Consider the following 108523-nt stretch of genomic DNA (forward strand, 5'->3'; position numbering starts at 1 on the left):
TTTATTCCCTTCACAACTACTCCACTATTTTACGTGGTCCTATACTTCTCACGTTCTTCGGTGTGGAACCGAATCCCATTTACAATACAACCTATATATCTAGATACACATCTGTCAGGGCCACAAGCCAGTGAGTATAATGCATCAGACACATCTGCAGAGTTGCTCGTGCGCAACGTCTTCATCTATTATCATGTACAGAATATAATTGTTTAGAGATTTTCATAAGTTGAAATAATGTACAATACAACGAAAATGCTAAGTGTGGTGAGATACAATGTGAAATCTTACACGTTCGCCAAACCATTCTGCAAACTAATCCTGATGCATTCGATCATAATTTTTAGAAAATTTGTACTTTATCTCATCTATGTGTTCGCTATACACATAAATGGCACATCGTCAGAAAGAAACATTAAGATCATCGTATGTAGAGAAAACAATAATCGAAGGAAGACTTACTCCAAGTACGACTCTATTTCTTCACAATTATAAACACATACCACCGCGCTTTTTCTAGATCAATATGGTCCATATCCTGAAACGTCGGGGATCCTAAAGGACGAACTTTATGTGCAAATACAGATATGAGTCCTTGTTCATGCTCCTGCCCTTCATCAGCATTCCGATCTTCTCGGTTGAATCTATTCTCTATGCCACGAAGATACATGGAGCAAAATGTAAAGCACTCATTATCAATGTACGTTTCAACTATCGACCCCTCCGGTCGTGCCTTATTCCTCACAAATTGTTTAAGTGTGTGAAGGTATCTGTACACAAAACCATTATGTTATTCGTATGAAAACATGGATATATGTAATTTATAGAATGAAGAAAAATTTTAATAGGTTCTACCACCTTTCGATCGGATACAGCCAACGATATTGTATTGGGCCTATAAGCTTCGCCTCGTGCGGTAAGTGAATCGCTAGGTGTACCATGACATCGAAAAACGCAGGTGGAAATATTCTTTCAAGTTTGCAAAGGATTATGGAAATGTCCCTCTTCAGTCGTTTAATAACATCTATATTCAATGATTTCAAACACAAATCCTTAAAGAATATCCCTAACTCAATCAGCGCCGCACTGATATCCTTGTTCAGGAATCCATGAATCGCAACCAGCAGTAGGCGTTGCAGAAGGATGTGACAATCATGACTTTTCATTCCCGTTACCTTACAGTCCGTAACGTTTATGCGCCGAGATATGTTTGACGTATACCCATTGGGAAACTTCACCGATCTTAACCATTCACATAAACGCTTTCTCTCTAGTTTTGTCAATGTGTAGCAGGCTGCTGGTATAGCATACGAATTTCCATGTAGCTGCAAGTGCAACTCTTTCCTTAAACCCATTTCTTGTAAATCCAATCGAGCCTTGAAACTGTCTTTTGTTTTCTTCTCTATGTTCATCAATGTTCCGAAGACATTGTCACATATATTTTTCTCAATATACATGACATCCAAGTTATGTCATAATTTCAGATCACTCCAATATGGTAACTCAAAAAAGATGCTCTTCTTCCTCCAGTTATAGTCTAATACTGTACATTTCCTCTTCTTCAAGTGCGATGCCTTACCAAATCTAACTTCTCCAATATTACGCAGTTATTGCATCACATCTTCTCCAGATAGCTCTTTCGGGGGTGGCCTATGATCTTGTTTGCCATCAAAGATCATTGTCTTCCTGCGCCAACTATGATTACTCGGAAGGAAGCGACGATGGCCGATATAACATGTTTTTTTACCATGCTTTAATGACAATGAACAAGTCTCAATACCACATGTAAGACAAGCCAACTTGCCCTTCGTGCTCCACCCAGACAAATTTCCATACGCGGGAAAGTCATTTATTGTCCACAAGACCGCTGCATGCAATCGAAATGTCTGTCCTGCAAATGTGTCATACGTTTGTACACCTTGACTCCACAACTCATTTAACTCATCTACTAACGGTTGCAAATACACATCATTGTCATTCTCATGTGACCTGGGTCCAGGAATAAGCAATGACATCATGAAAAATGACTCCTTCATATACAACCAAGGAGGTAAATTGTAGGGCATAAGTACCACTGGCCACATATTATATGAACTATTCATATTACCAAATGGATTAAAACCATCACTTGCAAGACCCAGTCGAACATTGCGAGAATCCTCTGCAAACTAGTCATGTTGCTTGTCAAAATTTTGTCAAGCTTTAGAGTCCGCAGGGTACCTCAGTGTACTATCATCATGAACGCATTTCTCCTTATGCCACCTCATATCTTCAGCCGTCTTACGAGACAAACAATCTTTGCAGTCTGGGTTTCAATGGAAAGTATCTTAACACCTTTTGCGGGATTTTCTTACCCCTAGCTTTGTCATGCTTCCATCTAGACTCTCCACATAAATGACACTCTTCAGCCTTATCATACTTTTTCTGATATAATAAACATTCATTTATACATGCATGTATGATTTCATAACCAAGGCCCAAGTCTCGCATCAAAGATTTTGCCTCATAATGAGACTTAGGCAATGACTCACCGTCCGGTAATGCTTCTTTCAACAACTCAAACAATATGTCGAACGATTTGTTACTCCAATAATTTATTGTCTTCAAATGAAGTAACTTTGTAAGAAAATTCAACTTGGAGAAGTTCTCACACCCCGGATAAAGTGGACGTTGCGCATCCCTCAATAACCTACTAAACTTTTCTGATTCGACATCACCCATTGGAGGAATATCTTGGCTACTGCTTGTCGCTGCAAAATCAGTATCCGCAGTTGTTCCGCATAGCCCTTACAAAACCAAGAAATGGGTGCGGCCATTACTCGAGGTAAAAGTCAAACACTGCTATCAATTTTCTCATCTCTTTGCCATTATACAAAATTCACAACACCATGGACTAGAAATGAAATGCAATTGCAATTTGAGAGCTACTTCCTCATATGATTAGTAGGTATCACAATATCATTTGATAATTTCCATTGATTGAACTGAATGTTCACAATTTAGTTTAATTGTGTATCCAAACAAGCTCTTGATCTTTTAATTGAGATAGTACTGTTCTATGAATACCTGTTGAGCAAGAGCTTAGATTTCTTCATCTTTGGTTTGTCTATATAACCATAAGAAACTTTCAATTCAAGCTTATGTTTGGATTAGCATGACTAATGATTTGATAATTTGGATGGAAACATGAAGATGAAAAACAAAGCAAGTTGCTAGATTGGGAGAAGCACTTCAACATCATCTTAGGGATAGATGGAGGCCTTCTGTATCTTCACCAAGATTTGAGGTTGATACTTGAGCCATTGCAATATAATTTCTACAAATAGCTTTAGATCAAGATCTAAATTAATGACAGTTTTTGTTTTATTCGTTGTATTTGGTTTTTTGAAGTTTATTGATTTGATTTTATCTTTCCTCTCAACTATTGTCCTTGATTTTTTTAGAGTCTAAATTCATGTCTTATTTAGTTTATGTTTGGATGAATGTAGTTTATGTTTGGATGGATTTACGTAGTTTGGGTTTAGATGGATGTGAATGTGAATATGATGAAATATATTATATAACAGGCGTATATCAGGAAGAGTATGATGAACTATATTGTAAGAGGTGTATATCAGGAATTTTGAGCTGGAAATTTTTTTTAACAAAAAAGACTTTTACCTACGAAATATTTCGTAGGTAAAGAAAATTCTAAAACATTTTTACCTGCGACAAATTTCGTAGGCAAAAGTCTCATCGTTTCAAACTTAATCTAAATATTATATTTTACACATTTTTTACCTACAAAAATTTCGTAGGTAAAGGCCTCAACTACGTTTGAGAGTTAAGGTAAAGATTATATTTTTACTTACAATCTACACATTTTTTTACCAACGAAAAATTTCGAAGGTAAAGGCCTCAACTACGTTTGAAGGTTAAGGTAGAGATTATATTTTTACTTATGATCTATTGCATAGGTAAAAGTCCCTTACACATTTTTTTGCTACAAAATCTTTCATAGGTAAAAGTCTCATTTTTAAGTTAAACATTATATTTTTACCTATGAAATATTTCTTCGTAGGTAAAAGTCTCATCTTTAAGTTAAATATTATATTTTTACCTATAAAATATTTTGTAGGGAAATGTGTCATATTTGTTTTTACCTGCGCAAATATCCGTAGGTAAAAGTCTCATAGACTTTTTTTACTTACGAAACCGTTGGTAGGTAAAAGTAAACTTTTCGATATTTCATTTTTTCAAAAATTCAAAACACCTTACCTACGATGGTTTTCGTAGGTAAAGATGGCTTTTACATACCAAATTTGCTTACATAGGAAAAAGTAAAATTTTCTGTTGTTTGTATTTTGAAAAAATGAAAACACCCTTTACCTACGAAAATTATCATAGGGAAAAATGACTTTTAAAAATTCAAAACATTTTTTCCCTACGAACATATTCGTAGGTAAAGATGAATTTTACAAATAAACTTTTCGTTTGAAAATTTGAAAACATCCTTTACCTACGAAATTTGTCGTAGGGAAATATGACTTTTATCTACAAAACCTAATTTCGTCAGTAAAAGTAAACTTAGAAAACTTTTTGTTTAAAAGATTTCAAAAAAAATTTTAACTATGAAAACATTCGTAGGTAAATATGAGTTTTACCTACAAAATTACATTTTGTAGGTAAAAGTTTTTGTTATAAATTGAAAACCCCCTTTACCTATGAAAATATTCGTAGGTAAATATGACATTTACCTCTGCCATCAACGAAACATTGGCGAAAGTTTACTTTTACCTACGAAAATAAATTTCATAGGTAAAAGTCATCTTTACCTACGAAAAATAGTTTCGTCGGTAAAATTTTCGTCGGTAAAAACCATATTTCTTGTAGTGATGGCTTGATATGGTTGACTTTGCATTAAAGCCCAGATATCTTTACAGTCACACTCTCTTTGACTGTACATCATGGAATTTGTGAAATACCATCATATCGAAGGTCGTTCCTATTTTAATTCTATTTTTACTATAAATAGTAAGTTTTAGTTTGATTATAACTCTTCATCCATGGGCTTTAAGAGTTGCGTCTAACGTCCAACGTGAAAAGTGCTTAGAATAATCAAGAGAACAACGTGGTGAAGCCAAATAGGACTCTTGCTATTTTTGTCCGAAAACCTTGCGCACTAGTAGACATCACGATCGTCCATCCCTATTTAAAGGGTTGTGAACTTGTTTATTTCATTCATCAATCAAATTATGAATTTTATAGAATTTATTTCTATTTTTCTTGCTTTTTCCTCGTGGATTCGAGAAGTCTTTGTGAGGAGTCTAGAGAAGCTCCGTGGATTCGGAGTAGTTATCCTTAAGGAAGACGGTGATCGGCCTCATCACGTTCATCCCTACATCAAACACCCAGATATCTTTGCAGTTAGTGTAATGTCCCTATAAGAGAGCAACCATGGGGTGTTGAATGAAGATTTGCTCTAAGGCGGAGACATGGGTGAAATCCAATTGGCAATGCACCATCTGCCATGGAGAGCACGATGCTTCATGCCTCAACATCATGTAAATAAATATGGCCAGTGTGTATCATCATCTGATCATCTGAATGCCTCTTAGGATGTTTGGATTATGGTCCTTTTGTGATCTATCAAATGAACAATTCCAAAGTTATCAGTGGTGACCTTCTAAACAACTTGTCTTTCCTTTTCCATATCTTAACATGTCAAAAACAAGTTTTTAATCGTACCTTAAATGAGCAATTCGTTGTTGCTTGCTCAACATAGTAGTGGTGACGTTCTTTTAAGCAAGAATCACACTATTGAAAAAGTGGCAAGTGTGATTCCCTGGCCGGGTCGAGAGAGACGGCTAGCCGACAACTCAGCTTGTATACTTTGGTTACCTCGGGCAAGAGAGAATGCGGGTGACGGTCTGGTCGAGGGGATCAAACACATGCATGGTCAACAAGCGTGGCCATAAACAAAGCTTAGTCCATGATTTTTGGACCCGTCGGTATATAAAATAAGCTAATTATGTACAGTCACACTCTCTTTGACCCAAAGAACAAACATTTTTTTCCCTTTCTTTCCTTCTTTTTTTTTTCTTTTTAAGGCAAAGAGTGGGCTTTTTCTTGCGACAGAAGAATAAAAAAGGATGCATCCATCAAAAATATTGGGTACAACTTTATACTAGGTGATGGGGATTTTCTCCTCGTCGCTCGACTGGTCGAGTGCTCTGCTCAACCGATCAAGGGTGGAGCTCGACCAGTCGAGTGGGGCTTGAGTCAAAGTCTAGCCACCAATTGAATTAATTCCTCCATGCTGCTCGACTAGTAAAGGAGTCTGCTTGACTGGTCGAGGACTCTGCTCGACCAGTCCAGGTTATGCGGATTCATGTTCGGATTTTGTGTAGACTGCATAAATTTGAGGCGATTTTCACCATGGTGTGGAACGGAGTTGCCTAAACTATAAATAGGGGTTCCTAGGGCTTTTCTAGGGAATGCAAGAGGGTTTCCTAAAGCTTTGCAAGGGTTTGTTAAAGGGTTTAGGGCTATCAAAGTTGTGAGAGAGTGATAGAAAGAGAGAGAAGAAGCTTGTGGAAGGGAGGTTCTTCTCGTAGAGGTGATCTACAATGCACTCAACATCTCAGCGCTTCTACGTCCTCATGATCGGTGAGATCTCTCCGTTTTTCTTATTCTCTTATTGTTTATCCACTCCTGCATGAGTGAAGAAGGTTTGATCCAAGCGGTGTGTGCTTATAATCAATTGTAACGTTCTACTTTATAGTGGATTGTTGATCTGGACGAGGTCCCATGGTTTTTACCTCTTTGAGGGTTTTTCACGTAAAAATCTCTTGTGTCGTATGGTTTGTGCTTTTATTTATTTCATTGCTTTATTATCCTATAATTCTGGTGCTATTTGGGAGGCTAGATCCTAAGGTTTTGTGCAAAGGCCCCTAACAAAGTGGTATCAAAGCTAAGTTTATTGAACAGAGTGGGATTGATTCTGAATTATGGAAGGTGGCTCATCAAGGATGATCAGTCTCAATAGTTCTAACTAGACCATATGGAAGGCTAAGATGGAAGACTTGCTTTATTGCAAGGACTTATATGCTCCAATCTTTGGCATATCAGCAAAGACAAAGGATATGACAGGTGATGATTGGAAGAAATTAGACCGGAAGGCGGTAGGGTTTATTAGACAATGGTTAGACGATTCTGTATTCCACCATGTGTCTATGGAGACCTCAGCCGCTAGCCTATAACTGAAACTGCAAAGGCTGTATGAGAGGAAGACAGCCGGCAATAAAATTTTTCTGATAAGACAACTTATGAATCTCAAGTTCAAAGATGGTAGTTCTATGGCTGAGAAGTCAGCAATATATTGAACCAGCTCTCCGCTTGAAGATGGTCCTGGACGATAAATTACAGGCTTTTTTATTGCTTAGTTCATTGCCTGATAGTTGGGAGACACTGGTGGTACTCTAAGTAACTCTGCGTCAGACGAAAGGTATACATGGAACAGGTAACTAGTTGTCTCTTCAATGAGGAGACAAGGAGGAAGCCTCAGGGGTCCACTCAGCAAGAGGCCCTTGTGACATAAGAACAAGGGAGAAGAGAGAACAGAAAAGGTGGGAAGGCCTAAGATAAATCAAGAGGCAAGTCGAGTACCATGAAGGATGTTGAATACTGAAATTGTGGTAAGAAGGGTCACTACAAGCATGAATGCGGTAAGAAGAACGACAAGAAAGGAAAAGGAAAGGAGAAGGAAGATGAATCAAACTCCACTGCGGTTGCTTCAAATGGTGACATTGTAGTTATTCTTTCAATAGATCATCATATATGTCTCACGGTTACGAGTCAGGATACTAAGTAGTTAATAGACTCGAGAGCTTCGTTTCATGTGACTCCACACAGGGACTTCTTCACAAGCTACAAGTCAAGTGACTTTGGGACCATGAAGATGGGAAATTCTGGCGTATCAAAGATTATAGGGGTCGGTGATATTTGTGTGAAGACCGATGTGGGCTACACATTGGTTCTCAAGGATGTGAGGCATATCCCAGACCTTCGCCTCAACTTGATGTCGACGGGAAGGTTGGATGATGATGGCTATGAAAGCCGGTTTGCCATTGGGCACTGGAAGCTCATCGAGAGTTCGTTGATCGCAACTAGAGGAAAGAAGTGTTGCACCCTGTATAAGGCAAGTGTCAGTGTGTGCAAGGGTGGATTAAATGCAGCGGAAGATTCATCTATTGACATGTGGCACGCGTCTAGGCCACTTGAGTGAAAAATGGCTTCAAGTACTAACAAAGAAGCGGCTCCTTCCAGACGTGACAGGTATATCTCTCAATACCTGTATTGATTATTTATTAGGGAAACAGTATAGAGTTTCATTTGTTAAATCTGTTTCTCATGTTAATAAAGTGCATGCATTAGATTTGGTTTATTCTGATGTTTGTGGTCCTATGAGGACAAAAACCTTGGGTGGGGCATTATATTTTGTCACTTTTATAGATGATGCATCTAGGAGGGTTTGGGTTTATGATTTGAAATCCAAGGACGAAGTCTTTAGTGTGTTTAAATTATTTCATGTTATGGTCAAGAGAAAGACAGGTAGATCATTGAAGTACATCTGCACTGATAATGGGGGTGAATACATTAGTGACTTCCATGAGTATTGTAAGTCCTTGGGTATATGGCATGAACAGACGGTTCCTAAGACCCCCCAGCATAATGGTGTAGCTGAGCGAATGAATCGCACCATTGTAGAGAGAATCAGATGCATGTTATCCCATGCGAAGTTACCCAAGACATTCTAGGGAGAAGCAATGCATACGGCAGTGTATTTGATAAACAGGTCTCCATCAGCCTCGTTGAATGGAGAAGTACCCGAAAAAGTGTGGACTAGACAAAATCCATCGTACAGTCATCTTAGGGTGTTTGGATACAGGGAACCATTCACGTACCAAAGGACGAGAGGTCCAAGCTCGATATGAAGATCAGGTAGTGTGTGTTCTTGAGGTATGGTGATAAAAAATTTTGGTTATGGATTGTGGGATCCGACCAAGAGGAAGCTTATTAGGAGAAGAGATGTGGTTTTCTTTGAAGATCAGTGTATAGAAGACATTGGTAAGCCAGAGAAGAACCAGCCTAATTCAGGTGAGCTAAATGATATGGATCCAGTTATTCCTCTCATGGTGCCTGATGATGGGGGAGTACAGCAAGGTGTAGAGGACGAGGGAGTTCCTATAGAAGATGGACCGGAGGAGCAGCCCCCGCTTGATCCACCTGTTAAGCCACAGGTGAGGAGGTCATCTAGGGACAGACAGTCGTCCAAGAGGTACTCGCCGCATGAGTACATTATGCTCACTGATGGGGGAGAGCCAGAAGATTATTCTGAGGCCCTAGCCGACGAGTATAAGGGAAAATGGTTGAAAGCTATGCAAGAGGAAATGGAATCCTTGCATAAGAACCACACCTATGAGATGGTGAAATTGCCTAAGGCTAAGAAAGCTTTGAGCAACAAGTGGGCGCTCAGAAAGAAGGTTGAGTATAAGAATTCATATACGAGGTTCAAGGCTAGACTTATGGTGAAGGTTTTGGTCAGAGGAAAGGCATATACTTCGAGGAGATATTCTCACTAGTGGTGAAGATGACATCCATACGGGTGTTGCTTGGCTTGGCGGCTAGCATGGATCTAGAGATAGAGCAGTTAGATGTTAAAAATGTCTTTTTTCATAGTGACCTGGAAGAAGAGATCTACATACACCAACCAGAGGGGTTCGAAGTCAAGGGTAAAGAGCATATGGTGTGTAGGCTGAGGAAGAGCTTGTATGGGCTGAAACAAGCTCTATGGCAATGGTACAAGAAGTTCGACTCGTTCACGTTGAAGCATGGGTATGAGAAAATGGAGTTGGACCACTGTATGTTCACGAGCAAGTTCTCAGATAGTGATTTTTTAGTTCTGCTGTTATACGTTGATGACATGCTCATCATGGGAAAAGATATCAAGAAGATTGACAAGTTGAAACAAGAGTTGCGCAAGTCATTCGCGATGAAAGACTTACCTAGCTAAGCAGATCCTAGGAATGGAGATAACCCATGACAGAAGCAGCAGGAAGCTTTGGCTGTCACAAGAGCGGTATATTGAGAAAGTCCTAGAGCAGTTCAATATGAATGCAGCGAAGCCGATCAGTACTCCACTAGATGGTCACTTCAGATTGAGCAACAGGCAATGTCATAAGACGAAGGCAAAGGTGGATGAGATGCAAAAGATGCCCTACGCGTCAGCACTAGGAAGTTTGATGTATGTTATGGTGTGTACGCGCACAAACATAGCATATGCAGTTGGTGTTGTCAGCCGGTGAAGTGAATACTGCGGTATCTAAGAGGCTCATCCAGGTTGAGCCTATGCTATGGTGATGGAAAACATGTGTTAGAGGGTTACACAGATGTAAATATGGCAGGTGATATAGACTCTAGGAAATCTACATTAGGGTTCATGTTCACGTTTGCAGGGGGAGAGGTCTCTTGGCAGAGCAAGGTACAGAAGGTCGTAACATTGTCGACGACAAAGGCCGAGTATATTGCGGTCACAGAAGCATGTAAAGAGATGCTTTGAATGAAGAGGTTCCTACAGGAACTGAGCCTGAAGCAGGAGTAGCACGTGGTCTATTATGATAGTCAAAGTGCTATACAATTGAGTAAGAATCCAGGTCAGCACTCTAAGTCAAAGCACATAGAGATTTGGTATCACTAAATCAAGGATACTTTGGAACAGAAGGTGTTACAGCTTAAGAAGGTCCACACGGATGATAATGGGTCGGACAAGATGACCAAGGCTTTACTCAAAGAAAAGTTTGATGTTTGTAAAAACCGGGCTAGCTTGAAGAAGGTGAATCCCTCCTGAGTCAAAAATGGGGAGATTTGATGGGGATTTTCTCCTCGTCGCTCGACCAGTCGAGTGCTCTGCTTAACCGGTCGAGGGTGTCACTCAACCAGTCAAGTGCTCGACTCAAAGTCTAGCTACCAATTGAATTAATTCCTCGTGCTGCTCGACCGGTCAAGGGTCTGCTCGACTTGTCGAGGACTCTGCTCGGCCAGTCGAGGTTATGCGGATTCATGTCCGGATTTTGTGCGGACTGCGTAAATTTGAGGCGATTTTCGCCATGGTGTGGAAGGGAGTTGTCTAAACTATAAATAGAGGTTCCTACGGCTTTTCTAGGGAATATAAGAGGGTTTTCTAAAGCTTTGCAAGGGTTTGCTAAAGGGTTTAGGGCTATCAAAGGTGTGAGAGAGTGAGAGAAAGAGAGAGAGGAAGCTTGTGGAAGGGAGGTTCTGCTCGTAGAGGTGATCTACTATGCACTTAACATCTCAACGCTTCTACATCCTCGTGATCAGTGAGATCTCTCCATTTTTCTTATTCTCTTATTGTTTATCCACTCCTGCGTGAGTGAAGAAGGTTTGATCCAAGCAGTGTGTGCTTGTGATCGGTTATAACGTTCTACTTTATAGTGGATTGTTGATCTGGACGAGGTCCCGTGGTTTTTACCTCTTTGAGGGTTTTTCACGTAAAAATCTCTTATGTCGTGTGGTTTGTGCTTTGATTTATTTCATTACTTTATTATCTCATAATTCTGATGTTATTTGGAAGGCTAGATCCTAAGGTTTTATGCAATGGCCCCCAACACTAGGAACCTTTACCATAAAATTCCCGAAGAAATGTAACTTGGCAGATTTCTGATATGGTGCCATAGTAATAAATCTCGTTCTCCACAATTTCTCCACCTAGGAATTTCTAAGGATATTTTCATATTTTGATGTTTTTCTAATATTGCTGAACATAAAATATTTAGAATTATTTATTATCAATTAATAAATAATTTTAGAAAATGAATATAAAAGTCTAAACTGAATTATTTCAACTTCTAAATAACTTTACTGTTAAAATCATGGTACCTGATAAAATCGCAAAAATTAAAAACTGCTAGGATTTTGAAAATCTCACTTTCAGTTGCAGCAACTATTGTAACTTGTTTTGATGGTTATGTCACTTGATGGAGAACTACAACCCACGGTGCCACACTAGATAAATGAATGGCCAAGATCTGGGGCAAGTGTATAACAGTCTCATCCTCATGTCCTATCAACGAGGCTACTATTCTCATTAGAGGGAGAATTCAAATCTCTCATTCTCGTTAAAGAGATAAATAAATAAAAATCCTAGGAACTTTAAATTTTCATTCATAATCATAAAAATTGTTAAATGGTATATTCATCACCATAAGACTTATATTCCTATCTTAGTAACAACTCATAACAATTCATAACAACCAAAGATTTCCCTAATTTCCTAGGCATCCTTTGGCAACCACCTAGATGTTAATTTATTCAAATTCCAAAGAAAACTAACTCTTCAAACTCAAAAAAAAAAAAAAAAAAAAAAAAAAAGAAGAAGAAGAAGAAGAAGACTAACTACTCAAACTCAAAGAAAACTAACTCTTCTTATCCACATGTGAGTGTAATAAAGGACCCCAGACCTTTAATACTTAGCCTTATTTGCAGCTATAAGAACCCTGCTGAACAACTTCGATCTTGCAAGACCCCAGCACTGCTCATGTACACACTACTCCACATGAAAATATGTCGCATGTTTACAACATCCAAGCTTTCCATGAGATGGGCCACATTTCAGTGAGAAAAAGAACAGTTGGAAGATTGTGACACAGTAGAAGCCAACTTATAGCTTTGTTCCTACACATCAGCTGGCGCCGCTGCTGAATGTGGGACACGACACGGATGCTTCTCTCTCGTCTCCCTTAATCTGCCGGAAAGCATGCTTAAGGGCATGTTGAGATGTGGAGCCACATCTGGGGGCTGCTCGACCAGTCGAGTGCCCTGCTCGACCAGTCGAGGACTGGCTGGACTCAAAGTCAAGCGAGCAGCAGGTTTTTGGGTTCCGAGGTACTCGACCGGTCGAGGCCCTTACTCGACCGGTCGAGGCCCATGCTCGACCAGTCGAAGTTACGCAGATTCATTTCCGGATTTGATGCGGACTACGGATTATTGAGTCAGCTTTCACAAGGGTACGAAAAGGAAGTTGCCTAAACGATAAATAGGTGTCCCTAGGGGTTTTCTAGGGTATGGAAAATAATTCTAAGGTGTGGGCAAAGGGTTTTCTATGTACTTCCAAGGAAGAGGTTAGTATATTGCCTTGTAATCTTCATTTTTTTCATAGTGGAAGTTTGCATCCGTGGTTTTTTACCCTTATTGGGGTTTTTCCACGTATATCTTATCTTGTGGTTTGTTTGGAATGCTTTGATTCTTTTTCTAGTTTATATTTCTTCTTATTTATCATTTGTGGATGAGACTGGAGATTGGATGTCGGTTCACTGCATTATTGGCGTGCTACGCAACAACTGGTATCAAAGCTATTAGTTTAGTTCTATAAGGAGCATTGACGGAAGAAGGGAAGAGTAGAATTGAGAAGTTTGATGGTTCAAACTTTGCCTTTTGGAAGATGCAGATGTAGGATTACCTCTATATTCCTCTAGGAGGACAAGAGAAGAAATCAGAAAAGATGACAGATGATGAATGGTTTTTATTGGATCGAAAGGTTTTAGGAACGATCCGACTCTCTTTGTCTAAGAGCGTCGCCTTCAATATATCAAAGATGAAAACCACAAAAGAATTAATGGAAGCCCTAGCCACCATGTATGAAAAACCCTCAGCATCCAACAAGGTTCATCTTATGAAACAGCTATTCAACATGAAGATGTCAGATGGTGGGAGCGTGACTGAACATCTAAACGAGTTCAATACAGTCACGAGCCAGTTGGAATCCGTTGGCATTATTTTTGAGGACGAGGTCAGGGTGTTATTGATCTTGTCCAGTTTGTCAGACAGTTGGGATGGTTTGGTGATTGCTGTGAGCAATTCTTAAGGGTTGACAAAGCTGAAATTTGATGATGTGGCCGGTCTAATTCTCAGTGAAAAATTTAGAAGAAAGGCATCAGGAGTTTCAGGAGATTCAAGGAATGCTCTAAATATTGAAGGAAGAGGAAGATCGTTGAACAAAGGAGGCAATAAATATAAACGTTCTAAGTCGAGGAAGAAGTCCAAGGGACCGAAAGACAAAGACGAGTGTTAGCTTGTGGTAAGAAGGGGCACATGAAACGTGATTACAAGGCACTCAATAAACAAGAAGAAAGTTCTCAAGGTGGGAAGGATTCGATGAATCTAAGGAGAGTGACAAGAGGCATTGATTTTGTCTCTTGATGCGAGGAATGAGTCTTGGGTCATAGACTCAAGTGCTTCATTTCATGACACTTCATGTAAGGAAGTTCTGCATAATTATGTATCAGGTAACTTTGGAAGAGTCTACCTGGGTGATGATGAGCTGTGCAGTATTTTTGGAAAGGGAGACATTCATATAAATTAGAAATACGGAACAACTTTGAAATTAAAGGATGTCAGACATGTACCGAGTTTGAAACGTAACTTGATCTCAGTGGGGCAGTTGACCGATACCGGTTATATTGTAAGACCTGTATCCCAACCCGTACCATTTTGTATGATTCCGCGATCCTCCCGGTTGAATTTCGATGACCTGCAACCTGTAACCGGCATTTGCGCGTAACCCTGAGTCGTATCCCATATTCCAGAGTCGGCTCGACCCGAGACTTGTATCATTGCGACCGTACCATCGCCTCGGTTCCAACGCCACATATTACACGCTGAGGTGATACCCAGGCCGGGAGATGTGGGCCCACGTTCAGTTCGTGAAAAATGTCGCACGTTGCAAATCCCAAGAGAATCCATCATATCAATCACCACACTTGTCAAAAGTACACCCATCACTCAACCCATTACTCTTCCCATTCCTAAGTACAAAAAGTCAACTTTCCCATCAACTCACCATCCCTCTCTCCCATCACTCCCTTACATCACTCCTCTCTCTCTCTCACTTCACTTTATTCCAAGCAACCCATGAGAGCCAACATCCAAGCTCTCCATGAGAGAACTAGTGTGGTCCACCTCCCTACCTCCCATCTCAACCATCCAATGATCATCTCTACCGTTGAAATGTATCCCTCGGAGCTCTAGAATGCGTTGATGAAAGACAAGGTCTAAGAAGATCAAAGGTGGGTGATTTTATTATTTGATTTGAAGATTTAAGGGCCCACTAGTAGTGGGACCCATCTTAATGTATGATTTGTATCAAAGAGGGGCTCATAGTGGTGGGGCCCCTCCGCTACTCCTCTCTCTCTCTCTCTCTCTCCCCCCCCTTTTGTGGTGACCGTGTGGCCCACCTAATTTATTTTTTTGTGTTTCATCCAGCTGTCTAGCTGGGACGGTGGAGCCCACTTGATTTATGTGTTTCATCCATACCATCCGGGCTATCTGGACGGGGCTGATGGATGTGTTGTTCCATGTCATCCATCTGACGGCTATGTGGGGCGCACCGTGATGCATTTATGATCCATACCATCCATCTATCAAGTGGACCACACTGCAAAGTAGCACCAGATTGAACGTCTACCATTGATACTTTTTTTGGGTCACAGAAGTTCTGGATCCACATGAAGTTTGTTTTTGCCCTTTTACTAAGGTCTTTGTGACCTTATCAACAGATTGGATGAAACTAAGCATTACGGTAGGCCCCACGTGGGACCCACCTGTGTAGAAGATTGGCTGGTGAACGCATACACCGTCCATGTATGTGGACCCCAGCCACGATATATGGATTTTAAATCCACACCGTCCATCCTGGGCATCCAGACCCTTTGGACGCTGCTTTGTTTTTTTTAAAATATAAAACAATATTGTATATACTCATGTAAGCCTGGACAGATTGGCTGGGTACGTCACACCAGCTATTAGCCGCTGAGTGACGTCACCCACTTTGAGGGTCCCACCATGCTGTGGTGTTGTGTCTACACCGTCCATTACACGACGTGGGCCGCTTAAAGCATATGCCGTATATCCCTGCCATCCATCTTCTACGCATGGGACCCACATGACGTCAGCACATGCTGGGTCTGATCACACCGTCTGTTGGTTTTGGATGGTGGGACTCACCTTATGATGTTGTATCTACGCCGTCCAGCAGCTCATGCAGCTGTTGACGTCAGCAGCTATGGGCTGACCTTAATGCATGTGTAATATCTGGACCGTCCATTCGCTGGACGGTCAGCAGCCTCAGCTGCTGTGTCATGTCAGTAGTTCTGTGGGTCATCCAGACCGTCCAGGTCATGGCCCCATATGATATATGTGTTGCGTCCATCCCTGTCCGTCCATCTCTCTGAGGCCTTCCATGTGGATGTGTTGTATCCACCGTCCAATCACTGGACGGTGGGAAGCAGCTTGGCCAAAGTACCTCACACCAGCTGTATGGCTGTGTGTTGACGCAGCAGGTCCGTGGGACCCACTTGCCATGGGGACGTGCAGCTGTATAGCTGCTGCAATCCAGACCGTCCGTTAAAGGACGTCCAGAGTTGCACGGTGATGTATATATGTTATATAATATAATAACATATACTCTTGTGGTTGATGTATATATGTTATATAATATAATAATATAATAATATAATATATATAAATATATATACTAACATATATCTGGTGGGCCACGTGGGACGCAGCAATACATGGTTTTTGTCCACCATCCATCCTTTCTTTTTACTGTGAGGACCATCGTGATGTATGGTGCAGATCCCCATCGTCCAGACTTCTGGACGATGGGCTGATCATGAGGTGTGCGTTGTACCCAACCGTTTGTCCATTTGTGGCTCCACTCGCTGCACGTGTGCAGCATCCACACCGTTCATTGTTGTGCAGACCCTGCTGTGATGTATTTATAGCCACGCCATCCATCGGGTGGGACGTGCGGAACCCACCTTTGATGTACGTGATACATCCGTCTCGTCCAAAGGATCGGGATGGTGGGCCTGATGTATGTGTTGTATACACATCGTCCATCCATGGGACCACTATGACATGTGTTTCATCCTCACCATCCAGTGAGGGACGATGGGGCCCTGACTTGATGTATGGTGTTGATCCACACCGATCAGTCCAGCGTGGACAGTGGGCCCCATCATAATGCATGCGTTGTATATTCACGCCGTCTGTCCAGCTAGGGCCCACACGTGATACATGTGTCTTACATCTACACGGTCCATACACGTGGACCCCATGGCATGACCCACCGTGATTTTTGTATTATATCCGTACCGTCCAACTTGTTGGACGGTGGGCCTTGTCATGATGCATGTGTTCATCCATGCTCTCCGCTATCTAGATATGGATGGTGGGACCCTTATAAGGTATATGTTTTAAACAAGCCATCTGTCCAGGGCCTGATGTGAGGCCATCATGACGTATGTGTTCTATATTATTCGCTCATTCTATTGGTTGGACGGGTGGGGCCCACCTTGTAATATGTGTTATATATTTGCACCATTCGTCCAAACGGGCTGGACATGGCCCACCACGCTGTATGTGTTTCATCTATGCCGTCCACTTGTGCGGCCCATTGTGACATATCTATGACCCATTAGTGAAGCCCATTGTGACACATTTGTAGCCCATTTGACAAGGCCCGATATGATGTAATTGTAGCCCAGGTATGAGGCACGACATGATGTATTTGAAGCCCATGAGTAAGGCCTAATGTGATGTTTATATGGCCCATGTGAGGAGGCCCATTGTGATGTATTCAAGGCCCATGTGATGCGGCCCATCATGATACGTAGTAAGTCCATGTGATGCGGCCTATTGTGATGTATGTGGCCCACCATGATGTGGCCCATTGTGATTATATGAGGTCATTGTGATTGTATGTGGTCCATTGTATTGTGTATAAGGCCTTTGTGTGACGCCGTGGGCCCACTATATGTTTGGCCCTATGTAGGCCACTCCATGGGAGCAATTATGGTTGAATGTCCATATTGATGGGCAATGATGGTTGCGTGTCCACATTGTGACCTTCCCTCAGGCGTTGTTAGGCCCATTTTCACCGATTGTCGATTACGATTACCGAGGCCGAGTTTGATTGACGAAACCGATTCCGTTAGTCGAGGCTGATTCCTATTGTCGATTTCGATCGTTTATTCCGATTATCGAGGCCGAGTCCGATTGACGAGGTCAATTCCGTATGTCGAGACCGATTGTCGATTCCGAGTATCGGGGCTGATTCTGATTATCGAGGCCGATTCTGATAATCGAGACCGATTCCGATAGTTGTGGCCGATTGCGATAGTTGTGGCCGATTCCGATTGTCGAGGCTGATTCTGAGTGTCGATTCTGATTGTTGAGTCCGATTTCGATTGCCGAAGCCGATTGTCGAGACCTATATGATATATATGCGACCCGTATTTGATGCCCAATGTGATGCGGCCCGTATTTGAGGCTCATCGTATTGTGTATAAGGCCTTTGTATGAGGTCGTGGGCCCACTATATGTTTGGCTCTATGTGGGCCACTCTTTGGGGGCATTGTTGGTTAAATGTCCACATTGTCGAGGCCGATTGTCAATACCAATTGTCAGTGCCGGTTATTAATACCGATTATGAGTACGTAACTGCGAGCATCATGATACATGCCCATACGCATTATATGCATATTTTTTATGAGATGTGGTTGACCATTGCATATGTCATTAGGCAGATTGTTATGAGACTCTCTGATAGGTGGAAGTTATCTCACATGAGCGCACGGTATGCGCAGGATTGATGCATGACTGGATTGTATGACTCATGTATCTTCCATTATGTGCCCTAGCGACATCAGGGTCGTAGCCTCCACAGGCATATCGTGGATGGCCAGACGGGACACTGGAAATCTGTTACTAGCATCGGGCTGCCATAGATGGCCCTGGGTGAAAATCCCTAAACCTCCGGGCCAGGAGACGCCCTAACGTCGAGACCGAGTGGATACATGAGCACTCGAGTGCTGAATACCAGGAGGTCGCGTCTCCGACTGTGTTGTAGTCGGTTGGGAGGAGGTGTGGCCTTACCTGCCCGAGGGTAGGGAGCATAACTAGGCTAAATTTGACCAACTCGTAAATGGATCCGCTATCGACGTGCCGAATAGATATTGGCAAGCAGGTAATGAGGTCTTTTTCACTCGCTAGGCTGCGCTATCGGCAGGGGCGGTAGCTAGCTTGGAGTATACTAAACCCTAGTGATGATTCCAGAGATGAACCGTATTGATATGTGGACTTATTGAGCAGGAGTTGCATACTCATTCATTCACTCACTCACTATCCACTCGGGCTAGTGGTGCGTAATTATTTGTTACGTGTACCTTCGTAACAGCCAGGATTTCGGTTGGGGCGCACGACTAACCTGAGATCAGGAGTTTACCACATTGAGTCTGACTATCCAGATTTAGGTATGGGACTGGTTTAGATAGAAGTCCCTTGTGATAGACCTCATAGCCTGCAATACTACGTACTATCATCCCGACTTCACACTCCAGCATCGTCATTCTATTCGCATCGCATATTGCATTACATTCGCAGTATATGGTATTTTGGGTTACTGTGTTTCTGCATTTATATGGTCTAGATACGGCATCTGATATTTGGTTCTCTATGATTCCTCATTTGCATAACTAATCTGTATTGTGTACTCTGATATTGTTTAACTCTTCGACTTGTCAATATTTCCGCTTACTCTGATATCGTATAATTTATGATCTTACCTGTATTTCTGACATTGTATGATTGTGACGTTGTTTTTATGAGCTTGACACTTATCTTGCGCATACACTTTCACCACCCTCTAAGCTTTCTATAAGTATATGCACGATAGATGCGTGCAGGAGATGATAGGTTGTAGCGGCGTGGAGCTTGGAGTATGTAACTGACTTCTGGAATTTTGATTTTAACATATGTATTTCCCTTTCAGCATTGTATTCGAGTGTTTATATTAGTGGATACGTGATGATGATGTTGCCTTCGTGATTTGGGTAAACTTGTGGTTATGCCTGTTAAGAGATAGATGCACGTTGAAAAATCATCCTTGTAGGATCCCAGGATCGGAACCTGGCATCTAGGCGCTGGGAGCCTAGAATGAGGCACTACGGAGGCTGTCGACACCGGATTCGACAATCGGGATTCCTGTGAATCCGATTTCCGGGTTTGGGGCGTGACATATGTGACGACATTCACTAGTGATTCCTGAAAAATCACAAAAGGTGTCTTGGTGATATCTCAAGGCAAGAAAAAAGGTACCTTGTACATGACTTCAGGATCGTATAGTTCACTCGCAGTCGCATCAACTGGAGCGAATGGGCAGTTATGGCATCAGAGGTTAGGACATATGAGTGAGAAGGGGATGAAAGTGCTATTGTCAAAAGGGAGCTACCGAAGCTGAAGTCTATTGACCTGAAATTCTGCGAAGACTGCGTGTATGGCAAGCAGAAGAGGGTAAGTTTCAAGAAGACAGGATGTGCTCCAAAGACACATCTATTGGAGCTTGTACACACTGATGTATGAGGACTGGCACAGGTATTATCTCTTAGTGGCTCACGTTATTTTGTTTCTTTTATTGATGATGCTAGTAGAAAACTGTGGGTTTATTTCTTAAAACATAAATCTGATGTATTTGATGTATTTAAGAAGTGAAAAGTAATGGTAGAAAACAAGACAAGTAAAACATTTAAATGTCTTAGATCTGATAATAGGGGAGAGTACTGTAATAAGAGGTTTGAGGAATATTATACAGCAAATAGAATCAAAAATCAGAAAATGATTCCAGGGACACCGCAGTAAAATAGTGTAACTGAGCGCATTAACAGGATCATCCTTGAACGCGCCAGGACCATGAGGTTACATGCAGGGTTACCCAAGACCTTTTGGGCAGATGCTGTGAATACTGCTACATATCTTATCAATAGAAGTCCCTCAGCACCATTGGATGGTGGGCTACCTGAAGAAACATGGACTGGGAAAGAAGTGAAACTTGCATATCTTAGAGTGTTCGGGTGTACTTCATATGTTCACATTGATATAGAGCACAGGAATAAGCAGGATGCGAAGTCCAGGATGTACACGTTTATAGGCTAGGGGCAACATGATTTTGGCTACAGGTTTGGGGATGCAAAAAACAGAAAAATCATCAGAAGCAAGGACGTAGTCTTCAATGAAAAAGTGATGCATAAGGACAGTGTGTAGGAAAATAAGACCGAGGAAAAAAAATTCGTAGAGTTGGAAGAGTTACCGAACACGGGTATTACAGCGCCACAGGATGATCATGCACAGGAGCATTATGAGGCAGAGCCACATACACTGGTTGTGAGGAGGTCTACTCGGGAGAGGAGACTCAAGGTTCGATACTCACCCTCCTTACATTATCTACTGCTGACAAATAATGATGAACTAGAGTATTTTGAAGAGGCATTACAGCCGGATACACGGGTTAAGTGGGAGTAGGCCATGAATGATGAGATGGAGTCTCTTGAGTCTAATCATACATAGGAGCTACTCACTCTACCCAAGGGTAAGAAAGCTCTTCATAACAAGTGGGTTTACAGACTGACGGAGGAGCACGATGGTTCGAAACGGTATAAGTTTAGATTGGTTGTGAAAGGGTTTCAACAAAAGGTAGATATCGATTTTACTGAAATATTTTCACCCGTGTTGAAAATGTCTACGATTCTTATGGTCTTGAGTATAGTAGCTACAAAGGACTTACATCTAGAGCAGCTAGATGTTAAGACAGCCTTTCTTCATGAGGACCTTGAAAAAGAAATATATATGCATCAACCGACAAGATACGTAGCACCAGGAAAGGAGAATAAGGTGTGTAGACTGAAAAAGAGTCTATATGGCCTGAAGCAAGCCCCGAGGAAGTGGTACAAGAAGTTCGATAGTTTCATGTCAGGAAACAATTACAGGAGATGTCATGCTGACCATTATTGCTATTTGAAGAAGTTTGATATGTCATACATCATCCTTCTTCTGTACGTTGATGATATGCTTGTGGTCGAGTCAAGCATGAAGGACATCTCAGATCTCAAAAGACAACTGTGTAGAGAATTTGCTATGAAGGATTTAGGAGCTGTAAAACAAATCTTAGGGATAAGGATAAAGCGTGATAGGGAAAACAAGAAACATGTTTTGTTACAAGCAGAGTATATAGCCAAGGTACTTGATCGATTCAATATACGAGGTGCTAAGCCAGTTAGCACTCCATTAGCCAACCACTTCAAGCTATCAAAGGAGAAAGGTACAAAGATGCAGGAGAAACGGGACTACATGACTAAAGTCCCATACGCGTCAGCTATTAGGAGTCTCATGTATGCTATGGTGAGCACGAGGCCAGACATTGCTCAAGCAGTGGGAGTTGTTAGAAGGTTCATGAACAACCCCGGGAAGGAACATTGGGAAGCTGTGAAGTGGATCCTCAGATACGTGGTAGGTACTGTGGATAAAGGGTTGTACTATGGTGGATCGAAAATCAAGCTACAAGGCTACGTAGATTCAAATTTGGCAGGAGATATCGACAGTAGAAGAAGCACTACAGGTTATGTCTTTACTCTTGGTAGTGCTGCAATCAGTTGGGTCTCTCAGTTACAAAAGATAGTATCTATCAGTACAACGGAAGCAGAATATGTTGCGACTACAGAAGCATGCAAGGAGATGGTGTGGATGCAAGGTTTCATAAAAGAGTTGGGTAAGAAGCAAGCAGATTGCAAGCTGTATAGTAACAGTCAGAGTGCAATACACTTGTCTACGAATTCAGTCTTTCATTCAAGGATCAAGCATATTGACATCAGATATCACTTCATACGTTCGTTACTGTAAGATGGATCGATAGGTCTAGAGAAGATTCATACAAGTGAGAATCCTTCAGATGTGCTGACCAAGGCGATCACACGGGAGAAGCTGAAGCTCTGTTTAACTTTAATTAGTCTTCAGGCTTGAAGATGGGGAGGTGGTGCACTCCGGATGAAGAAGACAAAAGTTTATGGCGATGTGTCTCCAAGTGGGAGATTGTTAAGATGTGGAGCCACATTTAGAGGCCGCTTGATTGATCGAGTGCCTCGCTCGAGCAGTCGAGGACTGGCTCGACTCAAAGTCCAGCGAACATCAAGTTTTTGGGTTCCGAGGTACTCAACCAGTCGAGCAGCTTACTCGACCAGTCGAAGTTACGCAGATTCGTTTCCGGATTTGATGCGGACTGCGGATTTTTGAGTCGGCTTTCACTAGGGTGCGAAAGGGAAGTTGCCTAAACTATAAATAGGTGTCCCTAAGGCTTTTCTAAAGTATGGAAAATAATTCTAAGGTGTAAGTAAAGGGTTTTCTATGTACTTCCAAGGAGAGGTTAGTATATTGCCTTGTAATCTTCATTTTTGTTTCATAGCGGAAGTTTGCATCCGTAGTTTTTTACCCTTGTTGGGGTTTTTCCATGTATATCTTGTCTTGTGGTTTGTTTGGAATGCTTTGATTCTTTTTCTAATTTATATTTCTTCTTGTTTATCGTTTGTGGGTGAGACCGGAGATTGGATCTCGGTTCACTGCATTGTTGGCGTGCTGCGCATACAACAGGGCAGGCATCAGAGCTTGCAAGCACTTAGCAACTGCATTCAGATTCCCAGGCATGTTGATGGTCTGAATTGATAACAGAATGAAAAACAAAAGCATCAAAAAGGATACTCTTGGTAGCAACTGTGATGTGAAACAGAAGTGCTTTGAGTTTGTTTGGGTTTTTTCAATTCCTATGAATGGAGGACATGATTCAGTGATTATTGATTTGTGGATGCCCTATGCACCAGAAATCTCCTTAATTAGTTCATCTTGATGATGTAGAGTGGATCATGGACACTTTCATGGAAAAGATGGACCAGAGAAGGCCCGATTGGAGGCAGAAATGATCAAGACAGTCAGAACCTTCAAACAGTCGTATCTCGCAAACAGGAATGAGTTTTTCAACGTTTCATATATGATTTTGGGGTAGGAGAAGCTACTTTAGCCAACCAACCCTGCTATGCCAGGTTACCCACACCAAATTTACGAGGTTCCATCAAATTAACAGTCAAAAGTCCATTTTATTTTCATTTTTACTATACATAATAAGTTTTAGTTTGATGATAATTTTTTATCCTTCAAGTTGTAGGAGTCATGCCCAACATGAAAAGAGCTTAGAAAATTTAGGAGAATAATTTAGTTAGGCCAAATTAGACATTACTATTTTTGGCCGAAAACCATGAAGTCTAGTAGGAATGGTGACCATCTATAAATAGTAAGTTTACTATTTATAGTTAGTCGTGTTTTTAGGAAGTTTGAGTATAAAACTTCATCCTAGGTTTGAGCTCATTAGTTAAAGAAATGTAAATTCTTTTTTTTATTATTATCAATCAATTTATTAGAAATTATCTCTATTTTATCCCTCGTGGATTCGAGGAAACTCTGTGAGGAATCAGAGAGCTCTGTGGAATTAGAGTAGTTATCCCTGAGGAAGACGATGATCGACCTCATCTCGTCCTTCCCTACGTCACTCGACACTTCAATTGGTTCCATAAATGTATAATCAAGGTGATGTAGAGAGGGTCATGGATAGTTACATAGCCAACATGGATTAGAAAAGACCCGGTCGACGACAGAAGTGATCCGGACCGTCGAACCTTAAATCGAGCGTATCTCGCAATTCGGAATGAATTATTGGACATAAAATATATGATTTTGGGGTAGAACGAGCTACTTTAGCCAACCAATGCTGCTAAGTCGGGTTACGCAAGCCGGATTTGCGAAATACCACCAGATCGACGGTTATTTCCCTATTTTAATTCCATTTTTACTATAAATAGTAAGTTCTAGTTTGATTATAACTCTTCATCCATTGGGCTTTAGGAGTTGCACCCAACGCAAAAAGAGCTTAGAAAAATTAGGAGAACAGCTTGGTGGATCCAAATAGGACACTTACTATTTTTGGCCAAAAACCTTGCACACTAGTAGACGTCATGACTGTCTATAAATAGTAAGTTTACTATTTATAGTAAGTCACGAATTCTAGGAGTTTTAGTCGTAGTTTGATTCTGATTTCTCACTCATTGCTTGCTATCCCTATTTAAAGGGTTGTGAACTCGTTTTTATTCATTCATCAATCAATTCAAATTTATTAGAATTTATTTCTATTTTTTTGCTTTCTTTCCTCATGGATTCGAGAAGTCTTTGTGAGGAGTGAGTCTAGAGAAGTTCCGTGGATTCGGAATAGTTATCCTCTTGAGGAAGACGGTGCTCGACCTCACGTCCTTCCCTGCGTCACAAGGAAATACAAAAATGGCACATATCCAACTGAAGAGACGCCAATGATTTGATGCAAGGATCTTCCAATTGGGAAGATTTTTGGTGATGATGCATCCACTGTGGGCACAACATATCAACGGTTTGATCATAGGATAATGGGCCTACTTGTAACGGTGAAAAAACTGAGTGGTGGGGCAAAACTTATTCTTGTGCCCAGCTCTTCTTTTTTTTTTTTTTTTTTTTTCCTTTTTCTTTTTCATCGTCTATATTTTTTTCTGAAAGGTTTCTTTTGCCAAGCATTGTATAAACATCAAGAACAAAGAGTGGCTTTTCATGGATGCGGCATGATTTCAGATGAAAGCAATAGAAATGATACGATGTGGATGTGTTGCCTACGAAATATCAGGTTATCATAGATGTTGCAATGAAGTGAGGTCCTTACCAGTGTTGATCCTCTTATTCCAGCTGCAGCACGTGAAAGCATGGCAAATGGTGTCACCTGTTTCCGGAAAGCGGTAAACACAAAAGCTTCACAAATGAGGAAGACGCCGAATTACAAAACCACATATTATGAAGGGAAGAGATTGAACTCGAATATCTGAAGATGAAAAGTGGGTATTCATTTGAGTGTAACCGTTAGCCAACGGAATGAAGTTTTGATACAAAAGGCAATGTTGACAACCTTTTTCTCCGTCATAAACCAAGGTGTCCTAAAATGGTTGTGCAACAGTAAAAGTGGTACCCATTACACATTAGGGGGTCACAACGGGTATTAAGCAAAATTTGACCCATAAAAGCCCTGTAATGGTCCATCACGGACCGGAAATAGGTTTCTTCAAAATAAAATTTTCAAAATATATATTCATAATAACCGTTTTGGCCACATCGTAATGGTAACAGCCGTAGCCATTATAGCCACCATTATCATTATGGAATACCTTGCCATAATAGATGAAAGATACCTACTTTCAACACTGAGGTCTTGGTATCGATTCCCTGGTAACAGTGTTGTGTGAATTGCAATTGGGGTTTACTAACAAGCTAAATAAAATAAAAAATAAAAAATGCACAATTCACTGATGCTTACAGATATGCATGGATATGTGCACACTATACATTAATATAGAAATGTACATAAAAGAGGAAACCATTCATGATAAATCACATGCCAGCATATACAAGTGAAAACGCAAATATAAGCTTGATGTGAAACTTCTACGGCTCCCAAGAACTTTTTAACAGTGGACGTTCAATCTCCTCTTTGTGGTCCACTTGAGACTTGTACCTTTCTAATATTTTTCATCATACCTTAAAATGATTTAAGAAAAATGATGAAGAGCGTGGATAAAACACTTACATTATTGTGAGCCCCACATAGCCCAGCCCTTGGACGCAGTCGGCGTCCAAAATACGTGTACTATTAGTGTTTTGGAAACACATGTCTCATGGACTTCCAATCCATTTTTTTTTTATGGATATACGTAATATGTGTGTAAGATCCACTCGGACCATTAGATGTATAATCAAGTAATAGGCATAGTGTCAATAAGTCATGCTAACCAACGATTCAAATGGGCCACACCAATGAGAATAATTAGGAGAGAGACATCCACCCTTGATTTTTACAGGGCCAATCAGAACGAAACTTTGAAATCTATTCCAACCATTAGATGTCATACCAAAAGTAAGCCTAGGTCCCAAAAATCAGATTTATATATCATTCATGTGAGCCACACTAGGGGTAACTGTTTGGAGGGTGAACCTTTCCATGTACACTGATTCCAATAGTGTGGTCCTCTTGAACTAGGGATGGAGATAAATTTTGAGAACTTATTGTAAAATGGAGTGACATACGTGATAGTCGGGGTTGATTTTACATTAACACCATGATGGCCCACCCAAGCCGTGTGGCCACTTTTCTATGCTAAAATGAAATTAGTAGGTAGTGAAAGCATTTACATTAATTAAGAAAAAAGTTTTCATTGAATGCACAGCTACTTGGACGAAAATGTAATGTCCAGACAAGTTGTGTGAGAGCATCGCTATCTCTCTCATATATATATATATATATATATATATATATATATATATATATTGCGATGTATGCCATTTCCGCATGCCTGTTTATCAAGCGTCATACGCAGCCGCAGTAACAAATAAATCCAAATAAAAATTTACCTTCTCTTCTTGTACGATGAATATGAACCGCTGGCCCTCTTCTTTTATTTTTCATTTTTTATTGAACATGTGTTGCCCACCTGATGACTGGACCCCACCTCATCTGGCCCAGAGCAGGTTTAAGGTGGGTTCCACCTGATGAATGGCTTTTGTGTGCATTGCGAAAATAAGGGTGGTATGTTCATCAGGTGGGCCCCCTTTACCTCCACTTAAAATCCGAACTGCTGATCAACTTTTCCAATTTCCAGCCGTCCATTTCATGACGAATGTGGGTCCACCCAATGACAGAGTCACCTGATTTTTAAGGACGCGGATTTCCTGCGAAAGCCTTTCGCAGGAAGTTCCTGCGCAAGAATGCTGTGTGGGGCCCACCACCATGTTTTTAGGAAATGTACTCCGTTCATCCGTTTGGTGAGCTCATTTTAGGAAAATCGACCTAAAACGAAGTGGATTCAAAACTAAAGTGGACCACACGAGAGGGAAAGAAATACTTACCGTTGAAAGCTTCCTGGACTCCAGCTTGATGTTTATATGCCATCCAAACCGTTTATAAGATTATTAACACAAGGATGAAGTGAAAATACAAAAAAATTAGCCTGAAACAAAGCTTTTATGGTCATAAGAATGTTTCAACGGTTCTAACTGAATCCCTACTGTTTCCTCTCGTGTGGCCCACTTGAGTCTTGGATCCACCTCGTTTTTTGTAGCTTGTACTAAAATGAGCTCACCAAACGGATGAACGGAGTACATTTCCCAAAAACATGGTGGTGGGCCCCACACAGCATTCTTGCGCAGGAACTTCCTGCGAAAGGCTTTCGCAGGAAATCCGCGTCCGATTTTAAGCCCCACGTCGATCGGATGACGGCAGGTACATCGAACGCGCGCGAGAGTAGGAACAGCCGGCATTCTGGACTTGGGCGGCTAGTTCCCAATATCTTTACTTGTTGTGTGCAGCCTCCTCTCTGTTTGGTTACTCTGGTAGAGGCGGATGGTTGATACGCAGGCACTGAAAGTTTGTACACGTGGTACAGCTAAATAAACATAAAGTGTCCCACTTTTGAGTCTCAGTTTTGATGTACTATAGAAAAAATTGTGCACGAATTTTATTGCCTAACAAGCTCATTAGCGGACATCTATCGGACGGCTGAAATGAAAGTATCCAACGTTCAAATTTAGGAAACAAGGGTCCAACAATTATTGGTTTAGATTGTTCAAACAATGTAAGTTTTTGGGTACGGTGAGTTACCTACACTGGCCCTGCAATTTGGGCGGTTTACTTTCAGTTGAAATATGCCGCGCGTAAATTTTATGAGGTCCTGCGTATCAACCATCACATTCGCCAGAGTATCAAATAACTCCGCCTCTTTTTGGCGTTTCCGATTCTTCAGCTTTTTATAATTACAGATTCTTATGACAGGTAGCCTATCTCCAAAACGGTGGTGACTCATCCTCTTCACATGTGACACTCCTTGAGGTGTATCCAGACCATCCAAGCTGTGGGGCATATTATGGATAATGCATGTCTTTAAAGTCACGATGATGAAGAATTCTAACCATACAATTGATGGGTATCAAAATAAAATCGAGAGTTGTCCAAATTCCAAGATGGCCACTGTCGTATTCGGAACCCAACTTACGGTTGTCCAAGATTCCCGCACAACGAGATCATGCATGGGAGCGGATTGGCTGGTGTACCACACACCACCGAACGGGCTGGGTGTTGACTTCACTAAGTTCTGTGGGTCCCACCATCAGGTATGTGTTATATCCAAACTGTCCGTCCACTTTTCAAGCTCGTAGTAAGGCTTGAACTGAAAAATAAAATAGATTCAAAGATCAAGTGGACCACACTACAAAAAGCAGTGGGGGATTGAACATCTACCACTGAAAGCCTTTTGGGGGTCATAGAAGTTTTGGATCAATATGATATTTTTTTTCCTCTTAAACCAGGTCTTTGTGACCTTATGAATCAATTGGATAGAAAATAAAAATTATTGTGGACCTTAAGAATGTTTTAACAGTGAGAATCATTCTCCCCACTTCTATTTGTGATGTGATCCACTTAAGCTTTTTATATGACTCTTTTTTGGATCATGTTTTAAAATGATCTCCCAAATGAATGTACGGTGTGGATATAATAAATACATCATCGTAGGGGTTATATAACTTTAACCTCCTTTCAACAAGTGAAAGATACCCCGTTCCAATACTGAGGTCTTGGGTGGCTAACAGTAAAGCGTGAACTGAAAGTGGACGCACTAATAAGCTTTGAAAAAAATAAAAAACAACTTTTACCCCCTTTGAACCGTTCTTGCAGCGGGGAGCTCGAGGGGCGCGGATTAGGTACTACCCTCGCCCCTTCGTTGCTCGGGACAGGCAGAGGCTCCCCGGGCCACTGAGAGGCCAACTTGATATATGAATTATATCCACGCCCGTCTCTCCATGTTTACATAGCCTTTTAGAATATTATTTTGTAAATATCAAAGATATAAGGCTCGAATGGACCACAAAGCGAGGATTAGATTTTTACCGTCTAAAATTTATTGGGGCCTCGTAAGTTTTGGATTAAGATGATATTTGTTTTTTCACTTCCTCCACGTGTACATGAACATATATAAACAGGTTGAATGGCAAATAAACACCACGGTAGACCCTAAAAAGGTTTTAATGGTGAGCGTCCTTAGCCTTCTTCATGTAGTGTGGTCCACTTGAGACTTGGATCTTCTTTATTTTTGGTCCAGTACTCTAACATGCTACGTAAAAATGGATGGACGGTGTGCATTAAAATTCATATATCAAGTTGGCCTCTCAGTGGCCCTGGTAGCCTCCGCCTGTCCCGAGCTACGAACAGCCGGGGTAGCACCTAATCCGCGCGCGAGCTCGCACGACACGTATACACACCAGCTAGGTCGGTGGTGTGTGGTACACCATCCACCATGCAAACGGCTGAGCGTGACACTCTGTCAGAATATGAAGTTTGATACGCCGGCACTCAGGAATTATGCATGTGGAATACATGAATTCAACGTGAACCGCTGGATATTTATTGGATACTTGATTTTTCTAGGACCACCGAGCCAGGGGTACTTTCATTTTTGACCGTCCACCAACCCAGGACGCGAATTGCGTACTACGCCCGCCCGTCCCTAGCTCCGAACGGGCAGTTCTGTGGGCGGGTCCACCATGATGTATCTGTACATCCAAACCATCTATCCTTTTTATCAGATTATTTTAAGGCAAAAAAACAAAAATGAGGTAGATCCAACGATCAAGCGGACCACACTAAATAATAAGCTTGGTTTAATGCAACTAACATTTAATGCTTTGTGCAATATAATGCAACCCAGCTTATCATTTGGTGTGGTCCGTTTGATCGTTGGATCTGCCTCATTTTTGTTATGATGCCTTAAAATAATCTGATAAAAGGGATAAACTGTTTGGATGTACAGATACATCACGGTGGGCCCGCCGACAGAACTGCCCGTTCGGAGCTAGGGACGGGCGGAGATAGTACGCAATCCCCGTCATGTAGGTGGGATCAGATCCGGGGCCCGTTTAATCGGAGAAAAACTTTAATACTCTGATAGAATTTATGGATGACATGCATGTATTTATAAATTACTTAGAAAGAGCACACGTGGCACACAAGTAATCAAACTAGACGGTCTAAGTTATGGTACCTAGTGTAGTCTATAGTAACCATAGTATCGGATCTACGGAAATTTATTAGACGGCTAAAATGAAAATATCCAACGGTCCTATCTCTACATAACAAGTATTCAAGAAACAACGGTTAAGATTGCGCAACCGATCTGATCTTCGGACTGTGACTTGGTGAGCTGCAGTATCCACTCGATTTTATTTGAGTTAACATGCAACGTGTACAATTTCTGAGTGCCTGCGTGTCCAGCGTCGCATGCAGCCTGAGAATCGTGTAACTCTTTTTTAATTTCAGGAAAGATATAAGAGATTTTTTCAACTGGAGGACTCACACATGAGTCGTGAGTCATGCACCTTATTAATCCCTCTCATACTTAACTTCAAAGAACATACTTTTATTGTACAGGTACACGCGTTTACTAGATCAAAATGTAAAGTGAATGAAATTCACCGCAAAGTGAATAAAATGATAGAATTGACCGCGAAGTAAAAGAAATTCACCATGAAGTAAAGAAAATTAACCGTGAAGTAAATGAAATTGACCTTCTAATTACACCGGTAATTCCAGGTAAATGGGCACTAATTATTTACCCTTGTATTTTCCGTTGAATTGCCAATGTGATGTTTGACAGCCACCTTCATTTATGACCCTCCTTACCTCGCCAGATGAAAAAAAGCGTTAAATCATGGGGCCCTCCATGATCTACTAAGTCTTATCCACACTGTCCATCCCTTTAGATATCTCATTTTAGGGCATGATTCGAAAAATGAGGCAGATCCAATGCTCAAGTGGACCACATCACAGTAAACAATGGGAATTAAACTCTTATCATTGAAAGCTCCTTGAGGACCCTAGGAGTTTTGGATCAAGCTGATATTTTTGTTTCCCCTTTATTCATGACTGTGTAACCTTATGAACAAGTTGGATGACAAATAAACATCAATGTGGGCCCTAGGGAGAAAACAACTTTCAACCGTTGACATCTTTAAGATCATTGTTCCCTAAGGTGTGGTCCACTTGAGATTTTTATTTGCCTCATTTTTGGCCTCATGACTGAAAATCTGTTGTTAAAAAGGATGAATGGCGTTGATAAGTCACATATATCATAATGGGGCCCATATATGCAAATAGGTAATGACGTGGTTCTCATGGCCCGAATTTCAAAACGTAATTACCGCATATATTTTAAACAGGTGGAGTTAAGTCATAATTACTTATTTCCATGTATTTATTGGAAAATTATAAATCAAACAACCCCTAAGTCTACTTTATCTATGGTCAGATGACTGGTTGGACTCATGGAATCTAATGGAATCCTGTGGGCCCCACGTTTAGATAGCATGTGCACCACCGGGTGTGACCCAAGCCTCTGGAAAAAAAGGGAGAGATTTCTCTTCCTTTTCCCATTTCCTGCTAGGCCCACCAACGGTCATTGTTTAGATGATTCGAGTCGTCCATTGTGTGCGAATGGTGAATATAACAAAATCCTTAGAGCTTTGACACGTCAATACCCACGTGTGTGCACACAGTGAAAGTGAATGAAGTGAATGGAATTGACCGCAAAGTAAATGGAATTAACTACGAAGTGAAGGAAATTCACCGCAAAATAGATGAATTCAATGAAATTCACCGCAAATTTAAGGGAATTGACCGCGAAGTGAAGTAAATTCACCGCAAAGTGAATGAATTTTGACCGCGAAGTGAATTAAGTTAATATAATTGACCGCGGAGTGAAGGAAATTCACCGCGAATTGAATGAAGTAAATGGAATTGATCGCGAAGTGAAGGAAATTCACCGCGAAGTGAATAGAATTGATCACAAAGTGAATGAAATTCATCGCGAAGTAGATGAATTGAATGGAATTCACCGCAAAGTGAAGGAAATTCACCACGAATTGAATGGCATTGACCGTGAAGTGAAGGAAATTCACCGTGAATTGAATGAAGTGAATGTAAATGACCGTGAAGTGAAGGAAATTCACTGCGAAGTGAATGGAATTGACCGCGAAGTGAATGAAATTCACCGCGAAGTAAATGAATTGAATGGAATTCATCGCGAAGTGAAGGAAAATCACCACGAATTGAATGTAATTGACCGCGAAGTGAAGGAAATTCACTGCGAAGTGAAGGGAATTCACCGCAAAGTAAATGAAGTGAACGAAATTGACCACGAAGTTTGTTAGCCATCCAACATGTTGATAGGGTCACACAAACATGGATGAAGGCAAAGCACAACTATCAACTTGGCCCAAAACTTTCGTGGCCCATAAAAAGTTTTTAATAGCTATTGATCATTGTTTCCTTTGGTGTGGTCTACCTAGAATTTCATTCACTTCGCGTTGAATTTCATTCACTTCGCGATCAAGTTCACTCACTTTGTGATAAATTTCACTCACTTCGTGATGAAGTTCACCCACTTTGCAATGAAGTTTACTCACTTTACGGTGAATTTCAATCACTTCGTAGGAATGTTGATGGACCTTAATGAGTTACATGATTGACTAGGAGGAATGTTGATATTTTGTATCCAGAATCATTCTCCTTACCTTTGTGTAATATATCCTACCCGGATAAGGCTGATGAAGGCCAATGATGGAAAGCACCACCCAGTAGCAGAATTCATCGCCAATTTTGATCCCGAGAATGTGTAATGTCTTGAAAAAATTCATACAAAGACACAAGTACCACCTCAGGCAGAAATACTTAAGGACCGTATCCCGTCGTAATTTCAGCGAAAAATAGGTTAAGTGCAAAACTAAATAATCGGTGGCTTTAACTCGAACCAAGTGAAATTGACCGCGAAGTGAATGAAATTGACCCCGAAGTTAATAAAACTCAACGTGAACTGATTGAAATTGAACACCGAGTGAAATTAACCACGGAGTGAATGAAATGAATGAAATTGACCGTGAACTGATTGAAATTGATCGCGAAGTGAATGAAATGGATTTTTCAACCATTGACCTGATGGAATCTTGGAAAATAATCAAGTTATTTGGCTAAAGTAGCTTCTCCTGCCCCAAAATCATATATGGTATGTTAAGAAACTCATTCTGATTTAGGAGATATGCTTGTTAAATGAATAAAAAGAGAAAAAAAAATTTATATGCTTATATATACATATTTATATAGATATGTATTAGGGAAAAATGTAGGGGACAAAAGTTCTTATTGTAAAAAAGAAAAAAAAAATTGCACGGTCTGTCACGTCACTGAAGTAAATTTATTTATTTATTTTTTTGCCAATGTAATCCCCCACTGCTTTCATGGGTCCCATCATGAGGTATGTGTTATATCCAAACTGTCCATCTATTTGGCAAGCTTATATTAAGGCTTGAGATGAAAAATAAGACAAATCTAAATATCAAGTGGACCACACTGCAAAAGGCAATGGGGTATTTAACGTCTACCATTGAAACCCTTTTAGGGGTTATAGAAGTTTTGGATCAATATGAAATTTGTCTTTCCTCTTCATATAGGTCTTTGTAATTTTATGAATAGATTGGATGGAAAATAAATGTTATGGTGGGCCCTAGGAAATTTTTAACTGTGAAAATTAATTTTCCTGTTGCTATTTGTGGTGTGGTCCGTTTGATCTTTGGATATGATTTTTTTATATATATATATATATATATATATATATATATATATATATATATATATATATATATATATATATATATATATATATATATAATGCTCCCAAATGATCTCCAAAATATGGATGAACGTTGTGGATATAATAAATACATAACTGTGGGGGCCATGTAACTTTGATCTCTTTTGAACCGTTCGTACAACTCGGAGTTCGAGTAGTGTCAATGCTCGTCTTCGCACACCAGCCAATCCGCTTCCGGAAGGAATGGCGGGGTATTTTGGTCCGGTGAAAAGCACCATACACCACGGGTGTAGTTTGGTTGAGTAAGTTTGGACGGGCGTGATAAGGTTGTTGGCTTAAAGGTGATGCATGCAGGAAAAAGCTCAAAATTTAAAGTGGGACCAATCCTGCAGAAAGGGATTGGCTACTCCCCTGCCACTAGCCAATGGCTGGTGGTCGGTGCTCTGTGAGCCCCACAACGATATATATGTTTCATCCATGCCTTCCATCTATTTTTCTAGATCATTTTATGGTATGAGACCAAATATGAGTTATATCCTACTCTCAGGTCGACCACATCATAGGAAATAGCGTTCAATGAAGGTCGATCATTAAAAGCTTTTTGGGGGGCCATAAAAGTTTTGAAACAAGTTGATCTCTGTTTTTTACCTTCATCTGGGTCTGTATGACCTAATCAATAGATTTGATGTCAAATAAACAGTACACTGGGCCTTAGGAGGATTTAAATGGTGGATATCCAATTACTATTGTTTTCCTATGGTGTGATCCACATGAGATTTATATCCCTCTCATTTTTAGGAAATAGTCCTAAAATGTCTTTAAAAGTGGATGAACAGAATGGATGAAACACATACATCATGATGGGGCCCACGGATAACCGACCACCAACCAGGGGCTGGTGTCAGGGGAGTAGCCAATCCGTTTCCCAATCCTGCATGCCACAATTTGAGAATTTTACAACTGTACGACCCATTTATGGCCCATTTACATTTGTAAGCCCACTTCTTTTTACCTCTCAAGAATAAGCCCCATATGTACGGATGGCTTCCCAAAGGTCGAAAATGCCCCTCCTATATCAATTTCACTTCATTCTCTCCTTTACGCCCAAATACACGTCCAGACTTACCTGTATCATCCCTATTTCTTAAATTCATCTATTTTCTTCACTAAATCTCCATAAAATCTCCATCATACTATCACGTTACATCTTCCATGTTGCATTCTACTCAAGCCTAAGTGCATTCTTTTTCTGAGAGGATGTCAATACATTGATAGACGTGAAATCTCGAAGACCTTTCTCCAAAGAACATGTTTCACATCAACGCACTCTTCTTCTTTTTCTCGAACATGGATTTCATTGAGTGTCAAGGAGTGATTGGAGTTTGCGGTCAATTACCTTGAAGTTTAAATTCTCGGTAAATTCTTAAGTGTTTACCTAGAGGTTTGTGGTCAATTTTCAGTGGTTAATTTCATACATTGCTAAAGTGAATTTTACGTGGCTATCCAATAAACTCGAAGAAGTTCGTAGTCAATTTGACAAAGTTTTGCGGTCAATTTCACTATGTTCTTGGTCAATATACTCAATTGATCGATCAACTTCATGCACTACTTGGTCAATTTCACATATTTTACCAGTCAAATTGTAGTGCATTTTTGTAATATGACTATGAATTTGTAGTGCTTTTTTTTTTTTTAATACAACTGTGAATGTTATATATTGAATGCATTTGTTGCTTTCTTTGAAATTGTGAATTTCTTACCACTACGATTCAAAATTCCAATAAGACATTCATTCCATGGTCAATTCTATGCATTTCACGGTCAATTCACTTCATTTCACGGTCAATTCTATGCATTTCACGGTCAATTCACTTCATCTCACGGTCAATTCCATGCATTTTACGGTTAATTCCATGCGAATGCCCTTCATTTCATGGTCAATTCAATTCATTTCACGGTTAATCCCCTTCACTTCACAGTCAATTCCATGCATTTCACGGTCAATTTCATACATTTCATGGTCATTTCTGGCAGTTCCCCTTCACTTCACGGTCAATTCCATGCATTTTACTGTCAATTCTCTTCATTTCACAGTCAATTTCATGCATTTCATGGTCATTTTCGGCAATTCCCCTTCACTTCACGGTCAATTCCATGCATTTCATGGTCAATTCCTTTCACTTCACGGTCATTTCAATGCATTTCACGATCATTTCCCTTCACTTCATGGACAATTCCATGCATTTCAAGGTCAATTCCCTTCACAAAAAAATTCATGGACTTGAATATGTGGCCCCACTATAATGTATATGATATATCCACACCATCCATCTATTTTATTATAACATTTTGAGGCATCAAACCAAAAATTAGGCTGATCCAACACTCAAATTGCTCACACGAAAGGAAACAATGACCTTAATTCTTATACCGTTGAAAGTTATTTCCTTAACTGGGCCCGCATTTAGTTGTTTTCATCATCTAACCTGTTCATAGGGTCACATAGACATAGACAAGGGGAAAACACAAATATTAGCTATATGCAAAACTTTTAAAGGCCCCAAAATGTTTTTAATGGTAGGTGTTCGATTCCCGCTGTTTCCAATGCTGTGGTCCACTTGAGCTTTGGATCTATCCCATTTTTTTGCTCATGCCTTAAATTCAGCTAGCATAACAAATGAGCGGTGTGGATACGTCACATACATCATGGTGGGCCCCATATTGATTTTGTAAATTTCTCGATTTAAGTGTTAAAAAAGTAAGTTGTCACATCTACATTGGGAAAGATGTGGTAATTACCTAGGTGAATGATTGTTACCTAGTTACATAGTAATTACAATTGAGATAGACACACACTCACTTTGCACTCATTTTCAATCACTTCAGGACCGAGAAGTGAGTGAAATTTAATGCGAAGTGAGTGAACTTGCCCTAGAAGTGAGTGAAATTGACTGCGAAGCAAGGAAAAATCATCGCGAACTGAATGACATATTTGAGAACTTTGAAAATGTGACCGTTAAGTCGATCATATTTGAGATAGTACAATGGTGCATTTCATACTACTCGGTCAAATCCACCTTATATTATTGTGTTTGTTTTCAGAAAATGGCTTCGGTAGTGATCATATCCTCATATGGTGGGCAGTTAGCGAAAATAATCGATACATGTACAAGGGTGGTTACTCCAAGCCTTCAGTGGTGGGAGTTGACACTACATATGAACAGCTTGTATCGAAAATGCACCGAGTTGCGAAGACTAGACTTGAGCATTACGATATAAGGTTGAAAGTACTGTTCCCTTACATAAACAAATCAACCCCTCCAGCTATAATTGAAGACGATGAAGAAATGAGAATGTTCTTGGCAGTAGAGCTGAAGCATCCGGATGACTACATCCCTCTATTCATCAAGAGAATGCAGCGTGTTAATGAGGCAGTACTCGAAGACCCAGTGGCTTACAGTACGTTCGAAAATGATGCCCAAACTGTTGTAAGTTTGAGTGAGGAACATGGATGGAAATATAAAGACATGACATCACCTTCACAGGTTCCTTTAAGCAACACTCCAATACCCGAGCCGGCTCAGACATCAAACCTCATGACAAGTCAAGTGAGGGCGTCGGCTGACGTGAATCTCAGAAGTGAATATACGGCATCACCTTCATTTACAAGAGTAGACTTGCCCTCAACATTTAACGCCAAAAACATAAGTGGAAGCGACATTCCATTGCCCGAACAGGCTCAAACATCAGACTTCATCATCAGGCTTCCCATTGTGCCTTTCGAGGATGCTGGTTACACCAATGTAGACTTGTCACTGTATTCATATCCACTTGATGACCCGATTGATATAGTCGTTGGCCAAACGTTTAATGATAAGAGCAAGTGTAAGTATGTTTTGAGCCAATATGCAATTTGCAATAACTTTCAATAAAAGGTCTTATATTCCACATCCAAGAAATTCACTGTGGTGTGTATGGAAGATAAGTGTGAATGGAGGGTACATGCATTTAGGGTGAATGATACGGGGATATTTAAGATTAAGACTTACAGGTCCATACATACATGTGGAATGTTATGGATGAAGAACGATCATCGGCAAACAAGCAGTAAGCTGGCCAGTGAACTGATTGTCAATCGCATTGAGCAGTGCCCGGGTTTAAGGCTAAAGGACATTATATTCATAATGCAAAAGAAGTATAATATTCTTATTAACTATAAGAAGGCATGGAATGCTAAGGAGATTGCAATCGATCGCATAATGGGGTCTTATGAAGACTCTTACAAAAAACTCCCGATGTACTTGCATGAGTTGAGGATGGCGAACATGGGGACAATGACTGCCCTGCTTGTGAATAAACAGACGATGAGATTCGAGAGATGTTTTGTTGTGCTTGGACAGTGTGTCAGAAGTTTTCAAACATCTCTACGGAGGGTCTTTGCCGTTGATGGGACACATCTAAAAGGTAAGTATAAGGGTGTTCTAATCGTTGCTACTACTTTGGATGGCGCCAATTATATCTTTCTAGTTGCTTTTGGTATCGGAGAATCAGAAAATAGCAACAGTTGGAACTAGTTCCTTACATACCTCAGTGATTCATTAGGAGATCTACTTGGTCTTGTGATCATATTAAACAGGCATAAAGGTCTAATGAAAGAAATTCCCCAGGTCTTTCAAGCAGCAATCCATGGCTACTGCACGTACCATATATACCGAAACTTGGTAGACACGTTCAAAGACAAGTTGTTAGAAATCTACTACTGGCAAGCCGTAAAGACTTGTAAGAGGGCTGAGTTCGAAAAATCAATGTATGATATCGAACATGTCAGCCCCCCGGTACATGCATGGCTGAGAGAAATGGGGTATGAAAAGTGGGCATCTTCCCACTTCCCAGGAAAAAGATTCAATTTGGTCACTACAAATATAGCTGAGTGTGTTAATGCTCTGTTTAAAGAAGCACGAGAATATCCTGTTACTATGCTGATAGAGATGGTCAGAATAAAAATTTAAGAGATATTCTATCAGAGAAAAGAATCAACATCATTATTCGTTGGACCCTTGACACCGTGGGCCGAAAAACAATTAAAGGATCTCATACCGAAGGCACAAGATGTTCAATGTCACACAATTTCTCAGGATGAATACTATATTGTGGGAGACTATAATGATATTGTCAAGCTCAATGAACTTTCATGTACATGTCGCGAGTTTGAAGTAAAAGGATACCCTTGTTTTCATGTTCTTTCAGCATGTATAAACTATAATCTTCCTCATTATTCGTATTGCTCCCCATTGTACACGGGTAAGAATTACCAGATCACGTATAAAGATTCTGTGTACCCAGTACGGGATAAGAGTCAATGGAAAATTTCTTTGGGATTCAAGGAGTATTGTTCGAGTATCAAGCCCCCACTATAGACGAGGTCAGCTGGAAGACCGAAGAAGGCACGGATCCTTTCCCGTGGAGAGGAACGAATAACAAAAATATGCTAACATTGCAAACAAAGAGGGCATAATCGTCAGATTTGCAAATTTTCAATACCTCCGGAATAATGTCTGTTGTAGTGCATTTTTTGTAATACGACTGTGAATATTATACATTTTTTGTAATACAACTGTGAATGTTATACATTTTTTGTAATACGACTATGAATGTTATACATTTCTTGTAATACATATGTTGTTTTCTTTGAAATTGTAAATTTCTTACCACAACGATTCAAATTTCCAATAAGACATTCACTTCGCGGTTAATTCCATGCATTTCACGGTCAATTCCCTTCACTTCACAGTCATTTCCATGCATTTCATGGTTAATTTTGATGATTTCGCTTCACTTCACGGTCAATTCCATGCACTTCACGGTGAATTCCATGCATTTCACGGTCAATTCCATGCATTTCACGGTCTATTCCCTTCACTTCATAGTCATTTCCATGCATTTCATGGTCAACTCCCTTCACTTCACGGTGAAGTCCATTTTGAAAAATTTTACACAGTTCCCTTGTATCTTGAATACAAAATTGCCTATATATCTCTCAATAAGTGAGTGAAAAATGGCTCTTACAAACCTAAATGATGGAATGTGTAATAAAAATGAGAATGAGATCTGCCTAAATATATTTAATCTAGTGTTATTCTTCTCTAACCCACTCTTCACACCATCAAACCACCATGTCAAAGAACATCTGCATGAGATGGTGAGGGCCGACTCGCCCAATCCCTTCTACAAGAGTTTGTCATTTGCAAGGATGAATTGAAAATTATATCAACGATAACATTCAATATTTAACGAAACATAATGTGAAAGTTGACTTATTGTGGTGAAAATTCATAAAGTATGGTGTGAGTCTGTTAAGTCGGCGGTCAGTTTTTGGCGAATTTCAAATGGAAGTACAAGACTTATTAGTGAATTTTCACAAGTTTTGGGCCTGTTTCACTCGCTTTGGGCATGTTTCACTCATTTATCAGTCAATTTCATGTAGTTTGTTGGTAAATTTATACCAAGGTCGTCGGTGAAAAACAAGTCAATATTAAGCAGTCATCGGTCATTTTGACGAATTCCATATCAAACGGTTGACTCATAGGTGACATTCAACAAGTCGACGGCCAATTTCACTAAGTTATGGGTTAATTTTCAGAGCTATATGTTGCATTTTGGCCGAGAACGTCGTAAAATTGACCGTGAGTGGAGGGGATTGACTGTGAAGTGAAGGAAATTGTCCGTGAAATGAGTGGAATTGAACGTGACGTGAAGGGGATTGTCTATGAAATGCATGGAATTGACCGTGAAGTGAAGGGGAATCACCGGAATTGACCGTGAAGTGAAGGGGAATCATCGAAATTGACCGTGAAATGCATGAAATTGACCATGAAGTGAAGGGGAATGGCTGGCAATGACCGTGAAATGATTGGAAATGACCTTGAAGTGAAGGGAATTGACCATGAAATGCATAGAAATGACTGTGAAGTGAAGGGGAATGGCTGGAAATGACCCTGAAATGCATGGAAATGACTGTGAAGTGAAGGGAATTGACCGTGAAATGCATGGAATTGATCTAGTGTTAGTTTTCAAGCACTCTTCACACATGAAACCACCATGTCATGAACATCCGCATGAGATGGTGAAGCGGCAATCCTGTCGAAGAGTTTGTCATTGAAAGTGACTATGAATTGAAGAATTGAGTGATAATGCATGAACATTCAATATTTAACGTGAAACGATAATGTGAAAGTTGATTATTGTGGTGAAAATTCATGGAAAGTTGACCATGAAGTGAGATTTTGGCGAATCAAATGGACCGTGACAATGACTTATTAGTGAATTTTCACAAGTTTTGAACATATTTCACTCATTTATCAGTCAACTTCATAAATTTGTTCATGTAGTTGATGGTAAATTTATACCAAGGTGTAGGTAAATGATCAGTCAAATATTGAACATCGAGTCAAGTTAAGGGAATTCCATGTGAAATGCATGGATTGACTCATAAGTGACATTCGAACAAGTGACCGCAATTTACTAATGTTATGGGTTAATTGTTCGAGTGATATGTTAATTTTGGCGAGAACGTTGTAAAATTCGATCTGAATGAGTGGAAATGACCGTGAAGTGAAGGAAATTGTCCGTGAAATGACCGTGAAATGAAACGGAATAGCCGGAATTGTCATGAAATGCATGGAATTGACCGTGAAGTGAAGGGGAATGCACGGAAATGACCGTGAAGTGAAGGGAATCATCGGAATCGTGAAATGCATGAAATTGACCTGAAGTGAAGGGGAATCGATGACCGTGAAATGCATTGGAAATGACCTTGAAGTGAAGGGAATTGACCATGAAATGCATAGAAATGACTGTGAAGTGAAGGGGAATGGCCGAAAATGACCCTGAAATGCATGGAAATGACTGTGAAGTGAAGGGAATTGACCGTGAAATGCATGGAAATTGACCGTGAAGTTAAGCGGAATTGCCCCATGAAATGCATGGACATGGCCAGTGAAGTGAAGCGAATTGAGCCGTGAAATGCATGAAATGACCTATGAAGTGAAGGGAATTGACCGTGAAATGCATGGGATTGCCCATAAAGTGAAGGGAAATGACCGTGAAGTGAAGCGGAATCATCGGAATTGACTATGAAATGTATGGAATTGACCATGAAGTGAAGGGAAATGACCGTGAAATGCATGGAATAGTCCGCGAAGTGAAGGGAATTGACCGTGAAATGCATGGAAATGACTGTGAAGTGAAGGGAATTGACCGTAAAATGCATGGAAATGATCGTTAAATGATTGAAAATGACTGTGAAGTGAAGGGAATTGACCGTGAAATGCATGGAAATGACCATAAAGTGAAGCGAATTGACCGTGAAATGCATGGAAATGACCGTGAAGTGAAGGGGATTGGTTGTAAATTACTGTTAAATGATTGGAAATGACCATGAAGTGAAGGGAATTGACCGTGAAATGCATGGAAATGACTGTGAATTGAAGCGAATTGATCGTGAAATGCATGAAATTGACCGTGAAGTGAAGGGGAATGGCCGAAAATGACCGTGTAGTGAAGGCATTTGATCGTTAAATGCATGGAAATGACCGTGAAGTGAAGGGGATTGATCGTGAAATGCATGGAATTGACCGTGAGGTGAAGGGGAATGGCTGAAAATGACCGTGAAGTGAAGGGATTTGACCGTGAAATGCATGGAAATGACCGTGAAGTGAAGCGAAATGACCGTGAAATGCATGGAAATGACCGTTAAGTGAAGCGAATTGACCGTGAAATGCATGGAAATGACCGTGAAGTGAAGCGAATTGACCGTGAAATGCATGGAAATGACCGTGAAGTGAAGGAAATTGACCGTGAAATGCATGGAAATGACTGTGAAGTGAAGGGAAATGACCGTGAAATGCATGGAATTGACCGTGAAATGCATGGAAATGACCGTGAAGTGAAGCGAATTGACCGTGAAATGCATGGAAATGACCGTGAAGTGAAGCGAATTGACCGTGAAATGCATGGAAATGACCGTGAAGTGAAGGGGAATGCCGGAAATGACCGTTAAATGATTGGAAATGACCGTGAAGTGAAGGGAATTGACTGTGAAATGCATGGAAATTGTCATGGAGTGAAGCAAATTGACCGTGAAATGCATGAAATTGATCGTGAAGTGAAGGGGAATGGCCAAAGACTCAGTTCACGATGATTTTAGCTCAGTTCACGATCATTTTAGCTCAGTTTACGGTCATTTTTGCTCGGTTCACAGTCATTTTAGCTCAGTTCACGGCCCTCATCAATAACTCAGTGGCTCATCGGTTTGTTAACTTAGTCGGTGCTCGGTCTCTTTCACGGTCTTCGTTTAGTTTCACATCTCATTTCATTTTTTGTTTAAAAAACTCTCAATGTGGGCCATTTGAGTCCTGATTTTGCTCATTTATCAGGACATGCCATACCATTCAGTATTTTTTTAAAATTAAAATAGATTGGGGACCGTAGGCATATATAGTATAATATACAGTGGGGTCCACACAAAGAAAACTCAATATTTTTTAAAAATAAAAATGGATTGTGGACCGTGTGCATATATAGTATAATATACAGTGAGGTCCACAAAATAAAAGCAGAGATTTGAATATACCTGCCATTCGAAGCTTCTTAGCTTAGGGGATTATTTTTCATCCTATCTTGGGCTCAAAAAAGTCGAAAAGGACTTGTGTGGGGTGTGTATTCTTGATCAGATAAAGGGAAAAGAAGAAAGCGATAAAAGGAAGGTTTTACTGCTAGGGTGGATAACTAAAGAGGAAGAGAAGTAACCAAAAAATGATAATTTAAGGCTACGATGAAGAATCAGGGAGAGGAAAGAAGAAAAAACCGGAGTTTCTTTAGGTGGAGAAGCGGCTGGTAGCCTGAATAAGGTGCGTTTGATATTGGAGGGGCATTTTCGGCCTTTGGGAAGCCGTACGTACGCATCGGGCTTATTCTTGAGAGGTAGAAAGAAGTGTGCACACAAATGTAAATGGCCATAGGTCGTACAGTGGTAAATTTCTCATATCTCCATCAGCAATGCAGCACCCCATAGATGAGAGAAATTTACCACTATACGACCTATTTATGGCCCATTTACACGTTGAAACCCACCTCATTTTACCTTACCAAAATAAGCCCTAGCTATACGGATTTTATGGTACAATTCTAAAATGAGGTATATACAAATCTCAAACGGACCACATTAAAGGAAACAGTGTTGAATGAGCGTCGACCATTAAAAACCTTTTTGGCGCCATAAAAGTTTTGAATCGGGATGATCTTTGTTTTTTTCCCTTCATCTGGTCCTGTGTTACCTAATCAAGATATTGGATGTCAAATAAACAGTACAGTGGGCTTTAGGAGGATTTTAATGGTGGATATCCAATCACTATTGTTTTCCTATGGTGTGTTGTACCTGAGATTTATATCCATCTCAGTTTTGGAATAAAGCCCTGAAATGATATTTAAAAGTAGATAAAAAGAGTGGATGAAACAAATACATCATGGTGGGGCCCACAGAGCACCAACCATCAGCCACTGGGATGATGGCAGGGTAGCGAATCCGTTTCCCACATCCTCACCTTGAATCAAAGCTGCTCTTTTTTCAAATAGGTAATGAAATATGAACCGTTGATCTGAAAACGGCCGACAAGGACATCAGCACCAGCCACCACTATAGAATAACGCCTTGGAATCCAGGTACCTCTGCCAACCGAAGATTCCGAAGAAAGGAAAAGCTGCTCATATTCCTCCTATCCTCTATTCATCCCAGCCTTTTTCAACGAAGAAAAGCCGTGGATAGAAATGGCGGGAGCTGATGCTAGCGCCGCCATGGTCTCCGTCGACGACGCACTCCAGAAGGTCCTGACGGCCTGCCGACGCCTCCACCCGGTTTCCGTACAGCTCGAGGATGCCGTCGGAATGGTGCTGGCCGAGGACGTCCTCGCTCGGGATCCTTTACCTCCTTATCGAGCATCCATCAAGGTAGGTAGCCCCTTCCCTCCCACCTCATCGTACACGTGGCAAACATGTTCCTTCTCCTGGACCGTTGATTCGCTGGGCCACCATGTCCTGCAGGAATAGTCCTTCGAGTCCTAACATGGTTGGAGTCTTTATGTCACTCGCATTTCTTGTCTTCTTATTTGGCAATGTGGAATTTGAATCCTGAGAATTTCATTGTCGGTCGTGTTTGGCAACCTGGAATTGGTATTTTCAAGTCAGTTTTTTAGGAATAGTAAAAAAGTGGAATTGAATTCTGACCAAAATTCCGGATTGCCAAACGTGAAGATTGGATTCCAAGAGGGAAAATTCCAGGTTTCCAAACAAGCCAGCTTTTAGGTGTTGGATATGGTTAGGAGTGTGTCTGCACTACTTGCGGGTAGTTTGAGTTTTGCTTGGAAACCTGAACTAGATTATATGATTTTTGTCAAAGAAAGAAATGATTTTCTTTGAATTTTTCCTGCCATGGGATTTTTCTTCCAGAGGCAGTGCGACTCCATCCTCTTGTATTTGTCTTTCTGTTTTTCATTTTTGTAATTCAAATCTGGTACGCAGAATTCGGTATGTGAAATTAGTTTCCATCTCTTTGATTCTGTTTCCATTACATAGGCAGTTTGCCTGCAGTTCAATGGCTGGAAAACGGAAATGGTTAGAGAATTGTTCCTGCTCTGTAGCCACCTATTGGAGCTAGTTGATAATTGGTACTTAGCAACCGTGCACTATACATGTACGTGTCCAAACCATTCAAATGGTGGGCCACATTGTAAATGGGTCATAGTACAAAAATTAAAGTGAATTGTTCTACTAGTGGCCATTAGGTCGATGGTTAAAATGAAAATAATCCATGGTCAAAATTCGATGAACTAATGTCCACTAATTGGAGGTTACAGTCATCCGATTGATCCAGTTTCGGGCCTATTTTTCTATCTAAAGGCCACGCCCCCGATTTGGACAGTCTGATTTGAGTTAATGTATGCTATGATTATCTTTGTACATATGGATCATCACACTCAATCAATGTGTCATGGTTTATCTCATTTATCTATGTGCTTTTGTTATGTAGTCGACAATGCAATGTACATCTGTCGGACTTAAGATGATATTTTGCAGGATGGTTATGCTGTAGTTGCTTCGGATGGTCCTGGTGAATATTCTGTAATTACTGAATCAAGAGCTGGAAATGATGGAGTTGGTGTCACGGTTACTCCTGGAACTGTTGCATATGTGACCACTGGAGGCAAGTCTATTTTGATGGATCTCTCCTTCCCTCCGTCCCTCTGTCCTGCCCTCTTTCTCTCACTGCACATGTTCATGTTAGATCATAGACTAGAATTGTACTGTTTTGACCATCGTAACACTTCAATTGGTGGCATCCAATGGACACTGAAAGAACAAATCAGCAGTGTCTTGCATTCAGTGAGAAAATCCTAAAATTTTGATGGTTACAATAGTCTTATCAAGGCAATTTTTGGTTGGTGGCCATTATTGTCAGCTGCAGGATGCATGGTTCATTTCATGGTGCATTTTCTACGTGTATAGTACATGATATGAAGGCATAAAAGTTCCACGACTTTGGTGGTACTGGATCACATGTGTAATGAATTTTGCTAGCAAGGTGTGTGCTGGATTGATTCAACCTGTTGAGATATTGTAATTCTTTTGGTAATGGTATTCAAAACTGGCTACGTTATCACTATAATGGCCGTTACATAATGGTGATGGTGGTGCCCATTATACGATATGGGGCCATAATGGGGGACATGGGCGTGATATATTTTTCCTTAAGAAAAAGGACTGTTACATGGATGTCACAGCTGTTACGGCCCATATTGTGACAGCGATAAGGCTGGCCATTACAATCACTGTTACCGTTATTGAATACCTTATTTGGTCTTCAAACTCAAGAAATTAGAGTTCGTGGCTAATTTTGTAAAGGTCTTCTTATATTCACCAACCATTTCTTTCTTTTGTGTTTGCATTGTTATTCATATAATTTTGCTGTAAAAACTTCTACTTGGTTTCATCGTCATCTTCTTGTTTCACAACATTTTCTTTTCTTTTCTTATGCAAAGCAAGTGGACTTGAAGGTTGTCTTACTATGTTAACATGGGCTGAAACCTTTTCTTGGAACGAGCTTTACTTTCTTCCTGTCGTGTTATCTCCTTGTATTCTCTACCACTTTCTTTACTTTTCTAAGCTAAATGAGGTGATGGTCAATGCTTAATGATAATGAAACTCAGAATTTCAAAATTATCCTCTGGTTCCCCACCTCCAATAAACGATCTTGGACCTTGTCATTGACCTGGCTGCCTGTTGTGTACTGAAATATCATAGGAAAAGGTTTACTGCCGATTGTTCCTTGATTTCTGTTGCTGTTCTCTGTTTCCTTCCATGTTGAGCCCATGCACAAGACGTATGAGTGCTCCGGTTTATTGTTTGAGCTATTCCATCCTCTCTTTATAGATTGGATTGCTTGAGCTACCTGTATCAGTTGTGTAGACAATTGACTTAATTCTTCTTGAAGCCCCAACTTTGGAACCATCTTAAGAAAAATCTATTTGCACAAAGAAACACTAGTCTGCTACAAATGAGTAATGAATGGGCCTCTCTATGGAAGAACATTTTTTCAAGCACAATGAAAGCTAGCAACAAAAGGAAAATAGATGCTAGGCCACGTAAAAAACCCATGCAATGTGCATCATCTGATGCCTATGTATGTGTAAACTGGGAAAGCTCTTTGCACTTGAAGAAAATTTGTTTGACATTATATTGTTTTTTCTTCCTCAGGACCGATACCTGAAGGTGCCGATGCTGCTGTGCAAGTTGAACATGTTGAACATTCGTTTGACATTATATTGTTTTTTCTTCCTCAGGACCGATACCTGAAGGTGCTGATGCTGTTGTGCAAGTTGAAGATGTTGAACAAGAAAAAGAGACCTTAGATGGATTAAAGCGGGTCAAAATATTGGTGGGAGCCAGTCAAGGCCTTGATATTCGTCCAGTGGTATACATACTGATAGGATTGAATGTTTATTTTTACTTTAACTAAAAAGGAACTGTTGCTCGTTATTATGATATGATGATCTTTTGTAGCCCCCTTGTAGAAAAATGATATGGCATAGTGTTGTCAAAAACCTACGGTTTTCGATTAACTATTTACGATTTTAGTTGAATCTTAAGCAAAATGATTTGAATCACACCTTTGAATCCCTTTTGTATATGAATCCTACGATTTTACGATTTGAATCCTACGATTTATGATTCAAATTATATTTTTTCTCTTTTATTGTAAGCTTCACTTGGCTTTCATTTATGTTTTTAAATTGGTGGGGCTTTAAGAATCATTTAAGAAAAAAAACCCTTAAAAAATGTTTAGAAAAGGTAAATTATTTTATTTTGTTCTTTATAAGAGGTTAAATGATATGTATTCTCTTAAACATTAAACCATAGAGATTTTTTTAGTGATTTCTTACTTCTTTATTGGTCAAAATTCCAAATTAATGTATGGCTTATCTAGAATGTTTTTATGGATGGTTATATGTATTGTGAAATGATGATTAGAAATCAAATTATATTTTTTTGGTCGATTATATAATCAAATGCCGCTTTTCCAATGTGATTCTACGTTCAACAAAGGTTACAAGAACATAAATTATTAAAGGATCCTTGTATGTTTTCTAAGGAAAATTTCTTAAAAGACAGAAAAAGGGAAAGACAAGAATAATTCAAAACTATCATAACATGGTATTACTTGGTGCATATTGATGGCAAAAGGATGATTGTTGAGTTTTTTATTTTCCTTCTAATATATATATATATATATATATATAAAAGAAAATAAAAAAATCTTACGATTTACGTTACGATTTGCGATTTGATATGATTCAACACCAATTACGATTTGCGATAAGATAATGATTTTGACAACATTGATTTGGCATACTGGGATTTGCACTTTATTGAACTATTCCAATATGCAACCTTAATTCATGTTTTCTGCACATAGTTTATTGTTATTCATATGTTAAATTATTAGGGATCTTCATTATGGTTGAACTCTGCTTGATTATAGACATTCAACCTTTGATATCTTTAGTGTCCTCTAGGAAGTGTCAAGTCGCATACCCTTCATTTTTCATGTTCATGGAATTTTGTGAATACATATTCATGTCATGCATTTATTCATTTATTTATGCATTGTAGACTTGTAGTAGTTTCTTCATGCATATTTCAAAATTCGAAACTTCAACTATCCGATTTTAGCATAATTAGGGGGACCAATATATGAATATTTCTCTTTGATTCATTGAGGATTAGGTTTTTTTTTTTTTTTTTTCTTCTTGAATTATAAAATATGATCTGTTGATAAAATAATAATTTTTGGATGAGTTGACTTGCAACTAACCTACTTGGCTAGTGTTTTTGATTTTTGGCTTAAAACTCTTCAGAAAAAAGGCAAATGAGAAAAGTAATAAAAACCATATAAATAAGAAAATAATAATGAAAACTCTATGAAAGTTCCTTTCATTATCTTTTCTTTCTTTTCATTCATCCTGTAAAGGAAAATGAAAGTAATATGGAAAAAGAGAACATCCAATGAACGAAGAAAATTAGGAAAGAAGAAAACGTATAAGAAAAACTGTGCTATTTTGGTCCTGGTACATTGTAAGATATCATGACAAATAAATGTACTCCAGCACTATGGTGCTTCATCTCCCATAGTGCGGTGAGCCAAGAGGATTTTGAGTTGCCAGGAACTGCTGTTGGTGAAGAGAGATGAAGGGCCAAATGAGGAGCATAAGGTAGGGCTTACGGGGGAAGAACAGAGCGATAAAGGAAGGTGATGGTTCTAGGGCGTCATTTTAGGGGCTACATTGTCGTAAATATTATTGTTTTTCATTGAGATGAGTACATTTGTATTATATGCAAATTGATACTTAGGGCTTGTTTGGGAGCTTGTAAATGGAGGTAAATGGGTAATGGAATTGGTGGTAAATGAATTGGGAGTAAATGGCTTACTCAGTTGCGTTTGGATGGGAGTAAATGAAATGCATTTGAAATCCAATTATCTTGTTTGGATGGGAGTAAATGAGAGGAATTGAAATGCATTGGAATTTTTTAATATATTCATAAGAACATATGTGATATTCTAAATCAACTTTAATATCCCAAATTAGTGTACATATGTGATATTTAATAGAATGATTATAATAAGCCCATAGAAATATATACTTTAGCCAAAAAAGAGGAAAATTTGAACCTCGGGTGGGCCACAACCATAAGGATTACAAACAAGCAACTTGCCAACGTTTTTTAACCATCCATTTAGATGGCCAACCTATGGATAGTTTGGATCATTCTATTGGTGTGATTTTAGTAATGTTGCCTATAATTGGATTGTTTTGGAGTATTATCAGCGTGCCACGCGTATGGTGGACATGTACGCAATGACACTTTTGTCTACTCATGCGACTCTCCAAGGAGCTCAAAAAGGCATTTCACCCCATTACTTCCAAATCCTCTCTCGTAGAGAGGATTTCATTTGCAAGCTTATTTACTCCCATTTTATTTCATTTCATTTCCATGCATTTACTCCCATCCAAACACACTTCAAATGTCATTTACCTCAATTTACTCCCAATTCCCCCCAATTTACCTCATTTACTCCCATCCAAACTTAAAGGATAAGGATGTACCACTATATACAGAGCTATACAAGATACACAAAGATATAAGACAATCCTATGTATGATTATGCTAATCTACTAACAACCCCCTCAAACTCAAGGTGATTGAAAGAAAAACTTGAGTTTGAAAGGCGTGGAGAACATCTATTCAGAAAAAAAAATAAAAAATCCACAACTATGAAATCTAAGCAGCAACGAGTAGCATGAGGCAAGTAGGTGGGTTTGCAATTATCATCTTCAAGCCTATGGTGCACCACAAGACAACTGAATAGACGTGTAGTGAACTCTCGATGCCTTATGGGATGTGAACCATTGGCACTTCCAATGATGGGCGAATGTTCTAGTGGCACTTCAGGTGGCTGGGATTACAGCTATTGCTCATTTGGTGGATACACACTTCCAGTGGCTCTAAAATGCATTTGAGGATAGGTTTGATTACAAGGGTGGATGAAATTAGAGATGGTTCGACTTTAAGCTATTTTGTGGAATATGCCTAGTTATCTATTGTTTTGGGAATTCCAAAAAGCTTTAGATGTTTCTATGAGTTGTGTATGTAAACTTTTATGTTATGGTTATTATGAATATCTTGTAAGAGAACATTAGTTTTTCTTAAAAAAGTTTGTAGAAAATAGCACAAGTTTCTCATTTACTTTATTTTTATGTTTTGGGTAGTCACAGCAATTTATTAAGAAGCTTGCCAAAAACTGAGAAAAGAATAGAGAGCAGCACAAAAAAGCAAAAAGAGAAAGGAGGATTATCAGTCCTATCTGCCTTTACATAATCAGACCAACCTATAGCAAGACCCATAACAACCCATAGCTGCTTTTATTATTATTGTAATTTGGTAGATGTTTAGGGTTTGATCATGTAGGCAATGGCATTCTTCTAAATTGTAGATTATTACTGTAGTAGATTTAGGACTCTAGAATCATCTTAGATATTATAGAAATCTCCTTGACAGTCTTAAATTGTAGTGGTGTATGTGTGTAGGAGGATTCTAGAATTCTTGTAGGTATACTAGAAATTTCATATATAGACTTGAGAATTCTGCCACTCTCATGTGATTGTTCTAATCATGCAACACAAGTCCCTTTTTTTATTTTTATTTTTTTATTTTTAAAATTTTAAATTTCCCTCTTTTCTGTTTTTCTTTGCCTCTCTTTCTCATCATATTTACATTATTAAGCTCCGTCTTCTAAGGTATTAGAGTGGGTTATCCTAGTCATGTCTACATCAACACTAAAACTCTAAAATTACACCTATAACCCCAAAGCAAAGGAAATACGAAAAGCAAATAACCCTCTATTAGTTATTGCAACTTGTATTTGGAATCCTGTTTCCAAATCAATGTAAAATGGTATGCGACTAATTTGAGTGTTGCCATGGGGTGTTTGCGTGCTGGGGTCACACAAACACTTGTTTGTGTTATGTCATGCCTGATATTTACTTTTGGTGCATTTGCTGTTGTGACTGCAAGTACCCATGTTAGTATTATCATTATTTTTATGGGAGTCAGTTTTGAACATTGGAGTTTTTGCATATCATCCATTAGCATTTTGAGGAGGGAATGGTGCATGTAGCTGCATTTGCACTTGTGCGTGTTCATTTATGTTTTGCAGCATGCACATTAGCAGGAAAATATGCATGCCTGCGTGTTATTATTGGCACCTATGGGTGCCCAGTTGTGCCTGCAAGGTGGTGTGCTTTCATGTTGCTGATTGCCCATGTCTGCGTCATATTCACACTGACATGCACATGGTGAATTATAAATCAGAGACATCACAAGAGTTCACCTTATTGGTAGATTATGTTTTCACAACTCCCAAGTTAGTATTCACTTGTTCAAATCTTTTATTTGATTTCATTTTCCTTTATAGTAAACATTTTAAAAGATTCCATTGTGAGACACATAAGCATCTCTCTTCAATAAGCTAGAGAAAATTGTCATGGGCATATAATAATGGCAGTGATAAGTCCCAATTGGATCCTTTTTATCAACTGCTCAGGGATGTGACATCGAGAAAGGCGCCACTGTAATGAAGTCAGGCGAACTAGTGGGCATTTCTGAAATTGGCCTACTTGCATCCGTGGGAGTGATGATGGTGAAGGTAATGTGAATTCTTTCATGAAATGCTCCATATTGATGTGAGATATGGATCAATTATTAGAAATATTACGAGATTTGCTACATGCAGGTGTACCCCAGGCCGATGGTTGCAGTCCTTTCTACAGGGGATGAGCTCGTAGAGCCAACAACTCAGAATCTAAGCCGTGGACAGGTAGTGCAAAATTTGAATTCAGCTAAGTTGTTAGACTAGCTGCAACTTTGAGTTTGGTGTAAATCTGGAGTTCTAATAAAAGTTAAACCCAATGTTCTAAATAGCAAATTGCGTGTAGAGTAGTGTTTGCTCCTCTAAAGCGTGAGATGTAAGCTACATGGCATTTAGCATGAGCTATATGCTACTTCTAAATTTTCAATTAAGATTCCACTTTGCTGGACCAAATATTATGAATTTCCATGATATTTTGCACCAAGCTAGACTAACTAATAATGAAATTTCATGACATCTGGTGCAACCAAGCACAACTTAAAATAATAAGAAAAATTAAGGCAAAGATTAACTAAGATAAAGACAGAGCAACAGATCTGGTTTAATACTGTTACTTTTGTTATTTTACTAAAATTGCTGAAAACATTAACTAATTTTTATTGAAAATAGAAAAATGTAATAAATAATTGAAAACATTAATTATTTTTGTAGTAGTGAAAAATAACTTGTAGTGTAAGCTACATAGCATGTAGTGTATAGGCTATGTAAATTAGCATGTAGCTAACTAAATCTATTTTCAAGAGCTATGTAGCATTAGGGCTAAGCTACTCTTATGTAGTGTAAGCTTCATGCTACATTGCTGCAAAACGTAAGTTATTTAAACACTGGTTAAACCATAGTAGTTAAAAATAAAATAAAATCATTGAATCTACTTTTCAAAAGGGAGCCCTATTTATAATCGAGTGATAAATACACCTTCCTTTCTACTTTTGGTCATGCAGTAATAGTACAAGTATGACCATTGTATAATCGAAAGTAAAAAGGATGGGCGTATTTGTCACTTACATTGGTGCTGATAACAATAATGGGCTATTTTGGGGTTATTTAGGCCTGTATCTCTTATCAAAGATGAAGGAAATTTTTATTTTCATTTGCAGATCCGAGATTCCAACCGTGCCATGGTGCTAGCTGCTGCTGTACAGCAGCAATGTAAAATAGTTGATCTGGGTATTGCTCATGATAATGAAGAAGAACTTGAGAAGGTCCTGGACAGAGCCATTTCTGCTGGAGTTGATGTACTCATAACTTCTGGAGGTGTTTCGATGGGGGATAGGGATTTTGTCAAGCCTTTGCTAGAGAGAAGAGGGACCATCCATTTCAACAGGGTAATGCTGATAGATCATTTATGTTTTTCCTGTTTCCCCTGAAAATTTAATCATTTGGTTTTGTATATCTCAATCAAGGTACGCAAAAACGGTTACTTGTGGGTAATCCCTCATTGCAAGGATCACTTGGATATGGTAAGGGGTGAGGGCCCCACTTATTTGTATTCACATGAGCCTCATAAAATTTAACTTTTATTTAATGGACAATTATTAACTTGTTGATTGTCAATCTCATCAACTAAATCTTGATTGGCTATCCCATGGATGCAGTTCTTTTTCCTTACATACTGTTCCGCCCTGTTGATTTCTCTTCAGATTCTCATGAAACCTGGAAAGCCGTTGACATTTGCAGAGATTAAATCAACAGATGAAAAAGCAGCCAAGAATATCCTTGCATTTGGTTTGCCTGGAAATCCTGTGAGCTGTTTGGTCTGTTTCCATGTTTTTGCTGTCCCTGCCATTCGCCGTCTTGCCGGTTGGGAAAATCCTCATCTCCAGAGGTTGTGAAAATTACCCACATATAATAAGTGTTGGTTTTCTCTTTATTTGAATTTATATACTTATTTCATTGCCCATTCTTCAGTTTCTTAAGCCAAGGATTTACAATAATTTTATGCTTTATTTTGCTTTTCGATTATGTTATTTTTCCAATTTGCTTCATAGGCACTTTTGGAAGGATTAGCTTCATATATTTCCTAATGATTCTAGTTTATTAGTAATTGCAGTGAAGGAAATGCAAAGCATTGACGCCTCGTCTTGACTAGCTTGAGCTCACGAATATCTGATACTAACACATTGTTCTTGCCAATAACTTGCCATTTCTTTCATACTTTGTTGATTCACAATCTTTGCATAACATGATCAAGCTTTACGACTAGGGCTATTAATGGGTACCTGGACCGACAAGTACCTGATGGACCTGACCTGATTTTAACAGGTCCATCTCCCATTTATTGGAACTGTAAAGAATTTGGGTTGGGTTTGGGTCTCACCTTTTGGATCCAGTTTAAAATAGGGTCTAGTTGGGCTCGGTTCAGGTCCATGTGATGGACCCAGTTAAGTCAGGTCTGGGTAGTTAGTTTTAGTAGTAAAATCACACACACACACACATATTGATTATTCTAGCAAAAGAAACGAGGTTTTGTAAACCACACGTGTATGAAGTCTGTTTACACACCATGCACATGTCATAATGCCACTTGTGCCTACGATCTAATCCATCCAACAGGTGGGCCCAACCATGTAAATCCTCTTATTTGTCCCCAATCCAACTTGAAACCTAGATTTGAAGACCCAATGGGTACTTGACGGGTATCCAAACCAGATGGGATTTGGGTCCGGGTCTCCACGATCTCGAACCAGACATGACAAGACCCTATCCTAGACCTGACCCAAACCTGACCCATTGAACCCCATTTACAAAATGGGAATCTAGCTCATTTTGTTCAGTAGACATGAATGATTCATAGAACTTCATTTTGGATAATCATGGATTATGAAACTTTTGCCAGTTTTGGTCATTCGCAAAGGCATAGATATCTAAACAATTCCCTTCCTTGCATTATTAGGTTGATTTTTCTTTTGGCTGTTAAAATTGGTTATTTCTAGTATGTGGTTTAGCTATCACCCCATGTCTCGTATGAACTAGCTGGAAATTGGAAAATACATTTTTTTATTTAGTTGTTTCCTTTTTTATCTGTTGGCCATTAGGGCCTTCTAGCATGGCTCAAAATATTTCTTCAGGATGATGTTAAGGAATCAATGACAATAAATGCATATTTGATACCAAGTCTCTACCAGATTAGAGCTTCTAGGTGCAAAAGCTGCTGAAATCTTGATTGATTGAGATGTAAAACTACAGTACCCAAGGCCCTTTATAGTGCTAAGAGCCATAATATCGCTTTCTTTAAGGAATTGGTGTAGCCCAAATCGATATAATGATTTCATTATAATAGCCAACACAAAGTTACGAAAAAAAAAAAAAAAAACCCAATAAAGTATGGAGCTTGTATTCTCAGTACTCTCATGTCAAGTAAACCGGTGTTTTAAATAGCTACGCAATGTAGCATGTTGCTTACGCTACATAGCGTAGCTTAGCCTAAACGCTACATAGCTCATGAAAATAACTTAAGTTGTGTAGCCTACACAACATGATTAATTTGCATACGCTACACGCTACATAGACTACACTACACGCAACATAGCTCACATTGGAAGTTATTTTTCACTAGAACATTAAATCAATAATGTTTTTAATGATTTGTTACATTTTTCTATTTCAATGAAAATTCATTAGGGGCCGTTTGGATGGAAGTAAATGGGGGGAATTGAGAGTGAATGGTATTTAAGGTGTGTTTGGATGGAAGTAAATGCATGGAAATGAAATGAAATGGGAGTAAATGGGCATGTAAATGAAATCCTCTCTATGAGAGAGGATTTGGAAGTAAATGGGGTGAAATGCCTTTTTGAGCTCCCTTGGAGAGTTGTATGAGTAAATGAAGGTGGTGCTAGGCAAATGTCCACCATACACATGGCATGTTAATGATACTCTGAAACAATTCAATTACCAGCTACAATAAAAGAAAATGATGAAGATCAGATTGAGATGGTTCAATGATGTCCAATGTAGATAGGAGGTAGCCTAGTAAGGAGGGGAACATTTATTAAGTTTGGAGGGACTGAAAAGAGGATGAGATCAATGTTTGAAGTATTGGTATTGCTACAAGTTTCGCTGGCCGGGGCTACGGAAACAATATCGATGTTACTGATAATATCACTGATAACTGGAAATGCAGGGAAACATAGGGAAAACGGTGGGATTTTCAGTGAAACTTCAAGAGATGCTAAAATACACATATTTGCATATTTATGAATAAAAAAATTGCAAAAAGAATGTATGCACAATAAGTTTCCATTTAATGGGGGGCCTAAAAGCATGTGCGGTCGTAAGAAACAGTCTATCCAACCTTCCATACAAACATCCATCGATATTGTAAAATATCGACAACTCACAATATTTTGCTAAGAAATCATCAACAACTAGAAAGGAAATGGAAGATTGTGGTCTCGATATTGCACGTGCTGCAATAACGATAATATCGAGAGATTATCAATATTATTAGCGACAAATCGAACATTGAATACAACCATGCCCATAATAAAATTGAAATAGATTTTTTTTAATAAACTTTTTTTTTTTTTTTTTTTTTGTGATATCTCTATGTTGGCAATATTATTGAAATATTGCTGATACACTTGTGATACAAGTGTCACCTAGAATATACACAGTCGAAAATATTGGCGACATCGATACATTGGTGGTATAGGCAACACCTGGAATTTACACAATTGAAAATATTGGTGATATCAACATGTTGGCGATACTTAATGATACGTTGCTTATACCTAGAATTTTTACACTATCCGTGTAATCGGTATTGCTACCAATGTTATTGGTATCGCCAAGCTGGAGATAACAATAATATCGGAGATAATTCGAACGATGGATGAGATGAAGACCTAAGAGGACTTGGATTGTAATGGAGAAGAAATACGACAGCTTGTTCACATGTAGAGGAAGGGGGCTAGATACGTTTGATTGGCACAAGAGGGTTTGTAAAGATGGCCCTAGTTGGGACCATGGTTACCCAAGTCCTTGCATTTGAGCCTGAATTGCAAAATAGTTTTGAGTGACTAATTCGAAGTTCAAATCGCTTGGATTTGATGATATTCATCAAGTCAAATCTTCGTAGTTTGATTCACAAATTGGGCATGGTGGATGGTTCTACAACTCCAAGGGCCATTGAATCAAATCTTCTTAGTTCGATACACAAATCAGGCGTGGTGGATGGTTCAACAACTCCATGGGCTGATGATGGAGTTCAAAATGGCGGATCTGCAACTCAGTGGTGGATGTGTTTCTTGTCTTCTTCTGCTTGGAAGAGAAGAAAAAGAGGAAGAAGAGTTAATTGATAGTTTGGCAGCATCTGATGGTTGATGCAGGTGGACTTACAAACTGCAGGTGTGCCAAAAGCCAAACTCCAATTGAAACATTCAAATTGTATGGTCCACTATAGAGGGTTCATGACCTGAAAATCAGATTGGTTGATGATCCAATCCTCTGATTTATGGTCACCTGTTTAATGAATTAGGATTGTTGTCTATTCTTCAGTCCAATCGTCCACTAAATGTTCACAAATATGATAATTGTGTTATTTTACTTAGTCAAATTTTTGTTTAATGATACATCTAAATTGGAATTCACAATTTGGGTGGTTCAATGTGAGCTATTTTTATTCAACATGCAGAATATTGAAGTGCCCATGTATCAGACTTCATTTTGTTTGGGGATTCACGGATCAGACGGAGAACTCGAACTTTGCTAAGCACACGTGTGTACAGCAGAGCCCATCTACATTCCACCACATATGCCAAAGTGTCACTTGTGTGGCATTTCACTCCATTCGTTAGATGGGTCCCACTATGAAAATGCATTTGAACAAAAATAGGGCTGGTAGACTAATCAGTGGAGCTAGAGGCTACAAAACAAATGAATGGCTAAAAATGTTTAGCCAAGTTTTTCGAAGGCATCCTTTTGTTTCTTACATTTACAGGTGGACTGGGCTTGATTTTGGAGCAATGGCATTCACAATGTGGTACTGGTATCCACTTGGACTGCTTGGATGTCACACGTGTGCCATGTTAGCACGTGGTGTGTCATGAAGATGGACTCGCACGTGTGCTAACTAAGCAAACCCTGGGAACTGAATACTTGAATTACATGTGTAATTGCCATTTAATTTTGAAAATAGTGATGACTCATCTACTTACCTGGCACTCATACATAGCTATACTGACCATCCAAATTGTGGGGCAAATTGTGGATGAGCATATCCCTAAAATTACATTATACTAACCGTCAAATTAATGGACATCGAATATTTGGCTAACAGTAAAATAGTGAATTATCCGAATTGGATCGAATTATGTTGAACTAAAGCATTGTACTAGTCCACTGAACTATACAAATCTGAACAGCAAATCTAGCAAAATGAATCTACCCCTTTGAACTTATGAATTTTGAAAATTATCGCACTATGAACCACAAAATCGAACTTAGTCAAACTGTGATTTAGGTATGGTCGGGACAAGCTTTGATAATGATGATGATGATAATTTGAGCTTTAAACCTTACATATGCTCTTTATGCACACGTAATTTAATATTATAGGTTATTTATGTTTTTTGTTGCCAACAACTAGCGACATACAAAAAGGAAATAAAGCAGTTTGATTCTAATCTTGGTACATGTAGAAGGCTTTTGAGTTTTTGTAGAAAACTTACCAGTACAAAATAAATACAAAAGCATAGTTTCATAATCTTCCAAAGTAAAAACTGCATAGGCATAGTTTAGTAAATCATCATCGTCGTCGTCGTTGTCATCGTCGTCGTCATAGTTGTGTCGTAGCTATTTGGGGTTAGCTTCATGAATCCAGTTTTGCCTACAATTCCTATGTAAATCCATATATCCGGTACATGTAAACAGTGTTCGAAGTGACGGTGTTGCTACAAGTTTTGTTGGCTGGGGATATGGAAACAATATCGATATCGGCGATAATATCGCTGATAACTAGAAATGTGGGGAAACATGGGGAAAACGGTGGAATTTTTTAGTGAAACTTCAGGAGAGGCTAAAATACACATTTGTATATTTAGGAATACAAAAATTGCAAAAAGAACGCATACGTAATAAGTTTCCATATAATGGAGGCCTAAAAGCATGCGCGGTTGTAAGAAATTAGTCTAACCATCCCATTTATCCATCCAACCATCCCTTCTATCCATCTTATCATCAATCCAACAATCGAATCTTCCATCAAAACATCCATTGATATTTTAAAATATCGACAATATACAATATTTTGCTAAGAAATCGTCATTAACTAGTAAGGAAATGAAAGACTGGTCTCAATATTGCCCATGTTGTAGTAATAATAATATCGCGATATTATCAATATTATTGTCGACAATTTGAATGCCGCATACAAAGATGTGTTGATAAAAAAAATTGAAATGGAATTTTTAATAACATTGCACATTGATACATTAGTGATATTATTGAAATATTGCCTATACACTAGCAAAACAAGCGACACCTAGAATTGCCATAGTTCAAGATATTGATGATATCAATACATTGGCAATATAAACGACACCTGGAATTTACATAGTTGAAAATATTGGCGATATGTTGGCAATATTGATACATTAGTGATATTAGCCCAAAAAAAAGGAAGCAATACTTAGCGATACATCGCCAATACCTGGAATTTTTGATAGTACCAGTATTATCTGTATCGCTACCAATGTTATCAATATTGCCGAGCTGGAGATATGGATAATATCGGGAATACTTCGAACAGTGCTTGTAAAAGCCTTCATGTTCTTTCTTACCACCTCTATCCAAGCCATTGGTTGTTCCTTGATTACTTACCGAGGTGGTCTTTGATTTTCTTAAGATATGGCGGTGCCATTTCAATTATCTCTCCTTTCATTTTATCTGTGAACTACTCTAAGAATGTTTCGAATGATCTAATTCTTATTTCTATCACTCCTAGTTTTCTAGATCTCTCTCTCTCTCTCTCTCTCTCTCTTGTTCACACCCCAAGTATAGGGTTGCGATGTAGTAATAATCTCGGTAAGACCGAGGTTGAATCCATAGGGACTGAACCTTGTACATAATCTGAAAATAACCAGAACTAGAACTAGACAAAGATGTAATTTAAACCAGAGGAATTTAAGAGAATAATGATGAATTATTAAACTAAAACTAGTCAAATTCAAAGGTGGGAAAACTAGGGTTTCCAAGGATCCACTTGTAAAGATCAGGGAGATCTATGCTTGATTCATGAACATAACTGTATTTAGAGTCCTATCTTCATCCAGTTGGAGGATATAACATTAAAAATCAAATCTAAACTTCCTTTGATCTAGTTTTCAAGAGATGAGAGGTAGAAAAATTAGAATTGATTCCATCACAAAACCATGTCCATGAGACAAAGCAAACAACAGAATTTAACCAATCCACAACCAATCTAAGAGAGTTATGAACATTAGGAAGGATTCCATCATCCAACCATGCCCATGAGACGATGGTGAACAATAGGGCTTCCCATCTCACAATCTCAGTAATGAAAAGAATATGCTCAAAGCTATCATAGATCCATTGTAATTTAAGTTACAATAAACCATTAAAAACTAAAAGCATTCCTTATAATCAAACTAGCATCAAAGAGAGTTCATAAAACATGAATCAAAGTCGTAGAAAACAATCCATCATGCTACAAGCTTCACCTCTTAGCCCTAGCTAAGAGGTTTAACCTATCATAATCATGGTTAAACTAAATCTCAAAGGAAGGAAATAAACAAAACTAAGCAAGGACAAAGGACGAAAAACTCCAACCAGCCCACGTCCTTTGCACTCTCTCCTCTCTTGCTCGTTCACGTCCAAGCATCCTCGCCTCCACGGCTGCCCACGTCCAAGGCTTGAATTGATCTCCACTTCTCCCTCTCCTTTTATAGGCAGCAAGGTCGGTGGAGGTGTGCGTGCTAGAGGCGGAGGTTAGGAGAGCTTTCACATCTCTTTATGCAACAAGTACAACGTGCGTAGCGGAAAAACGCAAATCGACTTGCGTTTTGACGAAGATTGTGGGACATGATCGGTCTGTCCTTGGAATCTGATGGCATGGTTAGGGTCGGCCCTGGCCTTTGAAGTTTGTGGACGGTTCAGATCAGGCATTCGATCACAAACGGTGGGCCACAATCGCCCGGAAATCCCAGATTCCCTGGACGCACGATCCTGCATATTTTCTTGCGCTGTGATGCTTGGTGGGCCCCACAGTGATGTTTTCGGAGAAATCTACCCCGTTCATTGGATTCCTGACAAAATTTCAGTCGAAAAGAGGTGGTTTTGGTCGAGTTTGGTGCGGCCCACTATATCAAATCTTCCTGCTATTCATCCTGCGTTTTCCGGCAATCTACGTGTGTACACGTGCATGAGACCAAGAAATCAACAAGGGTATGGTTAGCCCCACCCCCTGGATGCAATGAACAGTCCGGATCATTCATATGGGCCCTAATGGTGGGCCACAACGTGCCACAAGTGAGACGCGTTGCGAACGCTGGTCGCTGGCGTAAGAGGTTGAGAAGGGTCGGGTCAGCCCGACTTTGATCGGGCTGACCGTCCGGTGCGGTGCGGACGAGCACCGCCTGTGCACTCCCACATGTACATGTGGGGTCAACTGTGATGTATGTGAAAAATCCGCTCCGTCCATTCGACTTGCTACCGCATTTAAGGGGTTCATACCAAAATTGAAGCATATCTAGATATCAGGTGGGCCCCAGATCAGTGATTTATGGGCTGATCTTTCCGTTGGGCCACTTCCACAAAGATCCAATGGCTGAAATTCTACGTGTACGGTTACTTTAGGGTCCTCAGGCCAGATATTAAGTTTCAAGCCAAACGGATGGTGGGAACCCTATCATCTTGCATCCAGGACAAATTACTACCAGTGTTTTAAATAGCGGTAGCGTGATGCGTAGCGGTCAGCCCTCTATAGAGTGTAGCATAAATACGTAGCGTGTAGCGTAAGCTACACGATACTTTTATTTTTTAATTTAAAAATATGACAAATATAATAAATAGTGAAAAAAAGGAAAAAATACAAAAATACCTAAAAGATCATTCAATATATCAATTATAAGCATGATCAAACAAGTTATTAGTTCTCATTTATCAAAAGCCAATCCACATACATAAGCTAACTCAAATAATTATCACATCAACAACTTCCTAAGTAAACCACTTTAATTAATAATGTCTAATTGAAACCACAAGTCACAATTATGAAAAGAAATAAAATCCCATGGGTTAAAAGTATCAAGTACAATACAAGTGTCACATTGCTCAACATTAGAAACAAAGAAAACGTGAAAAAATAATAAAAAAACTAAAATAGTAAAAATATAGATTGTAGCTTACGCTATAATTCTACGTGTACGGTTACTTTAGGGTCCTCAGGCCAGATATTAAGTTTCAAGCCAAACGGATGGTGGGAACCCTATCATCTTGCATCCAGGACAATTTTCAGGCCTCTTTATCATTGATCACTTGATTTTCTTGGATCTTTGGCGTGTAAATTCTTCAATCTTAGCCTCCTACGATCCGTCCCTTGCCTTGGTGATTTGTGAGCATCAAATCCATGCCTTTAGCACCAAGCTTCTAAATTCACCTTACAATAAAAACATGATTAAAATAGGTCATTAAACATTATCATGTACGTAAAATCAGGTAATAACTGGATTCTAATATGCAATATTTGACCCTCAACATCTCTCTCTCTCTCTCTCTCTCTCTCTCTCTCTCTCTCTCTCTTTAAACGATTTCCAGATATCCTTCTCAACATCCTGATATCTGCAACATTCATCCTTTGCTCATGTTACCCTAGCAGCTCTAGTAAGCATCTTATAAAAATTTTCCATTTGCTCTAATTACCATCTTATAAAATTTTCATTTAAGCTCACCTAAGCTCTTATTTATAATGAAATTAACCGTAAACACTATACATCATATGGTACCCTCGGCTGTACCCAATGTCACACACCCCCACACCCACACCCTCTCCTACACTCTCCCTCAAGATGAAGCATAAATGTTGCATATTCCTAGCTTGTCTACAATATCCTAAAGTCCTATGGTACAATTCCCCTCAAGATGAAGCATAGTTATCGCACATTCAGAGCTTGTCTATAATATCTCGAAGATGAGAGCAACTACCTGTTTCTGTTAGAATGTTATTTAACTGATAATTTGATCGAAGAAACAGAGTACACAATAACCTGATTGGACATCTGTTCTTGCACAATTGGAAATCAACCTAAATATGGTTGGTTCTCTCATGGAAAATCAAGTTATGAGTCAATGTGGGTCTTAGCTTGATTGTAGTGTTCTAATTTCAAAGTATCAGTATCATTACATGTGTCAATGATTGGGGATACATAAACATGTATTGATATTGTTGATGCCCAAAAAAAAAATTGTTGACCGAGGGCAATATTAGGGAAACATGGAGAAAAAAGGTGGAAATTTTCACTAAAACTTCAGGAGACGTTAAAAGGTTACTTGTTTACATATTTAGGAATCAAATATTGCCAAAAAAATCATACATAATAAATTTTCATTTAATTAGGGCCTAAACAGTGTGCTGTCATAAAAAAACTTGTGTAACAATAACCAAAATAAGTTCATATCCATAATACCAAAAGTGGTCATCTTGCTCCAGCTTATGGTGTGTTTTTCATAGCCATAATTCCAAAAGCGAAAGGAGCAGAAAATATCAAAGATTACCAGCCGATAAGCCTCATTGGAAGCCCTTACAAGATCATTGCTAAAGTTCTCGCAAACCACTTTTGTGAAGTCATTGACAGCCTTATATCAGAAAATCAAGGAGCTTTTGTGGGAGGTCACTAGATTTTGGATAGCGCTCTCATAGCTCACGGACGTAGATACAAAGCTAAAAAGTTAGGTCTCATCTGCATGCTAGATATAGAGAAAGCATATGACCATGTGGAATGGGATTTCATTGATTGTTTGTTGAAAAGGATGGGTTTTGGTGAAAAGTGGAGAAACTGGATTCAGTCTTGCATTCAATTGGTGGCCTGTTTGGTACTTGTGAACGATGCTCCCAAAGGCTTCTTTAGATCCTCTAGGGGGCTTCGTCAAGGCGGCCCTCTCTCTCCATTCTTATTTTTGCTTGTGGTAGAAGCTCTTAGCCAAATGCTCTCAAGAGGTCAGGATTCCAATCTCATAACCGGGTTTCGTGTATCCAATTTGGCAAGGCCTATTTCTCACCTCCAATTCGCAGACGATACCATCATTTTCTATGAGGCGGATCCTTCCATGGTGGATAATCTTCACAAAATAATACTTATCTTTGAGACGGTGTCTGGCTTGAAGGTTAACATGGGAAAGAGCAAGATCTTAGGCATCCACCTACCTAAAGAGGACGTGTCTCTCCATGCCTCACTTTTCGGTTGTAAGGCGGGATCTCTTCCATCTTCTTATTTGGGGCTTCCTCTGTGTTGGGAAGCTGACTACTCATTTATGGGACAAGGCGATTGAAAGGATTGAAGGGGATTCTATCAAAGTGGAGAAGTTGCCACCTCTCCCTTGGAGGTAGATTATTTCTCATGAAATTGGCACTCTAACATGCCGCTATACTTCATGTCTCTATTCAAATGCCCATCTCAAGTTCGGAAGAGATTGGACAAGCTTAGGAGATTTCCTTTGGAAAGGCACTGAAGAAGGCAACAAGTTTCATCTTTTGAGGTGGAACTTTGCAAACCGTTGAATGAGGGAGGGGCTGGTTTGAAAGATATCTGAAGCCTGAATAAGTCTCTCCTTGGGAAATGGCTTTGGCGCCTCGATCTGGAGGAAGGGAAATTATGGAGAGAAGTGATTGCTTCTAAATATGAGCTCCAAGCGGGGAGATGGGAAACCAAGGAATCCACCCTTTATAGGGAATCTAACACTTGTAGATCAATCCTGTCCCTCAACTTAGAGTTTAAAAGGGGGGTATCCTTCTCTATCGGTGATGGGACTCGAGTTAGTTTTTGGAATGATGTATGGTGCAACGACATTCCACTAGCTCTTATTTTCCCCAATCTGGCTCATGTCGCTTCTTCTCTAAACATTACTATAGCAGATTGTTTCTCCACAAATGGGTCTAACGTCATTTGGACCCTGCCGTGCCGAAGGGAGTTGTTAGATCATGAGTTAGAAGAGCTTATTCGCCCATTCGACATGCACCATCCTATCTTGCCTTCGGGAGATAAGGATGAGGTGATCTGAAATGCTAATAGCTCGGGGCAATTCACAGTGAGATCTTTCTATAACATGATTCAACCTTAGATAGGAGGAGGGGATGGCAAGCATGCCTTTCACTTTTGGCACTATCCCAGTCCCCCTAAGGTTGCGGCTTTCACTTGGCTTGTGGGAAGGAAAAAGGTCTCACGATCGACAATATCCAAAAGAGGGCGATGCTAATTCCAAATAGATGCTATCTTTGCAAACAAGATGAAGAGACTATCGATCGCCTTTTTGTATCCCGCCCCTTTACATCAAAGATATGGATGCATGTTCTCTCCTCCCTCAACTTGTCTTGGATTATTCCAAGCAATGTTAGGGATCTTGTTTGTGGCATAGAGGAGGGCTTCAATGCAAAGGAGCTTGCTGGCACATTTCTCTTCCAGCGATTTGGTGGGCGAGTTGGGTCGAGAGGAATGGACGTTGCTTCCAGAACATATCCCTCTCGATTGGGACAGTGATATCCAACATTGTGGCACTTATTTCTGATTGGAGCACTCTGTTTAAGTGCCTAGGCCGATACTCTTTTCTCTTTTATTTCCTGTTTTCCCGTTGTATTCTTTTCCCTCCAGTGTTTGCCGGTGGGCCTTTAATAAAATTCCGTCAATCTTAAAAAAAGTTCATATCATTCAAATACCATGCAATGCAAGTAAGAAAATATAAGCAATACATCAACAAACTTAGTAAATGAAGAAATGCCTATCCCTCAAACCCACATGGAGTTACAAGGCGACTCGAAGTCATCATCTTTGTCCGCACTTGGTTGGCCATAGAACCATTGCATAATATGTCGACAGTATTGTGCCTAGATTATGGATTGGTCAAACAGATGTAGCTACTCTCTCAGGTATCTCTAGTACTTATCCTCCCCGAGTTGTATAGGTACACCTAGCCCACGTATTGCATAATGTTAACCGACTATGGTTGAGCAGGGTATATAGAAAATGAAGGAAAATATGATTTCCCTAATTTCATCCAATTTCCATCCCAGTTAACAATTTTAGGAGAAAAATGGAGGAAGATGGGGGTTTTTGAAAAATTTCCAATTTCCACCCCCAGATGTTGAAATTTTCAACTCAAATATTGCAAAAAAGGGCACTTGTTGACATATTTAGGAATCAAATATTGCAAAAAAAAAAGAAAAAACCATACATAATAAATTTTCATTTAATAGGGGCTTAAACCGTGTGCTGTCATAAAAAAAAACCAGTGTAATAATAACCAAAATAAGTTCATCTCATTCAAATACCATACAATGCAAGTAAACATCGACAAACTAAGTAAATGGAGAAACATCGACAAAATAAGTTCATATCATTCAAATACCAGGACAAATGGCTTAATCTAGAATGATGCAATGAAATCATCAATGGATTAACTATAACAATTTAAAGCACTTAATAATTCTAATCAATCACAAGCTTAATGAATTCAAGTGTTTAACTATGCTCATATTCAAGATTAAATCACAACCCGTTAGTTAGATCTTATAAAGCATGATTAGATAGGACCTATGGAAGGTGGAACTTCCATCTAGCATAGGTACTAATCATCATTCAACAGAAGTGCTCGTCTTTGTTAGGGTTGATATAAATTAGATATTTAGAAAATTAAATATATGAATTTTGTAGTCAAATTTAGGTTATCTGGTTCATAAATTCATCAGACAGTCCGATACAACTTCTCACCAAAGAGTGGACCGTTACACCACCATAAACATGTTCCAATTAATAAATGAATGCATATTTGGAATGCTTAGAATATTCTGGATTTTTCGTATTTTTTTGGCAAAAAAATAAAAAAATAAAATTGCACCGTTACGGGCCGTTATGCCCCTATATCACCGTTACACCCCCGTATCCGTATCGGTATCGGAGGGCACTGTTATGCCAACCGATACCGATACGGGATACCTTGAGAGAGAGAGAGAGAGAGAGAGAGAGAGAGAGAGAGAGAGAGAGAGAGAGAGAGAGCAACAACTTTATTAGAAAGCTCACCATTGATCGCCATTGATCACCTTTGATAGCATAGGCAATATTAGGACGGGTTATCGTCGAGTAAATAAGCTTCCCTACCAGACAACAAAAAATGCTTGGATCATGGTGGACTTTTTTGACTTCTTATCATGAAGGTGATGATTTATTTCAATGCAAGTATCCACTGGTTGAGTGCCTATCATTCTTGGATCTGTAATAAGGTCGAGAACATGTCTCCTCTGTGTGATGAAGACCCTTGGTTTCGACCCACAACCTTGATCCCAATGAATCCTTAAATATCAAATATCCTGGCCAAGGATTTTGCACCTTCTCCAGCTGACTGTTGCCTGTGAGAATAATACCGATCCACGTAGACAATCAGGATGGTCGTATAGTATAGGTTCCTTCCTGAATATGATAAACTTAAGTTCAAGTCCTTATCCAACAGACATGAGTATCACTATCTTATGATTCACTGGTTCTGAGTTTTGGTGTGTTTGTAAAGTGGCCTGACTGAACATACTACCCAATGCAGACTGGATATTTTGGAACAAGTCAAAATGCGTCAACTCCAGTTTATCGAATGGATCCATAAAACTAACTCTGAACCACAGTCACCCCAAAACTTGTCTTTTCTCAGCACATCTGAAAATGCTCCTTAGAAGTGGCTGTTAAGCTTCTTGTACTTCCACGAAGCACCTCAAATGCATGATTTATATATTTCAGAATTCTGTAGTTCATTTGGTCAAATACCTTCTGCATATCTTTTCTTTGAAAAATTATTTTCTCGGTAAAATAGTAATTTTGATTCCTTATAATGATTATCCATTATTTAGTCAAGATAGACAATAAACTTCATCATGATCCTATTTACAGAGTTCTCGCTCGCATTAAGCAGCCTATAAAGACTGATTCCATTCGACCAGAATTTCACCGTGCTATAATTAGATGGGAGCTCAGTGATGGATCTGGGAATCCAGGGTAAGAATTGAGATTGTTCATATGGTTTGAATTGTCTCAATTACGTCAAATAAACTTGTGTTCAGCTACATGCCAATTGCATATGGGCGATTAAATCAGCAGTTTTATGGATCACAGTTTTGTTGCTGAGAGCACTGGTCATCAGATGAGCAGCCGACTACTAAGTATGAAGTCTGCAAATGCATTATTAGAGTTGCCAGCAACAGGAATGGTACTTTCTGCTGGAACTTCTGTGCAGGCGATACTTATTTCAGATATAAGCAACTTCCCCATGAGTAAAATGCCAGATAGCTTGACTTCGTCGTCGCTTGATTCAAGTTCTGTGATTAGAAGCAGCATGATACACTCACAAACTGTGGCTGAATCTCAAGATGCAAATGTTAAAGTCGCTATTCTTACCGTGAGCGATACCGTTGCATTAGGGACTGGGCCTGATCGGAGGTATGCTATGTTTTCTTTTTTATTTAATAGCTTGTTATGCTGATCTGCATATATATATATATATATATATATATATATATATATATATAGATATATATATATATATATATATATATATATATATATATATATATATATATATATATATTTTGGAACATGGGAATTTATGTGAGATGTTTGTGATTTTCAGATGTTATCTGATTCAATAGCTCCTTAACTAGAACAGTTACAAAAGGAAGTTTTTTTTTTTTTTTTTTGAAGGGTAATAAAATTTATTGAGAAAGCAAAACTAAGAAACAGGGGGGCTCAAAACAAGCAAAAGAAGGAACCCACACAATTAAGTGGCTTCCTACGCTACTGCTAACTTCACCTTTCTGAAGACTTTTCCGGTCGATGTGCATTTATTCCACAAACAACGATTATTCCTTTCTCCCCAAAGAGTCCAAAGGGTGGCTAGAAAAGTGATGCAGGCTTAACTGGGCCTAAGATCCATGGGCTAGGCCCATTAGGTCCAGGCTTGGGCCTGGCATGAGCAGTCTCAAGGCACCTTTGAAATGAATAAAAATTCTGGTTATTGTTTCTACCTTCTTTTTTTTTTTTTTTTTTTGTGATTCTTATACTTAAGCTTGGAGGTGCCTACGTGCCGCGCTTCGAATATTCGATGGCAAAACCCAAGAGATTGAAAAGAGCAAAGAAACCTACCCATAGAGACCTAGCAACCGGGGAATGAATGAATAGGTGATCGACCGATGTCTTGAAGGCATAAGCTGCACCTGTCAATGGTAATCATTGCCCTCTTCCCAACATAGGCTGTGTGATGGGGACACACAGCCAGTGAAGAGGGAGAAACCTCCTTATGTGATAAGATTATGTGCATCATTATGTTCATTATCCTACTTTTCACAGACTAATTGATTATATAATGCAAACATGTGTTCTCCCTTCTTTTGGTCCCTGCTGCTTACAGTTCTTTAGTTGCAGTTCCTGGCATCCTTTATACCTAAGAAAGGGTAATTGATTATACAAAACTATCGGGGCATATACTGTATTCTGTTTCTTAGTTGCATGGCTCATAATTTCACCTAATACTCCTGCATCAAACCATGGGGAGTTGTTCTTTCAATTCGGATCCTTGTAACACTCACCATTCTCCCTCTAAAGATTCACACTTGCAACTCCTACAAACCATGTTTCCTACTTTTTTGCTTTTGCAGATCAATCTGTTGCTATTTATCTCTTATAAACATGTGAGGGTCACCATTTTGTCATAAAAAAAGATAATTGTTGATATAACCTTTATTTTAAGAATCTTAAGATTAATTGTATGTTTACGGAAATTTTAGAAAATCTAACTTTCTATGGAAGTTTATCTTTCAATAATTAGAAACATAATGTATTAATTATACTATATATATGTACACATAAATTCATATATTATTTGTGCGCATGTGTGCAAATAATTTGGAAGATTCCTATAAGCTTTGAAATATGAAAATTTCAAAAATAGGTGATTCCCTGCTAACTCTACTGTTTTTTTTGGAAAGGTAATACAACCAGAGATTGAACCCTATATCACTCACACACACTGCACTGTCTTTACCAGCTCATCTAATGAGTAGGAGATGTATCCCTCCTGGTTTGAACTACTGATTTCTCAAAAAGAGGTGAGGTGATTCCCTGCTATAGCCTCTTTCATGCCACTGAGTTCCATATTTGTGGGGCTGTTTGGTCTGCGGGATTAAATGGTATGGAATTGCATTAGATGTGATTGACACCATTATTGCACAATGATTGTATGTCTGGAAATACAATGGTATTTTGACCATCCAATTCCCATGTTTGGGATCATATTCTTCCTAAGGAAAAACCACCGTATTAAGCAAAAACCTATTTGGTGGACCATGGATTTGTAATCAACGGACCAGATTCATAACTGATGTCGGTCACTTGCAACGTATACAACTCAAATGTCACATGTAAAGGATGCATATGGATGGACCGCATGGATAAAACACATGCATCAATGTGGGGCCCACAGATGTAGTGGATTTCAAAATCCACCAGAAATCCTACATGGGACTAAATGCTATTCCATTCCATCTAATCCCATTCCTTCCCGTGTTTCCAAACATCCCATGGAATTTGCACGAAACCAAATGCAATTCCATTCCATCCCACATAATCCCTCCTAAGCCCAGGTACCAAACAGGCCCTTATAGTGGATTCTCTATCTCTTGTGACCATTTTGTGAGAGAGAGAGAGAGAGAGTGGGAGGGAAGAAGGGAGATTCCTAGAAGCTTTGAACTTCTAAATTTTTTTAAAAGGTGAATAGTGCATCACGAATGTATCATATGTGCATGAGTGTGCATATTCATGTATGTTCAGAAGTTTTAAACTTCTAATTGTTTGTTTGTTTGTGTGGGTGTGGGGGTGTTATGGGAGAAAATTGGGCCCTTCTTGGTAAATGGTAATCAGTTCTGGGGAAGATCTGAAAATCCGGGGTGGGGGGAGGAATGCGGGCTGGAATATTTGGTCGTCTACTGGTTAATTAGAAGAGCCAATCAGGAGGATCAGTCAGTCACGGGAAAATTTGGTAGCTTGACTGAGGAGGGGACTTGATTTGTCATGGGTTGCAGTCATAGCATTTGCTTTGGGAAGGATGTTCGGTTTGGGGATGCACAATTGGCAGTTTTCTTTCACAACTTTATTCTCCTTTGCAAGGGAGGTGTGGGGTTATCTTCTTCAACTAGTCGGGGTTCTATGGGTGTTTCCGAGTTCGATAGGTAAATTTCTTCTATCAGGGCACGGTGGGGGTATAGGGAAATCGGGGAAAAGGATTTGGAGATTGAGCTTGTTAGTGGGATTATGGGCTTTATGGTTGGAAAGAAATGATTGATGCTTTAGAAATAAAAAGGGGAGAGTGATAGATGTATTCAGAAGGGCGAGATGCTCAATGTAAAGGAGTGGGCGGAAGTGTAGAATTTTCAGTTTCATCTATAGTGTTTGGCGGTGGTTTTTGTTGCTTGAGCTGTATATTTTGTATTTTTGTAACTATGGGCTGCGGCCTTTTTAATGAAATATCATTGATTAAAAAAATTATTCTCTTTAGCAATTAATGAAGAGGCTGAGGGTTCATTTTTGTGGAATGTGCTCCCTTGAAGAAATCATTTTTCCAACTCGTAAGCATTCTTCATGAGGTTAGTATTGCCTCCAGTGAACATGGTGTTGGAAGTGGTCTGCAAGTAGTCCCTTTTCCTCTATTTCTCTTCTATCTAAAAGATTTGCAACACTGGTAATTCTAGATATCCTTGTGCCAAAGTGTGAAAATCTCCTTTTCCTCCAAGGGTGCAAGTGTTAGTGTGGCCTGCTACTGATAATAAAATGCCCATGGAAAAGAGGATGAATCAGTTGACCGCTTCTTTCTTCATTCTAATGCCAAGTGGGCCATTTGGGATCATTTCTTTGAGATATTCAAGGTTCTGTGGGCCACAAGCAGTTCGGTCTTTGATTTCATTGCTTGATGGGCCGATGGTCCTTATTTGGTGCATGGAATATTGACTTGGAATCTGTTTCCATTCACAACCTTGGGCAGCATTTGGAGAGAAAAGAGGCATAGATTTCCAATAGCAAAGCTTCCTCTCTTGTCTCTATTTACTGTATACCATTACTTCTTTGGCTTTTGGGTGGGGGATGGTGACTGAATTTTTGGGGACTTCCTTTGCATTGCTCCGGAGGGCTTGTTTTTGGTGAATTCTTTTGGAGATTTGGCTGTGGATGCAGTGGTTGGAATTTTCCTTAGCTTTTTTTTTATTTTTCTTTTTTAATGGTAATCACAAAGAAGAGTGATGATATGGACATCTGCCTTTTGTTTTTTCAACTGTGTATTTTGTTTTTTGAGTTTTAATGAATCAGTCTTCTAATTCTAAAAAACCAAAAGGAGAAAAACTATAGTTCGAAGTGGGTCACTTTCTTCATGTAAAATTAAGTAACACAGAGTTATTGCTTTGAAGTGAAGTATCGCAGCTTACTGCTGCTCATTGTCAAAGAAGACACTCTGCAAATTTCCATGTGATGTATTTCTTATTGTTTTAAACAACATAGTAGGCTTAGTAGCAGTTGATTCTTTGCAAATTTCCATGAATGGTGATGCGTTTCTAATTGTTTTGTACATAAGCCATACCCAACTTAGAAATAAAATGCCTTCATTTTATTTTTGATTCTTTGACTGAGCTTGAGAAAGCTCGTTTAGGACATTGGATACTTCTCTTCTGTTAATATCCTGAAATTCAACAACTCCCACATGAACTCTAGACTGACGTGCTTTGGATGCTGCAGTGGCCCAAGGGCTGTCTCTGTTGTAAATTCTTCATCAGAAGGTTTAGGTGGAGCAAGGGTGGTTGCAACTTCTGTAGTTCCAGATGAAGTGGGCAAAATTCAAGACATTCTGCGGAGATGGAGTGATATCGACAAAGTCGACCTCATCTTAACTTTAGGTTGTTAGGCACTCACATTCCTAGTCCTGTCTCCACATTTGGCAAGGAAGCATTATTTGGTTATTGTTCAGAATTTCTTCTTTGATTTCCATTTTTCTGCTTTCTTTGTATTCAGGTGGCACTGGATTTACACCCAGAGATGTCACCCCTGAAGCAACCAAAGCTTTAATACAGAAAGAAACGCCTGGTCTTTTGTATGTGATGCTGCAAGAGAGTCTTAAGGTATTAGCATCTTCCTGCGGAAAAAGTTGCAGCTTAACTACACTTGGGAACATGTTACTTGGTTCAAACTGAAACAAATATGGTGGTGATTATCATTATCTGTTCCTGTATTGAGAACTGGGGCAACTGATATTAGACAAGATACTGCTCAGACCATGAAAACTGCACATGCATACTGCCTGTACATGTTGAGTTGTCATTGCACTTATGTACGCATATGTTTAGGGGGGCGATCTGGGTTGCGTCAACATGAACCCGATTGGCCCAACCCAAACTTTGGATCGTTTGGGTTGAGGTTAGGTTTTGTGTGCTTGGGTTGAAAATCCTTAACCTGAACCTGCAACATAGGTTGGTTGGATTTGGGTTTAGTCATTGGACAACCAGATCCAACCCATGCCTGACCTTATATGCAGTACATATATGTGTGGTTTATAAGTAATGACTAATATACGAGGTATAAACATAAAATCATAGCCTAGATAGAGAATAGGTTTCATGAAAGTTTGACTTTCATGATCATCGAGCACCATTGTTTTTGGTTCAGTGTGTTCACACTTGTCAGTACTTGATGAATGACAGGGATCTTTGACATATATGTTGGATTCTCTCGCGCATGTTCTAACACCTCATATTAGGGGCTCTTCATCGAGTATTCATGAGTTGCAACTTGAAGTCATTACTCTTTTAGAAAGGCCATAATCATCTACTACCTGTTTTATGCAATCCAGCCCACACTGAAGCACTATGGGGTCACCGTGTCATATGTGACATCCACTTTGTCAATTTCTCCTTGGGTTGTGTTGGGTGGATTGAGTTGTGGGGTTGGGTTGGGCCTTGGGCGGACTCCTCTTGAGGTTGGGTTGGGTTGGGTTGGGCTTGGGTTGACCCTCAACCTGACTCTGCCCGACTTGCACTCCTACACATATTTGTCTATAAATGTATGTGCGCATGTAAATATGAATCCATATTTTGCCATGCAAATGTTATTTTCTATTGTATATGCTGGCATATGATTTATCATTAATGGTTTCCTCTTTTATGTACATTTCTATAATAATGCATAGTTTGCACATATCCATGCATATTTGTAAATATCAGTGAATTGTGCATGTTTTCATCTATTATTGCAAGGTATTCCATAATGGTAACGGTGGCTATAATGGCTACTGCTGTTACCATTACGATGTGGACCATAACGGTCATTATGGATATATATTTTTAAAATTTTATTTTGAAGAAACCTATTTCGGCTCCGTAATGGACCATTACAGGGCTTTCATGGGTCAAATTTTCCATAATGGCCGTTATGACCCCATAATGTGTAATGGGTACCACTTTTACTGTTGCACAACCATTTTAGGACACCTTGGTTTATGATGGAGATAAAGGTTGTCAACATTGCCTTTTGTATCACAACTTCATTCTGTTGGCTATCAGTTACACTCAAATGAATACCCACTTTTCATCTTCAGATATTCGAGTTCAATCTCTTCCGTTCATAATATGTGGTTTTGTAATTCGGCGTCTTCCTCATTTGTGAAGCTTTTGTGTTTACCGCTTTCTGGAATCAGGTGACACCATTTGCCATGCTTTCACGTGCTGCAGCTGGAATAAGAGGATCAACACTGGTAAGGACCTCACTTCATTTCAACATCTATGATAACCTGATATTTCATAGGCAACACATCCACATCGTATCATTTCCAGTGCTTTCATCTGAAATCCATGCCACATCCATGAAAAACCACTCTTTGTTCTTGAGGTTTATACAATGCTTGGCAAAAGAAACCTTTCAGGAAAAAAAAGACGATGAAAAAGAAAAAGAATGGAAAAAAGAAAAAAGAAAAAGAAGAAGAGCTGGGCATAAGAATAAGTTTTGTCCCACCGCTCAGTTTTTTCACTGTTACAAGTAGGGCCCATTATTCTATGATAAAACCATTCATATGCTGTGCCCACAATGGATACATCATCACCAAAAATCTTCCCAATTGGAAGATCCTTGCATCAAATCATTCGCGTCTCTTCAGTTGGATGTGGGCCATTTTTGTATTTCCCCACAGTGGATACATCATCACCAAAAATCTTCCCAATTGGAAGATCCTTCATCAAATCATTGGCGTCTCTTCAGTTGGATGTGGGGCATTTTTGTATTTCCTTGTGATGCAGGGAAGGACGTGAGGTCGAGCACCATCTTCCTCAAGAGGATAACTATTCCGAATCGACGGAACTTCTCTGGACTCCTCACAGAGACTTCTCGAATCCACGAGGAAAGAAAGCATGAAAATAGAAATAAATTCTAATAAATTCGAAATTGATTGATGAATGAATAAAAACGAGTTCACAACCCTTTAAATAGGGATACCAAGCAATGGGAGAGAAATCAGAATCAAACTACGACTAAAACTCCTAGAATTCGTGACTTACTATAAATAGTAAACTTACTATTTATAGACGGTCATGATGTCTACTAGTGCGCAAGGTTTTTGGCCAAAAATAGTAAGTGTCCTATTTGGCTTCACCAAGCTGTTCTCCTAATTTTTCTAAGCTCTTTTTGCGTTGGGTGCAACTCCTAAAGCCCAACGGATGAAGAGTTATAATCCAACTAGAACTTACTATTTATAGTAAAAACGGAATTAAAATAGGGAAACGACCGTCGATCTGGTGGTATTTCGCAAATCCGGCTTGCGCAACCCGGTGTAGCAGGGTTGGTTGGCTAAAGTAGCTCGTTCTACCCCAAAATCATATATTTTACGTCCGATAACTCATTCTGGATTGCGAGATACGTCTGATTTAAGGTCCAACGGTCCGGATAACTTCTGTCGTCGACTGGGCCTTTTCTGATCTATGTTGGCCATGTAACTGTCTGCGACCCTCTCTACATCACCTTGACTATACATTTATGGGGCCAATTGAAGTGTCAAGTGACGTAGGGAAGGACGTGATGAGGTCGATCACCGTCTTCCTTAGGGATAACTACTCTAAATCCACGGAGCTCTCTGGATTCCTCATAGAGTTTCCTCGAATCCACGAGGGATAAAATAGAAATAATTTCTAATAAATTCGAAAATATATTGATTGATGATATAATTTTTTTTTTTTTTAAAAACAAATTTACATTTCTTTAACTAATGAGCTCAAACCTAGGACGAAGTTTTAGACTCAAACTTCCTAAAAACATGACCAACTATAAATAGTAAACTTACTATTTATAGACGGTCACCATTCCTATTAGACTTCATGGTTTTCGGCCAAAAATAGTAATGTCCAATTTGGCCTAACCAAATTATTCTCCTAAATTTTCTAAGCTCTTTTCATGTTGGGCATGACTCTCAAAGGATCAAAAGTTATCATCGAACTAAAACTTACTATGTATGGTAAAAATGAAAATAAAATGTACTTTCGACCGTCGATCTGATGGAACCTCGCAAATCCGGTGTGGGCAACCTGGTGTAGCGGGGTTGGTTGGCTAAAGTAGCTTCTCCTACCCCAAAATCATATATGATACGTTGAAAAACTCATTCCTGTTTGCGAGATATGACTGTTTGAAGGTTCTGACTGTCCTAATCATTTCCGCCTCCGATCGGGCCTTCTCTGGTCCATCTTTTCCATGAAAGTGTCCGTGACCCGCTCTACATCATCAAGATGAACTAATTAAGGAGATTTCTGGTGCATAGGGCATCCACAAATCAATAATCACTGAATCGTGTCCTCCATTCATGGGAACTGAAAAAACCCAAACAAACTCAAAGCACTTCTGTTTCACATCACAGTTGCTACCAAGAGTATCCTTTTTGATGTTTTTGTTTTTCATTCTGTTATCAATTCAGATCATCAACATGCCTGGGAATCCGAATGCAGTTGCTGAGTGCCTGCAAGCTCTGATGCCTGCCCTTAAGCATGCTTTCCGGCAGATTAAGGGAGACAAGAGAGAGAAGCATCCGCGTCATGTCCCACATTCAGCAGCGGCGCCAGCTGATGTGTGGGAACAAAGCTATAAGTTGGCTTCTACTGTGTCACAATCTTCCAACTGTTCTTGTTCTCACTGAAATGTGGCCCATCTCATGGAAAGCTTGGATGTTGTAAACGTGTGCCAAATTATCATGTGGAGTGGTGTGTACATGAGCAGTGCTAGGGTCTTGCAAGATCGAAGTTGTTCAGCAGGGATCTTGTAGCTGCAAATAAGGCCAAGTATCGAAGGTCTGGGGTCCTTTGTTACACTTACATGTGTATAGGAAGAGTTAGTTTTCTTTGAATTTGAGTTAGCTTTCCTTTGAATTTGATTAGTTAGTATTTTTCTTTCTTCTTCTTCTTATTTTTAAATTTTTTTAAAAAATAATAATAATAATAATAATAATAATAATAAAAATAAATTTTTTTTTTTTTTTTTTTTTTTGAGTTTGAAGAGTTAGTTTTCTTTTGAATTTGAATCGAGTCTTTTGAATAAATTAACATCTAGGTGGTTACCAAAGGGTGCCTAGGAAATCAGGGAAATCTTGGGTTGTTATGAATTGTTATGAGTTGTTACTAAGATAGGAATATGAGTCTTATAGCGATAAATATACCATGTAAGAATTTTTATGACTATGAATGAAAATTTAAAGTTCCTAGGATTTTTATTTATTTTTCTCTTTAACGAGAATGAGAGATTTGAATTCTCCCTCTAATGAGAATAGGAGCCTTGCTGATAGGACATGAGGATGAGACTGTTATACACTTGCCCCAGATCCTGGCCATTCATTTATCTAGTATGGCACCATGGGTTGTAGTTCTCCATAAGTGACATAACCATCAAAACAAGCTGCAATAGTTGCTGCAACTGAAAGCGAGATTTTCAAAATCCTGGCAGTTTTTAATTTTTGTGATTTTATCAGGATCATGATTTTAACAGTAGAGTTATTTAGAAGTTAAAATAATTCAGTTTAGACTTTTATATTCATTTTCTGAAATTATTTATTAATTGATAATAAATAATTCTAAATATTTTATGTTCAGCAATATTAGAAAAACATCAAAATATGAAAATATCCTTAGAAATTCCTAGGTGGAGAAATTGTGGAGAACGAGATTTATCACTATGGCACCATATCAGAAATCTGCCAAGACACATTTCTTCAGGAAATTTATGGTAAAGGTTCCTAGTACAAAGTCGTACCCAATATTTTTGATGGATGCATCCTTTTTTATTCTTCTGTCGCAAAAAAAAGAAAAAGAAAAAAAAAAAAGCCCACTCTTTGCCTTAAAAAGAAAAAAAAAGAAGGAAAGAAAGGGAAAAAAAAAACAAACGCTTCTTTGGGTCAAAGAGAGTGTGACTGTACATAATTAGCTTATTCTATATACCAACGGGTCCAAAAATCATGGATTCAGCTTTGCTTATGTCCACGCTTGTTGACCATGCATGTGTTTGATCCCCTTGACCAGACCGTCACCCGTGTTCTCTCTTGCCCGAGGTAACCAAAGTATGCAAGCTGAGCTGTCGGGTAGCCGTCTCTCTCGGCCCGGCTAGGGAATCGCACTTGCCACTTTTTCAATAGTGTGATTCTTGCTTAAAAGAATGTCACCACTGCTATGTTGAAGGAGCAACAGCCAATTGCTCATTTAAGGAACGATTAAAAACTTGTTTTTGACATGTTAAGATATGGAAAAGGGAAGACCAGTTGTTAAGGAGGTCACCACTAATAGCTATCGAATTGTTCATTTGATAGGTCACAAAAGGACCGTAATCCAAACATCCTAAGAGGCATTGTCACCACTAATAGCTTTCGAATTGTTCATTTGATAGGTCACAAAAGGACCATAATCCAAATATCCTAAGAGGCATTCGGATGATCAGATGATGATACACACTGGCCATATTTACAAGATGTTGAGGCATGAAGCGTTGTGCTCTCCGTGGCAGATGGCGCATTGCCAGTTGGATTTCACCCATGTCTCTGCCTTAGATCAGATCTTCATTCAACACCCCACGGTTGCTCTCTTGTAGGGACATTACACTAACTGCAAAAATATCTGGGCGTTTGCCGTAGGGATGAACATGATGAGGTCGATCACCATCTTCCTCAAGGATAACTATTCCGAATCCACGGAGCTTCTCTAGACTCCTCACAAAGACTTCTCGAATCCATGAGGAAAAAACAAGAAAAATAGAATTAAATTCTATAAAATTCGTAATTCGATTGATGAATGAAATAAACGAGTTCACAACCCTTTAAATAGGGATGGATGGCCGTGATGTCTACTAGTGCGCTAGGTTTTTGGCCAAAAATAGTACCAAACACCTAAAGCCCATGGATGAAGAGTTATAATCAAACTAAAACTTACTATTTATAGTAAAAACATAATTTAAATAGGTAATGACCTTCGATATGATGGTATTTCACAAATTCCATGATGTACAGTCAAAGAGAGTGTGACTATAAAGGTATCTGGGTTTTAATGCAAAGTCAACCATATCGAACCATATTACATGACCCTGTTAAACCAACTTGAAGTTGAAGTCATGTACACGGTGACAAATCCCGTTCCAGGAAATTTCTAGGAAAATTTTCAAATTTGAGGGTTTTCTCAGGATAAACTCTATGAAAATAAAACATTTTATTCTAAATCACCAAATAGATTTAAAAGTTAAATGAAAAATTATATAACAAAACTTCAATGGTTTTACTAGTTTTTGAGTTAATACGGCAATCACAATGTTTTAAAATCTGCTGAGATTTTGAAAATATGGCGATGATATCAGTACTTTTTGTGATGCTAGCTACCACTAGATTTTCAAGATCTTGGAGATTTGTGAAAGAGTATCATAATAAAAAGAGGTGCATGCACACTAACGCCGCATACTCTTTTTAAGGATTTAGCTGAACATCATCAGTGAGTGGTTCCCAAAAGAATATGAACCACTAACCATGACTAGAAGACATGGTTGGTGGGCACGGGACAACTTGACTCGCCTGATTTGACTCGTTCAGATCCGACTCAACCCGAACCAAATGTATGAGTTGGTCCGAACTGAGTAGGCTTTGCCCAATCTGAATTCAAACCGAGTCGAGTTCGAGTTACCCAGTAACTCAACCCGAAACTTGATCTGGTTAGACTCGACTCAATTCGAAACCGACTCGACTTAGATTCGAGTATATATATATAATAAAAATCCTAAAATTTATGTATGCACTCGACCCCTACCCAATCCCAAACCCTCTCTCTCCCTCCCTCATCCTCCTCTTCCAAGCCCGGCAACCACCCACCACAATCACCACCCTCCTCTCCACTCCCTACCTCCCTCCTTCCTCTCCCAAGCCCGGCAGCCACCCACCACCATCACCACCCTCCTCCTCCTCCTCTCTCTCTCTCTCCTCTCCTCTCCACTCCCTCCCTCCCTCCCTCCTCTTCCAAGCCTGGTAGGCACCCACCACCATCACCACCCTCCTCTCTTTCTCCTCTCCACTCACTCCCTCCCTCATCTCTCAATCCGAATCAATGCCAACTTGAACCGACTCGGTACTTTTGACTGGGTCGGACTCGGTCCAGATTAATCCAGTTTAGACCTGGATTCGGATTGGTTTAGTCATGCTTGACTCGATACCGAGTCGAGTCGAGTACGGGTCTAGCCTATTTCAAAACCGGATCGAGTCGGGTAAGCCTTAACTTCGTCAGACTCAACTCGACGCCTAGCTCTAGCGACGATGACTTATTATCGCTCGTAGGGTGAAGTTGTTGTAAAGGCCACCACCTATGAAGGATGCGAGTCGGTGGATTAAAGCAGTAGATTAAACAAATGCTACTATTGAAGATGAAGCCTGGACAAAGCATAGGGGTATTGCTCCTCCATATCCTAATTGGATGCATCAAATTTCCTACTGAACACATCGGGGCACTGAAGTTGTTGTAAAGGCCACCACATATGAAGGATGTGGGCGAGTTGGTGGATTAAAGCAGTGGATTAAACAAATGCTGCTATTGAAGATGAAGCCTGGACAAAGCATAGGGGTGTTGCTCCTCTATATCCTAATTGGATGCATCAAATTTCCCACTCACCAAAGATCGAATATGGATTGCTTCGATGCTGTGATGGAAAGACAATGCCAAGGAAGCAACTCTATTGCTTCATGGCTCTAATGGATGGTGTGAATCCATCCTGTTGTTAGCATGATAAAAGCAACAACATTGATCAACTAGTGTGCATGGATACTAAAAGGGTGGATCAGCTAATGGCTAGCTCTAGAAATTCATGAACGTCGACGACGAGAACATTGCAGTTGCTTAGCTGTTTGCAACAAAGCAAAGGTTGAATGAGGGGCTTAGAGAGTTCATGAAAAGATGGAAAGGTCTAGCCATCAAGTGCCCTGATGGCTTGTTGCAAAAAAGCATGGTTAGCATCTGCAGGATGAACTTCCAGACTAAAAAAGAAACTTTTGAAAGAAGAAGAAGAGAGAACTGCTGCTGTATTGGAATGAATTAAAAATCGTATTACACTGCTGCCTATTTATAGGCTTTCTTATTGTGTGAAATTACTAAACTATCCCTATCTAGATTCATCCTAGGGGTAGCTAAATAAAGAAAAAATAATCCAGAGAAATCTAGAAAGAAATCTACATAGCTAGCAATCTGATCTTAGAAGAAAAAAAATCTAATCTAACAGCTTGCACATAAGATATGCACACGGTTTTGGATTTGCAGAAATCACCGTTTCCAACACTCCCCTTCAAACCAAAACCGGCTTCATTCCAAGCATTGATCTAAGTCTCCTGAATGTGTCAGTTGGCAATGCTTTAGTGAAGATATCCGCCACTTGTTCAGTGGTGTGACAGTATTCCAGCTTTACCAATTTCTGCTTTACTTGATCTCTAAGAAAGTGATATCTTGTGTCGATGTGCTTGCTCCTTCCATGCTGAACTGGATTTTTGGCAAGTTCGATTGCCGACTTGTTGTCCACATATATAACAGTGGATTCCTCCTGTAGATGCTTCAGCTCCTTTAGCAGATTCCTTAGCCAGATCGCCTCACATACAGTGGATGAAGCTGCTACGTACTCAGCTTCACATGTGGACAGGGTGACCACACTCTGCTTCTTTGAATTCCATGTAAATGCTGTCGACCCAAGATAGAAAGCATAGCCTGTGGTGCTTTTTCTTTCATCTTGGTCACCACCCCAATCACTATCAGAGTATCTATACAGCATTGCCTCTTCATCGTACGGATAAAAGAGACCGAATTCAATATTCCCTTTGATATACCTCAGTACTCATTTTGCAGCTAGCCAGTGTGACTCTTTTGGGACTTCTAAATACCGGCTTAAAAGCCCAACACTGTAGACTATATCTGGCCTAGTTATTGTGAGGTACCCTAAGCTTCCAATTAGGCTCTTAAATAGAGTTGAGTCGACATTTCTTCCTTCTATATCTTTTACGAGCTTTAGGCCTGTTGTAACAGGTGTATTTACGGCTTTATAGTCGACCATCTGAAACTTCTCAAGAAGTTCCTTTGTGTATTTCTTCTCGAATATGTAAATGCTGCTGACTTGTTGCTTCACTTCGATGCCCAAGAAGAAGGACATCAATCCACCATCAGTCATCTCGAACTCTTTGAATATATCCTGCTTGAATTCCTGGTTGTTCCCAGTGAACAGCTAATCATCAACATATAAACAAACGATAAGGATATCACCACGGGCATTCTTCTTTGTGTAGACTGCATGCTCATACGGACATTTGACGAAGCCATTCTCTTGAAGATAACCGTCAATCCGTGCATTCCAAGCACGGGGAGCTTGCTTCAACCCATACAGGGCTTTCTTCAGCCGATACACCTTGTGTTCCTCCCCTTGCATGACAAAGCCTTCAGGTTGGTCAGCGTAGACTTCTTCTTCGAGTACTCCATTTAGGAATGCAGATTTCACATCTAGTTGGTAGATCATTCAACTGCAATGAGCTGCAAGGGAGATAATCATTCTTACAGTGTCAAGGCGAGCAACTGGGGCGAAAACTTCTTCATAGTCTACCCCATATTTCTGTTTATAGCGTTTTGCTACGAGCCTTGCCTTATATCGTTCGATCTTACCATCGGCATTCCGCTTGATTTTGTACACTCATTTGAGACCAATGGTCTTCTGGCTTTTGGGGAGTGAGGTCAACTCCCATGTTCGATTCTTCTCGATGGCATGAATCTCTTCTTCCATAGCCTTTCTCCAACATTCTTCATTCACAGCCTCCTCGAATGTGAGAGGCTCGTGGTCCGCATACAGGCAGAGTAAATTCACTTCCTCAGTTTCTGCATAGATGTCGTTGAGGCTTTTCATTTTAATGGGAGCCAAGGGTGAAGGAGAATCGGATGAAGATGTGCTGGATGAATTCTGATTTGATGAAGTACTTCCAGGAGAGATGGAGCGTACTCCTGGACTTCTGTGATCCGAAGGGGGTGATGTGGGTGTCTGCTCTTGCTTCTCATGTCTCTCTTCTTCATATTCTTCGACCTCGACTTGCTTTTCTTTGGCTGAGTTTCCCTCGTTCCATTTCCATGCTTCTTCCTCACAAAATACCACATCTCCACTCACCACCAGCTTATTGGTTAGTTGGTTGTAGAGCTTATATGCCTTTGACTCTTCATTGTAGCCGATGAAGATGCACTTCTTGCCACGATCATTAAGCTTTTTCCTTCTTGCTTCTGGAACTTGAGCGTAGACAACACACCCATAGATCTTAAGGTGTGCCACGCTCGGCTTGTATCCACTCCATGCTTCTTGCGGTGTCTGAAATCTGACACTCTTAGTCGGACACCTATTGAGCAAATAGGCAGTACATGCAACTGCCTCTGCCCAGAAATTCTTTGGCAGACTTTTCTCCTTTAGCATGGTCCTCGTCATATCGAGGATATTGCGGTTCTTCCGTTCTGCAATTCCATTTTGTTGTGGTGTGTACGCTGTAGTATGTTGTTGCTTAATGCCATGTTCCCTACAATATTCTCGAAAAACATTTGAGGTGCACTCCCCACCTCTGTCAGATCAAAGAGTTTTGATTTTAAGACCACTTTCTTTTTCAACAAGGGCCTTAAAATTTTTAAAAATAGTAAAAGTAGTAGACTTCTCTTTGATTACATACACCCATAATTTTCTACTGAAATCGTCAATGAAGGTAATAAAGTATTTATTACCTCCAAGAGAGATTGGCTCTAATGGTCCACAGATGTCAGTGTGAACCAGTTGCAACGGTTCTTTTGCTCTTCGGGATACTCTACTCAAAAATGAGTTCCTTTGTTGTTTTCCAAGTGTGCATGCTTCACACACATATTATGGAGCTTCAATAGTAGGCAAAGCATGCACCATGCTTGATGAGGACAGAAGTTTCAGGCCACTGAAATTTAGATGGCCAAGGCGAACATGCCACATCCAAGAATCATTCTTTGCTTTTCCATAAAAACATTTCTCGAGCATTGTTTTTATATGAAGAAGAAACATACAATTCTTCGTCATTTGGACATTCGCAATCAAACGTCCATGCATATCTCTTATGGAAAGAGAAGAGTTCTCTATGTGTACGACATACCCCTTCTCAAGGAGTTGGCCGATACTGAGGATGTTGTTTTTCATGTTGGGCACGTAGTACATATTAGAGATATAGTTTGGAACACCATTCTTCTAAAAGATTTTAATTTTACCTTTACCTTTCACTGGCGTTTTTGATGAGTCTCCAAACGCTACATCCCCATGAACTCCTTTTATGAGTTCCACAAAGAGTTTCTTGTCACCGCACACGTGATTACTTGCACCCGTGTCGAGATACCATACATCCTGTTGATCACTACCTTTCTCTTGTGCAAGGAGAAGTGTGGAGCTTTCTTGTTCATGGCCTGATGCTTCGGCATAGTTGGATGGCTCGTCTTGAGTCACCGGCTTGCTCCAGCAATCAGATGCATAGTGGTCAAGCTTGTTGTAATTATAGCATTGGATGTTCTTTGTACTTCCTCATCCACGCATAGATCTACCTCTACCATTTCCTCTTCCACGAAAATTGGTATTTTTCTGCTGGTTTTGACCATAGCTTTGTTAGTATCCGCGCCCTCTACCTCTTGCGTGATTGGATCAGCTAATGGCTAGCTCTAGAAATTCATGAATGTCGACGACGAGAACATTGCAGTTGCTTAGCTGTTTGCAACAAAGCAAAGGTTGAATGAGGGGCTTAGAGAGTTCATGAAAAGATGGAAAGGTCTAGCCATCAAGTGCCCTGATGGCTTGTTGCAAAAAAGCATGGTTAGCATCTGCAGGATGAACTTCCAGACTAAGCTTTGGATGAAAATTGGTGGGTGCTGAGCCTTAAAAGTCCTGGCAGACTCCTGGATGGTGCCACCAAGGTAGAAAACATAGCCCTCCTAGATGGTGCCATCAAGGTAGAAAACATAGCCTAAGGGCTATCAGCTAGTGGACAATGAAGATGCTACATCAGGTAACCTCGAGGGTGAGTTTGAGCTTAAGGAGAGCACGGATGAGTCAAGCCGAGCTTCGACTCAACTCGGCTGGATGTACAGCTCTATAATAAAACCCCCACCACTAAAAAACTTATAGGGCACACCATAATACTTACTTACCATCCAACTTATTGATTAGGTCATACAAACATGGATGAAAAGAAAATCATAAATAACATATTAATAAAAAAAACTTTTCTGGGCCACAAGGTGGTTTTAATGGTGGGCATTCAATCACCATTATTTTCACGTAGTGTGGTCCATTGAAGATTTGGATCTCTATCACTTTTGGGCTCATGCCCTCAAATCTGCAAAATTAGATCGACTGGATGAATAAAATACGTACGTCATGAAGAGCAGCACTGTTCAGTCATCACCGTTGAAAATTTCTTAGGGCCATAGAAGTTTTGGATCAAGCTTGTATTTTTGTTTTGCTTTCATCCATGTCTGTGTGATCTTATGAATAGGTTGGATGAGAAATAAACATCACTGTGGGCCCTAGAAAAGGTTTCAATGGTGAAACTCATTATTCTAACTGTTTCCTATGGTATGGTCCACTTGATTTTTGGGTATGCTTAAAATTTAGTCTCAACACTGAGATAAGATCAAAAAACGGATGGACGGAGTGGATAGATCAGATACATTCACGGAGTGCCCAACAGAGTTTACTCAGAACGATAAGAGTTACTCAGTACGCAATCCGATTTCCTCGCTGCAGGCGATTGGCGTCCCCAACAAGATTGGCTGGTGTACCACATACGAGCGATATAGCTGATGTGGGTACGTGTCGTGCGAAGACGACCGCTGACGCTCCTTGTGCTCCGAGAGTTGTATGAAAGGAGATCAAAGTTACGTGCCCCAAAATGATGTATTTATTATATCCACACCGGTTATCCATTTTTTGAGACCATTTTAGAGAACGAGACAAAAAATGAATCATATCCAACACTCAAGTGGACCACACCACAAATAACACTCGGATAATGATTTTTACAATTAAAATATTTGTAGGGCCCATCATAACGTTTATTTTTCATACAATCTGTCCATAAGATCACACGTACCTGAATGAAGAGGAAAAACAAATATCATATTGATCCAAAACTTCAGTGACCCCAAAATGGTTTCAATGGTAGACATTCAATCCCCCACTGCGTTTTGCAGTGTGGTCCACTTGATATTTGGATGTCTTTTTTCGGCTCGAGGCTTACGACAATCTCGCCAAATGAACTGACGGTTTGGATATAACAGATAGCTCATAATGGGACCCACAGAACTTAGTAACGTCAACACATCAACCATATTGGTGGGAAACGGATTGGCTACTCCCACTGCCACCAGCCTAGTGGCTGATGGTCGGTGCTCTGTGGGCCCCACCATTATGTATGTGTTTCATCTGTTCTGTTCATCCATTTTAACAGATCATTTCAGAGGTTTATACCAAAAATAAGAGGGATATAAATCTCAACTGTACCATCCCACAGGAAGACAATAGTAATTGGATATCCACCATTAAAATCCTCATAAGGCCCACTGTACTGTTTATTTGACATCCAATCTATTGATTAGGTTATACATACTTAGATGAAGGGAAAAAAACAAATTTCAGCTTGATCCGTAACTCTTATGGCCCCCAAAACGTTTTAATTGTTCGAAATTCATTCAACACTGTTTCCTGTAATGTGGTCCCTTTGAGATTGGGATATACTTCATTTTTGGTCTCATATCATAAAATTATCTAGAAAAATATATGAACGGCATGGATGAAACAAATACATCATGCTAGGGCCCACTGAGTGGCAGCGGAGTAGCCAATCGGTTTCCAAAAATAGATGGACGGAAGCGGATTGCGTAGCCAGTAACTCACTATGCCTAGCGTACCGAGTAAACTCCGTGAGGTTATTTATTTTATCCGCTCCGTCCATCCATTTCCCAAGATAATTTTAGTAGTTGATTCCAAAAATAAATCATATAAAATGATCAAATGGACCACATCACCGGAAACACTTGATTTAAACGTCTATTGTTAAAAATTTCCTAGGGGCTATAGAAGTTTTGTATCAAGCTTATTTTGGTTTTTACAGTTCATACATGTCTTAATGATCTCGTGAATAGGTTGTATGACAAATAAACATCACTGTGGGGCCTAGCAAGGTTTCAACGGTGGAAATCCTTATACCCATTGTTTCCTGTGATATGATCCACTTAATCTTTGGATATGCTTCAATTTTGAGATCAACCCCTTAAATTAGATGAAAAAACGTATGGACAGCATGGATAGTAAATATACATTCAAGGTGGGCCTAACTGAGTTTACTCAGTACAATAAGAGCGTACTAACTAACTCAGTAGGCAATATGATTTCTAGATGGACACCGAGTCACACTCCATCTACGCAGCGGACTCGACTTTTCTGTCCGTCCGCAACATGTTGGACACCGACTCACACTCCATTAATGCAGCGGACTTAGACTTTTCTGTCCGCATCTTTGAAGAGGGAACGGATTTGGCTACTTCCCCCGACACCAGCCCGGTGGCTAATGGTCGGTGCTCCGTGGGCCCACCATGATGTATGTGTTTCATCCATTCCGTTCATCCATTTTTAAAGATTATTTTAGAAAATGAGAGGGATATAAATCTCAGGTAGCCCAGACCACAGGAAAACATTAGTGATTGTATATTCACCATTAAAATCCTTCTAAGGCTCAATGTACTGTTTATTTGACATCCAATCTGTTGATTAGGATATAGACGCCCAGATGAAGGGAAAAAACATCCAAAACTTATATAGCCCCCAAAAAGTGTTTAATGGTTGATGCTGATTCAACAATGTTTCCGGTAATGTGGTCCACTTGAGATTGTGACATACCTCATTTTTGGTATTATACATAAAATGATTTGAAAAAATAGATGGACGGCAAGGATGAAACACATACATCATGATGGGACCCACGGAGCACCGACCTGCAGCCGTTGGCCGGTGGCAGGGAGCAGCCAATCCGTTTCCCCTTGGGAACCTTTTTTTTTTTTTCCTTTTTAAAATATTTTAAACGTATTCCGTACAGCTTTGGATTTGATGCAGCTCCAACCGACAGGGTACACGTGACTGACTCATGACCATTGCATTCCAATGCTATCTGCTGAGTCACCCATCTGTTGGACCCTTCCGTGGACATGGATGACCGTTTGTTGAATAGATAGGAAGTAGAGATCTGTGGCCATCTGATTTTTGGATATTATTCCCCGATGGGGATTTTATGTTTGCTACTTCGACCATTTGTCACCACTCATTAAGTACACACGTGAAATGCCCGAGAAATGATTTCGGTGTCCATTATAACATTGAAAACCACGGAAAAAGAAAATACAAATGATATGAGAAATTCATAAAAGAGGAGATAATCACAAACAAATTATCTCTGATATTTCATTCTAAAGAGTAGCCTCTCCGTCCATTCATTGTACCAGATAATTTTAGGGATTGACACAAAAAATCAGGCATATTAAATGTTCAAATTGACCACACCACTGGAAACACAGTTGAATTGAACATCCACCTTTCGAAAAATTCTTGAGAGTAACATAAGTTTTGAATCAAGCTTTTATTTGTGTTTTACCTTCATCCATGTTGTATAATCTTATGAATATGTTGGATGACAAATAAACATCACTATGGAGCCTATAAAGGGTATGATCCAATTGATTCATGTATATGCTTCAATTATGGGCTCAACACCATAAATTTCAACGGTGGTCACAAAATTCCCACTGTTTCCTCTCATGTGGCCCATTTAATTTTTGGAACCTCCTCATTCTTGGTCGCATAACATAAAATGATTTTTTAAAAAAGGAGCCGATTTCCTACGAACCTAGTTTGGCATTGAACGTCTACCATTGAAACCCTTTTGGGGGTCACAGAAGTTTCTTATCAATATGAAATTTGTGATCTTATTAACAGATTAGATGGAAAATAAACGTAATAGTGGGCCCACCACAGAATACGGAATTACGCTTAGAATACTGATGCTCTGTTTGCATATTGTTGTAATTTTATTGGACCGTATGATTGTGTAATTGCATCTGTGATTGAGATATGAACCAATTACTATTCAGCAAACGAGGTAAAAAGCATGAAAGTCGGGATGCTGTAGTGGACCCACCACAGAAAACAGTGGGGAAGTGATTCCCACGGGTGAAACTATCCTAATGCCCACCATAATGTTTATTTGAAATCTAACCTGTTCAAAAGTTAAAAAATACATGAAAGAAGGGAAAACACAAATATCAGCTTGATCTAAAACTTCTGTGGCCTTTAGAAGTTTTTAACGGTTAACGTCACTGTCCCCACTCTTTTCTGTGCTGGGGTCCACTGGAGATTTGGATTTAACTTATTCTTTGGATATTATCCGAAAATGATCTCTCCAAATGGATGAAAAGTGTGGATACAAAACACACATCATGGTGGGCCCATGGAAATTGGTGACGTCACTTAGTGGCAAGTCTCGCTTCTCAACCTGTCCGTATCTAATCTGCGCCTGGAGAGTCGTGCCAGGGGATCTAGACTACTGCACTTAGCCTACTGAGTAAACTCAGTGGGTCCACCATTATTTATGTATTTTATCCTCTCTGTCCATTCATTTTACCAGATAATTTTAGGGATTGATATAAAAAACCAGGCATATTAAATGTTTAAATTGAACACACCACTAGAAACAGTTGAATTGAACATCCTCCTTTCGAAAAATTCTTGAGAGTAACATAAGTTTTGAATCAAGCTTTTATTTGTGTTTTACCTTCATCCATGTTGTATAATCTTATGAATATGTTGGATGACAAATAAACATCACTATGGAGCCTATAAAGGGTATGATCCAATTGATTCATGTATATGCTTCAATTATGGGCTCAACACCATAAATTTCAACGGTGGTCACAAAATTCCCACTGTTTCCTCTCATGTGGCCCATTTAATTTTTGGAACCTCCTCATTCTTGGTCGCATAACATAAAATGATTTTTTAAAAAAGGAGCCGATTTCCTACGAACCGTACCGCATGGAATTTTTGTGCGAGCCTTCATGTACATCGTAGGATGAGGAGAGCAGCTGGGATTCCACTTCGTTGAGAGAGAGAGAGAGAGAGAGAGAGAGAGAGTCTTCAAAGAAAAGACTCTCTCCTACACTCACGGAGAGAAATTTGGAATTGCAAGAGGATTTTCAAGAAAGCCTTTTGCATGAAGATCATGTGAAAGAATTTTGTGTGGGGCCTATTATGATATTTTTAAAATTAATTAAGTACTAAACTGAATTAATTAGTAGATTAGCTTGAACCACTTTTTGTACAAAATGCAAGACCAAAAATTAGTAGAATCGCTAAATCTACATCACCTAAAAACCTAGGAGAAATCTTAAAATCCAGTTGCTTTCGGGAGCACACTGAAACTCCGTATTAGACCTGAACTGCGCGTCGAAAGTCCGATTACCGCGAAACTATACGATTATGACCACCTTATTAGGCTCGACAACCATCTCGAGAATCAAGTCCAAATAGTGTCTAGAAACGTACAACTTGAGCCTTGAGTGAAGTATGTAAGAAACGCAAATATCTTTAGAAAATAGACTTAAACTTAAGTGAATTGAGCTGTTCGCTTGCATGCCAAATCTAAGATTTCAAACCGTCAGATTCTGACCCAACTACACCCTCGGATCAGGGAGATTTCCCTACACATGTCAGTGTACTTGTGGCCCTGATCGAGTGATGATAGCTGTTGAACTGAAACTGGTCCTCCACGATCGATCCATAAATCTGATCGGACCGAAATCTTAACCTGACATAGATCCATTGTATAGGAGCTTTCTTCGGACCATATGCGAGGTATGGACCTCCATGTGAGCTACGCTGGCCCGAAACAGTCAGACTTTTGGCTGTAACCCAAGTATACCATGGCCCTAGGGCCATTGACATCAGTTTTGGGCCTATATTAGGGCCTTAACCCACCCCTCTCTCATTCCATATGAATTTTCTAAACCCTAGGAGAGAGAAGAGAGAAAAGAAGTGAAAAGTATGAGGAGAAGAGCGAAAGTTAGGGAGATCGAAGCGGTGTTTCTCTCGTGTGACTACACACACTAGATCGCCTCTTTGCTACGCTACTCAATTCGTTTCGACTGTGATTCGGGTAAGGAATCCTAAACCTAATCTTGTTTTGGAAGTCCAAATAGAGGAATCGACGAAATAGCTAACCTATTCCGTGATTTAGGTAGCCGTTGTGCCGTAGACAAAGACGTAGTGTTCGAACTGAGTTCAATACGAGTTTACCGATGGAAGGTGCGGACTATAAACGTTTAAGTTATGATTTTCAAGGCTTTCAATGTCAGCAATGATTTATGTCTGACTTGATTGCTACCATATGATCTTAGTTATGATGTATTTGATAGATTATATATGTGTATGAACTATGTATTTATATAATGCATTCCATGTGTTTGTTGAAATGTTTAAATGTATATGAAATTATGATTTGTGCTTGCTATAACTATTAACTAAAAATACATGTTTAGTGTAGGTATAACAACTCCCTTGTGAAAGGATTTACCATAATATATGCTATAACTAACTTAGTCATGTATGTAGTAAAGTGTAGTCTAAGTATTTGACAAAATGTTTGAATGAGAAATTGTTTGACAAATTGTATTTAATAAGGGTATTAAGATAGGATTCTCAACTACCTTACGAATATCTATAGTTCCCTTCATGTAATCTATATTGCTACTACGTGATTTTTGTAAAAGATGCATATGTATATTAACATGTTCTATGTGTTTGATAAAATGCTTAAATGATTATTGTATTTGTATTTATTGTTAAATTGCTGTTATGATTATCACATGTGAATATCAACTGCTTTTGAGTATGATTAAGACTACTACATAGTTCAGGCAATCGGTAACAGTTTCCGATCTAGTGGCCAAATTAGTTTCGCCACAACAGATACGTTCGATGAATCTGAATCGTACGGTGATTAACGACAGTGGTTAGACCACGAGGAGTGCGTATGCATTCCATATCGATTAATTTAGCGTGCACTCGTACCAATCGGACTTGTCAAGTAACCCGAATGGCCTAATGTGTGTTTACCATGTATGGACGCTACTGCTTGAATCTAAGGTACCACTTACCGATGCAAAGCCCGTTTAACCTTAATACCACGATTCGTTAAGACTCATGAGCCGGGCATAGTGGTGTATGTGACACTGTGGTCGAGCTGTCGATCTACGCTGGGGTGACGAGCCTCCCCGTAGTGACCAGTGAACAATACAAACTCGTGAGCCGAATATGGTGGTGTATGGGACACCGTATTCAAGCTGTCGGCCTACGTTAAGGTGATGAGCCTTTTCATAGTGACTTCGAGTATAAACTAAGGCCTACGCTGAGGTGACGAGCCTCTTCATAGTGACCTGAACTTGCCTATCCACTGCTTTCAAATTAGGGGTGATGTTGCCCTATAACTTGCCTATCGTATGTGATTAACTAGGATTGACGACCCTAGATGGGTCATCGTTTGGGTAAATGATATAAAGGGAGGTACCTTAGCTTCCCGAATCTGTTGTATGAATAAGCCTAATTAAGAACTCGGCTAATATGTGTATACACTGCATTGCATGTGCTTTGGCGATGAAGGCACAGTGGGAGTAGTATGTGCGACCGTGAGATGGTGTCGCTGAAGGAGTGCAGGCGAGGGCATGTATCATCATAGCATATCATTCCTGCATTAACAAGAGTACTTAGGACATGATTGTTGTACTGCTTTATTATTACTGCTTGACTGAATTGATAACATGTTAACCTTTATCTTATAGTACCACTGAGTTTATCACTCACTCTCACTCTGGGACGGTATTTTAAAACACTAACTTGACCCTGTTTTAGTTTCAGATGAGGGTGAGGCTTACGAGGTGTAGCCCAACTTTTATGATGACGAGGAGTTCTCCTATATGCAACTCTTTGGCGAGTCTATGTAGACCTTGAGTTGTGTCAACGGGGTCACAGGGATACAGATTAGATGCCATTACATTATATTATTTTATAAATTTTGGAACTATACCTGTAATTATTTAACCTGGTGACATATTCATACTCTGGGGACTTATAACCACTTATATGCTTAATATAGTTATCACAGTCTTCCGCTTGCACAATCCAATTGCCTCTGAAGTATGATATGTTGCTTTAGTGTAATCTCATTCATGTTTAATGCACCAATACGGACAACATTAAATCATCATTATCTATGTTGCATAAGTGATGCGTTGGAACTCAAGAGCTGAGCCTCTGCTTGACCTCTGATTTTCAGGGCATTACAGCTATTACCTTAATCTTTTCTCCAAGCACAATGTAAACATGTTTTAAGATTGATAATAGACTAGGGCTCTTGCGCGTGCAAATATATGTTGACAGAGAAATGGAAAGAGAGACATTGAGATATATGGTGGAGGGAAAATGGGATGCAATGTGACACTCGCATTGCTTTTTATTGAAACTAATACATTTGTTAGATTTTTGCTTGTGAATCTTGTTGTTGATAGATGTTTTAAATCTGTAAAATTGGCAGTCTGTTGATGATAGGTTCGATGCCATCGAGCAGGTTTTGATGACATCAAAGTTCGCTCGATGCATCGAGTATTTTTCAAATTTCCTCTATTGGTTGCTGGACGTATTGGTGCCATTTTTCGATGACATCAAAGGGCTTTCGATGACATTGAAGATGTAATCGATGCCATCGAAGATTTTCAAAATTTTCATGTTTTATTGCTGGATGATTTTGGTAGTTTTTTGATGCCATCGAAGGGCATTCGATGACATCGAACAGTTTCTCGCAGGAATTTGTAGATCCAGCGGATTTGCGAAATTTGCTTTCTATATGTGTGTGTGTGTGTGTAAACGAGATTGCGAGGTATTCCAAGGGTTTTTAAATCGTTCTAGGGTTTCTAAGGGGTGTAGCAAGGGTGTGTTCGAATCAGGTAAGTCTGCTCTCTTTGTAATTTATGCTTTCATAGTGAATTTTCTGTCGCTTTGTACTGTGGTTTTTTCGTGAATGGGTTTTTCCACGTTAAATCAATGTATTTTCTTTGTGTTTGCTTGGTTTTATTAGATTGCTATCCTAAATTCATCTCTGTGTGCTTCTGCGGTTTCCCCAATAAGTGGTATCAGAGCTAACATTGGGGCGCAGACTTGAATTTGAAGGATTAATCTTAATGAAAAACACTAAGTATGATATTGAGAAGTATTCAGGGAAAAATAATTTTGAGTTATGGAAGGTTAAGATGATTAGTCTATTAGCTAACAAGGTGAAGATAGGGCTCTTGAGGAGTGACCACCGTCAATGAGTGACGAAGACTGGAATATTATTCATAAAAATGCCTTATCCTTTATTCGTTTGTGTCTCACGGATGAGGTCCTCTACAATGTCTTGAGGGAGAAAATTGTAGTGAGTTTGTGGGCAAAGTTAGAGGACTTTTATGCTAAAAAGTCCACTGAGAATTGCCTGCACTTGAAGTTGTAGTTGTTCAACTTTAGAATGACAGACGGTGGAGATGTGGAATCCCACATCAGTAGTTTTAATAAATTGATTTACAAGTTTCTGGATATGGAGGAAGTGGTTAAAGATGAAGATCAGGCATGTATGTTGTTGAATTCTCTTCCTACATTGTATAAGTCATTCAAGGACTCATTGTGCATCGGAAATAAGTCCCTAAGTGTAGACACCGTTAACTCATCCTTTTAAGGGGAAGCCATGAGAAAAATAAACGGTGGCATATGGACATCTTCTGATGCACTGCTTACGAGAGGCAGTAATGCTGAGCGAGGTATATGATCTTCAAGGCTGTAATCCAAATCTAAGGGCAATGACAAAGAAAAATTAAAGTGCTGGAACTGTGAGATGACTCGACACTTGAAAAAGGATTGTATAAATCCTAAAGCAAAGAAAGGAAACTTAAAGGCTTCTTCCCAGTAGACCAATATAGTCACATCTGATGAAGAGACAAATACATGTGAGGTGTTGTCTGTCTCTATGATCGGACACTTGCACGACGATCGTAAAGATGAGTGGATCCTTGTCATAGGAGCTTCATATCACATGACTCATCATTAGAATTGATTCATTAGTTACAGAGAGTGCAATGGTGGACAAGTCTTTATGGGCAATGACAACGCATGTAGTGTTGTGGCAATTTGTATGGTGTGCATCAGGATGTTTGATAGAATAAGGTATACATTGATTGATGTTAGGCATGTTCCTGATATGAAAAAGAGTTTGATTTCTTTCGGTACACTCAAGGCTATAGGATGCAAGTTTATCGGATTTAATAATGTCTTTAAAGTTTCAAAAGGGGTACTCGTGATTATAAGAGTGTAGAGGCACGAAAACCCTTATAGGTTGATCGAAAGCACTTCAATAGGTGGAGCGGTAGTGAGTGTTGTGAATTCCACGTCTGCACGTATGTGGCATGCATGTCTCAGCCACATGAGCGGCGGGGCATGAAGGTACTTTCTGATCGATGTTTGATTCCAACTTTTAAGAATTTTGATTTAGACATATACAAGAATTTTATATATGGTAAACAATCTATATTATCTTTTAAATCTAAAAAACATGTATGTAAGGGAGCGCTTGATCATATGCAATCTGACGTATGGGGGTTATCGCCAGAGGTTTCTGTTGGAGGGTCGTCATGATTTGTCTCATTTATTTACTACTACTCTTGAAAAGTTTAGGTTTACTTCATGAAATGTAAATCCAAAGTTTTCACCCCATTCCGATAATGAAAAGCAATGGTGGAAAAATAGTCAGGGCGAAAAATAAAAGTTTTAAAGACTGATAATGGGGGTAAATTTATTTTCACTGATTTTAATGAATATTGCAAGGATGAAAGAATTATTAGGCACAACACAGTGCGCCACATGCTCGAACAAAACGGTGTGGCTGAGCGGATAAATCGGACTCGCTTGGAGAGGGTCTGATGCATGTTAAGTAATGTTAGGTTGGGCATGGACCTATGACTGAAGCCGTTAACACGGCTTGCTATTTGGTGAACTAGTCCCCTTCTACGATAATTAATTATAAGATTTCAGAGGAAATATGGAGTGTCATAAGATGAACTACGCATATTTGGTTGTGAGGCTTTGTAACGTCCCGAATTTTCGCGGCCTGAGTACATACTCGCGCGTGAGAATTATGAGTGTTAATAATGTATAAATTGAATGCTTTAAGAATCACACTTTTTTTTTCCATTTAGATTACATCTAGTTACATTCATGAAGGTAGCCATTTACAAGAATAAAATCGACTATATATATTATTTCATTTGAGTAAAAGAACTCAATAAATCATCAAATACCATGTCAATGGAAGTTATTAAAATATTAAGTTTGCAGCAAAATATAAAACTAAATTATAAAACTATCTTCTTATTCATTCAATATAATCTTCCGTAGGGAGATAATCCTTCGGGCTTTCAATCTGTACATCACCTGTATCATCTGTACGGTTGGGGAGGGTCAATGCCCTACTCATAGTGATGGTTATCCTTTAAGATTAACAATAATTCAAGAGATTCATAAGATTAATTAATGTAAGGGTTGTGATACATCTCGTACTCTATCACTATGAGTGATATCAGTATGCGCAACAAATATATATATATATATATATATATATATATATATATATATATGCATGCCTAGTAAAGTGTGTGCGGTCCATCATACGTAGTGATCATTACAATGTAGAATATAATTCATAGAAAACTCGACTCGCCCCGCATCCCATAACTACAGAAATTCGTCGGTATGTCTAACACTACCATAGATTTATGTAAACACCTCGAGGTAACAAAACACATGCGTCGAATGAATTACGTGATACGATTTGTTCATGGAGCGACTATTTGTGACATCTAATTCCGGAAGTGATGTAACACACATTATGAATTACTTACATGTATTTGTGCATCATTACCCAAACCCATGGAATTATACGTCGACCAAGATGGTCTTTACCCAGAGCGCATTACGTCTATGATAAAATATTTAAATCACTAGTCATGAAACTTCTAACACATTACTTGCACCAAAGAGGAAATAAATTAAATCATGAGAGTTTAAAAATTTCAAGACACATCCCCAAGCCATAAGGGCAGTAACACAAGGCTAACCTAATAAAGGAAAAAAGTAGCATTAAGTTATTTCAATAAAAGAGAATACTAGCAGATAGATTAACTCAACAAGAATAAGATGAGAGAAGCAAAAAAGCCAACTCCATATAGAGCGGAAGGATGCATCGCTCTTAAAATTGGTAAAGGGCAAGGTTAGTATCCATCGCCCCACATAAATTCATAAAAATCACACGTAATTAAAATCATACCTAACCATAATTCCCAAAGGATAAATAATTGATAATGATAAATCAAACAATTTCATGGAGGATTCACAGTAATATGGAAGCATGTAAAAATAAGATAAATTATATCAACTCAAATTAAGGTAGGCTTGAAAGAATCCCTCACCTTAGCCTTAGATCTAAACCATAGGTAGATATCCATGCAGGAAAGTTTCTACATGAAAACCTTCGACATGAATCATGACATCGCTTAAGCAAGAGGGAGACACCGTGCATATGGAGAAGGAAGTGGGCGTCTAGGCTTCTCCTTCTCTTTCTCCTTCTCCTTCTCTTTCTCTTTCTCTCTCTCTCCTCCTTGGATGTTGGGGGTATTGGCGTGTGAGTGGCACATTCCTTTTATAAAGGAGTAGGCGTGTGAGAGGGGTGTGTTTCACATGGTTAAGATTTCTCCAATTTGTCATTTTCTAATGATCTTTCTTTAAATCTAATTCATCAATCCATTGTGTTAGACTCGTCGAATAAAGCCAGGGTATATAATTTTCTAAGTGATCCGAAATTTAGATTAGTTTATTTTGAAAATTCTCTCTGAGTGGTAAAATAAACTTAATTTCAATTAAAAGTCTACACTTGATGATATAGGCCCAATTTTAGGAGAAATCTGTAGTTAGACTAAGCAAACGGTTAGACAAAATTTGGTAGTTAATCGATGATGGAAAAAACCTATTTCTAAAATTTCACCTTTTGTACCAAAATGAAGGAACTGGCTTCAACCTTCAACGGTGTAGGATCATAAATCGACGTCTAAATTTTGTATAACCTCGTAGTTATATGAGACCAAAGTGTGGTCCAAATTTGAGTTACGATGGATGGTAAGAAGTGGTTAAATCGAAAGATCCAGATTTATAAGGAGTTAGTAGGCCTCGAAAGGATAACTTCGCGCCTAAGAAAAAGCCTACCAAAGTGGGGTATTCATATTCAACACTTGGTCTATATTATGGGCAATTCAAGTCATTCTTATAAAGGGAAATATCCTACTATGACTATCCATGAGGTTTCTTCACTCAATGGACACCAAAATCAACGATTAAGGAGTTAATTTTTCAATCGGGTCACTTTTATAATCATCTAAGGGTTGAAATTTGACATGTATAGTTAATTTATGATACATATATATGGTATAAAATTTCATATCAAACGGATTGTAGGAACCATGTGATCTAGAATTCAAGGGTCTAGGTTAATGACATTTTCATAATTATTACTGATATGAGAGTTTTGAGAAATCTAATAGTTATACATGGTTATAGGCACGTTTCTAAGTCTTTCTTATAAAAGAAATTATGTCTAAATCATTATGAATAAAGTATTATTCACCAAATTAACTAAGGGAACGTACATATACCAATCAACATAATGGATGGTCAGATGACATATTAAAAATAGAAAAACTTGATGGTTAATACTTTAATCATGTATGTGAGTGGGTGTACGGTCAATTTTGTAAACGGATGATCACAAGTGGGTTTTTAGAGTGATCAAGAGGCTAAACATGTATACTGTTAGATTCAAGTGACTTGTTCACATATGTCAGTTTCTCAAATTGTACTTTTGATGGTGTGTTAAGCATATTCATAGGTGGTGAACAAGATGAATGGATTAGAATCTCAATTTGATATGTGTACGAGCAAATGCAGATATCAAGTAGTTAATTTACTCTGATTGGGTGGTTCAAACTCAAACTGGATAGTCAGATATATTTAACTATCAGTGGATAGTTGACTGAACGGTTGGTTATGATAGATAAGTGAGAATACTTGGACATATGATGATCTTATCTTAAAATCAATGGTTAGATAGCTTGATCTATGGATGAAGATCATTATCAACAATCAGATTTATGTTGGAGAATAGATGTAAGGTTAGGATTGGCTAAATCGGTATCATAAACATATACATACTAAGTTAAATTTTATGGTAATACTCGAGAACTTTCAATACTCGGGTATTGAAAAGTTCGGGGTGTTAAAAGCTTACTCTTAGGATTTGCAGGTTAATAAGGTGGTTGTACGGCCTAAAACATGGGCTTAGGCAGTAGTAAAAAATTTTGATTCTTTCATATTGAGTCAGAAATTTACTCGGAGTGAATATGATTATTGTGTCTATTACAAGACACTATGGTAAATTTATCATCCTAGTATTGTATGTTGATGATATGCTGATCGTCAGTCATGATATGTTTGAAATTGACATACTGAAGACTTAGTTATCAGGGATATTCGAGATGAAAGATCTGGGGACTGTAAAGAGAGTTCTCAGCATAGATATTCATATAGACAGGAAGAGGAGTATGATTTATTTATCATAGGTAGAATACTTTGAAAATGTGTTGATCAAGTATAGGATGGACTAGGAAAAGCCGGTGAGCGTTCCTCATGTTACTCATTTCAAGCTTTCCTAAGAACAATGTCCCAAAACTAATAAGGAAAAGCAGGATATGTCTTATGTACCTTATTCAAATGTGATTGATAGTTTAATATATATCATGGTCTGTACGAGACCGGGTATTTCATAAGCAGTCGGTATTGTGAGCAGATATATGTTAAACCCTGGCAAGCAACATTGAGAAGCGATGAAATGACTACTTTGATACATTCGAGGTACAAACGACTACATTTTAACTTTTGAGAAAACCAGAGTAAAGTTGGTTGGGTATGTGGATTCAGATTACGCAAGCAATATGGATTCTAGAAAGTCGACTTCAAGTTATTCGTTTGTATTAGTGGGTGGAGCAATTAGTTGGATGTCGAAGCTTCAGTCTGTGGTGACTCTTTTCACAACCGAAGCAGAGTATATTGTAGTGATGAAAACATTTAAGGAAGGTGTTTGGTTATTGAAATGCATGATAAATCAGTTGAGACTTCAGCAGGAGGCCGTACCGGTTAACTGTAATAGGGAGAGTGCTATCAATTTGGTTAAAAATTCTGTTTATCACTCAAATATGAAACACATTAATATTCGTCACCATTTTATCCGATAGGTGCTTGAGGAAGGAGGTGTAACACTGGAGAACATTCACACCAGCATAAATCCAGCAAACATGCTCACCAAGGTCATTCCTATGGAGAAGTTCAAGTTTTGTGCAACTTCTTTGGACTTGGCAATGGCCTAATAGGAAGATAAAGTATACATGAGAAGTATTAATGGAGCTATAATGCAAGGCAGAGATAAGAGAAGATGACAAGAAGTTACATGATTGAAGAGTGAAGACATGGTGGAGATTGTTGTTAACAGATGTTTTAAATCTGAAAACCGGTAGTCTGTCGATGACAGGTTCGATGCCATCGCGCAGGTTTCGATGACATCGAAGTCCGCTCGATGCATCGAGTATTTTTCGAATTTCCTCTGTTGGTTATTGGACATATTAATGCTATTTTTCGATGACATCGAAGATGTGTTCGATGCCATTGAAGCTAGGACGGGCAATCGAAGATTTTCATAAATTTCATGTTTTGTTGCTGGGCGATTTTGGTAGTTTTTCGATGCCATCGAAGGCGTTCGATGACATTGAACGGTTTTGCGCATAATTTTGTGGATCCATCGGATTTATGAAATTTGCTTCCTATTTCATTTGAGATTCTTTCTAAAGCTATATATATGAGTGTAAACAGAATTAAGAGGTATTCCAAGGGTTTCTAAATCGTTATATGGTTTCAAAGGAGTGTAGCAAGGGTGAGATTCGAGCTTGTTTGAATCAGGTAAGCCTTCTTTCTTTGTAATTTATGCTTTCATAATGAATTTTTTGTCACTTTGTACCGCAGTTTTTTTTCCTAAAAGGTTTTTCCACATTAAATTGTTGTGTTCTCTATATTTGCTTGGTGTTATTGGATTGTTATCCTAGATTCATTTCTATGTACTTCCGCAATTCCCCTAACAAATCCGAACCCTGTGTCTAACATCAACCATATTTGTGGTTCCAAAATGACACTGGTTTTACTTAAAATATTTCCCCTATCCTATCATATCAATATTTAAAATTCTTTCCGCTAGATAAACTAATTATGGGGAAGAAATGTCCAAAAGCTGCTGCCATCATGTATAATATAAATATTGGTAAAAAGGATAAAGAAAACTCTAGAAAATAAAATATATTGAACTATGAGAATAAAGAAAATAAATCCTACTTATGGAATTTATATTAGAAGGTATCTTCCTACCTAATTATCTAAGATGCACATTGAAGGACTATGTTTGTATCTCAATATATATGTTAAATTCTTATTTCAATGTTAAGTAGTTTTCAATTGTTGGGGTTACATGTAACAACTCCAAATTTTGTTAATAGGTAATACAACTTATATCTTCACATCAATAATTAAACTAATTAAAAATATAATTTTGTTTTTAAGAAACAAAATTGAATAGGTTAAAAGATTAAAATCTTTTGCCTCCAAATTAAATTTAAAATTTAAACTCAGTGAATGATGGGGATTACCTTGATTGGTCAAGTAAATTCCATTTGTGATTGAGATAATTACAAACCATGTGTTAAGGGATGGAGCTGAAAGGACCTGAATTTGGTTATTTTAAGGAACCTAATCATGATCTTAATTAATCAGAGGTGGGTCTCACCGTATGAATTAATATTAATTAATTAGAACAATGATTGTTATTGCACGTTGTATTTTAAAAAATTCTTGAGTTTTTCTAGTTAAATCATTTAAATTCAATCAACCTCATCAAATTCTCAGTAAGGGATCCTAACTTTTTTTTTCTCCATTTGAATCAAAATAATGTGTTTTGATAGATGGTAATATGGGTTATTATTTTATGTGATAATTATAATATTAGTCATGCTAAATTAGAGTTTTTATTTCCTATTAACACATGTTTATATATATTGATGCCTTTGAAATTATAGTACTTGTAATTTGTTTATTATACTTGTATGTGTTGATCAATCTGTTATAACTATAAAACTACGAATGGGCAGTGAAACCTAAACTTATGGGTGCCATGCACGCACATTGTCATTCTTGGGAGACTGACCCAAATGAATTTGTTGTTCCTTATAGCTTTGTTTCCAAATGCGGGTTTTACCCATGGCTACCTAAACGGTGGATGCCTTCCCTAATGGATGGATATAGGTTGACAAATTTTCAACTCATGTAGGTAGATACCCTACCTAGTGCACACATGCATTTCATGCATTTAACAAGAATAATGGGTATTTATTTTATTTTATTTATTTTTGTTAGTTAGCTTGTTAGTACTCCCATTGTCAGTTCACACTTCATTGTTAGTCACCCCCGCTAGAGAATTGATACCAAGACCTCAGTGTTGAAATGAGGTATCTTTCACTCAGTCTACCACTTAAGCTATGGATGAAGGTGTTAAGATTAATGATTATTAAATATACTTCATGTTTTTTTTACTATTTTTGATTTTAATATAAATGAGCCTTAATAGGAATTTTCATTGGGCTTGACAAGCTCACCCTTTCATTAATGAAAAATAAACAAATGTAACCAGAACTAAAACGTTAGCGCAAGAGCCTGAAAGCGCGGTTGAGCTAGTGAATGATCCATGGGCACGTGGCCTTACCTTATAGAAGAACTTATTGCGTTCGATTGACCATCATTTAATTCTTTTTAATTAATTAAAATATGATGTTTTAAATGGATTTATTCTTTTTATTTACTTAGAACATGATGATTATCTATTTTTAGGTTTGGTTAATAACTTGTAATCTTTTACTTGAATCTTTTAGTTGAATTATTTGTAGATTAAATTTGGTGGACATGAGTTGTGATTTTTTTACTTAAAGTGAGATTATTATTTGTGAATGAGACCACGAATAGGTGGGTCATTAGATGGTTTGTAAATGATGGGTAGTGGATGAATGAAACATAGTTTTGACATCGATTATACTTAATGATTGCCTGTAATTGTACATACTTTTTGTGGTTTAAGTATACTTAGGTACAATTTACGCCACGAAAATTGGGATTGGGATGCGTGCTCGGTCTTCGAATTTTGGGTCGTGATAGTATGTATGCCTTAACTGTTCTTGAATATTTTTTTTCAAGTAGAATGTATACCCTAACTTCAGTTGTCTCTTTGTGCTGTGGATTTTTCCTGCGAAAGGTTTTCCACATAAAAATTGTGTATACTTGTGCATGCTTTATTTGTGTTTGCTTCTTGTCGTGTGATTCAAATCCAAGGTTTGCTTTCGCGGTTTCCCAATAAATGATATCATAACTAATGTTGGGATTCGAATTTGGATTTGAGACATGAAGATTAAGTAATCCAATGTGAAGTTTGAAATGGAGAAGTTCACTAGGAAAAATAACTTTGAACTATGGAAGGTGAAGATGAGAGGCATTTTAGTTCAGCAAGGGCTGCTGCATGCACTCCTTGGTGTAGAAAAGCATCCATCGTCTATGAGCGATAAAAAATGGGAATAATTAGATGAGAGGGTGAAAACCTCGTTCTAACTATGTTTAACAGGTGACATCTTTTACAATGTTCTTGATCAAAAGACCATCGTAGGACTTTGGAAGAAGTTAGATACCTTGTACATAAAGAAATTGTCATCGAATCATCTATATCTGAAATAGAAATTTTATATCCTAAGATGGTGGAAAAGGTCGAATCTTAATGATCACATCAACTCGTTTAATCATGTACTTTATAAATTGACGAGTGTGAAAGTGAAGATTGGCGAGAAAGATTAAGTAATACTTTTGTTGAACTCTTTTTAAGAGTCTTACGATATGCCACAATAGAGAGACCATTGATGTCGAGACTATCATCTTAGTCCTTTAGTCAAAGATATTAAGAAAAAAATGATAGTAGTGTGGAGTCCTCTATGGATGTGTTAGTAGCTAGGAGAAAGAATTCTAAGCGAAAAAAGGAAAACTCATGATCACAATCTAAGTCTAAGGGTAAGGGGAAGATGAATTGTTGGAACTGTGGGAGACAAGAGCATATGAAGAAGGATTTTCAAAATCCTAAAGCCTAGAAAGGAAAAATTAGATTAAGCCTTGAAGGAGGCTAACATGGTAGAATTTAGTGAAGAGGTGGATGGTGGTGATGTCTTAATTGTATTCAAATCCTATTATTTCAGTGATGAGTGAATTTTGGATTCAAGAGCCTCATACCATACGACTTTTCAACAAGATTGGTTCACCATATAAAGTTATTACAATGGTGGATAAGTGTTTATAGGCAATGACATTATTTGTAAAGTTGTTAGAATCAAAACGGTGCACATTAAGATGTTGGATGGAATGGAGCGCATCCTGACAGATGTTAGACACATTCCTGAGTGAGGAAGAATCTGATATCCCTAGGATCTTTCGATGCACTTGGGTACAAATTTATTAGGTTTGATAATGTTCTAAAAGTTTTAAAAAGGGTACTCATAGTAATGAAAGTGCAGTGGAGAGGTAACCTTTATAAGTTGATAAGAAATACCGTATCATGTGGAGTTACAACGTCTATAGTGGAGTCCATGTTGGCATGTTTGTGCCATGTTCGTCTAGGACATATGAGCGATGTAGTATGAATGTACTTTCTGATCGATACTTAATCCAAGCTTTTAAAAGTATTGATTTAAATATATGCGAGCATTATATAGATAGTAAATAATTATGATTATTTTTTAAGCTGGGAAAACATGTTAGTAAATGGGTGATTGATTATGTGCATTTTAATGTATGTGGATCAGCACACGTAGTTTCTAAAGTGAGTGATCATTCTTTGTATCATTTATAAATGACTACTCTAGAAATGTGTGAATATACTTCATGGAGTATAAATCAGACGTTTTTGCTACCTTGAAAGTATGAAAGGCGATGGTAGAAAAGTAGTTAGGGCAAACATTGAAAGTATTAAGGACAGACAACGGTGGAGATTTACTTCAAAGGAATTCAACCAATTTTGTAAAAATGAGGGGATCATACAAGATAACACACTTAGGTGCACACCAGAGCAAAATAATATGGTGGAATGAATGAATTGGACTCTCTTAAAGAGAACCTAAAGCATGTTGAACAATATTGGGTTAGGCAAGGAGCCATGGAGTGAGGCTGTTAATACAACTTGTTACGTAGTGAATAATTTCCATCTACGCTGATCGCTCGTAACATTTCAGAAGCAATGTGGAGTGGTAATGATGTAGACTACTCAAGGTTGCAGAAAAGTGCACCTTTGGTGGCTACGGTGATGGTGTAAAGGGATATAGGTTATATGACCAAGTCACATGAAAGATCATGATTAGCCGTGATGTTAGGTTTGATGAGGACTCATTGTTCTGTAAGGATAAACACAACAAAATGAAAAAGTCAGCAGAAATTGACATTTAAATTGAAAAAGTGAGACACATGTTAAAGCTGAGCAGTAGAAAGAATTACATGAGCAGGTGGAGTAGCCACCTGTGAGGAGAAATCCACTTAGAGATAACAGATTACTAGTGAGATATAAAAATGACTCTAATATTATATTTTCTCTCATTACGAATGGGGGGGAGTCCATCTACCTTCCAAGAAGAACTGAAAGACCTAGATGTTGAGAAGTTGATGATGACGATGTAAGACGAGATGAACTATTTGTATAAGAAAGAGACGTAGGAGCTAGTGGAACTTCCCATTGGGCGTAAAGTGATAGGGTCCAAAGAAGGTTCTCGACATTGATATAAATAGAGACAGAAAGAAGAGCAGTCTTTGGTTATCATAGGTAGAATACCTTGAGAAGATATTGATCAAGTATATGATAGACAAGGCAAAGTTTGTTAGCGTTCCCCATG

The 108523-nt window shown here is 39.0% G+C and overlaps 1 protein-coding gene across 2 annotated transcripts; it reads left to right on the forward strand.

Annotated features, from left to right (window-relative positions):
* Window positions 1-45335: 45335 nt before the first annotated feature.
* LOC131239757 (molybdopterin biosynthesis protein CNX1) lies at window positions 45336-79171 on the forward strand. 2 transcript variants are annotated; one of them, XM_058237612.1, is made up of 14 exons: window positions 45336-45695; window positions 46821-46947; window positions 48498-48512; window positions 48584-48714; window positions 53404-53505; window positions 53593-53676; window positions 54606-54833; window positions 55149-55333; window positions 69609-69713; window positions 69831-70154; window positions 74490-74647; window positions 74763-74869; window positions 76441-76497; window positions 78697-79171. In XM_058237612.1, the coding sequence occupies exons 1-14, from the start codon at window positions 45516-45518 to the stop codon at window positions 78913-78915; spliced, it is 2022 nt and encodes a 673-aa protein (XP_058093595.1). In that variant the 5' UTR covers window positions 45336-45515; the 3' UTR covers window positions 78916-79171. The 2 variants fall into 2 exon arrangements, with proteins under 2 accessions (XP_058093595.1, XP_058093596.1); XM_058237613.1 differs by lacking the exon at window positions 48498-48512 and having other exon boundaries at window positions 45338-45695.
* Window positions 79172-108523: the final 29352 nt, after the last annotated feature.

This window comes from Magnolia sinica, chromosome 3, assembly GCF_029962835.1.
Source record: "Magnolia sinica isolate HGM2019 chromosome 3, MsV1, whole genome shotgun sequence".
Taxonomy (NCBI): Eukaryota; Viridiplantae; Streptophyta; class Magnoliopsida; order Magnoliales; family Magnoliaceae; genus Magnolia; species Magnolia sinica.

Excerpts from the sequence above, each read along its gene's own strand:
- LOC131239757 (XM_058237612.1), top strand. The coding sequence starts at position 45,516 with ATGGCGGGAGCTGATGCTAGCGCCGCCATGGTCTCCGTCGACGACGCA. Across the intron at positions 53,677-54,605 it reads AGAATCTAAGCCGTGGACAG|ATCCGAGATTCCAACCGTGC; the intron begins GTAGTGCAAAAT and ends TTTCATTTGCAG. Across the intron at positions 74,870-76,440 it reads TGCTGCAAGAGAGTCTTAAG|GTGACACCATTTGCCATGCT; the intron begins GTATTAGCATCT and ends TTCTGGAATCAG.